General features: G+C 35.6%; 8 protein-coding genes and 1 long non-coding RNA gene across 11 annotated transcripts; 3 read left to right on the top strand and 6 right to left on the bottom strand.

Moving 5' to 3' along the window:
- The first annotated feature begins 13,330 nt into the window (after positions 1-13,330).
- LOC112046899 (tyrosine-protein phosphatase non-receptor type 23) lies at positions 13,331-14,893 on the top strand. The gene is made up of 2 exons (XM_024083741.2): positions 13,331-13,470; positions 13,977-14,893. Exons 1-2 carry the CDS (start codon positions 13,431-13,433, stop codon positions 14,627-14,629), a joined length of 693 nt encoding a protein of 230 aa, XP_023939509.2. The 5' UTR covers positions 13,331-13,430; the 3' UTR covers positions 14,630-14,893.
- Positions 14,894-15,259: 366 nt separating this feature from the next.
- LOC112046898 (uncharacterized) lies at positions 15,260-27,323 on the bottom strand. Its single transcript, XM_024083739.2, has 4 exons — positions 27,166-27,323; positions 25,167-25,331; positions 20,742-20,853; positions 15,260-15,534 (listed from the first exon to the last, which is right to left on the bottom strand). Exons 1-4 carry the CDS (start codon positions 27,218-27,220, stop codon positions 15,408-15,410), a joined length of 459 nt encoding a protein of 152 aa, XP_023939507.2. The 5' UTR covers positions 27,221-27,323; the 3' UTR covers positions 15,260-15,407.
- On the bottom strand, positions 18,347-20,735 carry LOC128198237 (uncharacterized). Its single transcript, XR_008250988.1, has 2 exons — positions 20,498-20,735; positions 18,347-18,526 (listed from the first exon to the last, which is right to left on the bottom strand). It is a non-coding gene; the product is annotated as an uncharacterized LOC128198237 (long non-coding RNA).
- A 3,350-nt stretch (positions 27,324-30,673) lies between the features above and the next one.
- Positions 30,674-37,713, bottom strand: LOC112046885 (translocating chain-associated membrane protein 1). 2 transcript variants are annotated; one of them, XM_024083715.2, is made up of 9 exons: positions 37,556-37,713; positions 37,295-37,450; positions 37,002-37,190; positions 36,109-36,262; positions 35,221-35,398; positions 34,433-34,548; positions 33,992-34,137; positions 33,228-33,342; positions 30,674-32,838 (listed from the first exon to the last, which is right to left on the bottom strand). In XM_024083715.2, exons 2-9 carry the CDS (start codon positions 37,427-37,429, stop codon positions 32,741-32,743), a joined length of 1,131 nt encoding a protein of 376 aa, XP_023939483.1. In that variant the 5' UTR covers positions 37,430-37,450; positions 37,556-37,713; the 3' UTR covers positions 30,674-32,740. The 2 variants fall into 2 exon arrangements, with proteins under 2 accessions (XP_023939483.1, XP_023939484.1); XM_024083716.2 differs by having other exon boundaries at positions 37,559-37,583.
- A 588-nt stretch (positions 37,714-38,301) lies between these two features.
- On the bottom strand, positions 38,302-55,357 carry LOC112046902 (ATP-dependent 6-phosphofructokinase). The gene is made up of 15 exons (XM_052888122.1): positions 55,203-55,357; positions 54,735-55,038; positions 54,265-54,469; positions 53,438-53,592; positions 52,909-53,017; positions 51,077-51,265; positions 48,990-49,133; positions 47,395-47,529; positions 45,964-46,127; positions 44,649-44,790; positions 43,234-43,416; positions 41,877-41,946; positions 39,998-40,222; positions 39,307-39,508; positions 38,302-39,158 (listed from the first exon to the last, which is right to left on the bottom strand). The coding sequence occupies exons 2-15, from the start codon at positions 55,016-55,018 to the stop codon at positions 39,017-39,019; spliced, it is 2,349 nt and encodes a 782-aa protein (XP_052744082.1). The 5' UTR covers positions 55,019-55,038; positions 55,203-55,357; the 3' UTR covers positions 38,302-39,016.
- Positions 55,358-57,054: 1,697 nt separating this feature from the next.
- Positions 57,055-61,607, top strand: LOC112046903 (potential E3 ubiquitin-protein ligase ariadne-2). The gene is made up of 8 exons (XM_024083748.2): positions 57,055-57,470; positions 57,543-57,789; positions 58,224-58,399; positions 58,959-59,144; positions 59,561-59,746; positions 60,089-60,205; positions 60,797-60,949; positions 61,300-61,607. Exons 1-8 carry the CDS (start codon positions 57,249-57,251, stop codon positions 61,468-61,470), a joined length of 1,458 nt encoding a protein of 485 aa, XP_023939516.2. The 5' UTR covers positions 57,055-57,248; the 3' UTR covers positions 61,471-61,607.
- A 1,758-nt stretch (positions 61,608-63,365) lies between these two features.
- Positions 63,366-75,996, top strand: LOC112046901 (DNA-directed RNA polymerase II subunit RPB1). Its single transcript, XM_024083746.2, has 7 exons — positions 63,366-63,525; positions 63,868-64,137; positions 64,227-64,533; positions 65,027-65,318; positions 66,528-69,955; positions 70,040-70,231; positions 70,337-75,996. Exons 1-7 carry the CDS (start codon positions 63,445-63,447, stop codon positions 71,503-71,505), a joined length of 5,739 nt encoding a protein of 1,912 aa, XP_023939514.1. The 5' UTR covers positions 63,366-63,444; the 3' UTR covers positions 71,506-75,996.
- Positions 75,997-76,741: 745 nt separating this feature from the next.
- On the bottom strand, positions 76,742-84,180 carry LOC112046891 (acetylcholine receptor subunit beta-like 1). Its single transcript, XM_024083730.2, has 9 exons — positions 84,049-84,180; positions 83,244-83,380; positions 82,016-82,170; positions 81,039-81,129; positions 80,345-80,692; positions 79,655-79,848; positions 79,212-79,364; positions 78,694-78,958; positions 76,742-78,006 (listed from the first exon to the last, which is right to left on the bottom strand). Exons 1-9 carry the CDS (start codon positions 84,107-84,109, stop codon positions 77,842-77,844), a joined length of 1,569 nt encoding a protein of 522 aa, XP_023939498.1. The 5' UTR covers positions 84,110-84,180; the 3' UTR covers positions 76,742-77,841.
- Positions 84,181-85,608: 1,428 nt separating this feature from the next.
- On the bottom strand, positions 85,609-99,138 carry LOC112046890 (neuronal acetylcholine receptor subunit alpha-7). 2 transcript variants are annotated; one of them, XM_024083728.2, is made up of 11 exons: positions 98,716-99,138; positions 92,893-93,032; positions 92,153-92,197; positions 91,629-91,738; positions 90,644-90,824; positions 90,160-90,235; positions 89,456-89,650; positions 88,673-88,869; positions 88,037-88,281; positions 87,653-87,755; positions 85,609-87,581 (listed from the first exon to the last, which is right to left on the bottom strand). In XM_024083728.2, the coding sequence occupies exons 1-11, from the start codon at positions 98,789-98,791 to the stop codon at positions 87,429-87,431; spliced, it is 1,521 nt and encodes a 506-aa protein (XP_023939496.1). In that variant the 5' UTR covers positions 98,792-99,138; the 3' UTR covers positions 85,609-87,428. The 2 variants fall into 2 exon arrangements, with proteins under 2 accessions (XP_023939496.1, XP_023939497.1); XM_024083729.2 differs by having other exon boundaries at positions 88,070-88,281; positions 98,716-99,137.
- Positions 99,139-101,472: the final 2,334 nt, after the last annotated feature.

The raw sequence follows: 101,472 nt of genomic DNA, 5'->3' as shown, positions 1-101,472 counted from the left end.
TTGCAAGCTAAGAGCGCTTGTAGACTTCCTTTTTTTTTCACAGGATATCTGACCGGATCTCCGGTGCATGTACATTGTACACACCACAGATTAATAATAGTTAGATAGAGCGCACGGAGCACGACGGTGTCGTAGCCGTTCCAAATACAAAAATCAAAAATTTCTCGAGTCAGTACGGCACGGACCGTCGCATAATAGTACCCTTAATAGACCACTTAAGAAAACCTCAATTGGTCCAGCCTGGGATTGAACTTAGGACCTCCGTCTTGTAAGTCCACCGCGCATCCCACTGTGCCACGGAGGCCGTCAAAATAGAGGTACCTACTATTAAATTTTTTGTAATTTTATAGACATACATATTGTAAAGATTTTTATGACGTATACAACTTCTTATAAAATGGTTGAAGGTATACAATAGACAACGATTAGAACCTTGGACAAACGCAGACCTGTAATGTAATAATTTTGTATTAACTGTATATTATATGTAATTATTATTATTCATCAAATGTTGAAGACATAAACTGTTGATCTCTCGCGCCAATCATCTCGTAAATCACTCACATGTTAGCACTGACGCGAGTAGGTAATGATTGTATCATTCTCATCTCGTCTATTGTTCACGACCGCCGGGACGATGCAGATGCCTTTGAAATAAATAATTCATTATCATCTGATGTAACTTACCACCTACACTCAATACCTGCTAAGAGGGTGACATCAGTTATTTTATTAGCAGAGACGAACTTTTTGCATTATAATAATTAACAATATAATTGGCGGTAATTGCACTTTCATGATCTTATTCGAGTATTAGATATCTTCTTTACCTTTTTTTATTCTTTACAAGCTTGCCCTTGACTACAATCTCACCTGATGGTAAGTGATGATGCAATCTAAGATGAAAGGGGACTAACTTGGTAGAAGGAGGATGAAAATCCACACCCCTTTCGAACGAAGTCGTGTAGAAACCTACACGTACCGGAACGCTACATAGCTTGGTTGTGGTCTTTGCTGGTAGGGTGGTAACTAGCCACGGCTGAAGCCTCCTACCAGCCAGACCTGGACCAATTAAGAAAACCTCAATCGGCCCAGCCGGGGATCGAACCCAGTACCTCCGTTTCGCAAATCCACCGCGCATACCACTGCGCACGAAGGCCGACTTAGACATCTAGACAATAAATAGGAATATTCTCTTACAAATCATTAGGTACTCGTAAAACTTCCGTAGTCGTTATCACACCTGATTATAATATTAAATTTAATTCATTTTCTTTACCTTTTCAGAAAACTTAAATATCGGTAGGAAAAAATCGGCTTCGATTGTCTATTCAAACAAAACCAGCCATTTTGAAATCGTACAGTCAAAAACAAAAGAATATTTTAAAATATAGGCACTTAAAATAGCTCTTACATTGTCCTCTGTATAATCGGAGATTCTTTGTCTACATCCATAGCATGTTGTTAGGCGGATAAGCTAAGCTACAAGCGAGTATTAGTTAAGTAAATAAGCATATTATACTTGTGGATAGGTCGACAGTAAAATAATGTCTTTCTATTTTACTTAATATTTGAATAGCTTGTTGACTTTGAACTTGATATGATATCAACCTCGGTATAATTTATTATTATATTGGTATTATTAGCGGAAGCTAATAAATATAATTTAAATATATGTATAAAACTCAAAGGTGACTGACTGATATAGTGATCTATCAAGGCACAGCCCAAACCACTGGACGGATCGGGCTGAAATTTGGCACACTGGTAGATGTTAAGACGTAGGTATCCGCTAAGAAAATATTATGATCAATTCTACCCCCAAGGAGATAAAATAGGGGACGAAAGATTGTATGAAACTTTGTCAATTTGGAATGAAAATAGATTTTACTCAGGATTACAATATAGGCTACTTTTCATCCCGGAAAAATCCATGGTTCCCGCGGGATTTGTGAAAAACTGAATTCCACGCGGACGAAGTCGCGAGCGTCCACTAGTTACAGTAATGAAGGTCGAAAACTTTAAAAAAGAGTGCAAGATATTGTAGGAATCCCCTCAAACAGCATTAATTAATAGGGAGGAAAGTTCTTATAAGTTACAAAAAAGTTTGAACTAGTTATACCTATTTGCTATTTGACCAACTATGGGAACGATATAGTGCTATCAGCTAGTATCTTCCTACAAGTATTACTACGCAGTAAAAACCCATGTATGTACGTACTAATAGATTAGACAATTAGATATAAAAAGTATATTTTATTAGGTTCGTCGCACTCATAATAATTCATATTGTTCTATTCAGGGTCATCTTTTAACATTCGTAGTTTAGATACGAGTAGGTACGTGATGTTTAAAAAATGTTTACTTATCCGAGTAAACTTTACAAAGCATTTAAAAATCGTTTGCCTTTAGTAAAATCTCGTTATACATTTTGTATTGAATACCTACCTACTTTGTTGTTTAGAACCATGGTTGATTACTACATATTTTCCTTTATTCCATCAAGATACTATTAACGTCTACATGTTTTTAATTTTTACTAGGTATCTACTTGTCTACGTTATCTTCCCCGTCTGAATACGAAAACGCGAAAAACTGAAAACTATTTAATTTCATACAGTTTTCAGCAACGGGTCGAGTGATTTATGAGAAAAGTTTATAATAATTTGCCAATTGTCATTTGTATAAATTCTTGATTGACTCGATGATAAGTGGAAAACTACAGCCCATATATTCAGTATACAGGTCCGTGAGCTCACCCTGGGGTCATGCCTGAAAATCAGCACTACAGCTCTCAACTATAGTATCGAGCTGAGGCAGCGCCCCATTCAGCTGATTTTTTTATTATATTATTATACTAAGTACAGACAGAGGAACTTTGTAATTTAAGTAGGTATAAATAAGCATGGCAAACATACATCGTAAATACTATCACGGAATACATATGCTAGTAATATAAAATCGAGATGTCGTAATAGTACGAGATCCGGCATAAGGAAATACACCGTCATCTGTTATTTATTTCAGTTAACAAATAAATGATAGAAAATACTCACATTTCAAATAGATGGAATATTAAAATTGCGCATTGTGATAATTAAATATTTTTTTTCTTATTAAATTTATTTTACCTAGTAACACTCTTTGATTAGGTAATTAATAAAAATCGTACAATAGTTAAAAGACTATACCCAACACATTAGAAAACGTAAAGGTTGCTGCCTGCTTTCACATTGCAACTGTGGGGTTGCCAGATATAAACAGTTATTTATTCGTACTCGTTACTAATATGTCAAATGAAAGCTTATTTGATGCTTAATTTAACGGTATTAAGTTGCCTTTGATTTAGTTCACGGTTTCCTAGATTTTGTATGAAAAATGTGTATAACCGTAATTTAATTAGGCAACCTATTTACAATTTGCCACTGTGAATATTGTCTATCATTTATTTCATAGCTCTAAAAAATAACAGAAGAGGGTATATATTTCTAATGCCGGACCTTAGACCATAAAGCCGGGCGTGTCTATTATGTAGATATAATAGATATCTATATTAAATATATTATTATACTTGAATATATTTATATGAACTCTTTTTACGGCAGAATTTTACTAACAATATCAATAGCAGAAAATATATAAACTTTTCTACCTCAGCAGCTTTACTAAAAATATATTATAATAACATAAAATGAACCTTTAGTTCTGGATCATAATAAAACTGTCTGCTTACTCACACAATAGATAAATCGGAATATCGACCTGCAGCGGCACCTTTTCATCTCCGTCTATAGCATCCGGTTATATCGGTTTGCGGTCAAATACCGATCTACTTAATTAGATTTCATGCTTTTTCTGTTTTTCTCATTTTCCTTAGCCTTTGTGGCTGGCAGGTTTATAAAATACTAGCGGACGCACACGGCTCCGTTCGCAAAAATATGTTTTCGAATATCCTGCGGAAACCATAAATTTTTCCTTAATAAAATTGTATTCCAAGGTCCAATTTATATCTACTAGCGGACGCCCGCTACTTTGTCCGCCCTTAGACCTTTTTAATCCGGCCCTGTCGCAAAATCCGTTCTTAGCAGATGTCTGGCAACTGTAAACTACCTATACCTCTCTGCCGAATTTCATATTCTATACGTCAAGCGATTTTCGATATTTATACCAAAATTCATGAAAATCGTTTCAGCGGCTTAGTCGTGAAAGGTAACAGGCCGACTCGCATCTCGCAGTCACATCTCACATTTATAATATTTAGTACGAACTTAGGATCCAACCACATAAGCTTACATATTATTGGACCAACGAAACAGTTATTAATATACTCTTTCTAAATTAGCGCACTGCCACTCCTATAAAAATCTTGCATCGTCATATAATCGAGTGAGGTCGCATGTAGCAACCTACATATAGACCAGAGTTGTCAGACGCCCTGATTTTGGTAAGATGTCCGATTTTTAAATCAAAACGAAGCTCTGTCCCGCTTTTCAGGAATAACACGACCGTGCGCGCAAAACACTGAAAAAGCGCGGTCAGTTGGCACCCACACTTCATAGACTTATTGTTTGAAACGCCATATTTTTGTAATGAATTAAACTTGATTGATTTTGATTTTTTAACCGACTTCAAAAAGGAGGAGGTTTTCAATTCGGTCGATATTTTTTTTTTTTTTTTTTTATGTATGTACACCGATTACTCAAAGACGCCTGGACCGTCTTCAAAAATTCTTTTTTTGTTTGAAACGGTATAGTCCCCATTTGGTCCCGTTGCCATCATGTCAAGATCTGATGATGGAATCCTGGAGAAATTGAGGGGAACTTTCGAAAATTGTATGGGTGTCTAGTGTGTTCGTATACTTTTCCATTTAGTACTTTTAAGCACTACAATTTCATGAAAGTTTAAAATTGATCTGATGATGGAGCCATAAAACAGACGAGGGAACTCCTCAGCCATTTACAGCAGTTACCTTGTGTTTGGGCTTGATTAATTTGTATTAATGAGAACTTTCCACATAGATAGGTTGTGACTATCATTTAGGGGTTTGGTGATGAAGACCAAGGACAATTAAGGGAACTCCTTAACGGTTTACGGTAGCTACCTTGTGCTTGGGCTTGATTAATTTGTATTGCTGAGAATTTTGTACCAAGATGGGTTGTGATTATCATTAGGGGTCTGATGTATTCGTTTGAGATGAAATTTTACACTAAAAATGGAAAAATAATAAAAATTTTAATAAAAAAAATACAACCGACTTCAAAACCTAAAAACGTACCCACTAAACTAAAAAGCGAAAAATAACATCATAATATGTTCTACCTGCTGATCAGTATGAAGGCGGTGCTTAGCCGGTGTTGTCTTAATTTAAGCCATTTCTGACAGGACCACATGAAACAACAATGTCTGCAAAATCTAAATCTATAAGATATTCTCACATGGCTTGAATTAATACATCACCGGCTTAGCACCGCCTTCATACTGATCAGCAGGTAGAACATATTATGATGTTATTTTTCGCTTTTTAGTTTAGTGGGTACGTTTTTAGGTTTTGAAGTCGGTTGTATTTTCTTTATTAAAATTTGTATTATTTTTATTCAAAGTACGAATAAGCCTCGCCAACTATTTAACGATAGGAAAAATTTAAAATATAATATTTTTATTTAGAACATTTTCTATGGATATTTTTACTATCTATTTTCACGTAAACGTAAATCTCAAACAAATGAATACTCAAATAAAAAGACAAATATTCAAAAACTTTTCAAAGCGTAACGTTTATAAGGTTTTTTTACAACGTCCCATTTTGGACGAAAGAATCCCGCTTTTTTCACTCAAAAAGTTCCTAAAGCCCGACTTCTGGCAAAAACACGAAAAAAAATCTGGCAACGCTGATATAGACACATAAATCCTCTTTATTTTGGAGTGGCTAAAACAATAAAAGCTACGGTGATAATTTTCATTACCTAGTCAATTTTAAAGTTGTATTATGAAAAAAAGAAGCAAGCAAGCAGCAAACACTGCTGGGTTTTCCTTAGCAACTTTATGGTTGTCCTTTACAATTCCGTTTGAACTAATTTGCTTTTTTTTCCATTTTATATAAATAATAATTCTAGATACAAGTCCTGTATGAGGCATAAAGAGCTATTTGGGTATTTTATCTCCATAATTTATAGCTACTGAAAAGGTCGAAATATTAGGTTTTGTTGCTGCATTAGAAGCTGACAGCTATAAATTTTACAATTTTTATTTGTGTTGCAGATGCAGTTTATTGAAATTCTTATGGTATGGTATATAATAATACATAATATAAGTAGATCTTTAATATAAACAAAGAAAGGAATTGTAATGTATGTTAATTAATTCATTAGAATTCCTTTTATAATAATATATAATTATTTATTAGGTTATATTAATAATTCATTATTATTTATTGTATTAATAATTATATACCTAAATACGAACTGTAAAAAGCTGTAGTACATAACAAGAATTACATTATTCTTTATTCTAGTAGTAGACAAGGGACTAAATCTAAATAGACTATATTTGTTTTTTAATGTTATCGCATAATATTTTAGTAAGACAATAGTCAATTTTACCTAGATGTTACATACAGATAAGGTACCTATTTGAGACAATTTGCTAAATATAATTCATAATCTTAATACATAAATGCGAAATGTCATTCATCACGAAATCTCGAAAACCACTTGAGTTGTAGTTAGTAGGTATCCGCTAAGAACGGATTTTGCGGTACGGTTGAATTAAAGAGGCCTAAGGGCGGACGAAGTCGCGGGCGTCAGCTAGTTTAGACATATATGAACTTCTAAGTTATGTTCCTTGTCCAAATTTATAAATGCACACACGCTACCAAATACACATGAATTAACTGTTCAAATGCTGATTTATTCTGAGACTGAACAGTCCCTGAGAACTTTTATCGAAAGTTGAGACTATTAACACTATACAGTACAAACCATTCTTTTATAAAATGGGACAAACTTTGCTGCTTAAGACATATTTTTTCTGTGCTTAAGATTGGATTTTTAATTAAAGAGAGGGTTATAATAGTACCTATAAAGTGGTCGACTCGATTACCTACCAATGGACTTAACCCAATGATGTTAATACTATTATAAAATGTCTTATAGTGACTTATCCACGTCACATTCTCAACAATACAAAAGTAATTAGTTGATTGGTTAATCACTAGCAGTTGTTAACTTCTTAGGTATTAGGTATGTTTCAAATAAAATATTAGCCTCGACGAATTCTTAGTACAGAAACTTAGAAAATGCTTACAAAGTGTTAGCAATAATTTAACAATAAGTTACTGCTATAATTGAAAAGTCAGGCGTTTTAATATCTACTCTGGAACTTATTTGACAAATAAGTCAGTAGATGGGTGACTATCTACCTACTATCTGAAATGTAAATGACAAAGTCTGGTGCTGTTACAACCATTGTAGATATCCCAGTGACCTAAAATCATAAAGATAGAAAGGATTTCACAACTCAGCGGTTAGCACAAACACAAGCAAAAAGCCGAAGACGTACCTACAAAAAATATTTTTCGACTGATTCTGTCGCATGTTTAAAGAATGAAGCCATCCTAAAAATATTGCTCCGGTTTTTTTCCAGGCGTTAGATATCAGAGCTTTGGTGTTTTCCTAATTAATGAAAGCTTCATTTCAAATTTGGACTCAATACGTCCGACTACTTGCACTTTTCTTGTTTGCTATTTTAACACAGGTATCCGGTCTTCCGTCTTATCACGGCTAGCCATCGTTGTTGCTATTAATTTAGCAGCGACATCTATTTCCTTACTTTTAATTAAAAAACACTTTAGAGAGCCGTGAAAGCCCAGTCGTAGGTTCGAATCCAATCCGGGGATGCATCTCAACTTTTCAGCTATGTACAGAAATTAAATATTAAGTGTCTCAAACTGTGAAGGAAAACCATTGAACCATGAATTTTCTTAATTATCTACGTGTGTGAAGTCTCCCAAAGCGCATTGGGGCAACCTAGTGGACTGTAAGCCTAACCTCTATCATTCTGAGAGGAGATTAGTGCTTAACCGTGAGCCGTGCATGGGTTCCTAATGATGATGAATAATTAATGATGACTAAACCCACGGACACCACGGTGGCAGCACTTCGTAGGACGTTTACTCTATGAAGTTTTCCTCGGATGGTAAATTCGACTTACTATCAGATGGGTCTTAATGATGATGAAGAATGAATGATGACTAAACCGCTGGGTATGCCACAGCACATTGGCAGCACTTTGTAGGACGTATTCCTAGTGTACCCTACGAAGTTTTACTCTGTTGGTAGGCATATTCCACTTTCTATCAGATTTCTCCAATTTTTAAGTCCGATTGGAACTTATGTTATAGAGCTATTCTTAGCCAGCGACTTTTTTAACATTCACATTTCAACTCGGCGAGAGCGGGCTGCACATAAATAAATACTAGTAAAATATGTTCGTCTTTATGACATTGAACACTAACAGCTAGGTTAAGGTAGATGCAGCTATTTGCTTTTTACATATTTAAATAAGATTTTTTACGTAACCGATGCCCGAGTGTCATATCGTGCTCAGAATCTTAATTAACATTAATTTTATAATATACATATTAGGAATTTCAGCAATTAGGTACGCTGCACTTTCGCAAGCTTGATATAATTTTTTTTAAGATTAAGAGGGGGTACGACAATGGTTTAGCGGGGCGGGGATTGAACCACAATCCCTCGGTGATGAGAGTTTGAGTTAAGATATTGTAAAAAATGGTTAACATCAAATTTGTCTGATGTATACTGAAATTCATCAAGACTGTTTCAGAAATTTAGCCGCGTAAATTGTAAAGGTAACAGACAACCAGATAGACTTAATTTCGTATTTATAATATTAACTACCTATAGCTTAGATCAGAGGTAAGCAGTTTTGTACAGTGCATTGATATACAATAATATGATTTAATAGATACTCTTGAAACTTACGAAATACACTTTCAACTTACAATAATTGGAAAAAGTGCGTGAATAAATGACTTGTCGCAATAATTTATTTATAACAACGCATCGCCCTGTTTCATACTCATCTGATTATGGTGTTGCGTCGGAAACTTTCTTAAACTGTTATTGCAAAATAAGACATCGAATAAACGTTAAGATACATTTTTCATTGCTCATAAATAATAAAACGTACGCGACTTACGAAGTCGGCGGTTGAACCTGTATTACACGTTGGTAAATATCAAGATTCTCGTTTAAAAGAATAATTACATGGTTATCTTTATTATTTATAGGAAACAGATAGTTTTTTTTATAAATATCCCTGTACGCTGTTTGTTTTTTGGATATTCGGTAACTAATCAATCAACTTTATTTATCTACCTACAAAGATCATGTCAATTTAATATTTTCTCCATTAGGTGAATGATGTTTTTTTTATTAAAACTCATCATAGTTGATATAAGATGATATGCGAATATAAAAGAACATTAACATTTATTTCAAGCGAGGAAGGCTGTGGCATGAAGGCAGATTCTTTTAAAGGACTGTTGTACTCAGTTCCCGAGCATACGAAGGGACGAGTAAGACACGTTCACAATGTGACAAATATCTATACCCAATAGTATCATGTATGGTCATATTATATTCTTTAATCAATCCATACTTAGCCCCTACCTCAGCAGCGGCTACACAGGACACTCAGCCATAAAGTGAAGCTGTGTCTCCTTCACTGCACTAGATAAACATTTCACACTAGATTTTTCATAGTAATAGATAAAAATTATATAAACTAAAAAGAATGTTGACGCAAACAGGAGGTCCGTCTGAGCCAAAAAGGAAAACCGTAAGGCATGCTATGCTAGGTACACATCCTAAGAGGAATACTTGGTACTATGTTGAGCCACATATGTCTGCAATTTTACCCGAAGTCAGCAATTCTGGTTAGCGATGATGATACAAATAGTTAAAGCATAAAGGTGACATAGTTATATAATAATTAATATAAGATAAAATAAGAAACTTTCAGTACTTAATTAAACTTACTTTATGCACCTCGAAATCTCCTTTGAACTTTAAATGCAGTTGATTTATAATTGGGTTATCGTAAGAGAAAGGTACCCATTAACATACCTTACCTTCATTATTTCTGTCTCATATCTTCATTAAGCCAATGATATAAATATCTGTAACTTCTATTTACGGGTCAATGGAAATTGAAAAAAAGTGTCATGTGTTTTATAAGAGTAAAGAAGATTATTATAATTAACTAATAAAGAGGTAAAGTTTATGGTGTTGTAGGGGGTAATTTTTGGATCTACTGAACCGATTTTGAAAAATCTTTTACCGCTAAAAAGCCACATTATTTGTGAGTGTCATAGTTTATGTCTTTTCTCCGTACTCTCACGGAAACGGAAACTATGTGGGTGAAACCGCGGAGCGTCGGTTAGTAATTTAAAATGTTAAGACCTACTTAACTTCATTTATTATTTACCTTTTTGATGGATTGCCTATTACAAATGTTGATTTAGCTCAAATGTGCAAGGAACTCCAAGATCACCAAGATCTCTAATAAAAAAAATTATATGACTTTTGTATGTTTTGAATCGTTAACTATTACGTCGCATAATTTACAGTTAGGTTAACATTAACACAGACGTAGGTTTGTATCAATAACCCTTAATTATGAACCTACTATAGAAAAATAATTATATAAAGCGGTGTTGTATTGACCTCTACCGGTAGCACAACACAAGTTACCTAAATTGACCCATTGACCACTTACCTAATTGTATGATCAATGTTGAACTTTAAGCTAGATTTAAAGATAAATTATCAGTGAATACATTTGAATTGAAATTATAATAATTATTGGGAAATACAATATGCCAGTATGCCTATTCTCATAGGCTCTAAGAAATATTACATATTCAAATTAATAATAACAATAACAAATTAATAAGGAATGAAATGTCATTTGTTATAGGTTTCGTATCATTTTGTACTCAATTTTTAGCAGATTCTCGGAAATATCTTAACATAACTAGGCCTAGATAATATCTGACATACTTTAAATTATTATCAAAGACGAATAATCACAATACCGACGATAAAAAAAATCTTTTTGAGGTTACCTACATAGCAAGGATGCTATGTAGGTAACCTCAAAAAGATTAAAAAAAACATTAATTACATTAATTTTGAACGATAAGTAGGGTAGAAGTTATATCGTAATATGTAGTCATCCATATAGCAAACATCGCTCACAACCACATCCTCGACGGTTCAGGGGTACCACAAGCTATCCTAATAAGCATGTTTCTTTATGAAACAATCCTGCCCCTGGAGCCAAGTGGCACGTCGAATCGCAAACGCTTCGAAAACTAGAAAAATGGATAAATTTGCTATCGACAGGTTACGTGATCAAGATCTGTCATTCCCATAAATTTTTCTAGTTTTCGAAGCGTTTGCGATCGTAGAAAGAGAATCGACATGCCACTTGGCTATAGGGGCTGATATTAGCTCAATAGCCCTCATTTAAGAGCTTGTGGTTGGTAGCCATAGCTCCTTTTAAAAATCCTATGAGAACTATACCAGAAGAATACCCATATAGCCAGGATGCGACATGATTAGGCAGAGCTTTTTCTTTTTAAGAAATTCTAGTTGTGTACGTTTATTGCATCCTGGGGAAGGACGTAGCAAATATTCATCTGGGATAAAAAAGTACCGCTGATTTTGAACAAGTGTCGTGCGAGGCACTAGTAAAGTAACAATATAAGAATTAAAAAAAATCGTACAGCCGATTCATTATACCTAATTAATTGTTGACGTACCTTCTCCCAACAAATTTTTTTCATTTACTGAAAAAAAGGCAATAAGTATAAGTCATGTACAAAAGAATGTCCTTTAAAAAAAACTTACTTTATATTTAGCTAATTAATAAGTATATCACACCCACAGTGCCTAATCTGAAAATTCTTGTGATAACACTGAAATCTAATCTTAGGTAAGCAGATACTGGCTTAGTTAATCGTTCATTTAGCTTTAAACACTTATTCATTCATAACAAAGTACCTATCTTTAAGTCGTGAGCTCTGTGAAGCAATATTTCGCAAACTGCTCCTGCACTACGGACTATACCGTGACAACTATCGAAAACAAATACTCGTTATCTTATGAATAATGCCGATTATGTTGGGTAAACACGCACGGACGCCTTTGAATGCATTTTTCACGAATAGATTCGTATACAGGCTGATTTTTTTTTAAACTAGAACATGGTTTCATTCTCATTAATCATGTATATTATAATTGAAAAATAATCTATTTTTAAGATAATGATTTTTTCTGCACTTGATATTTCAACTTTGTAGTATGTATATAGCTAACAAAAAAAATTTCTTTATCTAAATCTACTAATTTATATTTTGATCAACATGTTTCCTTGTAATATTAATAATAACAATTAATTATTAAAACACATGTAATTACACAATAATTATTGTAAAAAAGGATAATTAGATAATATCCATTAAGATTAAAATCATTTTAAATTTTTTAGCCCTTCCTATAAAAAATGTTTGAAGATCAAACCTTAAAGATCTTTAGTGAAGGGTTCAGTCTGTAACTGACTGGTGAAAAAATAGAAATTCAAGTTTTAAATTAACGTTCTGGACTCTAGAAACCTGTTACGTCCCAAAACAATGTGTCAATGTGTTGGACCGTGGGGTCCAAACTCCATAGTTGCCTTACATAGGTATCTATGGTAGAAGCAGTGACGTGCACTTCATAAATGCAATAATGCATTGCCTACTCTGAGGACTCATTGAAAACCTGTATTGGAGAAGGAATTTTCCACTTTGTACAATTTGTACGTATAATGCCTACCCTAGTTAAAAACCCTGTGCACGCTACTGGGTAGAAGGATAAGTTGGTTTTTTAGCTTTTATAAAATGAGGAATTTCTGGCCTTCACAGGATAACTACGTAGTCTAGGCACAAGTCTTTTGACATGAAAGTGTAATTTTAAAAAATAATAAAAGTCAAAATTAAGGCTTAAATCGTAATTAAACTACCTTTTAAACAGCTAGATGTATAAAATGCATTAAAAGTCGTTACGTAACTTACGTAACCGAACTTTTGTTATGTGGCTGACATCTGCGATCGATCAGGAAAAGTGTATTTTGGACACGGCCTGTGTATGCAGACGACGCCACACGAGTACGACTCACCTAGATGTCACGCCTATTGTCCACGGGCCATCCGCCGCTGGGTGAGCCTACCATTACCTCACACTTTCAATATTGGGTTACGAGAATTTTTCTTCAAGGTCCACATTTAGGTGTAAACACAGCCGGTATAAAGTCCCAGACCGGCAACAATGACGCACAGTTGACGTTCAGTAACTCGTGCGAAAATGAATGCACCGATCGTCATTTTGTTATGTAGTTTTGTAGGTAGGTGCAACTTTTTTTTATTTTTAATTTGCACGTTTATAGATTTTTTAAGCATTGAATAGAAGCAGACGTTACTTTATAGAAGTTCAATGTAAATAGTGACTAATTTAGTTATTTTGCTATTATGCCCAAAAAACAGGCCGACAACGGAACGAAGACAAAATTCTCTACACAAGTTTTAACCCGAAATCTGAACCATCCTTAGGAGACGTTGACACTACGTTCCAATGCAAAGAATCAGTTTCGGAGTGAAACGTGCGTTGAGGATTTTCTGTCGAATCTTTTGCGGATAATAAATAGCAAAATAAATAAATTAGTCACTATTTACATTGAACTTCCATAAAGTAAGATCCAAATCCAAATTTCTTTGCATGTTCTGGTTCTTGAATAATTTGACTGTGCTTTTTCATTAAAACTACCACTAATCATTATTATTAGCCAAGTTATTTTCGAATAACTATTTATAATATTCTATTCTTGATATTAATTATCGTTTTAAATTTTAGGTACCGTTGTAAGTTACAATGTACAACGGGAGCTGCCCTACAATATAGGCCCGAACGACCCCTATGCCGTTGAAATAAGCCCGAGCATCGGCTTTGAACCATCACAGCAGTTGTTTTGGGGGAACGGTGGGAGCAATCAAGTGGGCGGTAATGGCGGACTGTGGTCTAAAATTACCAACAAATTCCCTTTTCTGGAAAATATATTCGGCAGGATGGAGCTAGCACCTGAATATGGAGTACCGGGCATTCAACAACAATACGGAGTCCCTACTGTTTCGCAACAGTACAATCCACAACAATTTCTACCTCAACAACAATATCAACCCCAACAACAATTTCAACGCCAACAACAATTTCAACCTCGATTACAATATCAACAGCAACAAATTCAACCGCAGTTCTATCAGAGGCAGTATCAGCAGCAGCTGCCATTTGCTCGTGATGTGGGCTTCACGGATGATGCTATTATTGTGACGCCACCGCATGTACCTATCCTCCCACAGCCTATTCCACAACCCATTCCCGTGCCCGTGCCTGCACCTGCACCTGCGCCTGCACCCGCACCTGCACCTGCACCCACACCTGCACCTCAGCCGTCACCTGGATACAGTTACAACAAACCTCAATATAGATTGGAATTACCACGCAAGTAAACTTTACCTACCATTTAAACTAATTTTAATTAGACAAACTAATAATAATTACACGTTATTAAATTTTTAATGTTGTTTTGCTGTTTACAAAATAAAATCGGTCTTTTTTATAAATTACAATATTTATCTTATTTAATTATGTTAATCCATTGTTGATTTAATCATCGAAATACTTAATACGGGTACTGATAAATAAGGAGGCTCTCTCAGCAGTATTATTATTGCACTGTAATATTAATTTTAAATAAAATAAGTTGGAAATAACACTGTGTTTTATTATTACAATTATTAATTAACTTAACACTAATAAATAACTGAATGATATTAATATACATCAAGGGTTAATTATTATTATTATCAAAAAAGTAATATTAATAAACATTAACAGGTTTTATTTATATTTTTGTATCGTATGTAAACAGTTAAGTACAAGATCATTTCTCTCTTTCCGACATCCGATACTTGATCGTGAAAAAACCTGTTAATGTATTATGTAGGTATAATAGCAGTTACAACTGTTAATAAGGTGAATAATAAATAGTGAATTATTAAAAAGTGCTCCCTAAACAGTCATTACCTATTAATATAAAAACGTGATAAACTCTTTTTTTAAAATTTAAAATCATGATAGAAGATTTGATAGTTTATTTTAATAAAGAAACAAATTTTAATAAATATTGTCGTATAAATCTCAATCAATTTAGTTCCCCAACCCTATGGCAGATTCAGATTTATAATATAAATGAATTATTTTCGTTGTCCTTTGGCTGCCCTGTGATCAGTTGGAGACTGAGGTATACTGATCGTAGTACCCTTTTCCGGATGAATCGATCCCAACTGATGAGCCTGTACTTATTGATCGGCCGCCTACGACTGATCCGGATTGACGACGATGTTCTCCAGCACTGAAATTAAAATATAACATTGTGTTAATTATACACGTATATTAAACACAGAAGACGCCACGCGGTTTCACCCTCGTAGTTACCGTTTGGGCTAACCAGGAGATAGTGTAGCTTCCCAGCAGTGAAAGAATTTTTCAAATCAGTCTATTAGTTTCGGAGCCTATTCAATGCAAACAAACAAAAAATCAAATCTTTCCTCTTTATAATGTTTATTGCAGATAAAAAAGAATTCGTTAAAAGAAGAAGAAAAAGTGATACTCGAAGAAATAAAAAGTGGTAAAATCGTTAACTGCTATTTGTCATAAGCATAACTAACAAATTAAAGTAGGTTTCTCGCCCGGGTAACGTTTTACAGACAGTTACAGATACATATATAACATTAAGTATTTTGCAAAATCATTTCCTTAATTAGCAAATGTAATTAACGAACGGACGTGATAAGCGGTTCAATGCTTAACAAGTCAATCGAAATCAAATACAAAACATAAAATATATTATGTCTAATTGTCTAGACATGCTAATTGTTTGTTGCCTAAAAAAGAATGATGAATGCCAAAATGAGCTAAAAATCAGTATTTTACATTATAAGATGTTAAATTACGTATATTTAATGAAAAATTAATATTATATTCTTGTAATATCGTAACTGTATGCCTACTAGAATCTTGAATGTATTATTTTTCATCATACATGTGAAAGTATCTCTATCTGTTTGTTACGTTTTCAAGATATATTATGAATTTTGGTATAGAGATCAATTGAACCTTGGAGCAAAAGGTTTTATCCCGAAAAATCTATGACTCCTTCGGTACTTGTAAAAAACAGAATTTCATCCAAAAGCAAGTTGCCGGCATACGCTATAGCTGGGGACCGAAGAGAGAAATTTTTGGATTTGTTGAATACCTCCACCAAAAATAAGTCCTCAATATTGATGGGTATGATTAGGGTTAAAAAAATAACGTTAGAAATACTTAACCAACGCATCCAGATAAGTACTTAATAGCTTAAAAGGGTGCATTTCGAAAACCCAATTATTTGAGTATAAGGAGTACAAAATTACGGTAATTTTTTTACTCTGAAAAAAATACCTCAAAAATCCCATAATATCTTCTGACGATTTCGTGTAGTCAAAGTAAAAAAGATTGTCTGTAGTTTTATTCCCCACAATTGAAAGCGAAAATAGTAGTAGTAAATAAATAGTTTAGCTTAGTTTGACGTGATATATATAGTGGATACCGGATACCTGAGATTTTTTCTTAATTCTCAGTGTGTGAAGTCTGCCAATCCGCATTTGGCCAGCAAAGTGCACTAAGGCCTAACCCCTCTCATTCTGAGAGGAGACTCGTGTTCATCAGTGAGCCAAATATGGGTTGTTAATGATGATGATGATGATAAATAAATATACTTACATATTATAAACACAATACAGACATCACTATTTAGCCCCTAAGCAAGCGTATATATAGCCTGTGTTATAGGTATTAAGATGTTATGAAAATATACATTTACTGTTCCTATTGTCTAATCTACCTATCTAAAATGTAATAGGTCCCGGTAACGCTCGAGTAAGTACAATTTTAGCACCATGGGTTAACGAAAAATTTAATCTCAATTCTTACGTGATTAATTTATTTGCTTAGACATTAATAAGTATACAAAAGACTTCAACGTGCACAAAGCTCATCTCATAACTATTTAAATATTTTTTTTTGATATCCAAGTTAAAATGCAAGGTTGAATGTTTCGAAATTTGTATTATATAAATATTTTTAAATATTTTTATCATCGTCAATAATCATCATCATAATAAGTATAGTAAGTAAGTTTTATAACAATGAAATTTTATATGTCAATATATTTGGTAGATCTGAGAATAAGTTGTTATCTATTTCTCATATTCCTAGGCGATAATCCACCCCAATTTTTATTCATTTTATAAGGCAATGTAACTTTTGCCGGATCAAATATTTTAATAATAATAGGAACTTGGCTTATTACAAATGTCAATGAATAAAATAATGAACAAAAATATTTTTTACAATTTTTTTATTTTATCTAACGTAAATAATTATGCCACTTTTTGTCAAAATATTATTTTTACTGGAAAAAGAAGTATGTGGGTTTACTTAGGTACAATATACTTAGGTACAATAACTAAAAACACAACATAGCACGCTATACCCACATATATCTACAAGTAAGCTCTTTAAGTCTTTTAAGTCTCCGTGTCTTAAACTGTTTTGATTGTTAGGACGTAAGATTAAATGTATTCAAGTGTTTTTCGCCTCAGTGTGCACGTGTTGTAAGGGAACAGATAAAGCTGAATCGTCAGTCTACCTTAACTTTTAAATCCTTAACCTAACTTTTTAAATCAACACAAGTGGATTACTCGCCTTCACCGCCTTTAACGTATGACGCCGCCTTTAAATGGTGATTTGCCCCATTCTTGCGGTGTTTTTGAGATAATGTATAAATTATAAGTGCATAAGTGCGAAAAAAACGTCGTCTTTTATTATTATCTATAAGTAGGCCCTTGACTACAATCTCACCTGATGGTACGAAATGATGCAATCTAAGATAGAAGCGGGCTAACTTGTTAGGAGTAGGATGAAATCCACATTTCTTTCGGTGTCTACACGACATTGTACCGGAACGCTAAATCGCTTGGCAGTACGTCTTTGTCGGTAGGGTGGTAGCTAGCCACAGTCGGCCGTGGCTAGCTACCCAGTCAAACAAATTTAAAGGTATTTTACGATGCAACTCTAATACTCTATACTTACAAGAAATGAGGGGAAAATCAAACAATACGATATAATATAACAAATAAAACACTTTATTAGTACAGAATGTTAATTACAATAAATAGCTGATCTTCCGGCAGTTGCAGTGCGGTGCGCGGCGCGGCGCTCGCTTGCAACTGGTGGAAAATGCGCGTCTGGATGGATGAGCCGACACCATGGAGTTAGTTTGTTCTTAATGTTGCAGTTAGTGCCTATGAACACACAAAATACATAGTGAGTTATTGAATGAATAAACATGATCGTTATAAATATTTATACCTAGATATAATCACTAAATATCTGCACTAAATCACTAACATCAGTGTAGGAGTGTTTTCAGATGAGTATTTATGCCAAACGCTAAATTTAATATTGAAATAAAGCCTAAAATCATGCTCAAACCTCAACAAATACGACCTTCGAAAATAACATGATAATCGATAATAGCGATGCTTGAACAAATAAACAAAAGAACAAACGATATATATTTTTTTGTTCTATTGTTCTCATGCGATCAGTGGACAAACGTAGTAATAAAGTATAGTAGAGGTAAATTTGGCGGTTAGAAGCAACTTTCCCCAGCAGGAGCTCTATAAATATGTCATGATTTTGTGGACTTTCTATCCAGAATGTATTTTCAAGCGTCGAATCGCCTGTAATATAGTTAACTGGACAGCCAGGTGATTCAGATAGTATCTGAGTCTATCCTTGTATTTGTGGTTACTGAATTTTATTTCATCTTTTATTTTATTGTTGGCATGTGTATATGAATTTCAGATATTCGTTGAAAACACGGCGTGTTTTATAATGAAACGTTGGAGTCGCAAGCTTATCCCCGCAACTAGATTCCATACAATCCATATTGGTTTATTTATTGTCTTATAGACAAGTAGCTTGTTTTCTAGGATCAACCTGGAGTTCGGATCTAGCATCGAATATATCCAATTTAAGAAATAATTTAATAGCAGCAAAATTTTTTATAAAAAATATTTTTTTTCCTTGCGATTCCATAACACGAGTATATACTCGTATTATGTATATTGAGTGTAATGAAATATCAATACACTGTATAAATAAATATTTATCATGTTTGAAGACATGGTTAATCGAATCAAGTGAAAAGTATATGTGGAAGGCATGGGTAAACCAATTTCATTGAAGAAACTATGAAGCCATATGACAAATTACTCGTTAGGATTAATATGACATTTTGAGCTATAAAATAAATTATTATTCATGTAAATCAAACCATCATCATCATCCACATCATCATCATCATCATCATCATCATCATCATCATCATCATAATCATCATCATCATCATCATCATCATCATCATCATCATCATCATTGTCATCATGATTTCATAAATAATATTATATAAAGTTCCTAAACATCATTATTAACCCATATTCGGCTCACTGTTGAGCACGAGTCTCCTCTAAAGATGAGAGGGGTTAGGCCTTAGTCACCACGCTGGCACAACGTGGATTGGCAGACTTCACACTCCTAGAAAATTAAGAAAATTCTCAGGTATGTAGGATTCCTCACGATGCTTTTCTTCACTGTTTGAAATACGTGATATTTAATTTCTTAAAATGCACACAACTGAAAAGTTGAAAGTGCATGCCCCAGACCGGATTCGAATTTACGCACTCCGAATCGAAGGCAGAGGTCATATCCACTGGGTTATCACGTCTTATGTTCCTACACAGTTGCCAGTATATTCAAAACAATATAATATATATTTTAAGCAAGGCACTAATTTTTCGCTCCTTGTTATCAACTGTTTCAAACGATATGTTCCCGAATCTAGTATTGGTATCATCAAAATTTAAAAATTCAAAAAAGCTTTAAAGTATCAGAATATTTAAGCGAGTAATTTAATAATCTTTTATTCTATAACGATTAACCAACGATGTTGCATTGAAAACTATCGACTTTAACTAAGTACCACTTGCAACTTAGTTAAAGTAGATAAGACATGCAAGGAATACATTCTAAAAACGGCACACGTCAACGTTAGGCATAAGATGAGCCTCACATGCCTTGATATCACGACAATTAATACCCATCAGACCGAAATCCAGCTTCTTGTCGTAATACTTTCTCGTATGAGCTCTACCATAAAGAGTTCTACTATTACTAAATTTTCATATTTTCTATACGTAGTCGTATTTTACCTTAGCGTATTAGGATTTCCTGAGCCGTAGTTCCAGGCAGGGAACTACGGCTCAGGAAGTTACTAAATTTTCATAAGTACTAAATTTTCATAAGATGAGCCTCACATGCCTTGATATCACGACAATTAATACCCATCAGACCGAAATCCAGCTTCTTGTCGTAATACTTTCTCGTATGAGCTCTACCATAAAGAGTTCTACTATTACTAAATTTTCATATTTTCTATACGTAGTCGTATTTTACCTTAGCGTATTAGGATTTCCTGAGCCGTAGTTCCAGGCAGGGAGCTCCCAACCGCCCGCGCCTCCCCGGGAGATCGCTTGGGCGTTGGCGTTCGCATTAGCACTACCTCCCCCTGAAATCACAAAAACATACAATTATAAATGAGGTGGTGGTCAAACATGTGATGGAGTGGTCTAAAACATTTATTGTTCCTTATGAATATATTTATTTGAAACAACTATAGACTACAAGCTTAATATTACAATTTATAGGTATATATAACTACTTACATTAGGTAGGTGTACTTAATTTGTTGTCTACCTAGATGGTACTTAATATGTAAGTATTCTAAAGAATTATTGATTTGGAACCATTGATCTCCTATTAATAAAGAGGTCAATGACCGAAACGGAAACCTTTCTAAATAAATTAATAACATTTTTTAATAAATACTTTTAAAATGTATTAAAAAGTCAAGTTAAAATTAATGAAAAAGAAAGTTGAAATCCTGTCTTTTGGAATTATGAATTAGACCTAGCTATCCTTAATATTTTTACACAATATTCATACATATTATGTGGTTTTATTCAATACATACTTAAAGTTCTAATTACATCCACAACTATGTTTCATAAAACTTTCACAAAGTAGGTAAATCAGCGCACTGTTAATATTCTTTTAAATCTCTATCTTTCTCTATGATATTAGATAAAGATAAAGCAAATTGATGTTATAATTATTAATTTATTTTAATATTATATTATTATTTAACATAATCTTTGTAGCTACAAAAACTATGAAATTATTAAATTTACCAGTAACAAATTAAAGCTACAATCACCGGCGCTACCGTTAGCTTTTACCGCTAACTTAAAAGCTCCATCATTTAATTCATAGCGAATGTATTTGAAAATAAGCGCACCAGTTTCTGATTGAGTCGATCATTTTTTGCGTTACCAATAAACCATATAACTACTGACCGGTGCGTCGTGGAGTATGCACCGTTAGATCAACGAAGACAAGCGCCGGCGGCGATTGAACTTGCTCTACACGTCCAATTCTACTGTTACTATAGAATGTTTATAATGCTAGCCACCCACTGTCCGATATACCTATATTCCCGTAACGCTGTTGGCATGACGTCCGGTAAAAGTCATCGTGTGTATTGGTTGATCATGACGACTCGACTTGAAGCAAAAATCGCAAGCAACACACGATGAGTTTTATCGGACGCTTAAAGGCGTTTATAGGGTTCCCCCTCTAAGTATACGCCTATATGCGTCCGATAAATCTCACCGGGCCCGGTGGGCCTTGGCCACCCTAGAATGGTCCAGTGCCCACCCTAGAATTCTGGGCTACCGATTTAAAGTTCTAAGATGGACGCCAAAATACAAAATTTACAAAGAAAAATCAGTAAAATCAGTAGACCCGTTTCAGAGGCCAACTTCCAGCGCTGCAGGCATGTCGGACCGTGGGTGGACAACACAATTCTACTGTTACTATGGAATGTTCATTACACGTACAGGCGACAACTAGCGCGCATACAAATTGTTGTTGCGTTTCGATGTATTGCACCTACTTAATGCATTCTATATTTAAACTAAAGTCGTTAACACTTTGCGTTTCGAGAAAAGAAGTCGTATGAATTATTCAAGTTTTATTGCAATGAATATTGGACTGAGCATAATTATAGTGACCTGAAACTTAAAAGTTTTCTTAAGTATATATGCGTTATAAATAAAAATAAATGAATTTATTTTGGTAAGTTATTTTGCATACGCTAAATATATACCAGGTTCTTATTAAAAAAATAAATGAACTTTATTTTTTTCAGAAAAGCTCAATAAAATTGGGCATTGTTATTTAGGCTACATCTGACATACTTCCTTAATATTTTAGGCGTTAGAAATATGCAGTAATACTGCATCACAGATAAAAGACTAAAATTGTTTGCTTTAAGCGATGTCTGTTCTGTGTACTGCATCCATAGATTTATAACACATACGAGTAGATAGTATGTAGTCGCAGGATTCGTAAGCCGTTTTATTTGCCCCCAAATCGGAGCCCTCGCTGGAGCATCGCTACGATAAGTACGCTTGTGCGTGTCGGCGAGTGAAAATATCTTAGCTCTTACGCTCACATATTCACAGAAGTGGCTTACGTTTGGAGTGCAAAATTGTTAGGTCTTGCGTAGCGGGTCTATAAGTTATAAGTCTAAGACTGCATCATTAATATCTACGAAGCAATGGTACAATAGAGGTATTATTAATAATAGTGGATAAGTCGTCCGAGAAATGAAAGTTTTTATTAATTAGAAATTAGGATAACAAACTGATCTCGTTAATTTAAAACGTCATAAAAAGGTTAGCTGGCTAAGAGGTTTTTTTAATCACTATCCCTATCCAAAAGTCAGTATTCCAAAAGCTTTAAATGGTTTCCCAAATGAATGGGTATGACATAGATGTTGACTAATTCGATGAAGTTATAAACGGTGATTCTTTATATTCAAATCCAATTTCACGAAATCTGTTTACCTGTTAAAACCCCCTTTTCATTCATGTCGTAGATGTCCGGTACCTACGTAGTCGCAGGGTAATAAATTAATAAGTGGGTAAATACGTGCAGTACAAAATGTACCTATACCTACGCATAAGAACTTGAAGTAAAGACTTGAAGAAAAAGAAGGTAGGTACTTGAACATAGAACCTTTATCCTAATTGGTACAAAGGATATTACGTCAAATCATTCGAATACCAAATACCAATCGTTCTCAATCTTGAAAAATAAAATTAGTCAACATGGTTAAAACAGTTCGTGTTGCTCGGATTTGGATTTTTCGATTTGAGATAAATCAATTTGGATACGTTAAATTACTTAACTTTGTTTATTCAAACGATGTGTAAATTACTGCACAGAGCTAACGCCTAGTATAAAAAGACTAACGAAGCTTTAGAAAAACTGCGGCAGTTTATTTAGATGTTCAAGGAAATGTGTAATTATAAGGGACGTGTTAGTTTTATGTAAATGTGGTTAATTGATTATATTATTTAATTGCTCAATTATGTTTTTAAATAATTATGAGATGTTTTTATTTAGTACATTTAAATATTAGTTACACTGCACACCTCACAAATGTTTAATTATATGAGGAGGTTCTTGAATAAACTAAATTTTTAAATGTTACATAATAAGCACTAAAATGTTTGTTGTAAAGTAAAGTAGTAGTAGTAAAGGTCCTGTAACGCTTCTTCTCTCTTAACAATTATTTAATTATCTAAGGTAGATTCTAGACTTATAAGATTATTAATGACTAGCTGACGCTGCGCGGTTTTACCCGCGGGGTTCTTGTTCCCGTAGGAATACGGGGATAATATATTCCTCGATAAATGGGCTATCTAACACTGAAAGAATTTTTCAAATCAGACCAGTAGTTCCTGAGATTAGCGCATTCAATCAATCAAACAAACAAACAAACTCTTCAGCTTTATAATATTAGTATAGATATTAAAAAATTATGAAGAAACTGTACTGACTGTGAGTGACTTTGTTAAATGATTTTTAGGAATTAATTCCTCTGTTGGCGGGTATATACTAACTTACGGACATGGCTTAAATAAGTTCCTACATTTGAAGAGTGCATTGTAAACATCTTAGAGGTCTTTGGCCTTATGTTAGTTAGCAAGAAGCTATTCACAGACTCGTAAACGTGTCGCCTCGTTTGTCTGACTTGAATACCTACTTAGTTAAACTTTTCACATAGCCAGTTATTACAGTAATACTTATTAAGTAGTAAAGTTAGTACATAACTGTGTTTCTCTACTTAGTCTTTTATGAAATACTGAATTCTCGTAACAATCTGGACAGCCTATTTCTGTTTCCCTAACAACAAAAATGTTCAAACTTTCCTACTTTCAAGTTCATCATGTTTCTGTGCCATATTCGTTACATATACCTGGTAAACAATCAGAACAGTTTTGATAATTCTAATCTTTAAACCTCCTCCCCGTTCAAGATTTAAGAAATCTACCTATATCTACTTGAATACATATGCTACTCTAATTCGACTAGCTAAAGTAAGGAATGCCCTTCCGGTATATCTGTTTCCTGTCGCGTAAAATTTAATCATATTCAAGGCAAGAGAAAAAAGGCATCTTCTAGGCAAGCGCGCTCCACCTTAGATCTCATCGTTGCTCTCCATTAGAAATAATTTTAGTCAAGCACAATTATCCATACTAATATTATAAATGCGCAAGTCTCGTTGTTTGTTTGCAGTGACATGCAATTCATAGATGAAACTGCCACTGATGATTCCCGCGGGATTTGTGATAAACACACTTTCATACAAACGGAGCTGTGGGCGTCCGCTAGTTTAAAAGCAGAATTACTACTTTTTAGGCTGAAAGATCTGTGGAACCACACTTCGACAAAGAAACGAATGGTACTTACAGCTTTGCGCTTCAGCGTTAGCGTTCGCGTTGGCGGAGGCTCCGCCGGCGTAGGGCAGCGGGTAGGGGCCGACGGAGCGCCGCAGCCTGCGCAGCGGGATCGGCGCCGACGCGTGCCCCTCCGCGTCGATTATGTAGTACGAGCGGGGCACGTAGTACTGACCTTCTGAAATGTAAACAGGATCTCGTATTCAGGGTTGCCATAAAATATTGTGATTGATATTGTACTTGGTTTAATCAGAAATGTGATAGGTAACAAAGAGTCATATACTCTTTGCTACGTACTACGTACTCGTATGTTCGTGTTATGTAGAATAGGTACATTTTAGTATAACAAAAATCTATTGATAATACAAAAGGTTTTTGAAAATTTTATTGATTAACATTCATCATATCCATATAGCGACCCCGCACCGGAAAGCGTAATGTTGGTCGACCCCCTACTAGGTGGACTGAGGACATCAAGCGGATTGCAGGGAGCCGCTGGATGCAGAAAGCTCGAGACCGTTCACCGTTGTGTTTGGAAGTCCACGCAAGATGCCTACGTCCAGAAGTAGACGTCCATCGGCTACTAAAGATGACGATGATGTTGATAATCAGGTAATTTTACAGGCTACTTCATGGCCTGGTTAAACGTGAAAATTGTATGAAAGTCTCTTCTTTAAAATTCAAAAGGTAACGGCTTTTTAAATAGAGCATAATAGAGCAGAAAAAATAAAAGATTAACACGGAAATAATAAATTTTTGAATACCTTCATTCGGTTTGTCTACTCGAGATTAACTCCGAACTACTTAACGTTGTAGTATTTTACTTGCCCAATAAAATAAGTATGAATGTACTTATTGCGTAGTCAATAATTTTACTTAATTGCTCATCCACGTGATTGTAGAAGTATCCACCTCTGAGAAAATATGTTGAGATCATCATTCGTGAGCTTTAGCATGACCTTGCTGAGTGATTTGATTGACGAATCAATTTCCAATATTATAAGGAAGACGGTGAGGCTAATGAAGCTTTTTGTTAACTGTTCATGGTCTAAAATTTAACGATATTTATTAAATTTTGTCTCTCGCCGCGTCTAGTGCGTTTGCTTGGACTAATATGGGAAACTATTGTGCGAATTTTCGTTAATTTTTCACATATAGCGGTTCCGGTATGGTATTATTAAGTATAATATTAGATGTTAAAAACGAAAACAATCTGTGAAAGAGTACTTCATGTTCATCTCAATAATAAATTTTTGGATCATACTGTATGTCTTCACGTCACCATTTTATTCAATGTTAAGTTTGTTTTCCAACTGTTTTGCCATGATAGAGCTACTCGTTTATTTTATTTATGTTACGAATATATACCCAAACTAATCTACTAGTAAGTATGTACGGCGTACGTACGAGTCTACTTAGCTCCCATTGTATTAAGTATAAACTTATTTTCTAGGTCCTAGGACATAAGATACCTATAGGTAATGTCACAAAATTGGCCCACATATCTATTGACCCAATAGGCATGTGGGTGGATTATAATATATTATGTTATAATATATATAATATATTACGGTGGATTATAATGAAAATTTATTTTATTATGTAAAGGCGCGCTAACCAGATGTAAAGCCCGATGTCTATGGATGAGCGTATAAATGGTGGGTACCTACTTAATAGTAGATTCAGGATCCTTATAACATTACTTATCTCAAATTTGTTTTCTTCCCCATATTAAACAATTTGGGGGAATCATAAAAGTTTATATTTGTAATTTAAAAATTAGGCTTGTTTTAAAAACCTCTTTATCACTTTAGTACCAAAGCGTGACAACGCAGGTCACAAAAACACTGTATGTTTTGTTAAAAAAAACTTAATGTAAAAGGACACAGGAAACCGTTTTCAATAGCCATAGCTAAAACCAATCGGATATTACCCGCACAATTTGTTGATAAAAAAGGAAACGCAAGTGTCGAGTCAGCTCGGATGATGACAAAAACCGGGGGGGCACTAACCTGCTAAAGCCATAGCCACGATGGCAGCGAACACGAGCAGAGTGATGCGTTGCATATCGACGTTGTGCCTTCGCGGATGCTGGCTCAAAACTGGCTTGTACTGACTTTTACAAGTGTTTATATACTTTGTACATTCGGAGGCTTCGACGGCATCGTGTTTGCAGCCGTGCGCATTTTCGTGCGCCCATCGGTAATAACGGTCCGACTTAACAAAAAAGTTAACATCAAAATATTAGGAAAATAAAAAAGATGTTCTAATATGAATATTATAATCTATAGAAAAACTAAATATATTGTCCATTGTATTAATAGAGGTGAGTTTTTGTATTAGTAATTAATACATACTAATCCACTTATACTTCTAATCTAATATTATAAAGAGCAAAGATTTGATTGTTTGTTTGTTTGCATTGAATATGCTCTGAAACTACTGGACCGATATGAACAATTATTTCACCAATTCATCCTCACTTTGAATGTAAGGAACGAACCCCAAAAAAAATTACTCCAATAAAAAGATATTAATCACACTTTCTTTTTAACATTTTATAGACGAAATTAATATACATAACATACCCTTACCAAATCTCATCTTTCTAGTTTACAAAACTCTGAGTTATCTCACTGACAACTTTATATTTTTATTTACTAACAACGGAATTAGTATGCAATTTTCGATTACCAACTACGTTTTTTAAGTAGGTCGACTATTACTCTTCAAATAGCAATTGTTAATTAGTTGTTATAGCTTTCCTTGTATTTTCATTATATATCTTATTTATGTGAATTTTTCACTTATCCGCAAATAACCGTTTAGCCAGTAGAGGGTGGGAACACTTAAAAACTTAATATTTTACAAACGGATCCCTAAATCTAAATATATTGAAAGAAAACCCCTTGTATCTTTTGAAAGCCTATCCAACAATACTCCACACTATGAAATAACCGAGTAAAAAAAAATCCTCCCCACTTTACATATACCCCTACCCTAAAAAAAATATTTTTCAAGATTTTATTTTACGGCTTTGTTCACATTTTTATTGTACATATTCATGTCAATTTACAGCTTTCTAGTAGTAATAGTCTCTGCGCTAAGCCGCGGACGAAACTATAAGGGTTCCTTGTGTACTACGGAGCCCTAAAAATGAATCTTGAATAAGCGAACGTGACTGATTTCACTAGTTCTTTTTTTAAGAATACTCCTTCAAGTACGAGAATGGTTCTTACGAAGAGAAAAATTTCAAAAGTCTAAAAAAAATTCTATATTCCCATACAAACGATTTGTAATAATTTGAATTTTAATATAATATATAAGATAAGGTGTAGCGTTGGATAGGGGTTGGATAGGGGTAGAGTAGGGGTAGGTAGGGGAAGGGTAGAGGTACAATAGAGGTGGAGTAGGAGTAGGGTAGGTAGGGGTAGGGGTAGAAATCCACAAAAGTCAAAGGGAAGCTTGACTGGGTCCGCTAGTAATCTATAAATTCTAAATTACAGCAGCTACATCTTTGAAAAAACTGATTCAAAATAGAAAAGTCCTTAAAAATATTAAACTTAATCACCCTACGGAATTTTCCGAAATCGCTCCAACGTTTTCATGCAGCAGTGTTTCGGGGCGGTAAATCGATCTAGCTAGGTTTATTTTAAGTAAGTTCACTAATTCGAGCGAAGCTAGGTTCTTTTAGTAATGATAAGGTAAATGAAACTAACATTATATTCTGGCAATGTAATTATAAATTATCACGGTATCCAGTCAACCATGACTTTTGTCTGAAATTGAGGTGTTACTAACAAGAATCACAGGAAGCCTGCGGTATAGGTTTACAAGTTGAACACTAGGTACGAGTACATACATAACAACGATTCAATACAAGTCAACCGCACTATTTCGAATCATCATCGCTAGCGGCCATTTTTAATGAGAAAAACTTACATTGTTGCGGTTGGTATGTAAAATTAAACTTTGGCAGCATCAAAATAATACAGTGGGTATGTGTGTCCTGCGATATAGTGTAACCCCGAACGTGGGCAAACACGAAAAAAATTGAAAAAAATGTTTTTTTTTTGATGAATTAAGATTTATTATTAAGATTATATCTTCGTAGACACTATGTACAAAAAGTAACGATTTCTTCAAAGTAGGTTGTAAGTCGATTACATTAACATTAAATGAATTACATGAAAAAAGTAATATTATGCTAAGTAAATTGACTAGAGCCTGCAATAGCCAGACATACCTCATTTAAATAATGAAAATAAAATGAAAGTTTATCAGCCTATGCCTATGCGATATATGAGAACAGAGCACAAAATTAAATTCCATGGAAAATAGGTAAGCGTATAATAATTGGACATGCAGTAGGTTACTTTACTGCCATATTTGACATATTAATAGGTACATTTTTTAATAAATCAATAATAATAATTGCTCAATAAATCAGTACTTAATATAAGGAAAAACTGGAATACCCTATTGTATCATCTTACCCTCGTGAAAATTCATAGATACTTACCATCATACATAATCGCATTGAAAACCTAGTAACGAGAAACTGTTATAAGTTGAACAATAACCAATAAAGTTTAATACCCTCGATAATTATTGTATTATACACAGTTATAAAATAAAGTAGCTATTCCTAGCATACTTTATTACAAGTGTAGCTCTACCTAGTTAAAAAAACCGCCCAAGTGCAAGTCGGGCTCGCACACCAAGGGCACTCTTAATTAGGGGAGACCGGGGATGAAAGTCACATTTTTTTTTGCGTTTTTAACACTATTTGTTTTAGTCGAGGATAATAAATAGTATAATAATGAATAGTCTATTTATCACAGCACATATTCAAATGAATCACACTCAAAAACGTAATCAGATTTTAGCTAGTTTCGATAGCTAACTTCGATATCTGATTATATTAATAACTTGTAAGTAGGTATTTACTTTATTCTGTTTACCAGCTTGCTCCGCTCCGCTTGTTTAAGCGGGTACAGAAATACATCATCTCACATTTGTAAAAAATCCAACTGTCTATCTATCACGGTTCATGAGATACAGACGGACGGACAGCGGAGTCTAATAGGGTCCCGTTTAATTATTTTAGTACGGAACCGTAAAAATGTCGGAAGTATAAAAACTCAAGGCTCATATCATTTTTATGTATTATAAAATGGTTGTACATACTAAATACTAATCCAGAAACTGTTCCTATAACCTGGACGAGAAATAGCAGCTACCCGCGACTTTAAGACAATTGTATTTAGATATCGAATTTCTGAACCAAACAATTACTTTCATAAATATTGTGGGTGTTGTCGTTACACACAGAAAATAAAAAATAATTTTCAGTGTTTTCGAGGAACATAAGCATAGATCATTTCTCTGCAGTCTACATTTCTGACTTTGTCATTTTTAATCTACACTAAATACATACTTACACAGTACACTACATGATACTTTCACTGTGTTGTTTCACCATCACATAGCGTTTGAAATAAAAACAAACAACAAAAATTATCTTACAAAATTTATTTCAGAAATAAAAATAATAACATCAAGCCTTTAAATTGACAATCCTCTTGAAAATAATACAATAATTTATGAGCACAATTTCATTTTAGGAATAATAATAATTATTACAATAGCATCTAATTCAGATACAAGTACAACAACCTGGTTCATTCTCACAGTTCATTTTGACTATTACATCCATATAGTGTTCATTAGGGCCTGCACTATAACACATTTAAGGCCTAGGCCGCACTACGGTTAAGCCGCTGAGAAACCCCTAGAAAACAAATACGCACCTGCGGCTTTTTCCCGGGACTGATTTTAAAAACGTGATTTGCTATATAATGCTCGCGGGGAAAAACCGCGGCAAAATATGTAATCTATAGAAACAGCGGGCGGTTTTGTGGGTAGACCGTCTCGCAGACCAGAGGGTGGGCGAGCTATTTCAACCATGCCATCCATAGAGTCAGAGTCTGTTTTAAACGAACCAGAATATGAAAGTTTATCTCAAAAAATCATCAATGAAAAACTGATCGTTTCGCGATTTTTAATCGTGGTCTGTGCGCCTCGAGCGGTTCCGCGTTTGTAGCGATTAATCGCTTGCGGGAAAAAATCGTAGTGCGGCCTCAGCCTTACTATACAATACCGTACAGTATAATAAAATATCAGAGAGATGGAATAAAGCACCTAAATATCATTGAGATGTGCAATAGCATTGTCTATTGTCATACAAAAATAGATATGGTCATGTCATCCAAGTATATAAAACACTATAAAAATAAAATATAAACAATTAAAAAAAAACAATGCATTGGAATTCACGGTACAAAACCTCGATGTTTGAAATGCACAAAATAATATTGAAATTGGAATATCTTAGTTTCTGTTGTGTGTACATATAATACACAGAACTGTAAAATTCTTATCAATATATTAATATAAACAACATTTTAACCTATACTTTAAGTTTTTTTTTTTTTTACATTTTAAAGAGATATTTTTACAACCCTGTATCCACTATACGTAATGACAAATAGTGCGCTTCGTAATCTAAAAGAATGTAATACACAAATATTTTGTATACAAGTTAAACATTATACATGTAATAATAGTAAAATGCTGTTCTTTTTAAATAAAAAATAAAGTCACATACATTTATTTAGAATAAATATTATTAACAATCTCAAATAAAAATTTCGTTAAACGTTCACTATAATATTATGACATCTATTATTTACTAAGAACAATTTATTTTAAAAATAGATACAACACACAGTTCATTTTGTGCATGGACAAAATTATGTTTAAACTAAAATGTAAAAGGTTAAAGTATAATCGAAGTTGACGGAACTTACAAATGAAGGGGAAACCTAATAGAACGACAGCCTGTGATAGCCAGACATACGTCAATTTATGAAGACTAGAAATTTCCGGACTTTTAGTCCATGTTCCAATCATGAAAAGTACCTTGGAAGGTAGTAGCTTCAGCCTTCATGACACAGGCGAATTACCATTATTGTTTCACAGACTGTGAGCCGGCCTGACATTTATTAGTCCAATACAAGAAACCCTTTAACAATATTAAAAATGACCTAAAGCTTATATAGATGTTCATCAATGATCATTGTTGTAATCATTTTTGTTGGGTAAAGAGCTCCTAAAAAATGCTGTTTGTAGAAATGGCACAAAAACCCATCCACTTCTAGTTTACTGAAGAAGTGTTTCATTGGTAGATATTTCCAACCTTATTATATCAAATTTGTAATAGAAACAAATCTAAAGAAGTTCAACTCTTTTTTTTTTAATTTGTATAAAAATTACATATATGTGTATTGCGAATCAAATTTATAGTGGTGTGTAGTATCAGCACACAGAATATTATTTATTGGTGTTTAATATTTTCGGTGTGCCAGTTTACCTCGTGCCCTTCAAAAAATGACAGAAAATTTTGTTGGAGAATTTGAGTACAATACCATTCCATACGTAATAGGTCTGAGTAAAATGAGGTATGTCTGGCCATCGCAGGGTCTAAGTCTGTAATATTTCTACGTAGAGGGCAGTGTGCGTCGTTTACTTTGTCTTGACTGTGGCTTGTCTCTGTCGGAGGGTCTTGTTTGTGTTCTGGTCAACTTCCGGCAGGTCGGAGTCCTCGGTTTGGACTTTCTTTACTGTAAAGAAACATTCATCATTATTATCAACCCATATTCACTGCTGAGCTGGAGTCTCCTCTCATAATGAGAGGGGTTAGGCTAATAGTCCACCACGCTGGCACAATGCGGATTGGCAGACTTCACACATGCAGAGGATTAAGAAAAATCTCTGGTATGCAGATTTCCTCACGATGTTTTTCCTTCACCATTTGAGACACGTGGTATTTAATTTCATAAAATGCACTTAAAATTAAAAGTTGGAGGTGCATACCCCAGACCGGATTCGAACTCACACCCTCTGGAATCAGAGGCATAGGTCATATCCCAGTGTTTTATATATCTGAATGAAACTGCATGAAAAACCTGCTTGCTCAGCCTTTACTATTAATTTATCTACTTTCATTTACCTTTCTCTTTTCTGGGCTTCTCCTTCTTTTCCTTTTTGGGCCTGCTCTGAGCGAGTTGGCGGGCCTCTTGGCGCTGTTTGATAGCTTCCGAGATGAAGTTAAACATCAGGTAAACCTGCAGAATATATCATATTTTTATTACTTCGTTCGTTATCAACCCATATTCGGCTCACTGCTGAGCTTGAGTTTCCTCTCAGAATGAGAGGGATTAGGGCAATAGTCCACAACGCTGGCCCAATGTGGGTTGGCAGACGATTTTATTACTTAGATAAACTATATTATGGACTAGAGAACGTTTGCAATTATGTATGAGTGAAATTCTGTTTTTAAACAAATCCTCTATCTTTTAGTGAAAGTACTATTATATCATACATACATTGAAAGTTAAATAAAAGCTTGTAATGTAGATAATGATGTATTGTGTGACGGCCTCCGTGGCGCAGTGGTATGCGCGGTGGATATACAAAACGGAGGTCCTGGGTTCGATCCCCGGCTAAGCAGATTGAGATTTTCTTAATTTGTCCAGGTCTGGCTGGTGGGAGGCTTCGGCCGTGGCTAGTTACCACCCTACCGGCAAAGACGTACCGCCAAGCGATTTAGCGTTCCGGTATGATGCCGTGTAGAAACCGAAAGGGGTGTGGATTTTCATCCTCCTCCTAACAAGTTAGCCCGCTCCCATCTTAGATTGCATCATCACTTACCAGGTGAGATTGTAGTCAAGGGCTCACTTGTAAAGAATATTAAAAAAAAAAAAAAAAAATGACCTGGAAGGAGACGAGTAAGCAGAGCGCCCCCACTCGCAGCAGCAGCGGCGCCGCGCCGGCCGCGCCGAAGTAGAAGGTGAGCACGCCGAGCACCAGCGAGCACAGCCGCACCGCCACGAACACTACGCCGTTCAGCACGCCCAGCACTGCGGCACACACAACAATCAATGTTGAAGCAATACAATAGCAAGCTGGTGAATGCGTTCGTTACGAAAAGTGTAATGGGGATGATGACTAGGTTTGAATATACTGATTTTTATGATACATTCGGGTAAATAAGGTCAATGTTAACTAATTTATACATAAAAAGCAAAGATTGTCTGGACATTTGCAAAATAAATGAGATTATAAAATTTCAAAATCTATTGAATTTTTTTTATCGTAATTAGATGAAAGTTCATACAGTTTTAAAATATATAATAATAATCTTTTCTAACTTACATTTATCCAAGTAGTCCTCCCGTTCACCCCTGAGGATGGAGTTGAGCCGGTAGCTGTGAGCCACAAACTCAGCCAATGCATGCAGAACAATCAGGCACACTCCTACTCTCTGGAACCTGGCAAACAAGACAACTTCATTTAATATCTTAATCAAATCTATACTAATATTATAAAGAGGTAAAGTTTGTGATATTGTAGAGGGTAATCTCTGGATATACAGAACCGATTTTGAAAATTTGTGTACCAATAAAAAAATTCATTATTTATTTAAGCTATATATTGTTCCCGTATTTCCTCTGAAACGGGAATTACGCAAGTGAAACCGCGGGTATGGGCTAGTAATTAATGTCTGCAAAAAATGCGATTATTATAATGGCATTCGTAGTGGTAGTAGATAATTTTAAAAAACTGTTTCATGAGCCAAACACAATCCAAGGTCACTTTTATACTGATAACCATTGTTTAATTTAGCACACAAATTTCATTTATTTATTTATTTCTATATCTATTTTAAATTCACACATTTAAACCATACAAGGAAACTTAATTTAAAACAATCCTGTGCATAAGTGGTTGTCTCGCAAAACAATCTCTTAACAAACAACCCTCTGGGTTGAAGTAAGGCGAGAGGTAAATTAATACTAAAAATCTAAAAATATATTAATCTTTAATAAGATACTGAATACAAATTATTGCAGATTTATTGATTTCAAAATAAATATTGAGGAAAATTTGTAATAGTATCTAGTATTGTATATTACTAATAATAGATATGGTCTAAAACTCACTTGAAGCCATATGCGAGGCCCACAAATGCGAATGCAACAGCAGCATGGGTAATGCGACCTGACCACTCATCTTTCTTGACGCGCTGGAAATATAGCTCCGGAATAGTGTGGATCCAGTATGCAGCTTGAACTACCCACCATAGCTTCAGCAAGAAACTCATAGGGTGGTTTGGGTACCCTACAAAAAAAGTCCAGTAAAGATTTTTTAATTTAGATAAAACTTTGTTTTTGAAAATGGCATACATAACTACAATTTAAATTATATGCCTGGATTTTAATAAATACCTAAAGTTCAATATTAATTTTCAAAACACCTATTACAATGGTAATACAAAAGAAACAAAATTGTTTGCCCAAGCCTGCCTGCCTGGGTTATTATTAATCTATTAACTAAAGTGCAGTGCAGTGCAGTGGCGTGCATTTTATAGAAGCAAAAATGCCCTGCCTATCCTCAAGACTTATTAAAAACCTGTATTGGAAAGAAAAAATTTCATTTTGTACATACAGTGCATACCCTAGCTAAAAAACTTGTGCACACCACTGCAGCTATGTAAATTGCAAGTTTTAATCAACTACTACAAATCAAATATTACGAGTTTCCAATTAGCTATTAATTAATTGTATCAGCGAAATTAGCACTAGTATTTCTTTTAATTAAATATTAACTAATTATGTCTACAAAGTAGTAATCAACTTTACATTAATTTGTAATGCTTTTAAATTTAATGTGTTTTGTATATCAATGTGACTTGGCTATTTTATTTACCTACTTTGGTAGCAATATACACAGTAATATTTTAGGCTGTCATAAAATTTAAGGTCCAGCAATCAGTGGCTCTTGCTACAGATAGAACAGTTCCAAAGAAGTATAGGTCAGCTCTAACTTACCATCCCAAAGCTGGGAGATGTTGAAAATGAATCCTTCCCGGAGAATGGCATCACCTCCCCACACTAGAGTCACAAGTTGGAACACAACGAGCTGGCCTGATTCATTCAGCGAACTTAATCTTGACTTTGAAAGATGAAACTTCTTTGATATTTTCTAGAAAAAAAAAGAGTATATTTCTTTCATTCATATTATCAACATGGACAATATTGATTTTTATATTTTTTATTGTTGATAATATATACAGTGTAAAGTCTATATAATGAAATTAAAAGGACTGTATGTTTTATGGTGATAAAGAGAGTTGTTAAATGGAAAAAGAAAGATCATAATTCTGATGCTTTGAAAGAATTTAAACCAAATTCTTCAGTTAAATTCTCCCCCTAAGCTTTCACAATTGGCCCAAGGTACATTATATATTAGATGTATATTATTCTGGCTCTGTCAGTGAAACCACCATCCATATACCAAATCTTTGTATTAGGATTCTTTAATTTTTTGGAAGATTTCTCCTTTAAATAAAATTTAATTAATATAAAATAAAAAAATAAATAAGTAAATTTTTCGTCATTTTTCCATATTGTGGACACAGTAGAGCCCATGACTTCCAATTATTATTAATCATGGTGAACGTGCAATCCCAATTTGTAAACAAATTAATTTCTTGTGATTTCTTGAATGAGAACCGACAGTAGAGTTTATTCGGGCTAAGATAATAAAGCAACAAAAGAATGTACACAGCTCACTCATTTTGGCAACTTAAAAGGTACTTTTTATTACTTAATTGTTGTTGTAATTAAGAATGGGTGTAATGCTCTATAGAATGTATCATTGTATGGAAGACAAGCTAAACCAGTTTTTAAATAAACATTTTTATTAAACATGAATTACTTACGTCTAAGAAGTACTCTTGGATGATAGCATGCATAACAATGCACACCAAGGAATAGAAAAACACAGCACAGGCATCCTTCCAGCCAGCTTCATATGAATAGGGTTCGCCTTTCGGTGATTCGCGAGTCGGTTCCACGCCAGTGACGTTGTGGTGCAAACTTATGAATAAACTTGCCACTGGACTTGTTGACTGTAAATAACACTAATATAGTTAAGTCCGGCTTATGGAAAATCACGAATACAATTTTGAAAAACATATTTTTACAGAATACGTGGCACCCGCCTTTCGCTTACCTGTACCATTAATCCGACCAGGAAAACCATAACAACACATGAAACAATATCAGCATGGTTTTGTATTACAAATTCGTGACTGAAAAATGGGGGGTTCTTGTTAGTTTTTCTTCCAATTGCTGGTTTTACACCCATCTTTTAGGTTTTAACCTAGAACTGAAAATTAAACGGTAATTACTTATAGAATACACCACCACGCGGAAGGTTTATTTTCGTCAATATTAATATTTAAGTAATTTAAGTAATAGTAAATAAATTTACCACAATTTAAAATTTTACGCAGCCGACAACGAAAAATGTTTCGGAATTTTGACAGCAAATTCACTGACGTGACACTTTCACTTGCTACGCGGTCAAACGTCAACATGAAGCCGTTGTTTAATGACAGTTGTGTTGGCACCAATCTAATCAAATGAATGTTGTAAATTATTACTTTTGTTTAAAAAGAAATGAAATCTCTTTTTGCAGACTTTAAAATTCAGAACATATTTAGTAAATTAGTACAAAATTTAATCGAACAATAAAAAACTAAAATTAATGAATTTCATATCCGGATGTATATAATCTAATCTAACTGAATGTTGCCATGTTGACTTATAAGAATCTTTTGTCTGTGATGAGCAGTTAAGCCTAGTTCGGACTACTTTAGTATTTTAGTCGAGTACGAACCGTTTTTGGATTTACCGCCCAAAAATCGTTTGTATTCCACTAAAATACTAAAGTAGGCCGAACTAGGCATTAGAGATGATACATTATTTTTTAACACAATTTAAATATGAAATTTTAAATGATATTCGCCTTTAGGTTAACTGTTTATGGATTATAAACTCCGAAACTATTAAACCGATTTGTAAAACTCTTTACAGCTACACTTTTAGTCGGCTATAGTCATAGATTCACGAGTCGGTACAGATAGCTGTAATGTAATTGATGTCTTTAATGATTGCATTGCCACCTTGAATACATGACTGTTAACGGGACTAAAACGATAAAATAAAACGAATGACCTGTGTTTATAATGTATTAATCATTGTTTAATTTAAAGCACAATATCAACATCACATAGAGTATTTAATATTTTGAAACAGTTAGGTTCATTTTATAATCATTTTTGGAATCCAATACCGGTATTTAAAAATGTTAAAAAAATGTTGTTAAATGTTAAAAGTAAATAAGTATACAACTCATAGCCTTTAAGTTTCAAAATAAAAAAGTAGTTAAAAAATAAAAATTATTGTAATATCTAGTAAAATTGTTTACGAAACTATCATTTTATCTAAATTACTGTTAATAAAATGTTATAAAAAAATAACATAATCTCACAACATAAATAAAAATATGGCTAAAATCCATTTTACATTGTTGAATAGAAATTGAATAGTCATTATAACAAAATCTTTACAAACCTTTAAAGTAAGCACTATGATTATTTCATAATAAAAATAAATATCCAAGAACATTTACTCTTATCAATAAATATTTTTTACTAAAACTACCACTGGTCAAAAATCTACTATTTCAATAACTAAAATAAATAACATTCTAAGGTGGTAATAATTAATACTATATCTTCTCATCCTTAATGATACAAATAAGAGTATCTAGCAGCTTCTATAATTTGGGCATATGTAGGTCCAAAGATATGGCAACACCGAATCAAGCGGACACCGTTACAAGTGTACGATACAAACATTTTAATATATTTGACTAGTGTTTCATTAATTAAATAACATGTTCCGAGTCAATCTCTCCTTGTTCCACTGTCATATACATGCCCTCTTCTTCGTAAGTGGAGTCGTGTTTAGCCAAAATACGTAACAGGGGGCGCAACTTCATCCACCATTGTTGCTTAGCTATTCTTTGTCTGAAAACAAAAATCGTTAAAACTTTATTGTCTGTGGGTTATGAGTTGAGGATCATAGAAACAAAGAGCAATTTGAGCTTAGAGGAAATTCTTGTCTATGATCACAATACACTATGAGTAGGATTTGTGAAGTCAATGAAAAACATACGCAAAGTTTGTCTGAGCCTTCAATTCCTCCAAGGGTGTAAATTTATACTGTCGCTTGACAACCCCCAGCAGACAGGCTGAATCGGCTCCACTGGCTGGTCCCTTGTGAATAGAGTCAACTAGCCAATGCAGACACTTGGCGGCCATTTTAGTTCCCATGTTGCGATCGAAAGGTGTGGGTGATCCACCTTGCTGCATGTGACCTACAAAAAGTAATAAACGTGGTAAAAGTAATAAAATATAGTCAAAATAATAAATTATGAAGCGGTTTTTTAGAGATTATTAAAGTAGGTTATATTAGCAAGCTATACTCCGCACCACGAAACGAACGACTAACTTGTAGAGAAAAATAAAATGTGTGTCAGCTCCGACGCACGAATGGAGTTTACTCTTTCAGATCGACTGTCTCAATAGGTGTATGTTGTACCGCAGCATCACTACGTACATCTCAATACCAACGCCTAAAAAGTGAAAGGTGCGCAACCAAGGGGCAGCAGGCCGCGGCATGCGCGCCCGCCAATAGCGCGCACATGCGACGGGCGCCTTTTTTTCATACCTTATCAGCCGATAGACGTCCACTGCTGGACATAGGCCTCTTGCATGGACCTTTGCTTTTATTTAATTTTTTTTTCATACCGGGGGCTATATATGAAAAATCGATTCTTAAGGAGTAAACTCCAAAAATATCTCACCTAGAACATTCATTCTGGCAGTGAAAAGTCCTTTGCCCTCTTCGGAGTAGAGGCGGTATATGAACTCCGTGTTATAGTTGTCGTTGGCTTTCTCATTGCGGAGGATCAGACCGCGCTGTATGCCGCCGGTCATCTTGGAGGCGATGTGGTACACGTCCTGTTGTAAGTCCTTGATGGAGAATTTTTCTTCGTAAATATATGCAGCGTCGGCACCGCCGGCCAAACCTGTATAACAAATGTATGATCTATACCAGAGGTTCCCAAATATTTTTTCTTATAGACCTCTTTCTAATTAGATTCTAGTCCCTCCATCCCCATTCTACCACAGAACAGCGAGACATCGTGCAAATTGGCATTCTTTTGTTGTCGATGTCCAATCGACTCGCACAAAACGTTTCGCATCGACGTTTCTAATAAGAACAGCGAAGATGTGGAATGCCCTTCCAGCTTCTGTGTTTCCTAACACTTATGATTTGTGCACCTTCAATACAAGAGTGAATAGGCATTTTCTAGGCAAGCGCGCTCCAACCTAGACCTCATCATTGCTTTCCACCAGACATGATTGTAGTCAAGCGCAAGTCTATTATGAATAATAAAAAAAAAAAAATTAACTGGCTCCGGTGGACCCCCTGCTAAATTTATATTCAAAACTTGACATAAATGTGATTTATTTCGTTGCAGCTGAATCAGCAGCCACCACGAAATAACAGAGAATTGATTAAGTACTTAGTTATTTAATTGTCCTATGAGTGGATGACAAAAAGTAAAATTGTCCGGGTAAAAATTATTTAATTTTTTGATATCTACTCACAGCAGAAGGAAGCATCAATTCGCAGTTATTTTATTTAGAAAACTCCCCATTTAGTATAAAACAACATGGACCACCGCTTACGAATCGTGAACCCCATTTTTATATCACGTCAACGTAGACTCCCGCCGAGTCTTCCGTAGACCCTAGGGGTCCACTTGGACCACTTTGGGAATAGATGATCTATACTAATATTATAAAGAGGAAAGATGCTCTCTATTTAATGAAAACAAACAAACATGATTGTTTGTTTGTTTGCATTAAATAGACTGTGGAACTACTGAACTGATTTGAAAAATAGGGTAGTTGACTCAAATTTAATACACTTAAACAGTATTAAAATAATTACGTAATACGAAATATATCGATATTAATTATTAAAAGTTAAGGATTTCTGATCAAACTTAATTTAAAATTCACGCATTTTTTAACTTTTCCAAACGTCAAAAACTGTCGTCCATTTTGTGACGTCACAATGTTACTTGATGTAATAAACGTCTGTTATGTAATATTTTTGTCAAACGCTCCGTTTGGTAAAGGATTTGTTAACGTGACGTCATGAAACACTTAAAATTTAGACCATCATGGCTGACAGCGTTTTGGCTTGTATTGTCAAATATTTAAAAATGAAATGTTTCATGTAATCACGTCTTGAAAAATATGATATTTTTTTTTCAATCTAACAGAATGATAACGAACACGTTAAGACCATTTAAAAAAAGTGTCAACTAGCCTATTATTTCACTGTTGGACACCTATTCCTGAGTGCTATAGACTATATTTAATCCCTATATTCCTAGAACCACGTAGATGAAACCGCACAGCGTCTGCTGGTCTTCTAAAAAAATGGATATAATAGCTTCAATCCAAACTAATGTTAGATATAAGTTCAAAAATGAGTTCAAAGAGAGTCCTAACTACTGAACCAATCATCGTGATATATTGCATACATTTTATAAAGTACTCGTAAATATGGATCTCGGGATATTTTATGCAAAAATACAACTCTCGATGTTAAATAAAGTTTACTTAGTTTCTAGTAGTAGAGCTTAAAGTATAAGCGGTATAAACCTGCTAAAGTGGCGAGGTACCCGCAGTATCCTCCCATTGTCTCCACGACGAATACCCGGCGCTTAGTACCCTGGCAAAGAAGAATAAATAAATAAATATACTTGCACAATACACACATCACTACTTAGCCCCAAAGTAAGCGTATAGCTTTCGTCCGCGTGGAATTCAGTTTTTCTTAAATCCCTCTGGAGCCATGGATTTTTCCGGGATGAAAAAAAGCCGATGTGTTAATTCAGAGTAAAATCTATTTCCATTCCAAATTTCAGCCAAATCAGTTCAGTAGTTGCGGCGTTAAAGAGTAACAAACATCCAAACAAACATCCTGTATGGATGTTTGTTACTTTCGCGTTTAGGATTACGATAATTCTAAGTTTTTCCATGTAAAAGTACAAAAATGAATTGACACTCAAAATCATCAGCGATTGGTTTACTTAAGCAGTTTCGAATTGTACTTAGTTCAAATGAAAATTTCAAGTATAAAACTAATTTTAAATGAATTACTATTAATTTCGAATAACTTTTTTCTTATAACAAACAATACCTGTACATTGCTCGAGATAGCTTATGTCTATATATAATATCTATATATAATAGCTTAGCAACTTAACTAATATTTAGACTACATACAATATAACAAACACTTGACAATATGTCATAGTTTTCTTCATATTTAAACAAGTAAAGAAAATAAACAAAACTACGATTATGATCATTATTCTACAAATAAACAAAAACATCACACTATTGTTATGTATTTCTTGACGAACAATGACTGCACTTTTTGAATAAATAATATACAACTTTGAATACAATTTATTATAATTACTTCGTAATTGCAATTAACTTAACATATTATCGGGAACCATGGACCTTATTCACCTGAATGTTTCTTAAAAATCAGATACCAGAACCATATGCATTTAAAGGTCATTATGGTATTTTTGTTCAATTTCATAATTGAAGTAGGTATAGTCGTACTACACGTATTCAAGATATGACGTGTACGTATACCACTCCGTGGCGCGGTGGTATTCGCGGAGAATTTACAAAACGGAAGTCCTGGGTTCCACCCCGGGCTGGGTCGATTGAGATTATCTTAATTGGTCCAGGTCTGGCTGGTACGACTGCCGACAAAGATGTACCGCCAAGCGATTTAGCGTTCCGGTACGATGTCGTGCAGAAGCCGAAAAGGGGTGTGGATTTTCATCCTCCTTCTAACAAGTTAGCCCGCTTCCATCTGACTGCATCATCACTTACCATCAGGTGAGATTGTAATCAAGGGTTAACTTGTAAAGAATAAAAAAAAATCGAAAATTACAGATTCGACGGGCTTTGAACCAACGTCCCTCAAGCTCACCTGCGCAGACTGGCGGATCCGGTCGCATATCTCGGTGATCTCGTTGAGCGCGGTGTCTGCGCCCAGCGAGAAGTCGGTGCCGGGCACGTTGTTACTGATGGTGGCAGGAACCACCACTAGCGGGATGCAGAACTCGGGGAACTGGGAGCGGGACTCGTATAGCTCTAACCCGGCTTGATATGCCTACAACACAGTATTCACAATTACCAAAAAAAAACCACACAACTGAAATAAAACTTCTTAAAAAAAACTTGAGAGGGGTCAAGGGACACCCGGATAGAACGAAGTTCGCAATCGCAATCGCTATAGCTATCATCGCAACACTGGAGCTCAGCAGCTGTCTTCATCACGGCTTACAGAAATCGCAATCGCTATAGCTATCATCGCTACACTTCATCACTCGTCTTCGGGTCACGGCTTACAGCTATAGCAAAAACATTACCCTCCTTCTTACAGTACTTGCAGTAGGGTAAAAAGTGTCTGTTCAACTTTTGATCTTAATTTTTTCAAAAGAAGCGACATCTACGAGCCACACGCATATATCAGGTATCACAACAGGTTCCTGTGCGGAAATATACAAAAATGGATTGTTTCAAAGTTCCCTAAGAACGCCATCTTACAAATAACAAACAATGGTTCACTATGCCTGTAGATGGCAGCACGCATCGCTCGATTACTCTTTTCGTAACACATTCATCTACTTACTGCCCAACTCAACCGTGCGTTAAGATGTTTTTCTTATATAATATTAAACTACTTTTTTATTATTATTATTTATTCGTACAAAGGACTACAGGCATCAAAGTATGAAAACATTATATTACTATACTAATAAGGATAGAGTCCTCTAGTTTACCAAAATCATGGTCGACCTTACGACCTTGAATGGAGATTTCTACCCACATCGCCATTTGTCATCAAATAATGATTTAATTCATAACAGAAAAGTAAAACAAAACACTAAAACGTCTCCAAGAAAGAAGATCATCCGCTTTACTGACATGTAACTTTTTACTCGTTTTCAAAAGTGCTTGTAAACTAAGCCTACTCGAAATAAATTAGGTTGGATATGTTATTTTCTAAGATTGTGCCCATTGTTCTTTGCGCTTATTTTTCTGCACCAACACTGCGGTGAAACATGGGGCCCATAATTGAGGTTTTATAGACATATTTAACTTAATACTAGCGGACGCCCGCGACTTCATCCGCGTGAAACTCGATGTAAACTTTCAACTACCTCTACCCTACCCCTACCCTACGTTGAAATTTTTCCTGAATTTTCTTTGCTATAAACCCCTCGGAGACCGAGACCTTTCCAAGTAATACAAAGCCGTGGAATTCGGTTTGTCCATTCTGGAGTTATAGCGTCAGCAAGGAAAACCCGACTTATTTTTATATAGTAGATTTACAAATACCTCAAATCCACCGATGATAAGTAGCCCTTGAATGTTGAACTCCTTGATACGGGCAGCAATCTCGCCCTTCTTATCCCCGGGCAAGGTGCGCTTTGTTCCTAAGAAAGCCCCGCCTTGAGCCACCCAACCAGTCACGTCGGACCTGTAACATATATTAACGTAATCTGCTTAAAATATCATTACTATAGCGTTTATTTTTATAATTTGTATCAAGAATCTTTAAAATAAAATCTGTATTAGCTTCAGACAATAGGCTAGTTGACACTTTTTTTTTAATGGTCTTAAATAGTTCATTATCGTTCTACTATAAATTAATAATTTTTTTTTCATATTTTTTTGAGACGAGCCAATACGCCCGTCGGTCAATGACAATCTATAGTTCAACTGTTTCATGACGTCACTACAATAAATTCTATACAAATGGGGCGTTTAACAAAAATATTAGTTAACAATTAGTTCGACGTTTAGTACATCAAGGGTGTTAGTGACGTCACAAAATGGACGACAGCGTTTTTGACGGTTGGAAAATTTGACAAAATACGTGATATTTAAATTAACTTTAAAAATAAATCCTTAACTTATATTAATTGATATCGATATATTTCGGACCCTAATTCCATGTATTACACGAAATTATTATGGTTTATATTTAATTTGATATGAGTTAACTATTGTTATATAGGACCTGCCTCGCTAGACGTTTCTTTTCTGTCAAAGTAATCAACGACATGCAACAGCAAGTAACAACAAGCTAATCGTGTTCGTCGGGTAACAAGCTCCATAAAAATAACTTATAAAGCCTTCGGCCCCATCCGGAGCCAAGTGGGCCCAACATGCGGCACACAATTTGAAGAGGATAAGACAAATGTCGAATAACGGCGGCTCTAGTCCCAGCTCTTTCGCCCCAACGAGATACATCGTCTGTTAGGCGTACTATTGGAGAGGCCGTAAATATTACAAGCCCCGAGCACTCACCACTCCATCTTGACGATGTTCCCGCTGATGAAGCCTTCGATGCCGTCGTGGATGCCGAGCACGGTGTCGCCGCGGTAGATGCAGTTGCGCACGAAGGAGCGCACGGCCGCGTTCATGCCGCACGCTACGCTCTCGAGTAGGATGACTACCAATGTCCCCCGAGCACTCACCACTCCATCTTGACGATGTTCCCGCTGATGAAGCCTTCGATGCCGTCGTGGATGCCGAGCACGGTGTCGCCGCGGTAGATGCAGTTGCGCACGAAGGAGCGCACGGCCGCGTTCATGCCGCACGCTACGCTCTCGAGTAGGATGACTACCAATGTCCCCCGAGCACTCACCACTCCATCTTGACGATGTTCCCGCTGATGAAGCCTTCGATGCCGTCGTGGATGCCGAGCACGGTGTCGCCGCGGTAGATGCAGTTGCGCACGAAGGAGCGCACGGCCGCGTTCATGCCGCACGCAGGCGCGCCCACGTGCATCACCGCGAGCGTTAAACCTTCCTGCATAGTTAGAACAACTTCATATTTTTTATAAGCCAGCATTTTTTTTTAATATTTACAAGTTAGCCCTCGACTATAATCTCACCCGCGGCCTTATTATGTATCTCAGTGTCTTCAAGCAATGAGTCACTACGCCGATTTTCGTTTTTGTGATCATCTAACTTTTGTACGAAATGACCTTGACTGCGCTATTTTACATCAAACAGTAATGATGTTTTGTTATAACAATCATCTAAAATTAATATCTATCTATATCAAAATCACGTAAATACCAGTCTTTTTTAAATAACGTTAATATTTGCTACTTCCACTACTATACTAATGTAACTTTACGTAAAATGACGATAATTATGTAATTCCGTTGAAAAAACAATGTTCCATATTGTCAAAAACGAAAATACGATGAAAAGCGATGTAGTGACTCATTGCTTGAATGGTATACCGAGTTACATAATAACCCTGCTGATGGTAAGTGATGATGCAATCTAAGATGGCAGCGGGCTAACTTCTTAAGCGTAGGATGAAAATCTACACCCATTTAGGTTTCTATACAACATCGTACCGGAGCGCTATATCTCTTGGCGGTACGTCTTTGCCTTTAGGGTGGTAACTAGCAAAGAGCGAAGCCTCCCACCAGCCAGACCTGGATTTTTTTCGGTTATTCCACTATACCATTGAGTTATATACTAGTTAATGCAAAAAAAATATTTTCTTTTTTCTTTTTGTTTTTATTTTTATTTTATTTCCTCATTTCATGTTTCAATTATTATACTCGTAGATTGTTAGATATAAGGCTTATCATTATTGTGTATGTGTGTGTGTGTTTTATTTATACCTTTTAATTTTATATTGTTGCTTAATTTGTTGAAATACTTTTATTTGTTTAGCGTAGTCCTATTATTTAGCATATTAATTCAAGGTTGTTTGTTTTTAATTTAAAGGTAATAATATAGCATATTGTCACTGTGGCTATGTATTTCCGTGGTGTCACCTGGATCGAGGTAGCAGCTGAAAATCAGCGCCGCTTGGCCAAGTACTTTGCTTGGTTTATGCGGCACAATGCTGAGCTGTTACCTTTTTTCAAGGTTGTGCCAAACATAACGAAGTGGTTTTTGATGCTTCAAGTACTTTAGTTTTGATTTTCAATTGATCAGGTGGTTGAAGCATCAGACACAACAATAGTGCTTAGTTAGGCATTGTGGTGTATGGCACAATTTTTTAAATAAATGTTTTTTCTTTCTTTCTTTATACGTATAATAAAACTTACTGCTGGTTTGCCCGCCTCATTGAACGCTTCTTTCGGCGGCTTCAGACGAGTCAACATCTTGTAAGTCTCCAAGTTGCGTGCAAAGCTGCGCCCGCGCAGCTGCACAGCTAAGTCCCAGTTTTTGTCAGCCATAGCCTGGCAACAATATTATTATTACAATAATTTGAAAAAACCTGTATTACGGGATCCTCGCTCTTCCTACTTAAATAATCTGGTACTTTAACAATCAATACAGGAGTAATAGAAATTAAAACTAACATGCATTTAAAATAATTATGTGTGTGTGTATGTGTTCGAGTGCGTGTTCGAGTGTGTGTGCGTGCGTGCGTGTGTGTATGTGTGTATGTGTGTATGTGTGTGTGTGTGTGTGTGTGTGTGTGTGTGTGTGTGTGAGTGTGCGTGTGTGTTTATGATTTTTTACTACTCCAAAGTTTACTTTGTACTGCTCCAAAGTTTACTTTATCTCAATACCAAATTTCATCCAAAACGATTCAGTGGTTTAGTCGTTAAAGGGAAACAGACAGACAGACAGACTTACTTCTTCATTCATAGTATTAGTATGTATGGATTTGTAAGTTTAATACTATAAAAAATTACAAGTGCAACTGTCACTGAAATGTCATTTTATTAGTAAAATAAAATTTCAGTGACAGTTGCACTTGTCATTTTACTGACTGGAATTAATCCTCCAATTGAACTCAATCATCAATAATCGTACTATAGATGACGTTTGTGATTCCATCTCCATGAATTTCAATATTTTCCAAATAACTTTTTTCTTACATCCAAATCCGAGATTAGCATGATACAAAATATTTTTTATAAATTGTTTTTGTGTTCGTCTGATCTTTTGTTATCGCCTAAATGAAATTGATAATATATTCAAAGTGCAAATGTTTGGTTTCTATTTCTTCTATTATAATCGAACGATGATGAATAGACGAACGACAGTAGATTCCGCCTCTTTACAATGTAACAATGTAAACCTAAACATGTATGCTGTTATGCGTAGTTGGCAGTTGGTTCAATATGATCTATTGATCACTAAAATATATCAAACGACAAATATCTTTAGTATGTATAGTTCGAATAGTAAATAACTACTAAGAAAACGAAACAAGTTTATAACATTTTAAAATATATTATTGCTGTTGATATATAAAAAAAAAATATATTTTTATAATAAAAAATATTTTGACTATAAATAAAACAAAACCTTTTTTGCTTGTTTTACTCATCAAGTCAAGTATCTGCACTGTTTAATATTTTTTGTTGAAAAATGCTTACAAGTTTCAAAGTTACAAAATAAAACCCTTAAGCTGCTCTTCTGCTCTTAAGCCACGAGTGTGGCTAATTCTTTTTGTATTGAAGGAAATAATCCCACAAATAATCGCTAATATTTTCCGACGATTTCAGTAAGTAATAGATAATCTAATCTACCAAATTAAATTGGTTCTCATGATGCTTAAATAACTGCAAATTTAGCATCCCTGTCTCCGCTACTACAACAACTCATGGATTGTCTATCTATTCTAATAATAATTTATGAATATAATAATAATAATCTATTGAATAATATATTATATATAACTCACTTGAGCAACAGCTTTAGTGCGACGCACGCATTCCATAAGTGGCAGTCGCACAGCTTGGTTTCCATCCAGGGTCACCACACATGGCTCGGTTTCTGGCGTCGCCTCCATCAAAGCCATTACAGCTTCGGCACCCATACGACAACCCTGAACAAAATGGATATTCTTACACCTTCATACTTCTCAACTAAATGCTGTAAGAAAACGGTTTTATGTGTATCCTCATAGGAAAGTGAAAGCTGCTACATAGCAGGACCTCCGAGGAGGACTTACAGATAATAAACAAAATATCGTGAGCCTGTTTTTAATGGCACAATTTGGCAATAAGACAGGAGATCTGATACTTAGACCAAACACGCTGTTCTAATGCGGATTGGCGGGTAAATATAAATATGAAATAAGAAATGAAATAGAATTGCACCGTCATTAGTTTTCCTTTGTGTGTACCTAAATTAAGTTATTAGAGTTTAGCTACTGAAACACTATAATTTTGGGAATGCACTTCGATTTTTTTTTAATTTGCCAGGCGATTTTAGCCTCTTTCTTTAACCAAACTCTAGCTTTCCTGTACCTTTTTCCTATTGTGTAGAAATTAACTAAAACCACGCGCGCGCAATTTTGAAGGAATACCTTCAAAGTCTGCACAATGCCATCTTGGACAACATGGCCAATTAACAACAGGTGAGATCGTAATATTCCTGTTCCCGTTCCTATTCTCGTTTCGGGGACGGGTCACCTTTACAGAGTTGTAACTAGATAACTTGCGCGAAACGATTTACATGTACGAGCACCTATACTAAAGCCATACTCTTTATACTTCTACTACAAATTAGAAATGAGGGTAGGAAACGCATGTCAATTCAAAACCTTTTTATTTTAAATTCTGTATTGTTATTTTATAAAATATATTACCTATATCTAATTGTTTTAAGCTTATTAATCAAATTAGTTTTCATTAATTTAAGAACAAGTTAATTATCATTATTATTAGGTGTAAAATGACTAGTAGTAATATACCCTCATTTTTAATTTGTTTGTTGGTAAACAGTACTTACTCCTCGACTATGGCTTTAGTATACATTCATCGGTCGCGATTCCTTTAATGCAAATCCAATCGACATAACTTACTACTTCGATTTGCAACTTCAATAAAGTCATTCATCACATCAAGATATCATGAAATGTTATTCAATTTAAAAAAAACTGTTCCGATAGTCCGAGTGGATAAATTTATTACGACTGGTTGCGTCGTTTGTTAGAGGGTCAAAGATTCCCATCCGGTAACGATATTATAATAAATGAGTTGAGATGACCGCCGGCACGTAAGTTCTGAGTAGCGCTATACGTGACTTGTACAGTGTAGGCTCTTTGAGAAAGCGAAGAGATCGCACTAAACAGGTTTTAGCCATTTGGGTCAGTATGAGGAATTAAATAGCTACAGAAAAAAATTTAAATGACCCTTCTGATAATCTCGCCTTTTGTTAAATAGTTTAAAGGTAAACTATTGAACGTCAAGATTGTCAAAATGTTTGAACAATGGAATGGGTTTTTAAAAATCAAAATCGTCTTCCATGTGTTTAGTTTAGTAGTAGGTAAATAACTCTGTTAGTCATATTTAGGTACTGAAGTATACGTGATAACCCTGGCAGCATAATCTAATAATGTCAAATAAACAAAATTAGTTTTTAATGAAATGTCGAATGTGTGATTTTCATTATGTCTTCCTGTTTTGTAATCAAATAGAGAACAAACTGAATCTGTAGTGGTTCTTGAAACACATACAGGTAAGGTTTAAGAATAAATGAAGAGTAGGCACTAAGCATCCCGCTTTTTTAACTCTAATTGTAAAGGAATTTGGCACCTTGTCAAAAGAGCTGCTGCTTATTTATGCATACCAACAGACGCCCGCGTTTAAAGATTTTCATACAAACTTTCATCCCTGTTCTCAACACTTCAGGGATTCAAATTTAAAAACCATTCCTTAGATACTAACCTAAAGTGTAAATGGAACCTATATGCGTTATTTTATGGACTGTGTAGTACTGATGTCGGTTCGTCAGTTACCCTTTTAATGAAAACTGTTCACTTACCAAAATTCTATCAAAAGCCGATGGAGATCCTCCTCTTTGCACATGGCCCAGGACTGTGATGCGTGTATCTTGCTGGAGGTTATCCACTACCACTTTCTTCACCAGCTCCGCGGTGATCGGCTTCCCTTCGCGGTCGATAGCTCCCTCGGCCACGATTATGATGTTCAAACGTTGCCCCGACTTACGCTCCTGGAGATTTGATTTTACTTAGACAAGCTACGATTGCATTTTTAGTAAGTATATTTACATATAAATATATCTATTTAACTTATTACGCTAAGCAATATATGAGTTGTACGATATAAAGGACAACTTGGTGGCATACAACGACATTCTTATATTTACTGACCTGTTTGTGAACAGTTGACACAATAACAAAACTGTTAAATTACTGCATTTTTAGTACATTTGACAAAACAAAACATGCGATGCGTTAAAAATATCGTAGATGAGGAATTATTTTTCATGCCATTAATATATTTTAGAATTTTTCCATTTTGGTGTAAATATCTCATAGAAAAATGTTGAAGTATAACTTTATATAAAGAGTAGTAGCAGAGGTACCGACTACCAAGATATAGAGGTAGAAGAATAAGAAAGGGTAGCAACAAAAGATTAGGCACACAACACACAATAATTATTAGCTGCCATAAAAACCACATTAATTTAGCGTATAGCTACCTACATCTTTAATTTGAGACCTGACAGCCTTTTGTTTAAAGAAAATCAACATATTTATTTGTCGGTGTTATTGAGGAAAAGTTAATAGAACCTGATAGAACCAGCTAAAGTTTGTTAGATATAAAGTGAACTGTCTGTTGTAATACATTGCGTGTTATATGACTTGATCAGTGCCACTCAATTAAGTTGGCCATACCTGTTGTAAACGTTTGCATAGTTTTTCAACCCACTTATTGGGAACAGGGTCTTCAGGAATGAATACTTGATCAGCCTCGCTCGCCAGAGCGGCCACTAATGCCAGATAACTGCAACAAGCAGCACCCAAGCATAATGGACCATGCATATGATGACAATTTTGAATTTCAATAAATAACAATGATAATTTTGACTTGATAAATGAACATATTCGTAACAATTATTACTACTTAAATGGCTATAACTTATGGGTAATTATCCAAGAACAGCCAATCTTTGATAGGTATGCTTATTGGGGTCCTTAGTCATGTATTTCAAACATCATAGCACAACATGCTTTTTTACATGTCCAGTAGCAAAGACTACATCTATGTAAGATACATTCAAACTTCATACAAAGAAAAAGGGAGAAGAGAAGCACTAGCGATAGCATTAATCCAACAAATCTATGACTAAGGGCCTCATGTATTGGCACCTAAACTGGATTGGACATGCATAATTTTTGTAAATTATAACCCTGTCACTATAAACACTTGTAACCATGAATATGCAAATATGTTGGCAAATGGGATTAATTTAGCTTTGGTTTCATGTAATTATCAAAAAAGTTGCCAATTCAATAAACAAAAATGATGGGACATAACTCAACACATTAATATGCCAATCAGTAAAATGAAAATGGAAACTTTACAGTGATCCTGCTCCCACATAAATAAGATAAGAATAGTATAATTCTTGCCTCTTTGATCTTATCACACAACTTTTTATCCCAATTGAGGGGCGCTGGCTCTTCGCAAATAAAACAATATGTAGCATCTGTACTGAGTGCCGTGAATACTGCAAGAAAACTATGGAGAGACTTAAATTTTGTGAAAATAGGTATCTACAGGATAGATATTGAAGGGATTCACGCAGATAACAAGGGGCAAGGTGCACAATATATGAGAAAAGCTTGCCTGTTCTAACTTATCACAAAGTTTATCTGGCCAATCCACTGATGGTGGTGATTCTGGGATAAACACAAAATCTGCTTCAGACGACAAGGCTGTGACCGTGGCAAGATATCTATATCAACAAAATGTTGTTTATAACAAGAATATTAAATAAAATATAAATTGCACACTATATATAAAATGAATTGGCTTCTTTCTCTTAATATTTTGATGATTAGAATTGCAAACCAATAACTCAATAAGTAGTGTAGGTAAAGTTGTATACAAAACCTAAACTCAACTAAAATAATACTCAACTAAATGTCTGTAAGTAAAAATCAATAATGACCAAAACAGCCAAAAATACTCCAAATTTAAAGGTTTTTTTTTATAATATTTTTGGAGACAAATTAATACAGTATAAATCTATAACAATACTTTAAAGATGTGAGCTTAGTTTAGAATTTGCATACAACATAATTAGCACCATTGTGTTACAAAAAAATACAATTTACATTTAAATATATAATTGTAACATAATTTATCTTCTTACCCACAGTGCCTGCCCATAACTTCCATGATAAATGTTCTTTGGTGAGAATATGCCGTGCTGACAATAGCATCAATGGCCTCAATAATGCGGTGCAGTGCTGAGTCTGTGCCAATAGTCATGTCTGTACCGCAGAAATCATTGTCAATTGAGCCCACCTGTTTGTTGAGGAAATTCACATAGTATATTATACTAAAAATTATAAAATATCAGTTTTTCACAAACCCAGCGGGAACTATGATAAGAGTATAAAAAGTAGCAGTTAAAGCTTGGTATAATCTAACTATATTCCAAAATTCAGCCAAATAGGTTCAATATTTTTGAAGTGAAATAGTAATAAACATCCATCTAAACAAAATTTGTGTTTAAAATTTATTTGGGAGAGATTGGGATGTTAGGACTACTTGTAGCAAACCCAATAGATATTGTCCCTTGCAATAGTAGTTGTAGAGATATCAAAAAACGCTATTTTTTACATGGATAAGCCAATAAACCTTTTTGTTTAAAAATAAAATTTTTATTTAATTTCTCAGATACTTCAGTAATTATTCTGCTATTTATGGCAGAGACAGGTCCAATAAATTAAGAGATGATAAAAATTGGCTCAACAGTTCTTGAATTATATGAATGTACACCATTCATAATTCATAAATGGTGTTCATGAACAAGTAACCACACTTCTTTTATATACATATTTTTAAGTTTTATATTTTTTATACTAAACAGATAAATTTATAGATATTATTTATATCTACCTAAATGTAAGTATAAAAATTAAATTTATATGTAGTTTGTAGAAGATGTGGTCAATAAATACTGGAGTTTATTACCATTCCAGCAATGTGTAAATATTTGTATTTTTCCCTCTGGTCCTTTGTGATTTTATTGTTTTCTAACAACTCGTCAAGTAAACTGGACCATTCTTGACGGAAAAGATTAGCTCCAGTAAGTGAACCATCACCACCAATCACCACCAAATTAGTAATACCTCGATTCACTAAGTTGTATGCAGCCTTCACACGACCTTCTCTTTGGCTAAAATAAAAATCAATATTGGTGTATTAATAAGAATGTATTTTTTAAATTAAATTGACCCTCATACTTAATTTCATAAAAACTACATAACATTATAGTACACTGAAAAGATAAAGGTAAATGAACTACAAGAGAACTGCTTATTAACTACAGTTTAGGTGATTACACTTATAGCGAAGTTGCAATTTAGATAAATTTAAATATTTTATTTAATAACATTTATGTTTAAAAGAAAGTTTGAAAATAACTTTTGAATATAACTCACATAAAGTCCATACATCTGGCTGATCCTATGATTGTACCACCTTTGTGAATGATTGAACTTACAGATGACCAGTTAGCCTCTTCAATATTATCTCCTCCATCAACCATACCCTGGTATCCTTCTCTGATAAAATACACTTTGCATCCCAAGTAGATTCCCATGCGAACCACTGATCGCACTGCAGCATTCATACCCTGAGAGTCACCTCCACTTGTGAAGACTGCTAGACCTTTGCCTTTATGAGAGCCACGCTCTATAAACCTTTTCGAAGCTTTTCCATCCATTTTTTTAAAGTTGAAAACACCTAAACACCGAGATGCGACAATTAATAAATTTAGTTATGAAATGTTGCAGAGCTCTGCAGTTGATGCATATAACCTTGTCCCTACTGAAATGTATAAGAAGAACTTGTAATTTTTAATTCTAGAATAGCCACAATTTCACAAATATAAATTTTCAAATATTTACTTTGAATTATTTGAATGCCGGAGAAGTCGGAAGGTGAACTTCATCCAAGGTGACCTTTGCTTGACACTTGACTTGACCGAATACCGATTACCGAAGAGAAGACGATTAGTCGATATAAATGTCTCGATTGTTTGTTTATCGATGGATTGCAAGAAATTAATGTTCAACGCGCGCTTTGTAGAGCGATTACCTATTTGACGCTCAATATAGAAAAACGAAAGAAAAGGCGAACGATGATAAAGTAATTGCACGTAAAACATAAAATTTTGTACCTATTGCACAAATTTAGCTATACAAAACTTCAGGTATCTCTTCCAACCGCAGTAGCAGTTGGCCTTATCGTCTTTATTTTGTACTAGCAAATGCCCGCGACTTCGTCCGTGTGAAAATCGATGTACATTTTCGAACCCTTTGCCCCTTTTATTCACATTTTCGAATTTTTTATATATGAAAAATACAAAATCACAACCCCTATACAATAAAGTGCGCGTTTTTTTTGCTTGGGTAAAATGCTTGGTAACCACGGTCGGTAGTCCCATCATAAGCCCCCGGCCGAAGTTTTTTGTGCTTGGGTAAAATGCCCAGCCTTAACCACGGTCGGAGCCCCTATTACAAACTCCCGGCCGAAGGCCGGTGTACAATAAAGTGCCCGGCCGAAGGTCGCGCGTTTTTTTTCGCTTGAGTAAAATGCCCAGCCATAGCCACGATCAGAGGCCATATTACAAACCCCCGGCCGAAGGCCGCGCGTTCCGTTTTTTGTGTTTGGGTAAAATGCCCAACCTTAGCCACGGTCGGAGGCCCTATCACAAACTCCCGGCCGAAGGCCGCGCGTTCTGTTTTTTGTGCATCGGTAAAATGCCCAGCCGTAGCCACGATCAGAGGCCATATCACAAACCCTCGGCCGAAGGCCGGTGAACAATAAAGTGCGCGGCCGAAGGCCGCGCGTTCCGTTTTTTGTGCATCGGTAAAATGCCCAGCCGTAGCCACGATCAGAGGCCATATCACAAACCCCCGGCCGAAGGCCGGCGTACAATAAAGTGCGCGGCCGAAGGCCGCGCGTTCCGTTTTTTGTTTTTAGTCCTAATGTATGTACAAAAAAAAGTCGCAATGTTACCGACACATTAAATGCTAAAGTTAAGTAATGTGAGTAAAATATTTCGAGTTAAAGTAGTAAAAAATAAAGTAAAATATACGAGTTCTAAAGGCCGTGTTATACAAGACATTCAAAAATAAACTACCTAGTTACTTATTACATAATACTTAAATAATACTTATTTGTGTGAAAGTTAGTTGCGAAGTCGTAGTAGAAAAAAAAATTAAAAAGTGTACGATTTTTAAATCATACACTTTGTTTGAATTACTCTTGTAAAATATATACGATACATTGATTATCGAAAGATCAATTTACGCCATCCCTATTTCGGAATTCAGGCAGACGGGATAGACCATAACCATAGATATTAGATAATAAGTCACTCGTTTAAATTAATAATCTGTGTACAAATTTATCCGATAGCTGCTTTTAGATCTGTGCCTGCATTTGTAATTTATGCCACAGAGTTCTCAGAGGATAATTATTATTCCTACGAATTGTTTTGGATAAAGTTCAAGGTTGCCTTCAGCCTTCACCTTAGTATCTAACCCATCTAGAAGTTAGGACTAACTGACGGAAAATTATGGCCAATGGACCTTAGAGGAAGTTATTTAAATGGTCTAAGCCGATGGACTATATTTATGATTATTATGAAACTAATGAAGACATGACTGTACGGTAGAATACCTTTGCCTTTTCCTTATTGGAAATAATATAGCTAAAAAAAATTATCTGATGACAGAAAAACAATGCTTTTTTTTGTCTCTGGTTCGTGTTTTGTATGAAAATTTTATGAAGGCTCGACCGATAAATCTCGTAAAACATTTACAAGTAAAAATAATGTTTCTATTATTGCTATAATTCCGTGAGGCGTGAAGTTTATTCGTTATATTTAAAACGTGTCTTGCATCAAACCGATCTTATGATTAAATAGTTTTATTTGGTCAGCCATCATGTCTGCTGAATCTGATATGGAATATTCAGACAATGACGGAGATGACTACGATTATTATGGTGAACAAGACGACTGTGACATGGAAGCAGTAGACCGAAGTAAATCAGATCCTGAATATTTTGTATTTTCTTGTCTAAGAGTGGAGGAAGTGGAGAAGTTGCTAAACGAATCCATAGAACTGCTAAGTAATAGCCTACAAATAACGCCCTCCCTGGCTAAGGTAAAACCTTTTTCGTACTACTTTATTCTTATAAAAAAACTAAATGAAGTCACTGAGTTGTTGATTTTCTAGGTGATGCTTCATGCTTATGAATGGAATGCCCAAGAGATATTAAAAAAGTATCAAGAGAACGCGAATGAAGTACTGGTGTACAGTCGCGTGAAGCCCAGCTTGCCTCTCCCGCAAGGAAACAGTAGTCAGTCTGTGTGTGCGGTGTGTGCAGGTGTTCCTTCAGTAAACAAATACAGTGCACTCGCATGTATGCACTATTTTTGTGATGACTGTTGGGGTATGCATTTTGAAGTACAAATTATGCAAGGTTGGTATGATCTTCTTTTATTACACTAATTACTCTTTTCTTCTAATTTACCTTTTCTTTATTAGATGATATTTTAATTTCTTATTAATTATTCTTTTAAGTATTATTGTTCTTTATTCATTCCTCGATGTATGCAGCAACATAATATATGGCTGATGTTCATTGAGGATAATGGAGGATTTTAATGGTGAAAGAGTTTTTCAAATTGACCTAGTAGTTTTAGAGCCTATTCAATGTAAAATACAAATGAACAGTCTTTCTTTGTAAATTAGTATACCATATGCATACCCTAGTAAAAAAATCCTGTGCACACCACTGGTGATACATGACATATACAATGGCCAATCACATGGCCAAGTGCAGAAAGAGCCCAGAAGGAAGAAGAAGATGTGATACATAAAACTAACCATTTGAAGTTTATATGTTTTTTTCAGGTGTATCAAACACAATACAATGTATGGCCCAGGATTGTGAAGTTAGAGCTCCAGAAGATTTTGTATTATCTCATGTAGCTAAACCAGCTATAAGGGAGCGTTATCAACAGTTTATGTTTAAGGACCATGTTAAATCTCACCCACAACTTAGATTTTGTCCTGGGCCCAATTGTCAGGTATGAATATCACCTCTAGTTTGATTTTATTAATTATGGCAAAGTTTCCAAGTCATATGTTGTAACTAAATGATATGAAAATTCTTCTGTCTCCGCAGAACAGTATGTTTTGGAATATGAAGAAGATCCTACAATTTTAAATATATTTTACAACTAGCTGGAACTGTGAATTTTTCCTCTATGAAAAAGTAGCCTATGTGCTAATCCAGGCATCTGTCTAAATTCCAAAGTTTAATGATTTCGGTTCAGTATTTGCAACATGAAAGAGTAACAAACATTTGTACCATCAAAACCATTAGTTTTTTGCAAATCTCGCAAACACCATGGATTTTTCCTGGATAAAAAGTTACCTATGTGTTTATCCAGGGTTGAATCTATCTTTGTGTTAAATTTCAACCAAATTGGTTCAGTAGTTGTGGTGCTAAAGAATAACAAATATCCATACAAACTTTCGCGTTTATAATTTTTGTTTAGGATAGCAGGATTATTTCAAAAGGTCCTATCTAATATTGTGTTTCATATTTTTTTTTTTTTTTTTAATAAAAAAAAAAAATTACAGTGGATTTATCAAGCATGGGTTCGTGTAGGAGCTCGCAGGGTGGAGTGTCGTGGCTGTGAACTTCTTACTTGCTTCTCTTGTGGAGCTCCGCATCATGCTCCCACAGATTGCGCTACTATACGTCGCTGGCTCACTAAATGTGCCGATGACTCAGAAACTGCCAATTATATAAGTGCCCATACAAAGGTATGTTGAAAACATTAGAATAGTACCAACATCAAAAGTTAAAACATTTACAGCTTTGAGCATCTCTATCCGTTTGTGATTATTTAAAATCCAATAGTGATTTAACATTTTTAGTACTACATTTGTGCACTGTAGTACCATGGTGCAGGTGGCAGTTCATTTCACTCTTGAAATTTGCCATGATTCACAATAGTGTCCAGGCAACTGTCACCCGCGCCATGATAAGGCACACAAACTATAGAGGGCCTCCATTTCAACAACTTTCCAGTTAAAAAAAATCTAAAAACTCAATCTTCTAAAATAAATTTATCAATTGTGAAATAAAAATCATTCAAATTTAACTGACTTGTGTGTTTGTTCACTGTTTGAACAAACTCTTCATCATTCATTAAAAAATATTTTAATTCTTTAAACAGGATTGCCCAAAATGCCAGATATGCATTGAAAAAAATGGAGGCTGTAATCATATGCAATGTGGTGCTTGCAGACATGACTTTTGTTGGGTGTGTTTGGGTGATTGGAAAAGTCATGGCTCTGAATACTATGAGTGCAGTCGCTACAAAGAAGATCCAAACTTAGGTACTGACAATCAACATGCACAGGTAATATTTATTTTCTTAAACTAATGGCACAATTATACTTTCTTGTTTTCCTTAAAGTAATACATCATGTTTTAAATTATTATCAGTTAATTTACATAGCAATATTAGTAAATAATTACACACTACTTTAATTACTATATACACATACCAATTAATAATTTATTAAGTAATGATATAGTACATCAAAAATCAACAAAAAAGAATTAATACACTTCCAGCATAAACAGATTTAGATCACAATTTCAGGCAAAACATCCAAGTATGTAAGTATGAAATAGTTCCACAAAATCATAATTCTAATGCTAATTTGATGTTTAAAATAAAAAATTTATCTGTTTATAGGCAAGAGAGGCTTTAAAAAAATATTTACATTATTATGAGAGATGGGAAAATCATGCAAGGTCTTTAAAATTGGAGGAACAAACACTTGCAAGCTTAAAAAGTCGTATTAATCAGAAGGTAAGTTTAACCCAGACTTTAAAAATTGTATATTTGATGGCTTTGTCATGGCCTAGCTTCTAAACGAATGGAACAATTCTGATGCAATTATTGTAAAGCTGACATGGTTAAGACGTTATGTCGTTAGTTAAAGAATTGATAAGCCGATCTGAAGATATCAGTGCTTTTATTATGATGCCAAGAATTATTTACATACAGAGCTCTATTACTGTTGACGTTGGCTTTCAAAATTTTTTTATTTACATAATCTGCTGGGTTATGTTGTGGTTCTGCGGTATATGCAAAGTTTCTAGCTGACACCCCACTTTTTCACCCGCTTAGTTCTTGTTCCAATGAGAATATAGGGATAAAATATAGCCTACAACACTCAGAAGGAATGTGGGTATCTAGTGGTAAAATAATTTTCAAAATCGGTTCAGTAGATCCAATTTACCTCAACAATATAACAAACTTTTTTTATAAAGTTTTGTTACAGTTTTTGTAATGTATTTGTAATCAATGATAGTGACAGCTGAAACAAAAAGAATTTATATATTATCAAATTAGAATGATTTCCAATAGTAATGTTAGTTATAATAAAAATACTTTTAGGTGATGGCTGGAGAAGGGACTTGGATAGATTGGCAATATCTTTGGGATGCAGCAAGGCTTCTGAAGCGTTGTAGATATACTCTACAATACACTTATCCATTTGCCTATTACATGGAAAATGGCCCTAGGAAAGAACTGTTTGAGTATCAACAGGTATGTATGTTGCTGCCATCACATTGAATTAAATTGTAGAGTAGCCAAGCAAAGTATGTGAATGTGACGTGTGAGGTAAAAATAATGAAAAAAAAAGCAATCTTATGTAATAGTTGGGTCAATTTAAAATTTCAAAATCCTTTGAGTTTGGGTTGTTGAGGCCAGCTATTTTTTTCATGAAAAGACTGACCATAATCTCACTTGAAGGTAATTTCAGATATAGTCTAGAGGCAAGTGTGTCCTATCTTAGACTATATCTTAGATACCTATTTACTTTTGTTTTAAAGATACAAGGTAGAAGGATCAGGAAACATGTACAAGTGGGTATAACTTTTTTATTTTATTTTCAGGCTCAGTTAGAGGCAGAAATTGAAAATCTGTCCTGGAAAGTAGAAAGAGCAGAAACAACAGACAGAGGTGATTTAGAAAATCAAATGGACATTGCAGAAAAAAGACGGACAACTTTGCTCAAAGACTTTTTAGAATTTAACACAAATAGCGCCTCTAGTAGCAAAGTATAATGAGACTAAATTATTCTAAGCTGTAAGGAAACAAAAGCAATGAATGAGCACCTCTGTGTATAATATTTCAGTAAGCTAGATTTTTCTTTGCCAAAGTATATTTATTAACACTTTGCAATAAAATAGTTTAAAATGAATTATGAATGTTTTCTTTAAAAAAAAATCCTGAATAAATACCTTTTAAAGTTTATTGTTGGCAATTTTATGTTATGGTATTAGCTCAGACCATAGAGAAATTAAATAAGAAGACGTATACGGTTTAGTACCGACTCGTAAATCTATGGTTTAATGAGGGGAACGAGGAACTCAAACATTGAAAATATTAAACACCATCGAACATTTTCTGTCCTTGACTTGTAACCATGCGACACGTGGATTCTCTTTCTACCATCTTTCTACAAACGCTAACTGTTCAAAAATCAAAAAAATTAAATATGGGTATGTCACGATCAAGTTGTCGATCGGATCTATCATTCTCATACATTTTGTAGCGTTAGCGTTCGTAGAAAGAGAATCGACGTGCCACATAGCTACAGGCACAAACGGCTAAAAAGATACAGGCCCTTAGACTAAGCAACTTCAAATATTCGCGATAATTTTTACACAGTTTAGCTAGATCAATGATCAAGAATTAATGACCTAAACGATTTTTAATAATAATTATATAAAACGGTCAACAATTTGTAGATGAAGGACAAAGTTACGTTTTATTTTAAGTATTTATTTCTAACATACAAACAACTTGCAGAATATTCGATTACTTGATCGATGTTTTGTTGTTTTTATTACAAATTTGTTATACTTAATTAAATTTGATATACTTACAATATTATAACATAACTATAGCTCTTTGAACGAAAAAAACAGTTTTTAAAATTTAAAAATGCGTTGCGTCGTTGTTAGGTACTTTGACAGACGGTTTAACATCTAATCTATACAGGTCCTAAGGTTATTGGTCTAAGTTGCGTGTTGTTCTTTAATTTGATACTTTTTTTGAGCTTTGATTTTGAGCTATTGTCACAAACGTTATTGCTATTCAGACCAAAATACCCCTCAAAACGTTTTCATCTTGGACCTACGCTTTGACCTTACAATTCTCTATCTACAGGTCTACATTCCTCTTTGACTATTTTCTATTATCGACTATTTGATCGATGTTTTGCTGTTCCGTCAGAAGAATCGAATCTTTTTAGATATTGTTTGTATTACAAAGATATATGTAGACGTAAATACTTGCAAATGAAACGTTACTCCATCTTTTAATAAACTACAAGTTGTCATCTTTTATGCCATTCAACTACATAATCCAGCATTTTTTAGGGAGATCTTTACACGACGAAAACGATTTGAACAATGAAACATCAAGACCTTAGCAACAGTTTTTATAAACGCGTTAGATCATTGACTCTTGATCTTTGCCAGAGAGGTAATGACTAACAAGCCAGGTCCTTAATCTAAATAGTCAAAAGATTGCGAATCATATTTCATAATTGTGTGTAGTGTATGGACACAACGGACACAACATAATATATTTAATATTGTTAAATATTTTTGAAGTGTGAGTTTACCTCATCCTCCTTAAAACTACGACAGACAATTTTGTTGGTGAGTTTGGGTGCGACACAGGTCCTCTTATTATTTAATAATGTTTTTAGAGGAAAATGATTTTACCTAATCGTTTAAATCTTACACTAAACAAGAAATTGTTGACCGGTTGACCGATGAACACGATTAAAACTATGAAACATCGATTCTATAGAGACAGTTTTTGTCATCACGTTGATCTACTTTGACAGAAAAGTAACGTCTATCGAGGCAGGTTCTTATATAATTAGTCTGAGAGTCTACAGACATGCAAGCCTTCTGTTTAATTCTATTTGGTTTCTGTGGTTTCTTTATTATCCATCCATAGACAATCACTTCTATAAAAAAGGTAATTTTATTTTACAACAAAATTGTCATCAGTCGTGCAAAATGGCGACGACGAACGACTCAAAGGCGCCTTTGCGTCTTGTAAAAAGAGTACAATTCGGGATAATATCTCCAGATGAAATCGTAAGTTGGATTTTAATGTGTTTCAGAGATGAAATAAATAATGTTGTTGAAAATGGTTTCATTTAATGGGAATAATTCAACGTTGTGCAAGGGTGCTTCTTTTAGGATTGCGTCGTGTTTCCTTGTACTAGGATAAATTTTGTTTTCGCTATGTTGCAGATTGTATGTAATAAATATGATATGCTTTAAACTCCGCAGATTTGTTTATTTATAATTTATATTTTCATACCTACTGATAATAAACACTGATAAAGCAGAAATGATCTTTATGATAGTGTCACAGCTTGATTGTGATTTGGGTTGTACTTGTATGTGAAAATGTACGAAGCGCTTAATTTCCAGCGACGAATGTCAGTCACAGAAGGGGGCATCCGCTTCCCGGAAACTATGGAAGGCGGAAGGCCTAAACTTGGAGGCCTTATGGACCCTCGACAAGGGGTGATTGATAGGAGTTCAAGGTGCCAGACTTGCGCTGGTAATATGACGGAATGTCCTGGTCACTTCGGCCACATTGATTTAGCAAAACCAGTTTTTCACATTGGTTTCATAACAAAGACAATAAAAATATTGAGATGCGTCTGCTTTTATTGTTCCAAGCTGCTTGTTAGCCCTGTAAGTACTACTATTTCACTACAAATTTTTACATTAAAAAAAAAATTAAGTATAGTAATTTATATAACTAATAATATTTTACTTTCCAGACAAATCCTAAGATCAAGGAAGTCATTATGAAATCAAAAGGCCAGCCTCGTAAACGTCTGACATATGTTTATGATTTGTGTAAAGGTAAAAATATTTGTGAAGGAGGTGAGGACATGGACATTGGCAAAGAAGGAGAGGAAGGTAAAAAGAGTTCAGGTCACGGGGGTTGTGGACACTACCAACCATCCATTAGACGGCAAGGCTTGGATCTCACAGCAGAATGGAAACATGCTAATGAAGATACACAAGACAAAAAAATTATCATAACAGCTGAGCGAGTGTATGAGATATTAAAACATATAACAGGTATTTGATTGAAATGTAAATTGCTTGATTTTATTCCTTTAAAAATGAACTCAAGTTGGTCACTTTGTGACCACAAGATAGTGGTATAAGGTAAAAGCAGCATTTCATTTATCTAAAGAGCCTCTAGCTGGCTCTTCAAATAAATGAAACTAAGGAAAGGATAAACACTAATATTTACAATTTTATATATCATATCATATCATTATCTTGAAAGCAGAGATGATTGGTACCATAAATTTTTGACATTATAAGAATACACAAACTATTTTGTGTGTGGTAGTCAAAATAAAGGCAAAAATTAAGGAAAATGGGTTTGGGACCACAGGTCTAGAGGAGCACAGATATTCATCTGATAGTCTTAAAGAATCTTATTTCTTGTATGTTTTTTTTTTATAAAGCTATATCTGTATGCTTTAACTGTATATTTGTTAAAATTGAGAGAGAATTCACTATTTGTATAATTCTTTAAAGACATATAACCTTCTTGTTGCAGATGATGAATCATTTATATTAGGTATGGATCCTAAATTTGCTAGACCTGATTGGATGATTGTCACAGTTCTCCCAGTTCCACCGTTGGCTGTCAGACCAGCAGTTGTTATGTTTGGATCAGCTAAAAATCAAGACGATTTAACACACAAACTTGCAGACATTATCAAAGCTAATAATGAATTGATGAGAAATGAACAGTCGGGAGCAGCTGCACATGTACTGACAGACAATATCAGAATGTTACAGTTTCATGTTGCAACCTTTGTAGATAATGATATGCCTGGCATGCCTAAGTAAGTATAAGTAAAATAGATATATCATAATATTTTATTTTTATCTTAACAGATATTAAAGTAAAATACAAGTAGTAAGTAGTATGATTTTCTCCTGAATGAGAACAAATAAATTTATTAGCAAATGTTACTTTTAGAATTAAGCAAGTTTTAGCAAAATTCACAAACAGTAGTTCACTTTTATTATACAAGTAGGTTTGTTTTTAAGGATATGTAGATGTTGCGGTTTAAGCCTAATCTGTTAGTCAGATTGCAACATTATGAGATTTGTCTTGGTGTAGGAGACATAGGGTATTATGTTGTTTCCACAGTTGGCTGCAATTAATACAATGTTTCCTGTTACATATTTTTAAATTACATCATCATGGTCATCATGGATGTGAAAAAAAAAAAAAAAAAAAATGGATGTCCAGTGCAGGACATAGGCCTTTTGTAGGAACTTACAAACTTCGATCCTGAGCCGCCTGCATCTGCTTGATGTTGTCAGTCGACATGGGGATTAACCAACACTGAGCTTTCTAGTTTTTAAATTACATACCTAATTTGATTTATTTTTATGTATCTGTGCACAATAGTTATTTTTAAACTCTTGACAACTCTTTTATTAATATTTGGGTAGTTATTAATAATTGGGTAGTTTGGTATTTGGGTACATTTGAATACACTGATTTTCACATGACTTTCATTCAATTATTGTTGACCTAAATCAATATTATCCAATTCATAGGTAAAACCATAAAAAAGCCAAAAATTGTTGAGTTCTAAAATTTTTCAAAAATGATTTTTGGTTTATTTTTTAAATTTTAGATCCCAACAATCTTTGAACCACATCCACGTCGTCAAAGAGATATCCGTGTATCTTTGAAAGTTATAATTGCAAATATATTGTTATTTTTTTTTTAAATTGCTTTACTAATAAATGTTTTAATGCTAAAATAAATTATAGTTGTATATTTTGTATAACTTGCACGCCTGTTACATGTAAAATATTTTCAAAATACAGCTCGCCAAAACTTCTAGTCTGAAACGAAAATAAAGCATATGTTTGTGCACTAGTGTACAAATACATTTTTCTGCTGGACTATTATAGCAGTTTGACATGTTGCAACTTCAGAGCTGATGAGTGTGGTCTCTAACATTTGTATGTGCTGTGTAAATAATTGATTTTGAGAATAACCTGTTATATCAATTTAATTTTGATCTTTTTAGGGCTATGCAAAAATCTGGAAAACCATTAAAGGCTATAAAAGCACGATTAAAAGGCAAAGAAGGAAGAATCAGAGGAAATCTTATGGGAAAACGTGTTGACTTCTCAGCCAGAACTGTCATTACACCTGATCCTAATTTGCGAATTGATCAGGTTGGCGTACCCAGATCTATCGCACAAAATTTAACATTCCCGGAATTAGTTACGCCTTTTAACATTGATAGAATGCATGAGTTGGTTCGTAGAGGAAATGCTCAGTACCCAGGTGCAAAATATATTGTGCGTGATAATGGCGAAAGAATAGATTTACGATTCCATCCCAAACCATCAGATTTACATTTACAATATGGATACAAAGTTGAACGTCATTTGAGAGATGATGACTTGGTCATTTTCAACCGACAACCAACTCTGCACAAAATGAGTATGATGGGTCATAGGGTTAAAGTTTTGCCCTGGTCGACATTCCGTATGAATTTAAGTTGTACTTCACCATACAATGCTGATTTTGACGGGGACGAAATGAATTTACATGTGCCACAATCCATGGAAACCCGTGCTGAAGTAGAAAATATTCACATCACTCCAAGACAAATTATTACTCCACAAGCAAATAAACCTGTCATGGGTATTGTGCAGGATACTTTAACAGCTGTGCGAAAAATGACAAAACGAGATGTATTTCTCACAAAAGAGCAAGTTATGAATCTTCTTATGTTTCTGCCCACATGGGATGGAAAAATTCCTCAACCTTGTATTTTGAAGCCACAGCCACTCTGGACTGGGAAACAAATTTTTACTTTAATCATTCCTGGAAATGTCAACATGACTCGAACACATTCCACACATCCGGATGAAGAAGATGATGGACCTTACTGTCATATATCACCTGGAGACACTAAAGTTATAGTGGAGCATGGTGAATTACTAATGGGTATTTTGTGTAAGAAGAGTCTTGGTGCATCAGCTGGGTCTTTGTTGCACATATGCATGTTGGAATTAGGTCATGAAACTGCTGGACGCTTTTATGGTAACATTCAAACGGTTATTAATAATTGGCTGTTATTGGAAGGTCACTCAATCGGTATTGGAGATACTATTGCTGATCCACAGACATATCAAGAGATCCAGCGTGCGATTGTAAAAGCTAAAGATGATGTCATAGAAGTTATTCAGAAAGCTCACAATATGGAGCTAGAACCTACTCCTGGTAATACTCTAAGGCAGACATTCGAAAATCAAGTAAATCGTATATTGAACGATGCTCGTGACAAAACGGGAGGTTCTGCTAAGAAATCACTTACAGAATACAATAATCTCAAAGCTATGGTGGTCGCTGGTTCCAAAGGTTCAAATATTAATATTTCTCAGGTTATTGCTTGTGTGGGACAGCAAAACGTTGAAGGTAAACGTATTCCATTTGGTTTTCGTAAAAGAACATTGCCGCATTTTATTAAAGATGATTATGGTCCTGAATCAAGAGGTTTCGTAGAAAACTCGTATCTTGCCGGTTTGACTCCTTCCGAATTCTATTTCCACGCCATGGGTGGTCGTGAAGGTCTTATCGATACTGCTGTAAAGACTGCTGAGACAGGATATATCCAGCGACGTTTGATAAAGGCTATGGAGTCTGTAATGGTACATTATGATGGAACTGTACGTAATTCTGTAGGACAACTTATTCAGTTGCGATATGGAGAAGACGGTTTAGCGGGAGAAACAGTTGAATTTCAGAGTCTTCCAACAGTAAAACTATCTAACAAAGCGTTTGAAAAGAAGTTTAAATTCGATCCTACAAATGAAAGATATTTAAAGAGAATCTTCAATGAGGATATCATAAAAGAACTAACTGAGTCTGGGTATGTGATTGCTGATCTTGAGAGTGAATGGGAAAGGTTGGTGAAAGATCGAGAGGTACTGCGGCAAATTTTCCCAAGTGGTGAATCTAAAGTTGTATTGCCCTGTAACTTCAGAAGAATGATTTGGAATGTACAAAAGATTTTCCATATAAACAAAAGGCAACCTACTGACTTGAGCCCGATTAAAGTTATACAAGGTGTTAAAGAACTTTTGAACAAATGTGTAATTGTGGCTGGAGACGATCGCCTATCTAAGCAAGCTAATGAAAATGCTACTCTACTTTTCCAATGCTTAGTAAGGTCAACACTTTGTACCAAGTTTGTATCTGAAGAACATAGGCTTTCAAGTGAGGCTTTTGAGTGGTTAATTGGAGAAATTGAAACACGTTTCCAACAAGCACAAGTAAATCCTGGTGAAATGGTTGGTGCTTTAGCTGCTCAATCTCTTGGAGAACCTGCTACTCAAATGACATTGAATACTTTCCACTTTGCTGGTGTGTCGTCCAAAAACGTAACCCTGGGTGTGCCACGTCTGAAGGAAATCATTAACATTTCAAAGAAACCTAAAGCGCCTTCGCTGACAGTTTTCCTTACTGGAGGTGCTGCCAGAGATGCGGAAAAAGCTAAAAATGTCCTATGTAGATTGGAACATACTACATTGCGTAAAGTCACCGCCAACACTGCTATTTATTATGACCCTGATCCACAAAATACTGTTATTGCTGAAGATCAAGAATTTGTCAATGTTTATTACGAGATGCCAGATTTTGACCCAACAAAGATTTCTCCATGGCTTTTAAGAATTGAATTAGACCGTAAAAGGATGACAGATAAAAAATTAACCATGGAACAAATTGCTGAAAAGATAAACGCTGGATTCGGAGATGACTTGAACTGTATCTTCAATGACGACAATGCTGAAAAACTTGTATTACGTATTAGAATCATGAACAATGAAGAAAGTAAATTCCAGGACAATGACGAGGAAACTGTTGATAAGATGGAAGATGATATGTTCCTTAGATGCATTGAAGCTAATATGTTATCTGACATGACGTTGCAAGGAATAGAAGCGATCGCCAAAGTGTACATGCATTTACCTCAAACAGAAGCAAAAAAACGTATCACAATTACTGAACAAGGTGAATTTAAAGCCATTGCTGAATGGTTACTGGAAACGGACGGTACTTCATTAATGAAAGTTTTGTCCGAACGTGACGTTGATCCTATAAGAACATTCAGTAACGACATTTGCGAAATATTCCAAGTACTTGGTATTGAGGCTGTGCGAAAGTCAGTAGAAAAGGAAATGAATGCTGTCTTGCAGTTCTACGGGTTGTACGTAAACTATCGTCACCTTGCTTTGCTTTGTGACGTCATGACTGCCAAAGGTCATCTTATGGCTATCACTCGTCACGGTATTAACAGGCAGGATACTGGAGCATTGATGAGATGCTCTTTTGAAGAGACAGTAGACGTTTTACTTGATGCTGCTAGTCATGCTGAAGTAGATCCTATGAGAGGTGTATCCGAAAATATAATTATGGGACAATTACCTCGGATGGGAACAGGTAAGCGTTATTATAAAAACAAGTGAGACCTTGTAAAAAATAATAATGTGTTAATAATTATTTAATTACTTTAAATAATTGTAGGATGTTTTGACTTGCTGCTTGATGCTGAAAAGTGCAAACATGGAATGGAAATGGGAGGACTAACAGTAGGCATGGGAGTTGGAGGAGGAATGTACTTTGGCGTTGGTACACCTTCCATGACTCCTTTGATGACACCTTGGTCTAATCAGAACACTCCTGGATATGGAAGCAGTGTTTGGTCTCCTGGTCAAGGTAAGCATGATTTAAAAAGGTTACCATAAATAAACTTGTCTATACTATATATATTTATTATTGTAAATTATGCTCTGTTATAATTTTTACTATTTGTTTTCACAGTTGGAAGCAGTATGACTCCCGGCGGACCATCATTCTCACCATCAGGAGCTTCGGATGCTTCAGGATTATCTCCAGCTTATAGTAGTTCTTGGTCACCTCAACCTGGATCGCCAGGCTCGCCTGGAGCTCCCTTATCGCCCTATGCATCGCCAGCAGGGGCTTCGCCGTCATATTCCCCAACAAGCCCAGTATACGTTGCCGCGTCACCTAGTCTCACTCCCACTTCTTCACATTATTCGCCAACCAGCCCATCATATTCACCAGCTTCGCCTAATTATTCTCCAACATCGCCTAATTATTCTCCTACATCCCCTATATATTCACCTTCGTCGCCTGGCTATTCACCTACGTCACCAGGTTACTCTCCTTCATCTCCATCGTATTCGCCAACTTCGCCCAGTTATTCACCCACATCGCCTGGCTATTCACCAACAAGTCCTGCATATTCGCCGACGTCGCCCAGCTATTCTGCTACGTCTCCTAGCTATTCACCGACAAGTCAGACTTATTCACCTACAAGTCCATCTTATTCGCCCACTAGCGCGGCTTATTCACCGACTTCTCCTGGGTATTCTCCATCGTCACCTAGTTATTCTCCAACTAGCCCTGCTTACAGCCCAGCGTCGCTTAGCTATTCGCCGTCTTCGCCAAATTTCACACCAGCCGCACCGACATATTCGCCCACAAGTCCTTCATACACCCCAACATCGCCGGCATATTCTCCTACTTCTCCGAGTTACTCCCCATCATCACCACAGTACTCACCCTCGCCGAGCTATTCACCGACGTCACCTTCACATGCTGGAGGGAGTCCCACATACTCGCCTACAAGTCCGCATTATTCACCAAAGAGTCCTCAATATTCGCCAAGCAGTACGGCGTACTCTCCCTCATCACCGCAGCACCCGGGAAACACTCGATATTCACCTACTTCATCAAATTATTCTCCTTCATCGCCAAATTACTCTCCGTCATCCCCAAGCTATTCGCCATCATCAACCAAATATTCCCCAACATCACCGACATCACCAACATACACCCCGACGTCTCCTACATATTCTTCTAATTCACCAGCTTATTCGCCCTCTTCAATTGTACCATCCACTTATTCGCCTACTTCACCTAATTACTCACCTACATCACCTTCACATGATGACGGCGATGATTAGACATAAACTAGAAATTATGTACAGCTTGGCAAAAAAGTGTAGAAACGGAACTAACTCTTACAACACTTTTCAACTTGTCAGTTGTTAGTCCCTATGCTGTTAATGATCTCGGGATTATTTACAAAATTTGTCAGCTTGACAAAAAATGTCGGCTTTGAAGGTTATGTTGATAAAGTTACGTTTACGTTTCTCGTGTTCGTGTTGCCATATTAGCGGCGCCCCTATTAATTTCTACTCTTTTTTTGCCAGCCAATACAAGATAAGTTGGGCACGTAACGGTAACCTTGTATTGGCACAACGTGTAAACCCTGTATCCCTCCTATTTCCTAAAAGGAGATCCGTGCCCAGCTGTTAATTAGATTGATGTACTAAAAAGTATAAAACAAAAAAAATATTGTACGAAAAAAAATAATAAAAACAAAAATTTACGTTATTTTTAAGAATTGATCGTATAAAAACTACGTGTATAAGTTAAGTTATTTAGGCGTAATTTAATATTTTTTTTGTGTTTTAATAAATAAGTTTACTTCAATGGTAGAATATAAAATATTCCACAAATTTTAATGTCTGTTTATCTGTATCATCCATAAATCTGTAATTAATTGTAATTATTGTACTACAATTAATTCCTTCAGAATGGTAATACAAATATTATTTTTATTGTTTTTTGCATTTTGTTTTAATAAATTTACTTAGCGTTAACGTAGACATGGGATTAATATGTGCATCAAAATGCATAATGTAGAGTTTAACAATAAAGTTAATGATAATTTGATATTACTCCATCGTTCATATAAATTCTTTTTAAAGAATTAATAATAATCTATGTAATATTTCATTTAGTTGTTTTTTCTACTTTGAACGAAATGGAAAATAACATTTCAAACCGTGGTTTACCCTCAAATTCTTTTTTCGGTAATCCATTTACAGTGTGTACAGAACATACAAAACTGTAAAGCTGACGCTTTACTATTTCCGTGGTGTGAACGGCTTTTATATAAATTCTATAGAGACTGAATATCGTTCATCACGGGATCTTTACTTTGAATCAAAATAAAAATATTCATTTAAATAAGTCGTAAAGCGAGCGTACACACTTATATTTTATTCTAAAAACATTATTGCCTATCTAAAAAATTAAAGAAGTACCTATATTGTAATATTTGAAAATCATTGCTCTGCGAAAGTTTATTATGTACAAAAAAAATATTTACTCTATTATTTGCGTGCATTGCAGATTCAATTGCAAATTGAATTTTTTTTATTTGTAAATTTCAATTGCAAACTGAAAGAGAAAAATTGTCAGAGTCGATGTTTGGTGAGGTCTGTCAGGCTTTGGTGGGTGTGCTAATTTTGATTTATTATAAAATGAAGGATTTTCGTAATTTTTTTTCTGTAATATAAAAATGGTCCAAAAATGCCGTGCTCAAAATGGTCAGTCTCCTGTCAAGACAAAGTCAATGACTTGTAACAAATTGTAAGATGACAGTAAAATAATGGTAATTTATAGAAAAGCAATCTTATTTGCGATAGTTTCAAAGTCAGATCAGAGTTGTCGAACATGTGTTTTGATAATGATTCAAAAGTAAACTATTTTACTAAAAGATAATTTATGTTTATTTTGAATAATATTATGAATCCAAAGAATTGTAAGGTCTGATACAACTTAATGAAAAGCTTGCCATAAATAAATAAATTTTCATTTTGATTTACACCATAGAAATGTAGAAATGTAGAAGAGTTAAGATCAGTAACAAACAGTCAAAAATTAATGTAGAAGAGTTAAGATCAGTAATAATTTATTTTTTTATTTGCTATGCCCCGCTGTTTCACCCGCGTATATAGATCATATTGCCGTAGGATTATTAGGATAAAAATTAGTTAATGTGCTGTTTCAGACTTTAATTTATATCGTATAATTAAATATAAATTTGTGCCAAAGGGGTTGGAAGATTAGTGACTAGTGTGACCGTCCGCAATTTTGTAATTTTCGAAAATTATTTTATTAGAGCACCCATACTTATGTCATGAAAAATATGAAAATTTATTTTAATAATAAACCTAGAACCAAAGAAAGATTTTTAATATCGGACTTTAAGCACCAAATGAGTTTAGTTCCTGTAGGTATCCTATCGAACTAAAAAGTTCTGCATTTTTTACACATGGGATATGTAACTTTCTTCCAAAATATGTTACCTACCTAATTCTTAAAACCTGTGGGCCTATAATATGACCAATGGCAGCGGCGGAGTTGTTCCAGTATCATCCCATCTCTTCATCCAAACGGCAATGAAAGAAAGCGATCATTGCGGTTGCTATTGGTTGAAATTTGTCTATTTCGCTTCTCGATTTAAGTCGTTGGTTGCATGTTACGTGAATTGGGCATCTGCGTGGCACCTTAGACCACAGCTACACTTACCATCAGGTGAGATCGTGGTCCAGCGCGAGCCCATATTATAAAAAACCTATGAATCAGAAAGCATGTTTGAAGAAATCAAACATACTCGCAGGGAATGAGTCAGAGTCTTTACAAGCAGCGTGGTGAAGCCGGTGAAACCCATAAAAAACAAACTTCACGTGTCTCCTTGACTTCCGCTTAAACAAACTTTTTTTATAATTTTTATTTCAAAATTTAACACTAACAACAATTAATATAACAATAATAAAATATTCCATCTCATTTGTTTAGTTTTTGTAAACAATTTTTAAAATATTTAAAAACAGGACGCCATTTTTCTTGAAAAATGTTGAAAATTACTGATGCGACGCTCTGTGTTGTACCTACTGACTCGAGAATGAATTCGTTTTTGGAACGATTACGACACCGTCGTGTTTCGTACGCTCTATCTGCATATTATTCTTTAATCTGTGCTCGTAATTCGTATGTATATCAATGGCGGCTAGTCATAGGCCTCCGCTCAAACATTCTTCCAACCCCTTTCATCCAGATCATTCTGAGTACCTAGTGTATCTGACTAACACGATTATATAGTTAGTTATAGGATATTTTCTATCTTTCTTTACTATTTTTAACCGACTTCCAAAAAGGAGGAGGTTCTACGTTCGGCTGTATGTATGTTTTTTTTTTTTTTTTTTTTTTTTTTTATGTATGTCCAGCGATAATTCCGTCAATTGTGGACCGATTTTGAAAATTCTTTTTTTGTTTTGTAGGGTTTACTTCCAGGGTGGTCCCATTTTTTTCATGTCAGGATCTGATGATGGCATCCTGGAGAAATTGAGGGGAACTTTCGAAAGTTGTAGAGACGGCTAGTACGTTTGTTAGTGTTTCCATAAGGTATTTTAAACTACTACAACTTTATGAAGGTTTGGAGTTGGTCTGATGATGGAGCCGAAACACAGACGATGGAACTCGTCAAGGATTTACAGCAGTCACCTTTTGTTTGGGCTTGATTAATTTGTATTGATGAGTACTTTCCACCTATATGGGTTGTGACTGTATTAAGGGTCTGGTGATGAAGACGAGGGACAGTGAAGAGAACTCCTCGACGCTTCACAGTAGCTACCTTGTGTTTGGACTTAAAAAAATTGTATTGATGAGAACTTACCACCTAGGTGGATTGTGACTGTATTAAGGGTCTGATGATGAAGACAAGGGACAGTGAAGAGAACTCCTCGACGGTTCACAGTAGCTACCTTGTGTTTGGACTTGATAAATTTGTATTGATGAGAACTTTCCACCTAGATGGATTGTGACTGTATTAAGGGTCTGATGATGAAGACGAGGGACAGTGAAGAGAACTCCTCGACGGTTCACAGTAGCTACCTTGTGTTTGGACTTGATAAATTTGTATTGATGAGAACTTTCCACCTAGATGGATTGCGACTGTATTAAGGGTCTGGTGATGAAGACGAAGCACACTGAAGAGAACTCCTCGACGGCTCACAGTAGCTACCTTGTGTTTGGACTTGATAATTTTGTATTGATAAGAACTTTCCACTTAGATAGGTTGTGACACGCAGTGGGTATGCTAACACTAAAAATAAAAAAATAAAAATTTTAATAAAAAAAATTCAACCGACTTCCAACTCAAAAAATAACTTTAACTAAAAAGCAAAAAATAACATCCTACCTATGTGCTACCTTCTGATCAGTTTGAAGGCGGTGCCAAGCCAGTGTCGTGTTTTAATTAAAGCTGTTTCTGGAATAACCACAGAAGTTTTGTAGTTTAAACGTATTTAATTAAAACATCACTGGCTTGGCACCGCCTTCAAACTGATCAGAAGGTAGCACATAGGTAGGATGTTATTTTTTGCTTTTTAGTTAAAGTTATTTTTTGAGTTGGAAGTCGGTTGAATTTTTTTTATTAAAATTTTGTTAATTTGTATTGGACATATTTGGTATACATACCTATGCTTATATTCAACAATATAAATGTATTTTTGGATAAAATTGTACTATCAATTTGTATATTACCTACACATAACTTACCTTATCTATTTGTCGTGAAAATAAAGAACGTTGAAAAATAATTTTGTTTCATTGTACTTATAGCCACAGCCATTTATGATAGGTAGTAGGTACCAGAAGCTAGTACCACCATAACCATGTATAAGATCTCTCTCGCTATCAAATATCTGATTACTGAAGCACCTGTATATAGTGCCACCCCGCGCCGAGTTGGTATCTGTGTGAGTATGAAGTCTATTAATACAGATTTAGGATTTGACGGCCTCCGTGGCGCAGTGGTGTGCGCGGTGGATATACAAGACGGAGGCCCTGGGTTCGATCCCCGGCTGGGCAGTTTGAGATTTTCTTAATTTGTCCAGGTCTGGCTGGTGGGAGGCTTCGGCCGTGGCTAGTTACCACCCTACCGGCAAAGACGTACCGCCAAGCGATTTAGCGTTCCGGTACGATGCCGTGTAGAAACCGAAAGGGATGTGGATTTTCATCCTCCTCCAAACAAGTTAGCCCGCTTCCATCTTAGACTGCATCGTCACTTACCATCAGGTGAGATTGTAGTCAAGGGCTAACTTGTAAAGAATTAAAAAAAAAAAATTGTCTGTCTTCATATGTGTCTGCGTGCGTGACGGCGTATAAGTGCTTACGTAGGTACCTACTTGTGCGCTTTAACTTGAGACCTGGCTATCAAGCACGACCAAACGTACACAGTATATGTATAAACATCATTCGAGCCAGTTGGCTGCGTCACTCTTCGTTCAGGAGACGGTATCGACTTTAAATTACATCTATGGGCGCAACTATAAAAGTCAAATATAATTCGTACTTTTTATTCGGAAGTTTATAAAAACACTAGAGAATATAATATAATTTTAAGTACACAAGCGAAGAATATAAACGCGTTCAATTTACGTTTGCGGAGGAGTCGTGCGACTGAAAAATGTTTCACACAAATTGGTGAACGCAAGACGCAATCTTGAACGCAACAATCAACGTATGGTACCCAAGCCAGGAATATTTTTCCTTAGTCATTCCATAGATGCATAAGTACACTATAAGAAGAGAGTCATTCCCTGCCAGGCCAAAAGTTTTGGGCCGTGACCGGGAGGTTAATGCCCGTGAAAACTGTTCCTGGCTCGGATAGATTGTACCTATTTGTATTTCCTGCAACACCTATTTTATACGGTCATGTACCGTTATGCCGAACTGGGGCCATTTTCTGGGTTATGCCACACATCGCAGTGTATTGTCCTGTGAAACCCTGGGTATTGGAGATATTGTGCTATGTTGCATAATCTTGCAATAAAAGCATTTCTCTTACTTTCCCTTCAAGGCCAGATTCACCCTTTATCAGCATAGCTTTAAAGAAAACAGAAGGTATGCAATATGGATTTTACCCTATAACCTTACAAAAACAATTTCTTGTCTTAACGTGATTGGAAGCTGTGATGGAAGATTCTTGTCCCTAGAAATATATTATAACTATTAAATTTTAGTGATAGATAAATATTTTTTGAGCTACTTACGTGTATCTACTAAAATACACAATCTTTTACCGTTTTTATTTCTTATTACCCACTTTAAAAATTAAGATGATGGTGATAAAAAAACATTGACCTACTTATTGCTACTTACACAATAATGGCACAGACAATGCCTATATATAAAATTAATTACGTACCTATTTAAAATTATTATTATTTAATTACTAATGTGCTTTTTCTAAACATCAAACACAGCCATTTTATAATTCTATTAGTTAGGTTATTAAATAAAATAGATACATAGATATAATACTTAGGAAATATTATAACTATAGTATAATACTGTTATTCAGGATTCTGTAAAAGATATTGTTATTGAATTATTAGGAATCCAATAGTACCTATCTGGAACTCATAATAACTATTAAAATCTTATTTTCCTCTATATATTTCTATGATTCGATCCTGGTCGACGTATTCAAAGATATGGGGAGCGTCCATCAGTATACCCACTGTTCCGGCGGTAGTTACAATAAAAAATATGTAAAGCTGCAGCCGGTCGATCACCATTGCGACGTACTTCCAATCTTCGCGCGTCTGGAAAAATACAAATATTGTTTTGTCAATCATCATCATTAACAACCCATGTTCCGCTCACTGTTGAGCACGAGTCTCATCTCAGAATGAGAGGGGTTAGGTTAATAGGCCACCACGCTGGCCCAATGCGGATTGGCAGACTTCACACACGTAGAGTCAAGAAAATTCTTAGGTGTGCGGTTTCCTCACGATGTTTTTCCTTCACCGTTTGAGACACATTATGTTTCTATTCCTTAAAATGTACGTAGCTGAAAAATTGGAGGTTCGGATTCGAACCTTTCTTCATACAAAGTCAGAGGTCATTTCCACTAGGCTATCACTGTTTAGTCAATTGTGTAAATTACGGTAGATAATGCACTGGTTGCTAATATAAACAAGTAATCAATTTTAAAACCTCGGTGTAATGCATTTTATTTACCGAACCAAATGAGGTTTGTAACTATGTACACGACTCACACGAGTCAACTAACTGATTGTTTATTGAGTCGTTTCAATGAAATGATCTTATAGCGAAAAATTGCGACCAACATCTTTAGAAGTTCCACCCAGAGTTTATAATAAATTCTAAATATGTATCATATTCATTATAAGATTAATCGATTATGGTATTTATCCACTTAGCCAGGCGTCGACAAAATTTGCGATCGCTGATGCGCTTGAATCCCACGGTTATCCTACAAAGCTTACCTGTATGTAGAGGTCTTCATTACGTAAATGTTCTGCTATGAATTCAACCGCTTCAGTTGCTTTAGCAGCTTCAGGGGACAGAAGTAATGAATCTGAGCTCTCAGACTCCCGTCGCTCGCCAAGCCCTAGCCCGCCCAGAGCTCCCAGACCGCCAAGAGCGCCAACTTCACCGCCACCACCTGATGCCCGATTTATTTTGCAATTCGGATGGTGCAAGTCCGATAGCTCCATCGCTTCCATTTTGCTCTGTTTAGCTCCAATAGCGCTGCCAAAATACAATTAATTATTTTTCATCTAATACAAATAAAATTCAAGTGTCTTTTAAGTATTTAAGTGCATAGAGTTAGTTAGGCGATACTAAAGCACAAATGTTTGGAACTGGACCGATTTTAATGGGACTATTACTGGAAGATAAATCCCGTGAGTTTTAGCCGTTTTTCATAATCAATTAATGTGATAATAATAATAAATAAAACACTTTATTACACCAAAAACAAAATAACGAAATTTTACAAAACCTGATATGCTTCGGTAAGTCGTGTGGTTGTTGAGGAGGGGCTCCCATGCCGGGCATTTCCATCATCCAGCGCAGACGGGTCTTCCGAGGTCGACGCATGAGCAGTCCAGCAGGTAAGTAGTGTAAAAACACGCTTCGAATCCACAATGGCATTCTAAAAAATAAAAATTATCATTTTTAGCTGTAAGTAGGTATTACTTTTATTTACTATCAACACAGTTCATGAATTTAAAGAAAGATTTGAACAATAAAAGTTTTCTATGGAATCCTTAACTTTTATTAATTAATATCGATATATTTCGGACCCTTATTCCATGTAGGTACTACATGAAATTAATATTGTTTAAATTAAATTTGATATGAGTCAACTACCTTATCGTGTAGACTTTCCATTAACGTGACGATGTCACCACAAGTACAAGAAATATAAAAAAATAAACTCACCGGTGAGTCCTAGGGCCTCTGAAGTTCCAGTTAATAATTATGACTGTAACGAGTATACTGACAGTGTTCATGATGAAAGTGAACAGTAGATATTTAGCAATGAGTGGTAGCACCAGCGACGTTGGTGGTAGAATTTTCGATACCAAGAGTAAGAACACGACGAGCGACAGTAAAATGCTAATGCCTAATGTAACCTAAAATAAAATAAATAATAAGTTATTAGTAGTGCCTACGTTTTGGATAGTAAATACCTCATCATTATGAGCTTTTAAGCAGCAAGCAACTTATAAATCGGATATGACATTCATTATTTTATTTTTAGTTTCCGAAGCGTTTTTAGAAACAGAATTGATGTGTTACTTGGCTCAGACTCAGGTCTCTCTCCTTATAGGAGGAGGGATATAGAGCTCAGAGCATGGTGGCTCAAAGCCTTATATGCATGCGAGTAGGCACTTTGATGTTATAATGTTAAATTCTTTATCGACCACTATCAGAATATGATAATGATCAGGACAGACGACTCGACGTGCTCTCTCGGCTCGAGGCACGGGAGTGTAACTCAAACTTGCAAACCGGGCTGAGAAATTTTGCTTAAAAGAAAGACAGCCTCAATATTACATAGCCTAACCCAGAACCTGGTGATTCCAAAAGCCACAGTTCACAGTACATGAGAAAATAGTTAAAGTTTACCTTTTCTCCGGCTTCAGCTGGCAAGTAGAACACAAGAACGCAGAGGAAGGAAATCAACACAGTGGGAAGGATCAAATTGACGGTATAAAACAAAGTCTTTCTTCTAATTATTATGTAAAATGTGATATCCGTCTCAGTTGGGTGGTTGCCTTCGTATATATTTAAATAAGCGGGTACTTCAATGATATCCCATGTCCCAGATTTCCAATAATCGGAGAGATCCACAAAGTTTTTGTTGTTGTATAAAGCGAGCGACACTTGGTCACCATTGAATGTCCATGATCCGAATTTCATAATGCATGTCTGTTGATCGAATGGAAAGTATGTAACGTCTATGGTGCAGGAACTCTGAAAAAAATTGTAATGTGAGTGTGTGTTTGTTTGTTCAAGTCAAGCCACTAAACCGATTTAAAAAAATATTTCACCAATGGAAAGCTACATTATCAGGGTTTATATAGGATATATTTTATCCCCGTATTCCTACGGGAACGAGAACTACGCGGGTGAAACCGCGGGGATCTACTAGTCATTATCACATTAACAACCCATATTCGACTCACTGTTGAGCACGAGTCTTTTCTCAAAATGGGAGGGGTTATTAACCCCTCCCATTTTGAGAAAACCAAGCTGACCACCAAGCTGACCCAATGCGGTTTGGCAAGTACGTATCTAATATGTTGACTTGCATATTCACCTGATAAATGGCTGGCGGAACCCATAGAACTTCTCCGTTTGGATAAATAAGCACATTGGATTTATATCGCACCTCATAGTTGCCGTCAGCGCTAAAAAAAGAATTAAATCATTAATTAAAAAAAAAAAAAACAATACCTCCCTCCCACGACATTCGTGGCGCAGTGCACGTACACGTGGCACGGTGGATTTACAAGACGGAGGTCCTGGGCTCGATCCCCAGCTGGGCCGATTGAGGTTTTCCTAATGGGGATGATGACTAGGTTTGAATATATTGATTTTTATGATACATTCGGGTAAATAGGATCAATGTTAACTAATTTATACATAAAAAGCAAAGATTGACTGGATATTTGCAAAATAAATCAAATTATAAAATTTCAAAAACTATTAAATTTTTTTTATCGTAATTAGATGAAAATTCATACAGTTTTAGCTTCCTTACATTAAACGTGACATTTTTTAATATATGAACTATAAAGATAAACGCACAAATAACAAAGATATTAGTAATTTTGTTTGAACGCGCATACAAATCTAACGATCATTACATTGCCTATGACGTCATTTTTTCGAGCCATTTTGTATGGGGCGTTTTTCAGGGATCCGCGGCAGCGCCGCAAATCTGACTCTTTAAATCCCTGTAGCTCCGAAAGTAATGATCGCAGATACCCTGTTCCTTTTACAAAATTGCTTTACTATTAGTTTACTCTTAATTTATATACAATTTAAAAAACTGTCATCATCCCTATTGGTCCAGCTCTGGCTGGTGGAAGGCTTTGGCCGTGGCTAGTTACCACCCTACCAACAAAGACGTAGCGCGAAGCAATTTAGCGTTCCGTCCTACTCCTAATAAATTAGCCCGCTTCCATCTTAGATTGCATCATCTTCATCACTTACCACCAGATGAGATTGTAGTCAAGGGCTAACTTGTAAATAATAAAAAAAAGGTTAAACTATGGTTAAAGAGAGACTTACTTGTTAAAAAGTACAATGTCTGGTTTCCAGACCTTGTCGGGCGGCAATCTCAGTACGCCGATACCGCCGTAGTCAGCCTCGTCCCACATCAGCTGGTAGTCCATCCATACCAGTCGCAACCAGACGTTGGATTTCATGATTTGGTTCTTCTCATTCTGTAATTGAAAGTATATTATGCAATGTCCTTAAGTTTTTTTTTAATTCTTTTTTTCCCAGGGCCGGCCCGCCCGCCCATACGGTGCAGTCGCTCCAGGCGCCAAATCCTAGAGGCCGCCTAAATGGTAAAGAACGTTGGTCACTCCAGAGTTTGGTCGAGATCTTCACGTTCTATACTTTGCACTCACAATTGGTAGTAATAGGTATATATATATATATTATTAGGAGCAGACAGGATAGGCGCCATAATTGGATCTCGCTCCATTCCATTATTTACTTCGGGCTGGCGCTGATTAGCCCTTGACTACAATCTCACCTGATGATAAGTTACGATGTAATCTAAAATGGAAGCGGGCTAATTTGATAGGAGGATGAAAATCCACAACCGTTTCGGTTTCTACACGACATCGTACCTGTATGCTAAATCGCTTGGCGGTACGTCTTTGCCGTAATTAGCCACGGCAGAAGCGTCTTACCAGCCAGACCTGGACCAATTAAGAAAACCTCAATCAGACCAGCCTGGGATCGGACCAAGTACTTGTAAACCTACCGCACATATCACTGCGCCACGAAGGCCGTCAAAAAACTCCGCACTTCAAAAGGAAAATAACCAAAACCTTAAGATCAAAGACAAATTTGGCCATCTGTCTGCTTTGATCAAAACCCTTTATCTCGAGAACGTGTGGAAAAGTAACGCAGGTCTATACATCAATTGATTGTGAAAAAATGATAAACGACGCCGATACGAGATAGAAAAGAAAATAAAGTAAGTATAGTTAAACACTCTCAAGGGAAATATTTATAGGGTACCTCCTTTCCTTTGGTTACTCGTAATAAATACCGTCTTAGACCACTAGTATAGTGAAAATATTAAACTGTTTAACATTTGTAATGACAGCATAAACAATAGAAGTAGTTTATTTAAAGTAGGTAAGCAATCAGTGATGGAGGTTAAGCAAATACGTAACTACAAAGTACAGAACCCTCGGTAAGCGAGTCCGTCTCGAACTTGTCCAGATTCTTCTTGAGAAGCTATAATATGAATAATTAGGATTGTGTATTTATAACTTACAACGTTAATCAGCTGAACGAAGGCCAGGCCGAACCTGACGTCTACTTTTTGCGTCATATTTTGGACCGGCCGGATGAGCTTGTTGTACCCTCGGAACAGATCCCTGACAAGGCGTTCTTCGTCCTCTGAACACCATCCTGAAAATATTACCCAATATTATAACCCTATAATAACGTATGACCAATTTTGTAATGCTTAAAAGTTTTCGTTATTTAGGCGAAAGGAAAAAATTGTAAATAACAAAATTGTAAATAATAAAATACTATTACAGGTAATACTGTTGCTATTATCTGGTTTTTATCTTGGTAAACAAGTTATGAAACATTATTATAAAAATAGTTAGGTAGTGGGTTTTCGATTGCTTGTAAAATTTATAATTAATTAGTAGGAAGCTTCTTTCGTTTTCTTTTCTATTTCAATTACGAGTAATATGCTTAAAATAGCTAGGTAGATATTATTTTTGGATTTTATTCTGCAGAATAGAGTAGAGTGAGCAGTGGGGGCGTTCGCTGATGCTGCAGCCGCGATCAATAAGGATCTTTCACGAGATGAATTTGTTGAATAGTTATAATAAATTATTTAAATATAAGACGTAATATTTTGTATAATTTAATATTAATTTTGTAAAATTAAAATTATAAATAATAAATCGCTAACTAAAACATTGTTATCCATTAATACTCCTACTTTTAAATTAGTACCTACAACCTACAATACGGACCCTTTTTATTGAATATTGAGAATATTTTAACAGGCTTGGAATTTTAATTAATTATAATTATAAATAAAAATCGTTATAGTGTACCTGAATAGAGTGCTGCAAAGAGAGCGATGACGAGCAGCGGGACGCGTGACGCTGCCGTCATGGCGCCGGGCACTGCCGCGCGGTGCCTGCGTGCCGCCCTGCGCCGCGCGCCTCCCGCCCGCCTTAGCGCGCTTCTCCCGCCCACCCAACTTAACTAAGATTGACTTAGACCATCCAAATCTTGATAATAAGGCAATAGGGACGTATAAGCAAGAACATGTCGCCGTGCAAGTGACATACATGTACTCCAAAATTTAAGAGAACGTAATTTTTCCTATTGTAACTTTCAACTATCTGTAGTGTACTGTTTGTATTAAAAATATATGTATTACACTCTGCGTAGCAGCGGCGAAGAGTCTATACAGACCGATTCCCACCGGGTTACCTTTTAAGATCTATACATAATTATTATTGTAATCAATATATATAGATGTATGAGAAACCAAGTTTGTATCAACCGGTATGAATATCCTTTTCTTTGGGATGGCTTACCTTCGTCAAAATTCCATCCTTCGCCACTGCTGTGTAGTATTCCCGCATTCGACACTGGATCTGGGGTATCCATTAGCAAGACTCGTCTCCATACTTTCGAATGAAGCACCTCGTTTCTGATGCCTTGTAATTAAAACTATAGTGTTAATCCTTTCAGATCATTAACCTTTTAATAGAAATAAAATCGTCTGTGTCGTGACCTTATATTTTCATTTCAGTATTTTTTTAATAATATTCGCTAAGCTAGGGTAACGAGCTCAAGCTTTTATAACTCCAGAGCAGCTGAATGAATCTGCATCAAATTTGGCACAGGGACGGATGGTATTCCGACGAAAACAGTATCTACGTGGGTGAAACTGCAAGGCAAAGCTTACGTTAAATAAGCTATCAATTATATTATCTTGTTTCATCAAAAGTTTTAATCCTGACCATTTACTAAAAAAGAAAATATATATTTTTTTAAAACTCGCACAAAATTTTAAGATCCTTGGTATACCTAGTGAATAAGTGTTTTATACCTACTTTTAGGGCTATATTTGTACTAATATTCTGTTTTCTATTCTACGAAGAATTTTCTATATTGTTATTACTATCTACTATAAATGTTTCGAGATAGGTTTACTGTGCGGATTGAGTTCAAATTTTCCAATTTATATTGAAACGAAATCATTAATGAATTAAGTACTTTTACTATTATATGTATAACAAAGGGAAGGAAAGGCAATTATTACATTAGAGAACTACCTATTCAATAGCTAGCAAAACCTTTAAACCCCTTTTGTCTTATTATTATGTAAAATTGGTTTTTTTTTCATTTACTTTCTACTTCATTTGATGTAATAACCTCGAGAGTTTACATGTTCCTGTTCTGCTCAAGAATGTATGCGCAATTGCGCATGTGCAAGTATCCCTCGGGATATCATCGATTGTCTACAGTTACTTAGCCTTCTACCCGAGAGTATTTAGGTCAAGGCCTACTTTGCTACTAATATGTGCCTCTTTGACGCATATTAGGAAAATGAGAAAAGGTAGCGCTTTTGTGCACCTAATAAAGAAATAAAAGACTTTTTCATTCGTTTATATTTAATAAACAAAGTGCAATTCAGAGTATTAACCCTAACAATTGAACAAATTACGGGGACAAACATCGCCCCAACGCCGGCGTGGATGCGGTGCATTACCCCACTATCCAATACAAATATAGTTGCACCAAACAAGGAGGTGCCTAATGCACCTCATCCGCCGCCCGGCTCTCCCCGGCCTCGACGACTCAGGAGAACTCGTTATATAACAATAAATAAACAAAGGGATGATGGAAAACACTGGCACATAATCACATTCGTTCCGCAACTTCCAAAGGAACGCCCGTGATTATTTCGAAGCGGTACCTCGAACAAGAAAAACAGAATTTCCAGGAGGCCCGCGAGGGTACAATCGTTTCGACTGAATGTACCCGCGCAGCTCCAAATAACAATTATATGTTTTTCTTTTAAGAGGCTCACAATGTTTTCGGTAAATTATTCTTAAGTAGACAAATTTTTAAATGACTTATAAAAGGTTGGGTGAGATGACAGCAGTAACACATTTTCACGAAAAAATTTCGGGGGCCATATTATAAAATAACATCTTTATGAGACTTTAAGTCGTCATAGGTAACCCAATTGAGGTCTATAGATTTATAGAAAATCGATATATCGAATTCTGTGGCGCCGTTACGGAGACGCCAACATAACAACGAGATAAACACACGTTTTTGTTGATCAATAAAATGAATGGATGACATGAATCAACTGATGGATGTACATTAGAAGTATGGTTATATTTCGGTTGATATATTCGCTGATTGAGAAACTTTAAAAAGCTACAATATTTCAGTATTAGGTATGATCGTATCGAAAGAAGTACAAGGTACAAATGTGATATCACCATGTAATGTAATGTAATTATTTGTATACGTTAATCCGAAAGACCCGAGTATGATTTTAATAAAATAATATTTTAACTACAACTTTTAACGAACGTTTTATTAAGCTATAGCTTTGGATATTTTACCATTTATAACAATATCGACCCGTTCACAACGAGGCCCGTTCACAACCTGTACCAATTGAATCAACATTGTTTGTAAACTTCTATACTAGCTACTGACACAAATACATCTGAAAATAAACTCAGGGATCATAACCACGATTCACGGAATCGAATAAGAAGGGAACGAAGGGCCATTGCTTCACCGCCCAAATCCTAAACTGTACATAAATTTCAAGATTCGAGAGAGATATAACAAAGAGTTAAATGTTAAACGCGACAGGTTGATCAACGGTAAGAAGGAAGACGTTTTTGTGCTACGATTTTTGAAATTGACCATAGTCGTAGATCATGGCCTGAATGGCGACTATTCTAGCGTGGATCACTATAAGCCTTGCCATCAACGCCGTTTCGGCGCCGTGAGTCACTTATCGCAACCATAACAATTTATATAATTACTTTTCTGTACAAAATACAGATTATTATGCGTAAAATCACTTTTTTTACAACAGAAAGTATTCGCTTGTTTTTGTGCATATCAATGATTGCTGCGTGAGACAGAATTCAGTTCTCTGTGTAAAACACCAGTCGTTCAATTTCGGAAGAGCATAGACTGAGCCGCTGAAAGAGAGGCCTCAGAAATAAAAGAACGAGATACAGGATAGGCAGTATTTGTTTCAATGCGTAGGGATGGCAGTCAGCGGTAACTTATCTCTATAGGGGGGGGCGGGCGGCGAGGCGGGCGGCGGCAACTTCTTCGCCGCGGCTTCGACGCTCGCACCGCTTCACACATCACAACTTAATATATATTCGCGGTATCACAGAACGTTACGCAGGCGCAGCCGCAGGCGGGCGGCTCGCTACGACACCATAATGTGCGGTGCGGACAGCAGCACGGCTAGCGTGGCAATGATTGTGAACAGGGTAAAGATAATAAGGCACAGTCTGTCCACGACCATGGCAGCGAATTTCCAGTCGCGCGAAACGTCCGCGTCTTCATCATCTTTGCGCATCTGTAATGATTCAATTCGTTTAGTTCCTTGTTAACTTAGGGACTAGGAGAGACTTGATTCTGTGTACAGACCTGATCTGTGATGACTCGAATCTCTTTTAGTATGAGTGAGAGCTCGTAGTCGACACCGAAACAGCTGTGTGCCGCTAGTCCCGCACCATTCTCTTCGCCACTCCTGCAAAAGCATCGCTCTATAACCCTCTGAATATCATTGCGTCCTACTCTACAGGTTATCGGCAGAGGAACGTAGGGCGCTACGGGAGTTATGCTGATCGATGCGATAGAAAAAAGACCCAAGACCCAAGATTATAAAGTTTGATACAAGTACCTATAGTTATGAAGAATCTAAGATGTGAATTTAGATGAATTCATTTTTGATGTTTTTCAAGCTGTTAGGGCCGGGTTGAACTGCGGATCGTTCGAGGCGGGTTGTAGTATTGTAACCGTGCTATTTACGGCGAGTAGTGTTCGTGTAGATCGTCGAGGGACCTGTAGTATCGGCAGCAAGGCGGCTGCTGCGCGTGAGTGTGCCGGAAGTCGTCGTCGATGTCGAGCACGTTAGCGAGGAGCGACTTGGACGAGCGCTCGCGCAACTCCAGGTCGGGCGGCGGCGGCGCGCGCGCCGGCGGCGGCGTGGTAGCCGAGCCGGGTCGCGACATGCGGAGGATCCACGGCAGCCAGTACAGAAACACGCATCGAATCTGTTAACAAAACCCTCGTAAATATTACTTCTAATCAATTTTAGTAGCGACCTCAGGGATAGTGTTAGACCAGAGTCTGTAGATATGTAGCACGTCGATTCTCTTTCTACAAATGCTTCGAAAACTATGCGATTGATTGCAAGATTTGTAGTCAATGTGACGTAGGTAATATTAAAATAAATAACTTTTAGAAACTTTCGATGTATTGCACTTTTTAAAATGTTTTTTTATTTGCTCATAAGGCCGCTATTGCTTGTACATATTAACTGAGTTTAACGAGTCAATATTTTCTTTACTCTTTGACTACAATCCCACCTGATGATAAGTGATGACACAATATAAGATGGAAGCGGACTAACTTGTTAGGAGTAGGATGAAACGTAATACGTACCCAGTCGCTCATCTCATGGGTATCTGCATGCCTGTGGTGGTAGTTGAGGATAAGGATGGTGGAGACCACCGAAGAAGCCACCATAAACATGATACAGTTGAAGTAAGTGCCCAACAGCGGTACAGCGTCTGACGTGGCGGGCATCGTCTCCGCTACCATGTTTAGAAACACTGTCAGCGACAATAGAATTGTGACACCTGTAAGTAATATACAAATAATAGAATCTACATATATATGTACATTATACATATATCTACTCGTAATATTTAAAATTATCGTGTCACGCTGTTAGTTACTAAACTCCTCCTGAAACGCCGGCTGGACTGATTTTTATGAAATTTTGTGTTACATACTTAGGGTAGGTTTAATGATAAGGGTCGTCCACTCCAATTTTTTATGGGCAAAACAACGTGGGTCTTCTAGTATATTTATTTACATATTATAAAACAAAATCCTCCGCTACTGTCTGTTCGTAATAATCTTGAATACTACTAAACGGATTTTCATGTAGTTTTCACACAGAGGGATTCATGAGGAAGATTTAAGTATATAGATTGCGTAAATTAGTGGAAATATGACAACAATTATTTGAATTGTCGGAAAAATCAAGCCGCCTGGGATATTTTCATTCAGAACGCTGCCAAATCCCTTCGAGTTATTAGATAAACAATGTTTGGTGGAATATTTAAACGCGTATTTAGAAAGGTTGCGGGAGAAGTCACGAGCGAGAGTCGTAAGTTATATAAAAACATAATTAATTAAAATAATTTAAAGTGATTTTACCTAATGAAAGTTTTTCGCCGGAGTCGGGTGGTAAAGTAAATCCCAATAAAGCCATCGAGGCTATAAGCACACACGGGACAATCAGATTGAAAAAGTAGTATAAAGTTTTCCGTCTAATCACCACCGCAAAAGTAATATCGATGTACGGTTCGGGGCAACAGTTGTAGTAGATCTCGTTACGCTTGCCTGGTACTCCTGTTAACAAACCAAACATAATACAGAAACACAATATCACAATCCCCTGAAACTAAACTTCTTACAAATACTGGGTTTAAAAAAAATGTTCACTGTAATTAATTTGCAAGCCACTAAAAAGTTGGAAGTGCATGCCCTGGACCGGACTCGAACCCACACCCTCCGGAATCGTAGGCAGAGGTCATATCCAATGGGCTATCACGTCCTCAAAGAAAATAAGAAGAAATTAAATATCACGTGTCTCAAACGGTGAAGGAAACCTGCATACCAGAGAATTTTCTTAATTCTCTGCATGTGTAAATTCTGCCAATCCGCATTGGGCCAGCGTGGTAGATTATTGGCCTAACCCCTCTCATTCTGAGAGGAGACTCGACCTCAGCAGTGAGATGAATATGGGTTGATAATAATGAATTAATTTGCTACCAGTATCACTAGATTACAATAAGAAACTTTCTGTAGGCACTATAGGTGTTTATTGAAATAATTAGAGAGAATAAATATTTCAGTACCTATTAATTCCCATTCTCCGTTAGTTACAAAACTGCTTATATCACCACCACCTTCGTCTTGTAATTGAAGATCTAGCTGTAAAGTAAAATACAAAATGTACTAAATGCTTTTATTATTTAGATCGTAATTTAATTTGTTAAAACACATAATGTATTTAATTAGCAATCGTTTGATCGGAATATTTTCAACAATTAGGAATATATAGTCCTACTAAACGTATTTGTGCGTAAAAGGAAAACTGACTGACTGACATCAACTAAGAGTACTGAAGATAGACATTTTATATAGAAACTAAAAAGGATTTTTAGAATTTTCATCTCTAATCTTAGATGGGTATAATCTGTTTATGTAAGTATGTTCCTTGAAGTTTGGAGTTTTGTGGTTGTCTTGTAGATAAAATACAAGGGCTATTTTTCACAGCAAATATTTAATTTAAGTACTTAGATATAATACTACTACCTTGTTATTGTTTTAGATACTTACTTGATAACCATCATAAGTCCAGCTGCCAAATTTCATTTCGCATCTTTGATCGTCGAATGGAAACCACGTGATGTCTATTTTGCAAGTACTTTTAAATATTCCAGGTGGTACGTAAAGACAAGAACCGTTGTTTCGCACTACTACGTTTGTGGGGTAGGTGCTGTCAAATCCTTCATCCGCACTGCGTAAATGAAAAAAAAACATACATACAACCTCCTCCTTTTTGGAAGACGGTTAAAAAACCTTCGGAAGTTAGGTAATTGAATGCTGAATTTAATGCGGACTTTGTACCGATTGCCGTATACTATGTTCTTTGGCTCTGCAGCGTGAATCGTTTGACAGATCGACATCTATGAAGTAGCTACACTACGATTTTATAGGTTAAAGTTCTAGGAGTCTTCATTACTAGCGTGCAAGCTACAGGGAATGAAAAATTATAAGAGAAGGGATGTACAGTATAACTTGGCGGGCTTAGACTGTCTTTAATCATCAGATGTTAATGATAATGACGGGACGGCATATCGATGACGAGGCACGAGGACGCCGTCAACTTTTCAACCCCAAGATAAGAATTTGTACTAAAAATTTTCATAGCCCTGCAGTAGGTCTAAAAAGTGCGCCACGACATGTCCCGTGAATACAAAATGTCGAAGTCAAAGTCCGTCTTCCGTTGAGTTTTGACGAAAGAAGCTGGAACTTGACAACTCCGTCGTTATTGGTCGACTTCTTTTTTTTCTCACGAGATTATGTCGTAGACGCATGCTAGGCCAACAGAACTCGACACCTCATGATCCAAAGACACATATGCAGCCAATGGATCAACGAGGCAATTGTAGATGTAACCAAAAATTTTATACTATTAGATAGTCAATAGTCAATATTCATTTATTTCAATATTATCCCCGTATTACTACGGGAACGGGAACCACGTTGGTAAAACCGCGCGGCGTCAGCTAGTACTTTTATAGTTACAAAAAGGCCTTACCTGTTGTACATAAGAACATCTGGTTTCCATAGTCTGTGGGGCGGTACTCTTAAATCTTTGACCCCGCCGAAATCCGAAGTGTTCCACCTCAAGTTCATATCATTCCATTCCTGTGCACGGTAAAGACAATTAATATTACCCATTTGAAAGTATACTAAAATTGTGGACAAACAAATGTATACAATCGGGAAATATTCATTGATTTTGTAAATAATTAATACACTTATATCCTTTGAGAACATGACGTATTTCGTTTTACTACGGTACATATTTTTTATTTCACTTGATTACAGGAATGTTGTCTAAAATTGAAATTGTCAAAGACTAGACCATTAGGTATTTTTTTTTTACAAACACAATCAAAAGATCGCCGTAATTGGCAACACAGGGAAAGATTTTGCAGATTCCTTTAAGACAATTTTTATTTTAGACTTAATATCAACTTATATTTTAATTTAAAATTTGGTTAGCTTTTTCATTTCATAACAAAAAATTTAATTTCAGTTTATTGCCCTAATACTTACTAGTTTAAGCCAGATGTTAGTTATTAGTAGCTGGTTCTTTTCATCCTGCGAAGAAATATTTAATTAAAGATATTTAGTTCTGGTTTTTTATTTTTTTGGTTTTAATAACGAATGGGAGTTAAGCTTAATTAATATCCTTTCTCTCTTCTATTAAAAGGTTTTTTAATTTTAATTTTAATATAAGCATAGCTTGTTATACACACATAAGCATTTCAAGATACTACTACTATATTTCTCTGAGGAACAGTTACAGTTGCCACTTTACGTGACATGAGGGTAGTTGAAAATCCATAAAATAGGTGCTTTCTATATGGGATCTTGTTAACAAAGGTGATTTTATGGAATATATATAAGTGAGGGAGAGATATATAGACAAATTACGAATATATTTACATAATAGGCTACAATTGCATGAACATAAAGCTGGACGATTAAAGACTTTGATCTGTAAAGATAGGCGTCCACATATCTGCATCGTAAATGTCAGGTGCATTGCATTAAACGGATTTATAATTTGACGGTAGATTTGTGCGATCCGTACGAGGCGGATCACTTTTTTGACTTTCTATACAATGAATACTACGATCCGTTTGTTGGGATGCGTCTGTTACTTACGATGCGGATTTGTGGACGCCTACCATTAAGGTGCCTTCGTTGATATCAAAGCTACTACAACTGCAGCTTATGGCACTCGGGAAATGGATGATTTAACAACAGAAACAAATACAACAACAGTTTACCACGTCTATGATCTGCATGAGCGTAAGGCCGAAGGAGAGCTGAAGCGGGTCGCTCTCGTTAACCACTGGTCTCTCCAGCACGTTGTAATGGTCCAGCAGATGGTGTAGCAGCCTCTTTTCGTGCTGGCCACAGCGAACCTCTAAGAGAGACATTCAACATCATCTTCTAATACCTGCTTAAAATACAAAATGATTCTGGAATGGTGACATCGCACCGGAAAGCGCAGTCTTGGTCGACCCCCCACTAGGTGGATTGAGGATATCAAGCGGGTTGCAGTGATCCGCTTCATGCTGGCGGCTCGAGACGGTTTTGTTTGGAAGTCCATGCAAGAGGCCTGTCTTTCGTTAATGATGAATAATGAATACAAAATGATTCCTGATTGACTCACGCAACAACGCAACGCACAACGAAGACCACTAAGCTTATAAAGCTGAATTATGGATATGGTATATGTTTATTTTCTAACAACAACAATAATAATAATACGAACAATTTTTTTTTTCATTGGCCAAATAAAGAGGTCAGGGCTTAAAAAAGAGCTTAAAAAATGCAAAACATGTATTTTGAAATAAAATTAATGAACATATACTCGTAATTACCCATTTCAGTAGTTTTCTTGGTCATGATGTTACAGCATTAGCAGTATAGCTAAGAGTATTTTTCATTGAATTTATCGACCTAGTTTATTAAAATTTAAAGTAGATAATTATCATTATCAAGCCATATTCGACTCACTATTGAGCACGAGTCTTATTCTTACTTTATTTTTTTTTCATTTTAAAATACAATATTTTCAGTTCACATCCCTTTATTACCTTAATATAACATAGTATAGCACTAGATAAATGAAAAATAAAATGGTGCTGGTACTTCTAAATACATAAAACTTAAAGGTGACCGACTGATATAGTGATCTATCGACGCACAGCCCAAACCACTGAACGGATCGGGCTGAAATTTGGCATACAGGTAGATGTTATGACGTAAGCATCCGCTAAGAAAGGATTATAATCAATACTACCCCCAAGGGGATAAAATAGGGGATGAAAGTTCGTATGAAACTTTTTCATTTTTGCGGCAATTTGGCTGAAATTTGGAATGAAAATAGATTTTACTCAGGATTAACACGTAGACATCATCCCGGAAAAATCCATGGTTCCCGCGGGATTTGTGAAAAACTGAATTCCACGCGGACGATGTCGCGGGCGCTCGCTAGTGTTTAAATAAATTGCAAACGTTTCAAGTACTTTTTCATAGAAACATGTCCTAAAACAAAACTATTCCAAAATAATTATACAGTATAAATTCTCGTTTCAGCTTTTTCTAATAATAACAGAATATAAATAAAATGGTAGACAACAAGTATATTATCTCGCTGGAGCTTTAAAAATCTCATATCCTTTGCCTCAGAGTTATCCTACTGTGGCACATGATATTAAAGCCGTTTTCGGATTGAGCCAATATCGTCGACGTACCTACTAGTACCATGTCGATGATGAAAATTTGAGAATATTGTAAAATGTACGCGAATTTCTCGATTAAATTTAAACTGAAGATTTTTTTCGTAAAATATGGCATACACACTTTTTGATCTTTTTGTAACTTGTAAACTTTCAAGCCTTATTTCACCACTTAAGAGGTTTAATTTTAAAAATTTTTGAATCACATTATATTTCGTATTTTTTTCATGATTTATGACAAAAAAAAATATTCTAAAAATAAAGGATTTTCCATACAAACTTACAACCCCTATTAAACCCCCCTATTAAGCGAAAATAAAATAAGAAGGGGGTGAAACCTTCTTATTTTATTTTCGCAATAAAGAGTATCCTATATCCTTCTCCATATTATGGTCTTAAACTGTGCCAAGTTTCATTTGAATTTATTCAGTAGTTTCAGCGTGATAAAAAAAACCATAAATATTAAAAATTTAAAAATATTAAAAATATTAAATAAAAAAAAAAATGTTTTTGGGTTGAGTAGTTTAACAAAAATTTTTAAAATATCTTCAATGTACAGAATGTACAGAATTTGTATTATCAGTATAGATCTTAGATGGCGCTGGCGTCCATTATACCACGGTAACGCATGGTGTTACAAATTGTATATGTAAAATCTCAAATTGCGAATAAATGCATAGAATTCGACCAGTTTTATTATAAGTATAGATAAGATATAGATATAAATAGATATAGATTTGTAAGATTCAGCTCCAAATCCTTGCATTTTACTATTATGGAGAGAGTTTATTCTCTTTTGTAAAAGAGAGACGTCTTGAAGACTTTTAGTCTTGAGCTTTGCTGGCCATCAAAAAAGGCTAATTATTATGAATTATTGACTAAAATGATGATAAAAATCTCTCTTAATACTTTTAGCAAATACGCATAATTATGTACGCCGTATTATTTAATGTACAGATTACCTCACATAAATAAGTACGAGTAGATTTATAGTAGAGTTATCATTTATTTTTTATTAGTGTTAAAAAATCTATTTATTTTTTATTAGTGTTAAAAATTTTCCCTGTCGTGAAAATTTAACATAATCGTTAATCGAAATTTATTATGTAAGTTATATCTGATACGAGACTTAAGAAGCGTGGAGTACCTAAGTATGACTATAAGACTTAAAAATTCCATTTTTTCATATGTATTAGTTTCATATGTAAATCGGGCAGTCTATGTTATGTAGTTACTAATCTCGTTTATCCTCTATACCAAAATTCGACTATATCGGTTAAGAAGCTTAGTCATAAACATGAAACATCCAGACTAACTTTTGCATTGACATTGTATGGAAGTAAAAGTATGGATTTGGCTCCGATTTTTTTCTGTTTTGACAGTGAATAAGGCCGTTAAATATAATCCAAGGAACGTTGACATCGATACTCGAGCATTCTCGCGAACTCTCGCGAACTCTCGTACTTGTTACGTTATCTGACGATAAACGCTCTCGAGATTGCCTCCAATAAAATGCCATCGCTTAAAAGCACATTCTTTTGTGTGGAATTTTCACCACTTATGTTTCGACGGGCAGAATCTTTCACGGTATTTCGGTACTCAACTAGGCGTTTGTGGGCGGGCTTACCGCTTAAATGTGCTAGACGTGGGCATTAAGCGTTCTACAAAAAGTAGACATGAACTACATCCGATTTCTTTTTCAAAAATGTTCATCGTAATGCTATAAATTTACTTTATATCTTCTATTACTTGTAGGCTTCTATTTATATATTCTGATTCTGGTTGTCAGCTTTATGTTTGTGTCAATTAAAAAATCCTAGAGAATATAGTTTGCCATATTAAGTAGGTACTAGCGGACGCGTACTAGCGGATGCGACTTCGTCCGCGTAAAAGTCGATGTAAACTTTCAACCCCTTCTAATAATAATATTTTCGCTAGTTATATATATATAATAAATAGGCCACTAAACATTTTACAAAATTATACACCTAAGTCAAAACGTAAACTTTAACCTTTAAACTTTAACCTTGAATTGTAGAATTTTGGAAAAATCATGAAATAATTTTTGTATTTTTCAGTAGTACGTCTAGCAATTTTTATAAATGTTGAAAAATGAAGAACTTTCCATACAAACTTTCAACCCCTATTTTTTTCTCTTCTGATTTATTTTCGAGACAAAAAGTATTCAAAAACAGGTCTTAAATCGTTCGGATTCGCATTATGGTCTCAAATCGTGGGATGTTTTATTTGAATTTATTAAGCCAAAAAATTTTTGGTTTCAGTATCGATTACTTAATGTCCAATAAAAAAATTCAAAATAACTTCCATGTATAGAATTGGACCTGTTACAGTTTTATTAAAAGTATCCCCTATGTAGGCACGTGGACGAATAAGAATAATGGTGTTAATTGATTATAAAACACGGCTAAAACTCACGTGATATTAGGTCGGAGTATGCCCGACTAGGGCCCCGTATGGGTTCGAAACTAGTCGGGCATACTCTGACCTAATATCACGTGAGTTTTAGCCGTGTTTCATAATCAATTAATATGAATAACACTCACGATAGTTTAAATTCTAAAATAATGGTGTTCGTTAGAAGCTTGTCCGGGGATGTTCTTACCTAATACCCTCATTCATTTCATTATTGGTATTGCTATGTTTTGTTGTGAAGTGTGTAAGAATTAGTACTAGTTCACTTAGATAATATATTAAACTGATGATATTCACCAGTAAGCACCGGATGACATTATTTCATTGAATCTCAATTCCGTATATGTCAACTAGCAAACGTCAAAGATAGTGAATTAGCATGCAGGATGTATGCCTCAGAAACCTATTTCAGATTATAAGTTAATTGATGATGCGATTCGTGAAATTGAGTTTTTCAGAAACCCACAGAAACTAATGATTTTCCGGGGTAAAAAGTAGTGTGTTCCAATGTATATTCTATTTCATCATTCAGTTATTTGGGTGACACAGTACCTAACAAATATACATATACAAACTTTCTCGTTTATAATATTGGTAAAATAACTGTACTAACATAGATTATTTTCATCCCGATATTCACATCCGGGTACAACTAGTTAACAAGTTATTTTTGATTCCTTTGATGGGCTTTTCATTTAGAAATTCCTTGCCTACAGCAATGCAGAGATGCCTTCAATCGTAATATACTCGTATATGATTTAGTTTAAATATGATGTGGTTCAATGCGTATTACAGGGTTTTTTTTTTATTTTTTATTCTATACAAGTTAGCCTCAGGTGAGATTGTAGTCAAGGACTACAATCTCACCTGATGGTAAGTGATGATGCAGTCTAAGATTGAAGCGGGCTAACTTGTTAGGAGGAGGATGAAAATCCACACCCCTTTCGGTTTCCACACGGCATCGTACCGGAACGCTAAATCGCTTGGCCGTACGTCTTTGCCGGTAGGATGGTAAATAGCCACGGTCGAAGCCTCCCACCAGCCAGAGCTGGACAAATTAAGAAAATCTTAATTTGCCCAGCCGGGGATCGAACCCAGGACTCCGTCTTGTAAATCCACTGCGCCACGGAGGCCGTCGATTTATAGCAATGAACCTACTTCGGTGAAATTAATTATTATAATAATATGTACCACAGAATACATATGTACAAGGCAATACCAAATAATGACCGCGCAAGTTGCTCTCAAGAGAATAGTGTAAAAGTCACGCGAAGTTAACGGGTTAAAATGGTCTAAAACATTAAATAATTAAACACTGGTCTACATTACATGTCTTTGTCATACGTTATATATCTACCTAGATATTATATAAGGTTTTTCGTGACTGTATTAAACAGAAATATATATCTACAATAGAACTAGATTACTTATGGAAGAATAAGAATAAATTATTTCATGCTCGAATACTAAGATAAGACTGTACTTGTAGGACAGCAACTAGGGTATGAGGCTAACTAGGTTTTGCCACGTGGTGAAATGAAACGAATTCTACTCATGTATATGCGAGTATCTACTAAATCTACATCTATATTACATTACTATTTCAATATAGTTCTGAGGTTAAATTAAAATAAGTATAATATATTTAAAAACAATGATGAAATTAATTTGTATGCCAGTTTATTAATTTTCATCACTCATAGCAAATGAATTAGCTTTCACTGTTTAAAAGCATCGATTTCAACTCGAAGTTTGAAGTCGAGCTAAATTTTGTCAGAGCACGTGCCACGTATAGCTAACGCGTAACGTGACAAAATCAAAGTATGGGCTGAAATGATGATGACTGTAAAGCCTCACTGGGTCCCCGTGTCTGGTCGGGGCCGCGCGGCTTGTGGTGGTGGTGGCGGTGCGGGCTACGGCGCTACGTACCCCTCGGCCACAGCAGGCCCAGCAGCAGCAGCACCGCGGGCGCCGCCTGCAGCGCGCGGCGCGCCCGGCCGGCCATGTCAGCGCCGCGAGCCCGCGCCGCACGCCGCGCCCGCGCGCCGCGCCATCTTCCCGATCCGCGACACCCGCGACACCGGCCCCCGCCTCCCGTAGCCGCACTCCCGCCCCTCTATTCCGATCCGTCGAATACGATCAGCTTAAAAAATAATTCTTTTACGGTTTTCATAAATCAAATCTTCTTCAGGACCGCTCGCCGACGGCCACGCGTGCCGTCCGACCCTCGAGCATCGCCGACTGCGCCGCCGCTGGGTCTGTGAGTTAGGTTGTGTTTTTGAGCATTGTTGTTCAGCGGAGTGCGGCCGACCGTGGGGCAGCGGAGCCGCCGGTGTGCGGACTGGCGGAGGCGCCGCCGTCGCGCAGCCGCGCCGCCGCCCATTCAGCGCCGCGCGCCTCCGCCAGGGCTGCCAGCGCTGTGGCAAAGCGAGCAAGAGGAGACATACTGACTAGTTGCAATATTACGTTCATGAAAGTACATGTACATTCGAAAAATACTGAAAGTACCCTCATTTCAAACAAAAAAGTAGACTTTTTAGAGAAATTAGATTTTATAATTGTCATAAAATATATTAAAGCTTACACACTATATTTATATTGAGGAGTTAAGTAGCATTTTATACAATGTAACGTGTGGTAACCCTACCGCCGTGCCGCCGCTTGCAGCATTGGGCTCGCACGCTCCACCGCCCGCACCTAAAACTCTTTCTCTCGTGCTCTATCTAATTATGCAAATTTTTGTACCTTTACAAAAGCTCTGAGCAATTGTTTTCATCAACAACTTGTATCAAACTTTTATCACAAATCAAGTAATTATTATAAATATGTTATCACTGCTGATATAGACTCACTTAAATGATTATATTCTTTTTCAAATTAACTCTAATTTTAAAAGTGTAATTAATGTAATACTACATATTTATGTAGGCCGAACCATCATCACTTAGTGCCAACTACAATGTACTAGTAGGTAGGTACTAGGTACTAGTAGGTACGATTATGTAGAAAATAAAATACCCATCAAGTTGAAGATTTCCTACTTTATTGCGTAAAAGCTCGCCTTGTGTTTTTTTTAAACAAATTATGTACCTACATATACGTAAGCCACGGTGCATTCATGTATTAAGAAATCATGTATGGAGCAAAAAAAATCGTAGGCCATATCCGTTCGCATCGGTCACGACATTAATGGGGTTAAGAATGAGATGAGCTTTCGAATTCCAGCGATTGCAATTTTGAGTGTTGAATTTTGTGGTTGTGTGTGCGGAGGGCGCGCGGGGAGGGATGCTGCGCGGAGTGCGATCAATGAGGGACACTGCCCTCTTCCTCGCTCCCTCCGCGCCCCGCACTGCAGCCTAGTGCCACGAACTGTCGACTTTACTAATTCGCACATTGACTCCGAAGAACGTCACTAAACTAATAAATTAACACATGCGACACTTGTGTATACCGTCCATTAATTATTTTATTAAATATCTATGTTTCATTCAATGACAATTTTTAGTATTTATGTCATCACTTATCAGACACCATCTATAAATTAAATATTAAAGTATAGAATTTATATTTTTTGTTTCATTTGATTATTGTCACGTTGTTTGTCCACGATGGACTCCTTAACTACTTAACCAAATTTAACACACCAATTTAAAGAATTGGCACACTGTGTGCAGTTTGATCCACCTTGAAAGACAGGATAGCTTAGAGGTAGGGTAGGGGTAGCGTTGGGTAGGGGTAGCGTAGAGGTACTGTAATGGCAGAGTACGTTTTAGGGTAGGGGTATGGTAGGTTTAGGGTAGGTTTTAGGATAGGAGTAGGAAGGAAGTAAGTGCACATAAGTCAAGATCAGATCAGAAGCGAGTCAATTTAGAAAATATGAAATCCTAAATTGACCTGGGCCTGTAGCCTTGTGGCATGTCGATTCTCTTTCTTCAAACGCTAACGCTTCGACACTAACAAAATGTATTGGAATGATAGAACTGATCGACAACTTGATCACGTGACCTGTAGATAGCAAATGTCATAATTTTCGAAGTGCTAGCGATTGTAGAAAGACAATCGACGTGCCATGTGGGTCCATGCATTGTGTTGGGAATCGAACCCAGGACCTCTCTTTTGACATCCAACGACAACTGCGCCAGAGAGGTCGTCAAAAATTTGTAAGTACGAAAATTTTACGAAACAACATTCTCAATATAACTAAACTAAACTAACTAACCTAAATGTTGTTTCGTTCGAACTGAAACAATGATGATGTCTGAAACAACATTTCAGACATCATCGTTATGATGTGTAATATATTTCTTAATTAGCATAATGTATTGCTAATTAAGATCCTAATGTCACAACACAATGGTATTACTCTGACACAGCAGTTCTTGGCGGAAACCATTTAGGCCCACTTGAGTGTACATTCGTGGTGAGGTCGGTAATAATTAATTGTATGTGATTTGGATGGAGAGTAGAACAAAGCTATACCCGGAGTTCACGATCCAGTTCTGCACTTATTGGGCGATAGAATATATTTGGTAAATGGTAAATGTCTAGGAGTAGATTGCGAAACTTGGTGAAAGCGTTCTATATGTAGGGTTGCTGCGTTTTTGAGATATGATGATGGGATATGAGTTGTGATAGATACATTTACATTTATTGAATAGGTTAATTAAAATGTTTTAACATTTAACA

The sequence above is a fragment of the Bicyclus anynana genome, chromosome 1, assembly GCF_947172395.1.
Source record: "Bicyclus anynana chromosome 1, ilBicAnyn1.1, whole genome shotgun sequence".
NCBI classification, from domain to species: domain Eukaryota; kingdom Metazoa; phylum Arthropoda; class Insecta; order Lepidoptera; family Nymphalidae; genus Bicyclus; species Bicyclus anynana.
The sequence above is the reverse complement of the archived record's forward strand: the minus strand, read 5'-3'. Positions and strand labels throughout refer to the sequence as shown.

Bases quoted from the DNA above. Each gene is read 5' to 3' on its own strand.
- LOC112046902 (XM_052888122.1), bottom strand. From the start codon at position 55,018: ATGGATGGAAAAGCTTCGAAAAGGTTTATAGAGCGTGGCTCTCATAAA. The intron at 46,128-47,394 runs GTAAGTTTTATT...CTAACTATGCAG, and splicing joins ATGAGGCGGGCAAACCAGCA to GAAGGTTTAACGCTCGCGGT. The intron at 41,947-43,233 runs GTGAGCTTGAGG...CTTCTTTGCCAG, and splicing joins GGATCCGCCAGTCTGCGCAG to GGTACTAAGCGCCGGGTATT.
- LOC112046885 (XM_024083715.2), bottom strand. From the start codon at position 37,429: ATGGGTGTAAAACCAGCAATTGGAAGAAAAACTAACAAGAACCCCCCA. The intron at 34,138-34,432 runs GTAAGTTAGAAA...TGTGTGCCGCAG, and splicing joins GGAGGACTACTTGGATAAAT to TGCTGGGCGTGCTGAACGGC. The intron at 33,343-33,991 runs GTCATTTTTTTT...TATATTCTGCAG, and splicing joins GCTTACTCGTCTCCTTCCAG to GTTTACCTGATGTTTAACTT.
- LOC112046899 (XM_024083741.2), top strand. From the start codon at position 13,431: ATGAATGCACCGATCGTCATTTTGTTATGTAGTTTTGTAG. The intron at 13,471-13,976 runs GTAGGTGCAACT...TTTAAATTTTAG, and splicing joins TTTGTTATGTAGTTTTGTAG to GTACCGTTGTAAGTTACAAT.
- LOC112046898 (XM_024083739.2), bottom strand. From the start codon at position 27,220: ATGCAACGCATCACTCTGCTCGTGTTCGCTGCCATCGTGGCTATGGCT. The intron at 25,332-27,165 runs GTTAGTGCCCCC...TTTACATTTCAG, and splicing joins CGTGGCTATGGCTTTAGCAG to AAGGTCAGTACTACGTGCCC. The intron at 15,535-20,741 runs GTAAAATACGAC...TTTTAATTTCAG, and splicing joins GGAAATCCTAATACGCTAAG to TGCTGGAGAACATCGTCGTC.
- LOC112046890 (XM_024083728.2), bottom strand. From the start codon at position 98,791: ATGGCCGGCCGGGCGCGCCGCGCGCTGCAGGCGGCGCCCGCGGTGCTG. The intron at 89,651-90,159 runs GTACTGAAATAT...GTTTGTTAACAG, and splicing joins CGGAGAATGGGAATTAATAG to GAGTACCAGGCAAGCGTAAC. The intron at 87,756-88,036 runs GTAAATAGCACG...ATGCTTTTGCAG, and splicing joins CTACACGAACACTACTCGCC to GAGTGGCGAAGAGAATGGTG.
- LOC112046901 (XM_024083746.2), top strand. From the start codon at position 63,445: ATGGCGACGACGAACGACTCAAAGGCGCCTTTGCGTCTTGTAAAAAGA. The intron at 63,526-63,867 runs GTAAGTTGGATT...CTTAATTTCCAG, and splicing joins TAATATCTCCAGATGAAATC to CGACGAATGTCAGTCACAGA. The intron at 69,956-70,039 runs GTAAGCGTTATT...AAATAATTGTAG, and splicing joins ATTACCTCGGATGGGAACAG to GATGTTTTGACTTGCTGCTT.
- LOC112046891 (XM_024083730.2), bottom strand. From the start codon at position 84,109: ATGACGGCAGCGTCACGCGTCCCGCTGCTCGTCATCGCTCTCTTTGCA. The intron at 79,849-80,344 runs GTAAACTTTAAC...ATTTTATTTTAG, and splicing joins CAGCTGAAGCCGGAGAAAAG to GTTACATTAGGCATTAGCAT. The intron at 78,007-78,693 runs GTAAGCTTTGTA...GTATTTTTCCAG, and splicing joins ATGAAGACCTCTACATACAG to ACGCGCGAAGATTGGAAGTA.
- LOC112046903 (XM_024083748.2), top strand. From the start codon at position 57,249: ATGTCTGCTGAATCTGATATGGAATATTCAGACAATGACGGAGATGAC. The intron at 57,790-58,223 runs GTTGGTATGATC...TGTTTTTTTCAG, and splicing joins TGAAGTACAAATTATGCAAG to GTGTATCAAACACAATACAA. The intron at 59,145-59,560 runs GTATGTTGAAAA...TTCTTTAAACAG, and splicing joins ATATAAGTGCCCATACAAAG to GATTGCCCAAAATGCCAGAT.